The sequence below is a fragment of the Phocoena sinus genome, chromosome 1 (assembly GCF_008692025.1).
Source record: "Phocoena sinus isolate mPhoSin1 chromosome 1, mPhoSin1.pri, whole genome shotgun sequence".
Classification (NCBI taxonomy): domain Eukaryota; kingdom Metazoa; phylum Chordata; class Mammalia; order Artiodactyla; family Phocoenidae; genus Phocoena; species Phocoena sinus.
In genome coordinates, this window is record NC_045763.1 from 58,452,147 (window position 1) to 58,596,325 (window position 144,179).

At 40.0% G+C, this 144,179-nt stretch overlaps 2 protein-coding genes and 1 long non-coding RNA gene across 9 annotated transcripts; 1 reads left to right on the forward strand and 2 right to left on the reverse strand.

The window, feature by feature from the left end:
• Positions 1 to 26,750: 26,750 nt before the first annotated feature.
• On the forward strand, positions 26,751 to 107,428 carry IL12RB2 (interleukin 12 receptor subunit beta 2). 4 transcript variants are annotated; one of them, XM_032652646.1, is made up of 16 exons: positions 26,751 to 26,884; positions 37,978 to 38,089; positions 39,599 to 39,886; positions 46,785 to 46,899; positions 47,805 to 47,989; positions 49,209 to 49,351; positions 50,449 to 50,599; positions 59,545 to 59,624; positions 72,352 to 72,571; positions 86,893 to 87,093; positions 92,322 to 92,420; positions 92,511 to 92,669; positions 96,672 to 96,809; positions 99,581 to 99,671; positions 102,040 to 102,133; positions 106,455 to 107,428. In XM_032652646.1, exons 2-16 carry the CDS (start codon positions 38,014 to 38,016, stop codon positions 106,992 to 106,994), a joined length of 2,580 nt encoding a protein of 859 aa, XP_032508537.1. In that variant the 5' UTR covers positions 26,751 to 26,884; positions 37,978 to 38,013; the 3' UTR covers positions 106,995 to 107,428. The 4 variants fall into 4 exon arrangements, with proteins under 4 accessions (XP_032508537.1, XP_032508546.1, XP_032508564.1 ...); XM_032652655.1 differs by lacking the exon at positions 26,751 to 26,884 and adding an exon at positions 35,339 to 35,483; XM_032652663.1 differs by lacking the exons at positions 26,751 to 26,884; positions 37,978 to 38,089 and having other exon boundaries at positions 39,792 to 39,886; positions 46,823 to 46,899; positions 106,455 to 107,008.
• LOC116764252 lies at positions 101,818 to 107,022 on the reverse strand. The gene is made up of 2 exons (XR_004352821.1): positions 106,928 to 107,022; positions 101,818 to 105,567 (listed from the first exon to the last, which is right to left on the reverse strand). It is a non-coding gene; the product is annotated as an uncharacterized LOC116764252 (long non-coding RNA).
• Positions 107,429 to 117,803: 10,375 nt separating the features above from the next.
• SERBP1 (SERPINE1 mRNA binding protein 1) lies at positions 117,804 to 134,209 on the reverse strand. 4 transcript variants are annotated; one of them, XM_032631882.1, is made up of 8 exons: positions 133,768 to 134,209; positions 129,815 to 129,965; positions 129,177 to 129,317; positions 128,975 to 129,046; positions 128,264 to 128,338; positions 125,389 to 125,566; positions 121,629 to 121,802; positions 117,804 to 120,045 (listed from the first exon to the last, which is right to left on the reverse strand). In XM_032631882.1, the coding sequence occupies exons 1-8, from the start codon at positions 134,078 to 134,080 to the stop codon at positions 119,989 to 119,991; spliced, it is 1,161 nt and encodes a 386-aa protein (XP_032487773.1). In that variant the 5' UTR covers positions 134,081 to 134,209; the 3' UTR covers positions 117,804 to 119,988. The 4 variants fall into 4 exon arrangements, with proteins under 4 accessions (XP_032487773.1, XP_032487763.1, XP_032487755.1 ...); XM_032631872.1 differs by having other exon boundaries at positions 128,975 to 129,064; positions 133,768 to 134,192; XM_032631864.1 differs by having other exon boundaries at positions 128,264 to 128,383; positions 133,768 to 134,189.
• Positions 134,210 to 144,179: the final 9,970 nt, after the last annotated feature.

Here is a 144,179-nt window from a genome sequence, read left to right on the forward strand (position 1 = left end):
CCCAGCTTACCCTTCCCCCTTCCCGTGTCCTGAAGTCCATTCTCTACATGTGTGTCTTTACTCCTGCCTGTCCTGCCCCTAGGGTCAGAACCATTTTTTTTTTTTTTAGATTCCATATATATGTGTTAGCATACAGTATTTATTTTTCTCTTTCTGACTTACTTCACTCTGTATGACAGACTCTAGGTCCATCCACCTCATTACAAATAACTCAATTTCGTTTCTTTTTATGGCTGAGTAATATTCCATTGTATATATGTGCCACATCTTCTTTATCCATTCATCTGTAGATGGACACTTAGGTGGCTTCCATGTCCTGGCTATTGTAAATACAGCTGCAATGGACATTGTGGTACATGACTCTTTTTGAATTATGGTTTTCTCAGGGTATATGCCCAGTAGTGGGATTGCTGGGTCATATGGTAGTTCTATTTTTAGTTTTTTAAGGAACCTCCATACTGTTCTCCATAGTGGCTGTATCAATTTACATTCCCACCAACAGTGAAAGAGGGTTCCCTTTTCTCCACACCCTCTCCAGCATTTGTTGTTTGTAGATTTTCTGATGATGGCCATTCTGACCGGTGTGAGGTGATACCTCACTGTAGAAACTCTGAGCTTTATTACTCACAGTTCCAAGAGAAGGGGGCACACCACACTGTGCAGGGCCACATAGGGAAGTTCCAGGATTGGTCAGGAGGCAGAAAGACTGAGGGGAGAACATGTCCTACAGCCTTTTGGGGGGTTTTCATGGGAAGGAATGAACAGGGCAGAGCAGGCAAGTTTGAGCAAGTTTAGGATTGGGTAGTTTGAATAATCCCAGTGGACTCTGGGCTATAAAGGTAGTCTTTAGTCGTCTGGTACTCGGACGTGGGGTGGTCTGAGGAATGGGAAATACTCACTTGATGCATGGAAATTGTATAAAGGAGGTGTTCAGGGATATGGACTTTAGGTTAGTTGGTGTTATGGACTGAATGTTTGTGTCCCCCCGAAATTCATATGTTGATGCCCCAGTTCCCAGTGTGATAGTATTTGGAGGTGAGGATCTGGGGAAGTAATTAGGCTTAGATTAAGTCATGAGGGTAGGACCCTCCTGATGGGATTAGTGTCCTTGTAAGAAGAGGAAGAGAGTGAGAAATCTCTCTCCATGAGAGTGCACGGAGGAAAGGCCATGTGAGCACACAGCAAGAAGGCAGCCATACGCAAGCTGGGAAGAGATCTCTCACCAGGAACAAATCTGCTGGCACCTTGACTTTGACTTTCCCAGTCTCCAGAACTCTGAGAAGTAGATGTCTGTTGTTTAAGTCATCCAGTTTATGGCATTTTGTTATAGCAACTGGAGCTGACTAAGACAGTTGATCTGTATATGAAGAGTGTTTGAAAGCAAATTGTTTACTATCTTAGGAATTAGCTAGTCCTGGGAGGGGAGGTCTCTCCCCAGGTCTGCAAGGCCCCAAAATGTCAAAGCATCGTAAAACACAGAAAGTAAAAAACATGATCATCAAACTTATAAAAAAGCTTTTGCACAGCAAAGGAAACCATAAACAAAATGAAAAGACAAACTACAGACTGGGAGAAAATATTTGCAAATGATGCAACCAAAAAGGGCTTAATTTCCAAAATATACAAACAGCTCATACAACTCAATATCAAAAAGCCGAACAGCGGCTTCCCTGGTGGCGCAGTGGTTGAGAGTCCGCCTGCCGATGCAGGGGACGCTGGTTCGTGCCCCAGTCCGGGAAGATCCCACATGCGCGGAGCGGCTGGGCCCGTGAGCCATGGCCGCTGAGCCTGCGCGTTCGGAGCCTGTGCTCCGCGACGGGAGAGGCCACAACAGTGAGAGGCCCGTGTACCGCAAAAAAAAAAAAAAAAAAGAAAATGAGCAGAAGACGTAAATAGACATTTCCCCAAAGAAGACATACAGATGGCCGACAGGCACATGAAAAGATGCTCAACATCGCTAATTATTAGAGAAATGCAAATCAAAACTACAGTGAGGCATCAGAATGGCTATCTTCAAAAAGTTTACAAATAATAAATGCTGGAGAGGGTGTGGAGAGAAGGGAACCCTCCTACACTGTTAGTGGGAATGTAAATTGGTGTAGCCACTATGGAAAACAGTATGAAGTTTCCTTAAAAAACTAAAAATAGAATTACCATGTGATCCAGAAATCTCACTCCTGGGCATATATCTGGAAAAGACAAAAACTCTAATTCGAAAAGATGTGCATCCCAATGTCCACAGCAGCACTATTTACAATAGCCAAGACATGGAAGCAATCTAAGTATCCATCAACAGATAAATGGATAAAGATACGGTATGAAAGAATAAAGAATGGTATGATATGTATATATATACATAAATATATATATATATATATCTGAATCACTTTGCTGTACACCTGAAACTAACACAATATTGTAAATCAACTATACTTCAATAATAAATAAATAAATATATAAATAAAAACATGATCAATACAGACATACAGACAGAAGTCACCAGAAGCAGAAGCTGAGAGAGAATGAGACAGAACCTGAAATTACCCCTTTGTATTCAGGGCCAAATTTCTTGTAAGGATAACTTACATTTCTTATTTATTTATTTTCTCATTTACTCCTTACCAACTACAATTTGACCTTTTTCCTACCTCTAAAGAATTCTCTTACGCAGGTAATTGCCAGATCCAATTAATACTTTCGCATATGTCACCTTCTATATGAATCCTTTCCATTTCCCCTGCCCTCCACAGGTAGAACTGGTCTCTCTTGCATTGGTGTTTTTTGGTATAACTTACGGAAATTTTGATCAAACACCTTAAATATTTCATTGTACATATTTGCTTATATAAATACTCCTCTACCAAAATGTAAGCCACCAAACTCTGAATTTCTATCCTTAATATTTAGAATTGCTTCTATTCTTAATGTTTAGAACCTGACACAGACTATGTTCCCAATATATATTTCACAAATCAATTTAATGACTAAATGCACTCCTCTGAAGCAGAACTTATCGTTTTGGACAGTTTCCTTGCCTTTTTAAGTTAGTTCCTCCCTCAGTTTCCATGGTCTCTTTCTCTCCTGATTTTCCCCAGCCTCTTACAGTTTCTTGTCTATCCCTTTTTTTTCTCACATTCTTTCAAAATTAGTGTTTCTAAGGTTCCCAAGGACTTTATAAAATCTCCCTGGATGATCTCATGTACTTTCATGTTTTCAATTACCACCTTCATGCTGATGCCTTCTATATGTCTTGGCTAGATCTCTCTTCAAAGTACCAGGCTTACATAGCCAGTTGCCTACTAGACACCCTCCGTCATACCTCCAAACTGCCTCAAACTCAGCCTGTCCAAAGCTGAACTCACAATCCTCCTCTATGTGACATTCCATAATCTGGTTGAGTCCTATTTTGGAATCTGTTCCTAATGTCTCTTAATTCCATATTCTCCTCTGCATCTCTGCCCCACTCACAGAGTACCCAGTCTCTCCTTCCTCCAGGTCACTCTCCTCTCTATTTCAAGACTTAAAAGGAGAATTAGGTCAATGTTTTTAGTTCTTCAACAGTTCTCCATATACTTCAGGATAATTCTCTCTCCCTAAACATAACATGCTTATTCCTTTGTCCTCTACTTGGGAGACCCCTCCCTGTCATATCAGCCAGCCAGTCTCTTGTCCATGTAATCATCCAAGGAACTTCAATGTGTGCCTTCTAAGTGCAAAACACTGGGCTCATATATCTTTTCTTTTTTTAAAGTACAATGATTATACACTGCAGTTGTTAATAACACTTTCTTTTTTTTAATGTTTATTTATTTATTTATTTGGTTGCACCTGATCTTGGTTGTGGCATGTGAACTCTTAGTTGCGGCATGCTTGTGGGATCTAGTTCCCTGACCAGGGATTGAACCCTGGCCCCTGCATTGGGAATGTGGAGTCTTAACGACTGCGCCACCAGGGAAGTCCCTGGGCTCATATATCTTCCTTCAAAAAGCTTCCCTGATCTGCCTCCCCATTTTACAAGATGGCCACTTTCACAGAATTCATCAAACTCTATTATGATTACTTATCTACACATCTCTTTTTTTCCCCTCAGCGTTAGTGAGGTATAGATGAGAAACAAAACTGTAAGATATTTAAAGTGTACAACATGATGATTTGATATACACATACATTGTGAAAGGATTCTTCCCTGCATCAAGTTAATTAACATATCTATCACCTCATATATTTACCTTTTTTTTTTTTTTTGGTGAGAACATTAAGTTCTACTCTTTTACAAAATTTCAATTTGTGTCTCTTATCACGTCTTTCCTGTGGGGCCTATCATAACGCCCAACCCATACCAGGCATTTAACAAATTGCCACTAATGGAACGGACGGTTGAATCTTTCATGGGTCCTCACAAAAGACAAATGAGAATCTTCCAATCTGACCAACCCTACATGTCAGCTCATTTCTCACACTCCACCCCGTGCATCTTTAGGATTCGTAGAAATTATTCAAACCTTCCCAAGCTCAACCTACACTTTGACTCCTTACATCTAACCATACAATCCATCTCCATCGATTGATCTTTCCACGCTCCTTTGGACCTGCAAAGTTCCTATTCATCCTTCCAGACCCACCGTGAGTGTCACATCCTGTGACTCTGTTTTTTATTCCCTCAGGATGAGTTAGATCCTCTTCTATTACCATAGCAGTATACACATAGTAAAACTTACTCTTGCACATATGCTGTTGTTTAAAAATATCTTTATATCTGTTTTTTTTTCACCAAAATGGGAAAAGATTGAGGATATGAAATATCTACCCATCTTGGTATTCTCAGCAATTGGCACTGTAAACTGAATGAATGGTTGACTGGCTAAACACATGTTCAAATTTGGGCTTTAGGAAGATTAAATTGGCGAAAGAGTAATTAGGTATATAATACAAAGGCAATGAATACCTGAACTAGGATGCTGGTAGTGATGACAGAAATACTAAGAATATCAAGGTGGTAATGTTGAAAGAAATTCACAACCCAGCCAAAGTTAAAAAGGAGAGAGAAAAAACAAAATTAACTCTAAGTCAGTTTTATTCAGTTATGCACGCCTTTGAAAATCTAAAGAAAGCTAAGGGCATCATTCCTGGAAAAGAATGCACATATGCTCATTCGCAAAAGCTTCTTTGCATAATAAATCAGGAGATTCCTTCCTTTCTTAAATATCACCACTTAAGTTCACACCCCACTACTTTAGAGTTGTAAGACTGGATGGTTTGGAGGATGGTGATAGCATTAAGCAACCCATGAACAACTTGAAAAATAGTTGGTTTAGAGAAGTAGAGGGAAGTCGGGTTTTAAAAATACAGAACAAACACCTTATAGTGTGCGTGGTTTTGACTACTCTAGAGAGACCGTTGAGCAGCATGACGTGTAATTTCTAAGGATGCTGAAGCCTGAGGCAGTGCTCTATAACAGCAAGTGACTTAGTAGTTAAGCCCAGCTGAGTGCCTAGCCAATGAAACTCAGCTTTTAATGCACTAGCCCTAACAAAGTGAAAAAGATCAGCTTGTGGAATGGGTATGTGCAGAGGAAACTCATGACTTTAAAGGTTAAGTTTAAATTATGAACTCAGACAATCATCTCCTTATGTGAGAATTAGATACATCATTGATCAAGGTTTACTGTATCGAGTTTGAAATGCTCATGGGCCACAGAAGCAGAGATGCTCGTTAGATGGCTGAAATGGTTATTGAAAAAGAAACGGAAGTTAGGGTACAGACTTGAGATTCATTCCTGCTAAAGAGTGAATTTCAAATAGTATTCAAGTATAAGATTACCAAGTGTGATAGGCAGACTTCTAAGATAGTCCCATTGATTCTCACTCTCTTGTATTCATACCTTTGTATAATCCTCCTTTCTTGAGTGTGGAACCTGTGACCTGTTTCTAACCAACAGAAAAATGGTAAGTGGTGGTAGGATATCGCTCCTGTAATTATGCTACCTTATATGGCAAAGGTGAAGGTATTTTGTGGGTGTCATTGAGGTCCCAAATCAGTTAGCGTTGAGTCAGTTAAAAGGGAGATTATCAGATGAGCCCTCTAAAAGAGGGACTGAGGCCTTCCCCACGTTCAAAGAGATTCTTCTGCTGGCTTGAAGGAACAAGCCACCAAGAGTTCTATCGTTGCATGGAAATGAATTCTGCCAACAACCCTGTGAGCCTGGAAGAGGATAGCATGCTTCAGATAATGTCACAGCCCTGGTCAACACCATGAGTGCAGCCTTGTGAGACGCTTTATGAGCAGAGAGCCCAGCTGAGCCATGCCCAGGCTCCTGACCCACCAAAACTCTGAGATAATAAATATATATTGTTTTAAACTGTTACCTATGTGGCAATTTGTGATGCAGCAGTAGAATACTAATACACCAATGGAAAAAGAATATGAAGAGAACCAAAGAGGGTCAAAATTTCTGACAAATATTGATATATCCATATTTGAATGACTGGGAAAAGAAATAGGGACAAAAATGGGTATTAAAAAGGGGTGGTGGGGCTTCCCTGGTGGCGCAGTGGTTGAGAGTCCGCCTGCCGATGCAGGGGACACGGGTTCGTGCCCCGGTCCGGGAAGATCCCACATGCCGCGGAGCGGCTGGGCCCGTGAGCCACACCTACTGAGCCTGCGCGTCTGGAGCCTGTGCTCCGCAACAAGAAAGGCCGCGATAGTGAGAGGCCTGCGCACCGTGATGAAGAGTGGCCCCCTGCTTGCCACGACTAAAGAAAGCCCTCGCACAGAAACGAAGACCCAACCCAGCAAAAATAAATTAATTAATAAAAAAAAAAAAAAAAGCTCCATTAAAAAAAAGCTCTCTAAAGTCCAAAAAAAAAAAAAAAAAAAAAAAAAAAAAGGGGTGGTGGTCAGATGGTGTCTTAGTTAGTTTGGGCTGCTATAACAAGAATTCTAGAGACTGGGTGGCTTAAATAACAATATTTAGTTCTCACAGTTCTGGAGGCTGGAAGTTTGAGATCAGGGTGAAAGCATGGTCAGGTTCCGTGAGAGCTGTCTTCTTGATTTCCTCACAATGTGAAGAGAGAGCTTAGGTTTCTTTAACTCCTTATGAGGGTACCAATCCCATCATGGGAGCTCTACACACATGACCTCATCCAAACCTATTACTTCCCAAAGGCCTACCTCCAAATACCATCACACTGGAGATTAAGGCGTCAACATATGAATTTGGGGGGGGAACATAAACACTCTGTCCAAAGCAGATGGAGACTTCCTGATAATAATATAGCAGATGATATAAGAAGCTGTCTCTAACTCCAAATACATTGAAATTCTGAATTTTTAAAAAAATTTGTTTAAAATACATAGCCAAGCCAAAAGTAAGAAAGAACTACTCCATTTGCCAGAAATGAAGAGAGGCCCAAAGTAAAAGCACTGAGTAGGAGCTAAAGCATAATTCACAGGGGTGAAGGAAATAATTACAGACCTTTGGGACTGGAGTTTCACTACTTGTGAGAAGAAGAAGCACATAGCCTCAGACTCAGGTTTTATGGAAAGCTTGAATAATTCTGTGAACCACTCAAGGTTGACCTGTTAGGGGAAATGGGTCAAGGAAAACTCCACCAAACCAACACAATAAGACAATTAAAAAAATAAGAAGTATAAGAATTAGAAGTGACAAAGGTTTCATATTTTTAGGTGATACAATCATTTATATAAAAAAAAGATAAACTATGATAACCAATAAGATTAACTATTATAAAAGAGTGTTATAATAATTTATCAGAATAAGATCTGTATATAAGAATCATTAGTGCCCCCTGGTTCCAGCAATATCCAATTAGAAAACATAATAAAAAGATTTTTTTTCCAATTAAAAAACATAATAAAAAGATTTCTTTTATAACAAAAGATAAAGTTGGAATTAGCATAAGTAATGCCAGACCTTTATGCAGAAAATTTTAAGTAAAAATTATTCATAAAATAACTACAGCATACATGTAGTTCGAAAATTTAAAATACAAAAAGAAAGAAATATTATTTAAAAATGACCTCCCACCCTTTCTCAGCTACTTAATTCCCTTCTCCAGAGGAAATCACTCTTGGTTTCTTATGCATTCTTTCAGAGATATCCTAGGGATACACAGGCAAATATATATTTTTCTTTCTTTTTTTTTTATAAAATGACAGCATAGTGGAACATTGCTCAGTACCCCATCTTTCTTCACATATCAATATATCTTGGGGATAAATTCATATTAGTACATATGAAATTGCCTCATTCTTTTAAAGTGTAGCACTGCATTCCATTTACATAATCAGTCCCATACTAATTAATATTGGTACAAATAATGCTATTGTGAAAAGCCCTGTACGTAAATCACTTTCCATATTTCCATATGCAAAAGTATCTCAAGTTCAAATTGCTAGAAGAGGAATTGTTAAGTCAAAGGTTTTGTGCATTTAAGATATCAATAAATAAGCCAAATAGCCAAAATACCTCCCTAGAGGTTGCACTAACCCACCAGCAATGTTGGTTAGTGCCTGTTTTCTCCCAATATACTCTCCATCTCAGTGTTTTTTCAAAATTTGATCTTTGCTAATATGACAGGTAAAAAATGGTCTCATGCAAGTGAAAACCACAAAGAGATAACCACTTCACACACAGTGGGATGGCTATAATAAAAAGACAGATATTAAGTTTTGGTGAAGAACGTGTATACACTGCTGGTGGTAGGAATTTTAAATGATGCAGCCACCTTGGAAAACAGATTGAACATTTCTCAAAAACTTAAACATAGAGTTGTTATATTAGACCAAGCAATTTCACTCTTAGGAATATACCCAAGGAAAATGAAAACATATGTCCACACATAAATTTGTACATGAAAGCTTATAACAGCATCATTCCACCAAAAGATAGAAACAACCAAAATGTCCATCAATTGATGAATGGCTAAACAAAATGAAGTATATCAATAAAATGGAATAATATTATTTAACCAAAAAAGGGAATAAAGTTAGTGATACATGCTACAACACAAATGAACCTTGAAAACATGCTAAGTGAAAGAGGCCAGCTGCCAAAGACCGTATATTATATCATTCCATTTGTATGAAATGTCCAGAATAGGTAAATCTACAGACACAGAAAATAGATTAGTGGTTGCCTCCGGTCAGGAGGGTTAGAAGGGTTGGAGGTGATAGCTAAAGTTTACAGTGTTTCTTTGGGAGGTGATGAAAACAGTCTGAAATTGATTATAGTGATGGTTGCACAACTCTATGAATATACTAAAACCATTGACTTCTACACTTTACATGGATGAGTTATGTGGTATAATAACTATATCTCAATATACCTCAAACTGTTACCAAAAATATCTCAAATTGTTACAAAAAAGTGGTTTCAGTGTAGTTTTAACTTGCGTTCCTATTATTAAGAGTGAAGTTGAGCATCTCTCCATATATTTATTAACACTTCAGGTTTTTCCTTTTGTGACTTGTCTATTTATATCCATTACTCATTTTCTATTCATTTTTTTCTTATCAATTTATAAGATTTTTTGGTACATTTTAGCTACAATGAGATGCTTTACAAATTGGCAAGAACTATAAAGTTGGTGTGGTAGGCAGAAAAATGCGCCCCCCCCAAAATGATCCTGACATTTTAATCCCCAGAACCTGTGAATATATTAGGTTACAGGGCAAAAGAGAATTAAGGTTGAAGGTAGAATTAAAGTTGTTAATCAGTGGACTTTGAAAGAGGGAGATTATCCAAGTGAGCATAATGTAATCACAGGGGTCCTTAAATGTAAAAGAGGGAGGCAGGAAAGGGAGACTTAGGGTGATGTGACATGAAAAACACTTGACTGACCATTGTTATCTCTGAAGATGAAGGGAGCCGTGAATCAAGGAATGTGAGTTGATTCTAGAAGCTGAGAAAGGCAAGAAAATGGATTCTCCCTTAGGGTCTCTAGAAAAGAGTGCAACGTTGCCAACAAACTGATTTTAGCTCAATATGACCCGCTTTGGACTTCTGACCTTAAGAATGTAAAAATCTGTGTTATTTTAAGCCACCAAGCTTGTAGTAATTTATTGCAGAAGCATTAGGAAACTAATACAATTGGATAGTACAAGTTTCTGAAAAAGATGAGGAGAGATGGATATCCTCACATGCCACTCATGTGACTGCCAACTGGTGCAGCCAATTTTAAAGAGCAATCTTGTAGTACTTAGTTCATTTGAGTGTGTGCATCACTTATGACTCAGCACTTCTATTTCTGGGTGCACACCTTAGAGAAACATCCACATACATGCACAAGAGACATACACGAGGATGTTCAAGGTATTATTTGTGGCAGCAAGGAGTTCGAAGCAACTGAGAAGCCCATCAATATGAGAATGAATGTGGAAATGTGGATTATGCTTTTGAAGGAATGTTATGCAACAGGCTGAAACAATGAACCAAAGCTACTTGTAACAACATGAATCGATCATAAAAACACAATGTTGAGAGGGAAACAAATGTGAAAACAGTATTAAATTTATAAAGTAATACCATTCATTTAAATTTTTAAAACATAACAATGTTAGATATTTATCATAAATTCATAAGTATGTGAATAAACACACAGAATGCAAATTGGAAAGATACATTATATAAATGAGAGTGTCAGTGAGTTGGGAAGTAATAAGACTGGAGATAGACAATTAGAAAGGAAAAATAAAAGTAAACAAAACAAAAAGTTAAAAGGGGGTATGAACTAGACTCACCAAAAAAAAAAAAGAGAGAGATAACTCAAATAAATAAAATCAGAAATGAAAGAGGAGACATTACAACTGATACCACAGAAATACAAAGGGTCATAAGAGACTACCATGAATAATTATATGCAAAAAATTGGACAATCTAAAAGAAATGGATAATTTCCTAGAAACATACAAAGTACCAAGACTGAATCATGAAGAAATAGAAAACCTGAACAGACTTATTACTAGTAAGGAGATTGAATCAGTAATCAAAATCTTCCCACCAATAAAAGTCCAGGACCTGATGGCTTCACTGGTGAATTCTAACAAACACTTAAAGAAGAACTAAATATCATGCCTCTCAAAATCTTCCCAAGAAATAGAAGAGAAGGGAACCCTTCCAAACTCATTTTACAAGGTCAGCATTACCTCACTATCAAACCAGAAAAGCCCACTACAAGAAAAGAAAATTACAGGCCGATATTCCTGATGAACATAGATGTACAAATACTCAACAAAATATTAGCAAACCAAATCCAACAATACCTTAAAAGAATTATATACCATAATCAAATGGGATTTATTCCAGGGGTGCAAAGATGGTTCAACATCCACAAATCAATCAAAGTGTTACACCATATGGACAAAAAGAAGGATAAAAATCATATGATCATATCAATAGATGCAGAAAAGTTATCTGACAAAATTCAACATCCATTTATGATAAAAACTCTCAACAAAGTGGAAACAGAGGGACTAGACCTCAACATAATAAAGGCTATACATGACAAGTCCACAGCTAACATAATACTCAGTGGAGAAAAGCTGAAAGTATTACCCCTAAGATCAGGAACGAGACAGGGATGCCTACTCTTGCCATTTTTATTCAGCCTAGTACTGGAAGTCCTAGCTAGAGCAATTAGGCAAGAAACAGAAATAAAATGCATCCAATTGGAAAGGAAGAAGTAAAACTATCATTATTTGCAGATGATATGATACCATTAGAGAAAACCCTAAAAGCTCAACTAAAAAAAAAGCAAAGAAACTGAGAAGTAATAAACAAATTTAGTAAAGTTTCAGAATATAAAATCAATACACAAAAATCAGTGAGGTTTCTATACACTAATAATAAACTATTAGAAAGAGAAAATAAGGAAAGCAATCCCATTTACAATTGCATCAAAAAGAATAAAATACTTAGGAATAAATTTAACCAAGGAGGTGAAAGACCCGTACACTGAAAACTATAAGACATTGATGAAAGAAGCTGAAGAAGTCACAAATTGAAACATAGTCCATGCTCATAGATTGGAAGAATTAATATTGTTAAAATGTCTATACTACCCAAAGAATCTACAGAGTCAATGCAATTGCTATCAAAATTCCAATGGCATTCTTTCACAAAAAGAACATACAATACTAAAATTTGTATGGAACCACAAAAGACCCTTGATACCCAAAACAATCTTGAGAAAGAATAAAAAGCTAGAGACACAATGCATCCTGATTTCAAAGTATATTACAAAGCTATCATAATCAAAGAGTATGACATTGGCATAAAAATAGACACAGATCAACCGAACAGAATAGACAGCCCAGAAATAAGCCCACACATAGGTAGGTTTATGACAAAGAAGCCGAGAATACACAAGGGGGAAAAAGCAGTCTCTTTGATAGATAGTGCAGGAAAAACTGGACAGACACATGCAAAAGAATGAAACTAGACCACTCTCTTACACGTTACACAAAAATTAACTCAGGGCTTCCCTGGTGGCGCAGTGGTTGAGAGTCTGCCTGCCGATGCAGGGGATGCGGGTTTGTGCCCCGGTCCAGGAGGATCCCACATGCCGCGGAGCGGCTGGTCCCATAAGCCATGGCCGCTGAGCCTGCGCATCTGGAGCCTGTGCTCTGCAACGGGAGAGGCCGCAGAAGTGAGAGGCCCGCGTACAGCAAAAAAAAAAAAAAAAAAAAAAAATTAACTCAAAACAGATTAAAGCTTGAACATCAGACCTGAAACCATAAAACTCCTAAAAGAAAATACAGGCAGTAAACTTTTGACATTGGTCTTGGCAATGATTTTTTGGCTTTGACACCAAAAGCAAAGGCAACAAAAGCAAAAGTAAACAGGTGGGACTATGTCAAACTAAAAAAGCTTCCACACAGCAAAGGAAACTGTCAACAAAATGAAAAGGCAACCTACTGAATGGGAGAAAAATTTGCAAGTCATATATTTGAAAGGGGTTAATATCCAAAATATATAAAGAACTCATACAACTCGATAGCAAAAAAACAAACAACTCAATTAAAAAATTGGACAGAGGATATGAATAGGCATTTTTCCAGAGATAATATAGAGATGGCCAACAAGCACATGAAAAGGTGCTCCATATCACTAATTAAAAGGGAAATGCAAGTCAAAACCACAATGAGATATCACCTCACATCTGTTAGAATACTATTATTAAAAAAACAAGAAATAACAAGTGTTGGAGAGGATGTGGAGAAAAGGGAACCCTTGTGCACTGTTGGCGAAAATGTAAATTGGTGCAGTCACTATGGAAAACAGTATGGAGCCGCCTCAAAAAAATTAAAACTAGAGCTACCATATGAGCCAGCAATTCTCCTTCAGGGAAGAAAACAAAGACAATGACTTGAAAAGGTATCCACACCCCAAAATTCACTGCAGCACTATTTACAATAGCCAAGATATGGAAACACACTAAACGTCCACTGATGGACAAATGGATCAGTTGTGTGTATATATATGATGGAATACTAGTCAGCCATAAAAATGAAGGAATTACTGCCATTTACAGCAACATGGATGGACCTTGAGGGCATTATGCTAAATAAAATAAGTCAGATAGAGAAAAACAATGCTGTACGATCCTCACTTATACATGGAATCTAAAAAGCGAACAAACAAACACCAAACTGGTGAATACAGAGAACAGACTGGTGTTTGTTGAAGGCAGAGGATGGAGAGTGGGTGAAATTGGTGAAGGTGGTCAAAAGGTACAAACTTCCAGTTATAAAATAAAATAAATAAGTCCTGGGGATGTATACAGCATGGTGACTATAGTTAATAATACTGTATTACAGGGCTTCCCTGGTGGCGCAGTGGTTGGGAGTCTGCCTGCCGATGCGGGGGATGCAGGTTCGTGCCCCGGTCCAAGGGGAGCCCACGTGCCGCGGAGCTGCTGGGCCCGTGGGCCATGGCCACTGGGCCTGTGCGTCCGGAGCCTGTGCTCCGCAACAGGAGGGGCCGCATTGGTGAGAGGCCCGCGTACCACAAAAAAAAACCCAAAAAACAAAAAAACTGTATTACATATTCAAAAGTTGCTAAGAAAATCTTAATAGTTCTCATCACAAGAAAACAAAATCGTAACTCTGTGGAATGATGGACATTAATTAGACACTGTGATGATTATTTCACAATATACACATATATCAAATAATTATGTTGTACACCTGAAAGAAATATAATGTTATATGTCAATTATATCTCAATAAAAATTGTAAACATGCACTTTTTCTGATGTTTAAATTCTACTTCCAAAATTTATCCCATGAAATAGCCACAAATGTTCAGAAATGCGTATATAAACTATGTAAAGTATGTTTCTTGCAATATCATGTTGATAATGGAAAATTACAAAACAAAATGTCCATTAAAATGAAACTAGTTCATGAATTGTGGCCTATTTGTGTTATAGATGTGATGAAGTTGTTTAAGAAAAATATGAGATAGGCTTACACACTTTGACATGGAAAGAACTCCAAGATGAACAATGGTAGAAAAGACCAATATGTATACCATGGTCCCAAATGTACCCACACAAAGAAAGGCGTATGTTTGTGAATACAATGCATAGAAAGTGGGTGTAGACGTTAGAAACTGTTAACAGTAGACCCAGCTAAAAGTTGTGTTTGCTTGGGACTTTGCATAAATTCAAACAACAGAAGGTGTCATTATCAAAGTATGGTCTGGATGGACTGATAGATATAATAAGAGGACCAAAATCTCCCTAAACTAAATTTGATAGTTCTTGGGTTTGTGATGAGGGTGGGGAACAAAGGGCATTGTTTATTTTGCTCTCCACTCTTATATTCTTGACTGTTGCCTAATTAAAAAAAAAAAAAGTACTGATGTATTAACTGCAAAGAAAGAAAGAAAGAAAGAAGAAAGGTGGGGGTGGGGTAGGATTTTAAAAGACAACTGCATGCTGTGTACTCCATGTACTGGCAGTTATACTCAACACGACTCTATATATCTAGGGCAAGGTTAGCAAATATATTTTCTGTATAGGACCAGATAACAAATATTTTAGCCTCTGTAGATCCTGTAACATTTACAATATCTAGGATTCAGTAAAAAATTACTACATGGGCAAAGAAGCACAATTAATGTGACTCATAAGCAGGCAATAGAAATAAAATCAGAAATAGCAAAGATGAAAGAAATAGCAGACGAAGACTTTACTACAACTATTATAAATGCACTCAAGGATTAAAAGGAAAAACTGATAACAAGTGAAAAGGAAACTATTAAAAATGGAACTTCTAAAGATGATAAACATTTAAAAATTTTATCTAAAACTAACTGGATAGGGGGCTTCCCTGGTGGTGCAGCGGTTAAGAATCCACCTGCCAATGCAGGGGACATGGGTTCGAGCCCTGGTCCAGGGAGATCCCAGATGCCACGGAGCAACTAGGCCCGTGTGCCACAACTACTGAGCCTGCGCTCTAGAGCCTGCGAGCCACAACTACTGAGCCCACATGCTGCAACTATTGAAGCCTGCGCGCCTAGAGCCCATGCTCTGCAACAAGAGAAGCTACGACAATGAGAAGCCTGTGCACCGCAACAAAGAGTAGCCCCTGCTCGCCACAACTAGAGAAAGCCTGCGCGCAGCAATAAAGATCCAATGCAGCTAAAAATAAATAAGTAAATAAATAAAACTGGATAGATTAACAGATTTGACACTGCAGCAGAAAAAGCAATAAACTTGAAGACACAGCAATCGAAACTATCCAAGCTGAAGCAAAAAGAGAAAAAAAAACTGAAAAATAAGGTTTACAGGAACAATGTCTGAATATTTTTCCAGTTTTGGCAAAAACAAAAAAACCCCACAGATCTACCAAGTTCAACAAACACTAAGCAGAATTAACACCAAGGAAATCACACCAAAGCACATCATAATATAATATGAATATCAGTGATAAGGAGAAAAATCTTGAAGACATCAAGGGGGCAAAAAGGACATTACATATAGGAGAACAAGATAAGAAATCCACTAACTCTCATCAGAAACAATGCAACCCCAAAGACCATGGAATAATATCTTTAATATGCTACGGAGAAAAAAAACCTGTCACTTCATATAAACACGAAAAATACTGCAAAATAAAGGTGAATTAGACATTTTTAGACAAATAAAAGCTGAGAAAATTTGTCACTAGCACACCTGCACTATAGGAAATGTTAAAGGAATTTCTTTAGACAGAAGTGAAATGATACCCAGTGGAAACTTTGATCTCTACAAAGGAATAAAGGGTGCTGGCAATGAAAAATATGTGGGAAATATAGAAAATTTTGTTTTCTATTTTTAAATTTCTTTAAAAGATAGTTAAAGCAAAAGTAGTAATAATGTATTGTGTGGCGTGTAATATGTATGAAGGTAAAATGTGCAATGGAATAGCACAGAAGATATGAAGATAGAAGCCTACTGTTGTAAAGTTCTTGCATTATACATTATTTGAAGGTAGGCTGAGATAAATTAATAATACTTATTTGTAAAAACTATCAGACATAGGAAAAGATGATCGTAGTCAAGGATATACAGTTTAAAGCAATGAGATAACATTTCTCACCTGTTATATTGATAAAAATTACAGAAGATGGATAGCATTCATTGTTAGTGATGATGTGGTATGCTCGTAAGAGTGTGAATTACTACAGTTTGGATAATAATCTTGCATAATACATTAAAGTGAAAAAGCTCAAACCCTCAAACCCTTTGATTCAACAGGCCACATGTGAGATTCTACTACACGCTATACATTTGTATATATTTATGTTTAAGAATATTTTTCTTTTGGTGAGTATGTTGTATTTTTGTTTGGAGGAAAATAGGACAAAAACTGAAGACCTATAAATAAGAGAAGGGTCAAATAAATCTTAGTGTATACATAGTACGGAATACTTGTAGCTATGGAATAAATGAATTAGATCTATTACGTATGTTGTGGAATGAAGTTTATGCCAAGTGGTAAAGAAAAACAAAAGATAGATAGATAGAATGACTCAATTTTTGTTTAAAGCAGAAAAAAAAAACCCTATACATCTATAAAGACATGAAGAAAAATGTGGAAAGATTCTCACAAAACTATTACTTTAGGGGCTTCCCTGGTGGCGCAGTGGTTGAGAGTCCACCTGCCGATGCAGGGGACACGGGTTCATGCCCCGGTCTGGGAAGATCCCACATGCCATGGAGCGGCTAGGCCCATGAGCCATGGCCACTGAGCCTGTGCGTCCGGAGCCTGTGCTCTGCAACGGGAGAGGTCACAACAGTGAGAGGCCCGCATACCGCAAAAAAAAACCAAAAAAAAAACTATTACTTTGGAGGGAGGGACTAGAAAGAAAGGTCAAATTATTAATTTACCCTATTATTACTCTCTTATGTTTGACTTGTAGCAAAGGATACTTAATTGAGATTCTGTCTCAGTTTTAACAGAGGTCCTGTAGACTAAAATCAAAAACACTAATACATCACCCAGCAGATAGCAGTGCTTCAGACCAATGACTTCCAGTGTCTCACATTTTTCTCCCTTCCAAAGGGGAGCATTCATTGTTCCTGTTCCACCACTTTACATCATGGGTGAGGGAGTGGGGTACAGGTAATGTGTGTCTGGCGGTTATAGGCAGTGGACCAGAGTAGTCATAGCTCACTAGGCAAACCACTGTTGCTCACTACCCAGAAAGCTTGGCTCTGAGCTGGATACACTGACGGGACAGGATTGGAGGTTATCTCACTACAGAAATCAGAGAGTATTTTTTTTTTTAACATTTTTGTTGGAGTATAATTGCTTTACAATGGTGTGTTAGTTTCTGCTGTATAACAAAGTGAATCAGCTATACATATACATATATCCCCATATCTCCTCCCTATCCCACCCTTCTAGGTGGTCACAAAGCACCAAGCTGATCTCCCTGTGCTATGTGGCTGCTTCCCACTAGCTATCTATTTTACATTTGGTAGTGTATATATGTCCACGCCACTCTCTCACTTCATCCCAGCTTACCCCTCCCCCTCCCCGTGTCCTCAAGTCCATTCCAGAGAGTATTTTTTATGTATGGAAAGCATGGAGCAAAGAGATATTTGGAGCCTAAAAGACTGATACATAGAAAAGAATGTTAATGCTCACCAAGCATCTATGTTCCAGAGTGCCCTTCATTAGATTTTCATTGAGCAAATCTATAACTAACTAACTAATTAAATAAATAAGAATCTACTGTGTGATTTTATGTAGGAATGTTTGTAAGAAATTTGTCTTTTATGTGAACCACTCTCCTCTTTAGAAGAACCTAAGAACTTTCTCTTGGGCCACCGCAAGTTCTGCTTCTGATGCCCAGGTTACAAGCCATTATATGATGGGATCTGTGAATCCTGTGTGTCATATGTCTCTTAGATTTAGCTGTTGAGAAGAGCCAAGCCAGACTGCGAATCAAACTTATATTGTGCAGGGCCTGTGGCTGTCAGTGTTTTAAATTTGCCTCCTGTCTCATTTTACTCTTTAAGCTTTATTTTCATTTAATAAGGCTTCTGGCAACCTAAAAACCTCTTGTAAATGCATTGTTCCTATCTAAGACACGGCATTTTCCATGTGGTTTGTTCATCTATAAACAACATCTGCGCTTGCTGAATGTCAGTTGTGGAAAAGTTACAACTCTGCATTTTAAGAATCTTTGGGGATCACAAATAATCTAAGAACCTTACACTACAATATTTTATATTTTCAACATATGACTATAAGTATATTTAGGAGTTACATTGGTGTCCTATCAGTGTAACACTTTGGACAGATGAGTAAAATTGATAATTAAGCAAAAACTTTCAGAAATGGAACTTCTGCAAAGTGAAGCAGTAAGAATGAATAATTAATCTTAGATTCTAATCTTCTTATTAAAGTAAAAGGTTAAAATGTATGTCAAAACTTATTATCAAGCTTAAGTGGTGCCAGCATTTGTCTGATGCACTAAATCACTATGTTGGCAACCATCTCTTAATATTTATTCTGACAAATGACACTCAGTTGTTCATAGCACAGTATGATTAAGTACTTTCAGGACTTCTGATATCAACAATGAACCAAAATAGACATTTAAAGGAATGGAAAAATACCAGAAATGGAAACTGAACTAGTATTTCCTAGAAAAGTCTTTGTCACTGTCAGTGTGGTTATTCACTTAATTGAGCTTTTGATTTGCAAGTGCTATAGCTACACAGATGACCATCTCATATCCAAAGACTTAAAAATAATCATCCTAATCATCATAGGTTGATAGTTTGGTTTGTATGTTAGGCTCTTGCTTCACCAGCCTTTCTCAACTGTCTAGGGCTTGTTCTCAGAAAATACAGAAGATTTTTTTTTCTCTAACTAGATAGGCAACCACTGACAACCACCATGTATCTACTAGGGAAACTCCCCAGAGATTCAAAGAAGAGGAGAAGGAAGAAGAGAAAGGAAAAAAGAAACAGAAAGACCTCTACAGAGGGTTAAATTCCATATGGAAGGGTCACTGACATGCTAAGCAAAACTATATATAATTTCCAACTATTCTTTTTTAACTCTGTTGAAAGTTTGAAGATTCAATACCACTTATAACTTTGGTTGACCAAAGAAAATGAGATCTCTCCAGAGCAAGTCAATTCAACTCAACAAGTATTTGTTGAGCCCTATTCTGTGCTGCTCACTGTGCCAGGTGCTGGAGATAAGGGGGCAAACAAGACAGGACTCCTTGCAGTCCTGGAGCTTACAATAACAGGAAGGATGCAGGGAGGATGGGAGAACCCCTGTTATCAATAACTATTAGCACGAGCTTTCCTCAATATTTAAGCCTAAATTGAATGAGCTACTGATGAACTTAGAAGAAGATAATTTCTCTAATAATGCTTATGTAAGATAAGTCATCTTCTGATTTATTTGCATCCAGGGAAAAGAAGAGAATAATGAAGGCTATCATTGTTGCCTGCATCTTATAGTTTTCTCATAATTTGTTTGCTTGCTTAACTGATTCAAGTCCTTTCTCCAATACCTCTCATCTGTTCCCCTACAGAAAATAGGCTCAGATGTACTGGAATACATCTTGTGTCTGATTTAGCAATTTTATAACATGCTTCAGTTAGAAGTTAACAGACTAGTGGTTTCTAAACATTTTAGATTGTGCATGCCTTAAGAAAAAAGGGACTTGAGAATATATTCCCAATATATGGTCAGCTTTTTAAAAGATTTACTTAAAATTTTTATATATACATAAATATATATTATAAATATAAATTTCCAACATATATATTGTAAAATGTACACAAAAATAGAAATTAATTTTAAAATGAGAGTAAAATTCATTTTTTGAATAATTTATTAACAAAATAAGAAGCCTTTCTTCTCACTAAAAATTGTAGAAAAATAAGCTAATCTATGAATTATATAAGCTTTTTATTAACATTTGGTTACATAATTTTATTACTCCTGATATTGATTAGTCGTCCTTTCAAACTGAGCAGAAGCTGCTGCATTTTCATATTTTTTAACACCTGGGTTGAAAATTCACTCATTACTCAACTGAAAGACTGAAAAAGATAGTAAATTGTTTCCAAGTTTTTAAGCATTTTTTTGTAGGTGACAAAGTTACATATTTTTAGCAAAAAGAAAAAAAAATCCCACAATAGTGGTAACGTTTTGAAATATTTGTTTCAAATGTTCTCTTTATAGCACTTTCTCACTCAGTGTTGAAATGTTATCTTTACTTGAAGGGACAAAAAAGCCTTGTTTTTATTTTTTTCCAAAAATATCTATTAGGTAACATACTACTAAGAGACACATCATTACAGAAAAGATCAGCGAGTTTAAAATATTTGCCTTCTTTGTAAAAAAAATAATAATAATAGCTCAGTTTTAACTAGATTCTTTTAACTTTGTTGCAAATAATTTTCACAGTGACTCACCAGCTCACTAGGCAGTGATGTTAAGATTCTATAATTTAAGGATTTGTTTTTATCAAATTATTCACGTAGATAAATTGCTGAAGTATGTAAACTACATGTCACAGTCTCATAAAAGCAATCCACTGTACTTTGTCATGTCTAAGATGTACATTTTTCATATTTAACATCTTCAAAACTGGGAGGTGTCTCTACATAATGATCAAGGGATCAGTCCAAGAAGAAGATATAACAATTATAAAAATGTTTATGCACCCAGCACAGGTGCACCTCAATACATAAGGCAAATGCTAACAACCATGAAAGGAGAAACCGACAGTAACACAATAATAGTAGGGGACTTTAACACCCCACTTACACAAATGGACAGACCGTCCAAACAGAAAATAGATAACGTAAACAAAAGCTTTAAATGACACAGTAGACCGGATAGATTTAATTGGTATTTATAGAACATTCCACCCAAAAGTGGGAGAATACCCTTTCTTCTCAAGTGTACACAGAACATTCTCCAGGATACATCACATCTTGCATCACAAATCATGCCTCAGAAAATTTAAGAAAACTGAAATCGTATCAACCATCTTTTCTGACCATAACGCTATGAGATTGGAAATCAATTACAGGAAAAAAACTGTAAAAGACACAAATACATGGAGGCTAAACAGTGTGCTACTAAAAAACCAAGAGATCACTGAAGAAATCAAAGAAGAAAAAAATATATACACAGAAACAAATGACAACAAAAACACAGTGACCCAAAACCTATGGGACGCAGCAAAAGCAGTTCTAAAGAGGGAAGTTTATAGCAATTCAATCTCACCTCAAGAAACAAGAAAAATCTCAAATAAACAATCTAACACTACACTTAAAACAACTAGAGAAAGAAAAACAAAGAAAACCCAAAGTCAGTAGAAGGAAAGAAATCATAAGGATCAGAGCTGAAATAAATGAAATAGAAATGAAGAAGACAATAGCAAAGATCAATAAAACTAAAAGCTGGTTCTTTGAGAAGATAAGCAAAATTGATAAACCCTTAGCCAGACTCATCAAGAAAAAAAAGGGAGCGGAAGCAAATCAATAAAATTAAAAATGAAAAAGGAGAAATCACAACTGACACCGCAGAAATACAAAGGGTTATAAGAGACTACTACAAACAACTATATGCCAATAAAATGGACAACCACAAAGAAGTGGACAAATTCTTGGGAAGGTACAATTTTCCAAGACTGAGCCAGGAAGAATTAGAAAATATAAACAGACCTATTAAAGTAATGAAATTGAAACTGTAATTAAAAATCTGCCAACAAACAACAGTCCAGGACCAGATGGCTTCACAGGCGAATTCTATCAAACATTTAGAGAAGACCTAACACCAATCCATCTTAAACTCTTCCAAAAAATTGTAGAGGGAGAAACACTTCCAAATTCATTCTATGAAGCCACCATCACCCTGATGCCAAAATCAGAAAAAGATCTCACAAAAAAAGAAAATTATATAACAATATCACTGATGAACATAGATGCAAAAATCCTGAACAAAATACTAGCGAACAGAATCCAACAGCACATTAAAAGGATCATACACCATGATCAAGTGGGATTTATCGCAGGGATGCAAGGATTCTTCAATATATGCAAATCAATCAATGTGATACACCACATTAACAAATTAAGGAATAAAAACCATATGATCATCTCAATAGATGCAGAAAACGCTTTTGACAAAATTCAACACCCATTTATAATAAAACCCCTCCAGAAAATGGGCATAGAGGGGACCTACCTCAACATAATAAAGGCCATATATGACAATCCAACAGCAAGCATCATACTCAATGGTGAAAAACTGAAAGCATTTCCTCTAAGATCAGGAACAAGACAAGGATGTCCACTCTCGCCACTCTTATTCAACATAGTTTTGGAAGTCCTAGCCATGGCAATCAGAGAAGAAAAAGAAATATAAGGAATACATATTGGAAAACAAGAAGTAAAACTGTCACTGTTTGCAGATGACATGATACTATACATAGAGAATCCTAAAGATGCCACCAGAAAATTACTAGAACTAATCAATGAATTTGGTAAGGTTGCAGGATACAAAATTAATGCATAGAAATCTCTGGCATTCCTATACACCACCAACGAAAAATCAGAAAGAGAAATTAAGGAAACACTCCCATTTACCATTGCAACAAAAAGAATGAAATACCTAGGAATAAACCTGCCTAAGGAGGAGAAAGGCTTGTACTCAGAAAACTATAAAACACTGATGAAAGAAATCAAAGATGTCATAAACAGATGGAGAAATACACCATGTTCCTATATTGGAAGAATCAACATTGTGAAAATGACTCTACTACCCAAAGCAATCTACAGATTCAATGCAGTCCCTATCAAACTACCACTGACATTTTTCACAGAACTAGAACAAAAAATTTCACAATTTGTATGGAAACACAAAAGACCCCGAATAGCCAAAGCAATCTTGAGAACGAAAAACGGAGCTGGAGGAATCAGGCTTCCTGACTTCAGCTTATACTACAAAGCTACAGTAATCAAGACAGTATGGTACTGGCACAAAAACAGAAATATAGATCAATGGTACAGGATAGAATGCCCAGAGATAAACCCATGCACATATGGTCACCTAATTTATGACAAAGGAGGCAAGAATATACAACAAAGAAAAGACATTTCTTCAATAAGTGGTTCTGGGAAAACTGGACAGCTACATGTAAAAGAATGAAATTAGAACACTACCTAACACCATACACAAAAATAATCTCCAAATGGATTAAAGACCTAAATGTAAAACTAGACATTATAAAACTCTTAGAGGAAAACACAGGAAAAATACTCTTTGACATAAACCACAGCAAGATCTGTTTTGACCTACCTCCTAGAGTAACAGAATTAAAAAAAAATAAACAAATGGGACTTAAAAGCTGTTGCACAACAACAACCATAAACAAGATGAAAAGAGAACGCTCAGAATGGGAGAAAATATTTGCAAATGAAACAACGGACAAAGGATTAATCTCCAAAATATACAAACAGCTCATGGAGCTCAATATCAAAAAACAAACAATCCAAATAAAAAATGGGCAGAAAACCTAAATAGACATTTCACCAAGGAAGACATACAGATGGCCATGAGGCACATGAAAAGATGCTCAACATCACTAATTATTAGGGAAATGCAAATCAAAACTATAATGAGGCATCACTTCACGCCAGTCAGAATGGCCATTATCAAAAAATCTAGAATCAATAAATGTTGGAAGGGGTGTGGTGAAAAGGTAACCCTCCTGCACTGTTGGCAGGAATGTAAATTGATACAACCACTATTGAAAACAGTATGGAGGTTCCTTAAAAAACTAAAAATAGAACTACCATATGACCCAGCAATCCCACTACTGGGTATATACCCTGAGAAAACCACAATTCAAAAAGAGACATGTACCAGAATGTTCACTGCAGCACTATTTACAATAGCCAGGATATGGAAGAAGCCTAAGTGTCCATTGACAGATGAATGGATAAAGATGTGGCACATATATACAATGGAATATTACTCAGCCATAAAAAGAAACAAAATTGAGTTATTTGTAGTGAGGTGGATGGACCTGGAGTCTGTCATACAGAGTGAAGTAAGTCAGAAAGAGAAAAACAAATACCATTTGCTAATGCATATATATGGAATCTAAAAAAAAAATTGTACTAATGGACCTAGTTGCAGGGGAGGAATAAAGATGTAGACATAGAGAATGGACCTGAGGACATGGGGTGGGAGGGGGAAGCCTTGACGAAGTGAGAGTAGCATAGACATATATACACTACCAAATGTAAAATAGTTAGCTAGTGGGAAGCAACAGCATAGCACAGGGAGATCAGCTCCGTGCTCTGAGATGACCTAGAGGGGTGGGATAGGGAGGATGCGAGGGAGGCTCAAGAGGGAGGGGATATGGGGACATACGTATGCATATGGATGATTCACTTTGGTGTACAATAGAAACTAACACAGTATTGTGAAGCAATTATACTCCAATAACGATCTATTAAAAAGAAATTGGGAGGTGTCTTATGCTTACTGCCCAAACAGTATGGTGATGGAGTTGGCTCTGCACATACTCAGCAAGCCTGGATTGGTTTCAGTGGAAGGGAAGAACATCCCAGAGGTAACATTGGGACATTCTTTTAAGAAATGTGGTTTTATTAATACTCATGTCACTGAAGATGATATTGAGTGAAACAAAAAAGTCATCAGGAATGTTGCAGACTGAACGCGAATGTATCTAAAGAATATTTTAACCAAATTTATTTTGCTTCTATTTTCCTTTTTCTTTTCAAATGAGCAAGACTGATAGCAAACACATATGTCTAATAAATATAAAAGGGATATTTTTTAAAACATAAAAATTTTAGGGGCTTCCCTGGTGGTGCAGTGGTTAAGAATCTGCCTGCCAGCGCAGGGAACATGGGTTTGAGCCCTGGTCCGGGAAGATCCCACATGCCGTGGAGCAACTAAGTCCGTGCGCCACAACTACTGAGTCTGCACTCTAGAGCCCATGGGCCACAACTACTGAAGCCCACGTGCCACAACCACTGAAGCCCACGTGCCTAGAGCCCATGCTCCTCAACAAGAGAAGCCACCACAATGTGAAGCCCACACACCTCAACGAAGAGTAGCCCCTGCTCGCGGCAATCAGAGAAAAGCTTCCACGCAGCAACGAAGACCCAACGCAGCCAAAATATAAATAAAATAAAATAATAAATAAATAAATTTTTTAAAAATAAAAATTTCAATTAAAAATATTCTAAGTGACAAGAAAGCATTATGTCACAAGTTTATAAGACAGTTCTTTTTCTTACTAGTGTATAAAAAATAGTACGGGGCTTCCCTGGTGGCGCAGTGGTTGAGAGTCCTCCTGCCGATGCAGGGGACACGGGTTCGTGCCCCGGTCCGGGAAGATCCCACATACCGCGGAGTGGCTGGGCCCGTGAGCCATGGCCGCTGGGCCTGTGCGTGCGGAGCCGGTGCTCCGCAACGGAGAGGCCATAACAGTGAGAGGCCCAAGTACCACACACACACACAAAAAAATAGTACGTCTTAGAGTTGAATTCCTAGCATCAATGAAGTATTGTCATAAGTAAAAGCACCGCTGTCATCCCCTCTGCATTTTGGACAGTTTTCCCTCTTCCCTCAGAATCCCACTTATAACATATGGAACATGGGACCATTTAGAGTCAGGGTCATGCCACCTATTTAATGTGAATTCTTTCTTACTTTTTAGTTACAAACACAAATGAAAGTTCTAGCACTTTCTTCTCACATCCAGTCTTACACACAGCCCGCTTTGGTGACCGCAGCACTAGGGTGTGGTAAGTGCTGGGCAAGCACAGAAGAACATCTCTGAGGAAAGTTCTCTACAGAGTGTCAATGAAGTGCCGCTTCCCTGTGGCGGTGAAGGGCGAGAACATGATTCGGCCGTGCTTTTCATACCCTGGTGCTTAATTCACCTCACCACCCCGGCTGAGGAGCGAGGCTTTCCCTACCCGCCTTGTATAGAAGGGGAACCCGACGTGTGCCGCGGTAATTACCTTGCTCCGGGCGGCACGGGCACAGCCCGCCAGGAGCGGAACCGGACCCTGGCCGGCCCGCTTCGACAGCTGACAGTGCAGCCGCTTTCCCTTTGCCGACGACCACGGCCACATCCCTCTCCTCGGCCCGGGCGCCGCCCGACTCACGTCCGCGCGCGCCCCTGCGCCGCCGGAGCGCCCACCCCGGGGTCACAGGCGGGGCGCGCATGGGCACCGGAACGCCCGGAGCGCACACTGCCTGCGCCGCACGTGCGTCCCGCAGCACCCGGGCCATCGGCTCCGCGCCGCCCCGCAGCGGGCCCGCGGGCTGGAGACGCGCGGTGAGTGGCCGGGGAATCGGTGGGGCGCGGACGCTTGGGACCCCCGGCTTTCGTGCTTCGCTTCTCCCGGGGAGGGGGTTTGGGGGCGGCCTCTGCTCATCTGGGTCCTCACTGTGGGCTGGACGTTCGCTTGAGAGTGCCGGGTCGCGGTTGGCCAGATGGAGCGGAGGGGCGCTCAGATTGAGTTTCCAAGGCGTTCGCAGAACGGTGGGAACGTGAGGAGGGGAGGGCTGGTGTCTGGAAACGGCAGCGGGTACCCGTCAGGGGCCAGCCTGGGTCCAGGCCCACGGGCGTGACTCGCGGCTCGGAAGTGGATCTTTTGTGAATAAGATATGGAGGAGTCTTACTTAGTCTTGCATGGGGGTGAATTGTCCCTTTCTCCGCAGCACTTTCCTGGGGCCTCTGTAGACGCAGAGTCCCCACCTGTCTAGTCACTAGCAGAATGCTCTGGGGCGAGCCGCCTGGCCAGTCGCTTTTCTCATCTGTGAAATGTCTCTTTAGAGAGGTTCTTTTCACTTGGTTGAGGGGCAGTAAAATACAAACATTGGAGGAGATTAAGTATCCCTGCGATTAGATCCAGGTTTTACGAATAGCAATGCAAATGCATACAAAAAGTTTTTTCCTGGTATCTCTAAAGAACAAGGCAAAACTCCGAATGTCTGTTACAATCCCCTAGGAGTATATCCTGTGTGGATAAAAGTCTTCGTTGAGCACCTACTATGGACTTGGCCCTTGGGTATCACTGTTATCCTCTATAATTCTTTAGAAACTCAGTGAACTGGTTATAAGTATTCCCGTTTTACAGATGTGGAAACTTTCACACTTTCACAGAGGTAGTGAGTTACAGGTTTTTGGCTCCAGACTCTGTGCTCCTTGCCTTTGCACCTCTGACTCAAAACATTATATCCACCTCCACTTGGGCAAACAAACATTAGATTCTGGTTCCCATTAACAAGGAATGGTACAGTGCCCTGTTTCTCTGTCCAGCATATAACTGAAAGGATCTTAGTGTCTGAGAGCTGATACTCTTTCCCTCCATTTTAATGTGAAATTCTCAATTCATTACTGTCACTTTCTTGGGCACAAAAGGCTCTAAAAGAGTTTGCAGCATTCTTTTATCATGTATCATGTTTCTTGACTGTCATGATGTTTACATAAATTCCCAAATTTTGGCAAGCTTTGAATCTTTCTTACCTTAGAATGAGTTCTAGTGTGGAAAAAATTCTAAAGCAGATGTGAGATTTTTATGGGAGAAGAATCCTGTAAGTACAGTAGATGTACATCATTTCTCAACTGTGGACTTTTTTTTTAATTGTACCTGCTTTGTTCTTTGGCCAATTATTTGTCATCTTTGCAATTACACTCACAGCACTGCTCTCAACTTCTGCATGTACATTTGTGCAGGCTAATCTGGAAAGAAAGCCAAATCCCAAAGAAGCTTTGTCCAATTTCCTTCGTTCTTGGAACATTGTGGTGTTCTTTGCTAATGGTAACAATGTGTTTTTAAAGTATAAATATGTATTGAACATCTGTTATGTTCAAGACGTTGTGCTGGTCATTGTAATATAAAGAAACGTAAGTCTCAGTTCCTGTCCTCAAAAAAGTTAAAACTGTTTAGGAAGACAATAATTATGAGAACACTTAGTATGTCATAAATTATAAGTGGCATGAAGTCACCTTTTATGAAGGAGGTATGGGATCTAGTTTTAATCAAATTAATTCTTCAGTGATGAGCCAGATGAATGGGCCAAGAGAGAGGTCAAAAAGCAAGGCTGTCTAGCTTAATTCTAACAATGTCCTTGATAAGTAAATGATATTATCTTTTTTCTTATAATAATAATAATGGATGATAGTATTTATTGAGCTCTTTCTATATACCAGGCACTTTGCTAAGAGCTTCTCATTTAACTCCCACAATAATCCCGTGAGTTTGGTGCTATTTTTATTTTTATTTTACAATTGAGGAAACTCAAGCATGGAAGGTAGTTCTAATTTATCTAATTCTGAATTTACTTCTGGTTTTTCTGTATTATCGTGATCAACTTGCAGATCTCTCCACCTGCAGAATAGAGATACCAATAGTTACTTTATTTAGTAGAAGACCAAATGTTAACAACTCAGTCACATGCTCTGCATTGTGATAAATTGCTAAGTAAATGCCTATAAAAGATTATTAAGATTAGAATCTTAATTTACATCCCTTTTGCAGTAATATGCAGAAGAAAAGGAAAATATTAAGTAAAACAGGCAGAGGTGCTGAGATATGGGATTATTAGTGTCGAGATTTCGGTTGAATTTTTAGTTTATAGAAGAAACCTTGAGGAATATTGTAGCATGGTGATCATTAGTCTTTGTCTGCCCCCTAGACCCAGGGTGCCTCCAATTATATTAAGATAGTTGTGAAATTCCGAGAAAACTCTTAAAACAAAGTAATTGTAATGTGCTTTAATACTTTTAATGCCTTATAGCTCTAAGAAAAGACTCAGGGGTTGAAGCTACAAAACTTGCCAGGATTTTACAAGACTCAAGGATAAACCTGCCACTCCCATGCCATTGTCCATGAATAGAGACTTCAAGGTTAAATGTGTCAAAGGAGAGACTTTTCCAATAAGCTAAGGAAGAAAAGTTAGTGAAAGAGATCTAATTTTCTCAATAAATGTGGATTGCCATTTTTTCAGAGTTACTTGTGATGATGACACAGGTAGAAGTGGAGAAACCAGGATGACACCTGACCCCAGGATGATCCTCTGGCCCTAAATACCAGGCTCTTTCCAGTATATCATCCTTTTCAGTAAAAGATGGCTTATTTTATTTATAGCTATTGAAGGATGCAGAGAGTGAAATTAGAGAAGATTGGATTGTTGAAACTTAATTGAACAAGTGCCATGAAAATTGTAGCCTTGTGAAGCTAATCGAAGAAAGAAAAAACATAGCAAATAACACCAACTGATCTGAAAGTACCTTGTTTCTTCAAGACTCCATCCACGTCTTATTTCTTCTTTCTTTATTTCCTGTTTATTGCTCTATTGTAGGAATGCTTGTTCAATTTATAAGACAGTTCACAGTACACATGACTCTGGGGTTGGGGCCTGATAAGATTCCCTAATGCATTTTAAATGTAATTTGTTTACACACAACATTTCAGGAGCCAGTATATTATGTCCAGGGTGATATATCTGAATTGGAAATAGAGACGAATAGGTCTGACAGAACATTCCAGAAAAACAGGAAAGAAGGGGAAAAAGCATAAGGGGATCTTTGTTAAGAAAAATTATAAAGAGGTCATAAAGCGGGAAAGGAGAAAACACCCTAAAATTTAAAAAAGAGAGAGAGAGGGACCCAAACTTCAGAAGTCTCCTGAATTCAAGCAAGAGAAGAAAGTTCCTGTAAATGGGTAAAATTAGGACTACAAATGCTAACCAGTGAGATGAGAGAAGGTTCAAGAGAGCCTCAGCAGCTGCATAAGAAAGGAAAACAGGTGTGCGTCCAATTCGGCTCATGTAATGGGGGTTGGAACTGTTGGCTAGAAAGAAGAAAAAGCAGAAGGGGTTGATGTGGTTACTTTCCTTCCCCTTTAAGCCATCTGACATGACATTATGAAGGGGGTGATTTGATGATCTGAGGCTGGCAGGCCAGGGTTTGTCCATGTTATGGCTTGTTCGATTTTTTCAACAAATGGTAGACTCAGAAGCAAAAAGGAGATGATGCTTTGGTCAGGAAACTCTTCTTTTTCATGACATAGCCCATGGAAAGGTATGGGGAAGAGAAGGTTGGCTCCAGTGGCTGAGTTGCAAGTTAGCTACTTGGTGGACCTGATTTTCCTCTTCCATCCTCAGAGTGGAATAGATCATTAGAGATGGTTACTATTGTATGTACACTGGGTTTTATTGTTTGACCTTCTTTTGAGGGAGGTGGGTGATTCAACCTTCTGAAAACTAAAGCATTAGTCATTGTAAGTGCTTTACTAGATGGGTATCATAAAGATTGTATGTAATGTACATCAAACATAATAAAAGATCAACAAACTGTAGCATTAGTATTAAGGGCAGTGTTAATATTAGCGTTATTTCTCGTTTTATGCTGCTATAGTTGCAACTGATCAGAAGCAATCTTACCTGCTAGAAGTAATCTTGGATTAGAAATTGGGACACCTCTGTTCTGATCTGGATTCTGCTATTAATGTGACCTTTGGACCTTTGGCAAGTCCCTTGTTTTCTCTAGGGCTCAGTTTATCTGTATATAAAATGAGCAATGTAGGGCTTCCCTGGTGGCGCAGTGGTTGGGAGTCCACCTGCCGATGCAGGGGACAGGGGTTCGTGCCCCAGTCCGGGAAGATCCCACATGCTGCGGAGCGGCTGGGCCCGTGAGCCATGACCACTGAGCCTGCACGTCCAGAGCCTGTGCTCCACGATGGGAGAGGCCACAACAGTGAGAGGCCCGCGTACCGCAAAAAAAAAAAAAATGAGGAATGTAGAATACATGACCTCCAAAGTGTTGTCTCTGTACTGATCTGCCACCAGTAAGATATGTCTGTCAGTAGCTTTGCTGGCAGAAGAGAATGATTTTGTACCCTGCCTCATTGCGTCAACTGGGTAATTAACGGCACGTATTTATAAGGCAGACAGCCTTAATGCACATTCAGAACAATCACTTGGTTGTTCTCTGGTGGCCCAGACTCAAATGTCAGCTTTTAGGAGGGGAAAGGAGCAGTAGGACATGGTAATTATTGGCTAACCTTTGAGGTTCCTTCCTCCTCTGAGTTATTAAATTCTTTGATAGCCAGGGCTAAGACTGCCTAACATATGACCTTTTACCTTGTCTAACAAAACATACAATTCCAATACGTTGAAAGTCGTAAACGATTTAGAAAAGAGATACAAAAGCTGGACCCAGAAGGGAAAATGGGAGCTAGCCTCAGTGGAGTGCCTACCCTGTGCTAGGTATTCTCATGGGTCCATGACACTGGCATATTCATCCTCCTAGTAACTTTGTCTAGGTAGGTATTCCTGAACTCATTGCATGAATGAGGAAATGGCCCCCTGACAGTTAACAGCACACAGTAGAACTGAGATTCACTAGCCCTTTTCTTTTCCACAATACCATGCTGCCCCTTGAGCTTACTATGGTGCTACAGAAGAAAAGTGATGTGGAAGTAGGAAGAGTTCTTGCCTACATGAAATTACCACCTGTGGTAAGGGTTTTTCCTAGCCTAGTCAAATATGATTTTAGCTGTTTATTTTGTGCTTCTTGGAGAAGTGGGGAAAGAGAGGCTCACTGAGGGGGAATTGTCTCTGCCCTCCTGCCAGTTGCTTTATTTCTGGCTGGTCCCCGCCCCCCTCATTGAGATGTTGTTTTCACTGTCTGGAAATTGTCACCACTTGAGTGATGAGTCAGTGACATAGCACACTCTTTGATTTTCTGATTCAAGACAGAGTTGTAGTTTTAATATTGACCCTCCAGGCAGACTGTATGAAGGATGTTTACAGTTGATAGGAGGTTTCATTTTATTGGAAGATACCTCATTTACTTGAAGGTCTTTGGGGTTCTGAGTTTCTTATACATGAAGCAGCTATTTTATCTGGTCATTCAGAGGAAATGAGCATGTTTGTGTTTGAATCAATGTACTATATAAACTCAAATTTATCCTCTATTTTGCCTATTTCATATATAGGTGTGTGTATATATCTATCATATATATACATATTTCAGATATATACATTTTTAAAATTCTTATAATAACCAAGTAATGTTTTACTATTGAATATTTTACTATTTGGAGAATGTTATCGCTTCATAAGTTGCAAGGCACATTGAAAGATACCCTGTAGATACCCTTTGCAGTTAAGAAGCAGAAACCTATTTAATCCCTATATATCTGTTCATTCAGTTATCTTCTAATTCAATCCATAATTTCCTTTATGCCAGAATATTCCAAGGCTTAATGAAAACTAACGAATTTTAAACTAAACTAAGGTAGCTACAATAAAAAAAGACTTATTAATGATGTCGAACACCATGTAGCAGAATAAGATTTAATGTACTTTTAATGTATTGTAGTTATATTAAACTAAACCAGAAGTAAAAAACAGAAAAACCATTTAAATTTCATTCAGTTCAGCACATGCCTTTAATGTGCTACGGATTGTGGCCTCTGCCCATGAGGAACTTGCAAGCTAATGGAGGAGACAAGCTGATACCAGAAGAAATTAGTCCTATTTAATACAACAGGTGCTAAGATAGGAGGATGCCAGGATGCTATGAAGATACTAGTAGGAGGCTTCAGTCTACCTGAAGACATCAATAAGGCTAAGATCTGGCTACTTCTTTCCATCTCTGCTGCTATCACTGTGGTCCACATCACCATCATTTCCTACCTGGGCCTCCCCAGGTGCTTCCTAACTGGTCTGCTTGCTTCTACTCCAGCCTCCATACACAGAGCCAAGACTAGTTTTTCTGTTTGTTTGCTTTTGTATTTGTGTGTGTGTTTAATGTAATTCATATCTTGTGATACCCTAGTTAAAACCCAGTTAAATAAATAAATAAAACCTCTAATGATATACCAATGGTTTCCCATAGATTGGAGAGTAAAATCCAGGCTCCCTTCCATGGCAAACAAGCCCATGGTAGATCTGGCTCCTACCTTCTTCTCAAATTTCATTTCATACCATTTTCCCCAGAGTCACTTTCCCCAGCTACCCTGACCTTATTTCTATGCCTCAACCACAGCAAGCTTGTTCCTTTGCCTCCAGGCTTTGCACTCAACATTTATTCTGTCAGGAAGTCTTTTTGAGTCTTTGTCTGGCCTGTGCCAATCTCAGCTCAAGTTTCACCTCCTAGAAACACCTTCATTGACTGGCTTCTCTCCTCCTCGGGTTCTCTCTCCCCTTAGCCTCTCTTATTCTTTCGTCATTATCTGAAGGTATCTGTTTGTTATTTATTTGTCTTTTGTCTACCTTCTCCAGAATGTTGGTTCCATGAAACCTAAAACCTTGTCTGTCTTTTTCTCCACTCTCTCCCAAGTCCTTGGCACATAGCAATGGCTAAATATATATTTGTTGAATAAATGACTGAATAGAAGGTGCCGGAGCTGAGTTGGGCTGGATGAGTAAGACTTAGCCAATCTGGGGCTTCCCTGGTGGCGCAGTGGTTAAGAATCCGCCTGCCAGTGCAGGGGACATGGGTTCAAGCCCTGGTCCGGGAAGATCCCACATGCCGCGGAGCAACTAAGCCCGTGCGCCACAACTACTGAGCCTGCGTTCTAGAGCCCGCGCTCCTAGAGCCCGTGCTCTACAACAAGAGAAGCCACCACAGTGAGAAGTCTGTGCACCGCAGAAAAGAGTAGTCCCTGCTCGCCTCAACTAGCGAAAAGCCCGGGTACAGCAACAAAGACCCAACACAGCCAAAAATAAATTAAATAAATTAAAAAAAATACCATTCACTAAAAAAAAAAGACTTAGCCAGTCTAAGAACAGTGGAAAGGTAAGAGAATAACATGAACAAAGACACAGAAGCATGTATTGGCATGGGATGTGCAGCTCAGTGTTACTAGACAACAGTGTCATCAGTGGTGGATGTGGCTGGTAATGAAGACAGGAATTAGCTCACAGAAGCTATTGTGTGCCATGACCTGGGCCTTCATGATTTAGAGAGAGCAAAACTGTTGGATTTCAATTTAGATCAGTGTTTCTCAAACATTTTAAACCAAGACCCAGAGAATACATTTTACAGTATCTGTGAGCTGAGGGTCATCTCCAGATTTCAGAGGCACCACCTTCCTTGGCCCATAACCCCCTCCCTCCATCTTCAAAGGCAGCAGCACAGTCCTCGCTCTACAGCTGTCTGACCGACCCTTCTGCCTCCCTCACCCACTTTTAGGGACTCGCGTAATTAGATGGGGCGCATCTGGGTGTCCAGGATAACCTCCTCCCCTCAAGGTCCCTAACTTTAGTCACATCTCCAAAGTCCCTTTGTTGTGCAACATAATATATTCACAGGCCTGGGGATTAGGGCATGGACATCTTTGGTGGGCCATTATGCTGCCTACCACAGGGACGTTTATAGGGAATTGTCTATAGCCCCTCCATCCCTCCTTCCCTTCTCTCGTTCAAAAAAGACATATTGAGTACTCTTTCCCAATGCCAAGTGCTCGCATACGGCAGTGAGCAAGACAGTCAAAGTTCCTGCTCTCATGGTGGCTTAAACTCTAGCACAAAGGCAGATGACAAATAAGACAATCAAATAAATAAATAAGATAGTTACAGATTGTATCATGAAGTAAATAAGGTGATGAGTAGAAAGGAGATGGCCAAGACCACTTTAGCTGAGTGGTCGGGGAGGGGCTCTCTGAGGAAGTGACACATGATCTGAGGTCTGAGAGATGTAAGCCAGTCAGCCACTAAGAAGAGCCAGGGGAAGAGGATTCTAGCAGAGGAAATGAAAAGCGCAGAGTCCCCGGAGCAGCAAAGGGCATGTCTTGCTCAAGGAACAGTCTGAAGGCCAGTGTGAATGAAGCAGAGCTGGCAAGGCAAAAACGTAGAGCAAATGATGGTGGCAAGATAGGAGACATGAAGCCATGCAGTGGCTGAGAGAGTCATGTATGGTAAGGACTTGGGATTTTTTTTTTAACAGCAATGGGGACCTGTTGATTTTTTTTTTTTTTTTTTTGCGGTACGCGGGACTCTCACTGTTGTGGCCTCTCCCGTTGCGGAGCACAGGCTCCGGACGCGCAGGCTCAGCAGCCATGGCTCATGGGCCCAGCCGCTCCGCGGCATGTGGGATCCTCCCGGACCGGGGCACGAACCCGTGTCCCCTGCATCGGCAGGTGGACTCTCAACCACTGCGCCACCAGGGAAGCCCTGTTGACGGGTTTTAAATAGAGGTGATATGAAGCAGGTAACATAATCTGATGTATGTTTTTAAAAGGTAGTCAGCTATGTGAAAATGACTTAGAAAGGGGCAAAGATGGATGGAGAGGCACATTAAGGAGCTACTGCAGTCATCTAGGGGAGAGAGGACAGTGGTTTGGACTGGGATGAGGATGGTAGAAATGGAGAGAAGTGGACTGATCTGTGATGTATTCAGGAGATAAAATTGACAGGACTTAGTGATGGTTTGGCTGTGGGGCATGAGAGAGGGTGGAATCGAGGATGACGTCTAGGTTTTTGAGCAATTCAGGGGATAAAAATGTTATTCACGGAGGTAGAAAAGGCTGGAGGAAGAACCAGTTTGGAGAAGAGAGACCAAAAATTCAATTTGAATATGTTAATATTGAGCAGTCTCTTAGATGTCCAAGAAGTGTTGCCAAGGAGACATACGTATGAGACTAGAGCTCAGAGCAATGTCTGAGTTGAAGATAAGCATCGGAGAGTCTTTAGCATACAGATGGTATCTAGAGCCAGGTGACCAGAGGAGATCCCTCGGGAGAGACTAGAAATAGAGACAAAAATGTCTTGAGTACACTGAGGTCCTCCAAGACCTAACAGGAGGAGGAGGAAGAGCCACCAGCAAAGATTATTGAAAAGATGCTGATATTATTTGGGGGCTTCCCTGAGTGATGATTGGGTTAGAGGCAGAGGAGTCAAAAGAGCAAGTGGGGCTTCCCTGGTGGTGCAGTGGCTGAGAGTCCGCCTGCCGATGCAGGGGACGTGGGTTCGTGCCCTGGTCCGGGAAGATCCCACATGCCGTGGAGCGGCTGGGCCTGTGAGCCATGGCCACTGAGCCTGTGTGTCCGGAGCCTGTGCTCCACAACGGGGGAGGCCACAACAGTGAGAGGCCCGTGTACCGCAAAAAAGGAAAGAACAAGTGGACACTTTCTAGAAGCCCACTAGGGCAGGACTGTTGTATCTCTAGCACTTAACACGGTGCCTGGCAGATGAAAGGTAGCCATCACTGTTGAATGAATAAGTGAATTTTTCTGAGGCTCTCCAGTACGTTCTGGCCCATTTCTAGGTATGGGAATGCGAGGTGAACATTTGCATTGGCTGGTTGCCAGTGGCCCAACATCACACAGCTTTTCAGCCTGCTTCATGAATTTCTGGCCCACCTTTAATAGAATTTAGGGATTTGCTAAAGCCATTCCTTAAGTTTAAAGTTGGAAACAAACAGAAATCACCAGCTTGTGTTTTCCAAATCATTCAAGGTAAAAATACTCAGTAAAATAAATAAATAATGAATTAACAAGCAAACAAACAAAATTGAACTTCTATAGAAAACCCAAACAGACCCCTAAGAACCCTTGGAATTCTTTTCTTACTGCCAAAGAGATCAATCTTTCACTGAATTCTTGGTGGGGGGGCAGGGTGTGTGTGGTTATGAGCCATTTTAAAAAATTTATTATTTATTTTTTTATTTTTTTTATTTTTTATTTTTTTGTGGTTCGCGGGCCTCTCACCGCTGTGGGCTCTCCCGTTGCGGAGCACAGGCTCTGGATGCACAGGCTCAGTGGCCATGGCTTACGGGCCTATGAGCCACTTTTTAATCTCCTGTTACACATAACTAGATCAGAAATTCTCACTACTGGAGCTTCCCTGGTGGTCCAGTGACTAAGACTTCGCCTTCCAAAGCAGGGGGTGTGGGTTCCATCTCTGGTCAGGGAGCTATGATCCCACATGCCTTGCGGCCAAAAAACCAAAACATAAAACAGAAGCGATATTGTAACAAATTCAGTAAAAGACTTTAAATTTTAAAAATTAATAAAAAGAAAGAAATTCTCACTACTCTTGGAATTTAATACTACTGCGTTTGACTATGATGATGCAGCCCTGTTTGGAAGAAAAAAGTTTTGTGTGAGACTGAAGCTCAGAAGGTTAAGTAACTTGCCCAATAGTCTCAAAGTATTTAAACCAGTTCTAAAGGACTCCAAAGGCCAGATCTCTTCCCCCACCCTTTGCTGACCCCAAGAAGCTTAAATGACATGGGGGTTAGAGGTGGCTAAGATTTTCAGTTTACTAGTTTTAAAGGTAAACTTCATTAAAAACAAAAAAATCTTAACAACGTGAAGAAAATTAAAGGGGCATTTTAAGCCCTCTGAATAGTATTGGTTCTGGTATTTTGTGAATGTATTTAACATGAATGAATTTGTCTTCTTTTACAAGGAAAAATACAGAGGTGTATCCCAGAGTTGACTGTTCATGGCACATACAGTTAACGGGTGCCCATTGGCACTTATTTTTATTGTCGTGTGGCTGTTAGTTAAAGCAAAAATAGGTAAGATATTTCTGTAATTTAATCTGTGGAGGGATTTTTGGTTTAAATTCTCAGTTATAGATGAAATATGCATTTGTGGTAAATGTTCTGGTAGTTGGTCTTTTGTAGTCAATCTTCTGTCAAGTTTAAGTGGATAAGTCTGGTTCTATGTCTGTTGCTAATATGTATTTTATTTCATTAATACTAATGATTAAGAGTCCAATGATATCTTTTCCTTTTAACAAAATGGCTAGGTATCAAGCTAGGCATCATGAATGAATGTTTTACATTATAGTGCATTTTAACAGAGGGTATTCATGGATGGATTCAGCTCCGCTAAAAAAATAATGGCTGGCATTTTCTTTGCTGTTTTTATTGGCATCTTATTTTTTACTTTCTGGCCCCTTAGGATCAAAGAAACAGAAAACAAAAATATAAGTAAGATAAGAGAGAGAAAGAGACTTAGTTCTGAAAATAAAAATGGAAACTTTTCAGAATTCAGTATTTCCTTTATTTGATTTGAATAACTTTTTTACCAATTTGTTTATGGTAGTTGATCCAAGCAATCTGATAATTACCAAAAAAGGCTTTCAGTGGAGGCTTTATATCACATCTAAAAATTCAAGGTGAGTCTATAATTCTGAGGTTTTTTTTTTCTTTTTTTCATCAGCAGTAGTGAGTACTACCCAAAACTGCTAATTTCTGATTAGTTGTCGTATCTACATATACAAAACCTCCTAGAGAGTAAGAATGACCTCTCTTTAAGAGTTTATTGTGGGACCTGGCATATAGAAAATAATATGGAGAACTCTTTTTAAAAGAAGAATACATTCATGTGATTTCGTATTAGCTGTATTGGGCAATGGTTCATCCTACCTAGGGTCTTACATCTTGAAGGAATACCATGGTAAGACTTGATTTCCATCCTTGATGCAAACTACACATACAGAGCCCCTAAATATTTTCTCTTTGTTATAAAATAATAGATTACACATACTTTATACCTCTAATATAGCAAGAGAGGGAATTATTCCCAAATCTGCCCTTTAACATTTGTAATAGCCTTTTAAACATTTCTAATAGCTTGTTAATCATTTTGGTATGAGTATTGAAGTAAGTGTTATAAATCATAAGTGGGGATGGAAACAAATGTGATTTATTCTGGGAAGTGATTTTTAGTAGTCTGGTGAATAATTTGCATATAAGAGAGATTGGTTTTTCCTAGAACTGTGCTCCTGAATGTTCTTCCAACCCTATTTTCTCACCACTTTCCTATTTATAGTTCTGGTTATAGTATTACTGTTTTGAGAAGGATGTACATTTTAATTAAAATACAGTTAGACTTTAATATGGTTGCCTTCTCTCCTCATTGTGCTTCACCAATACAGCCAGAGCAATGTAGCTTATGTATATTTCCATCATTTGACAGGGTTAGTTTTATCCAGCTTTGGGGAATTACACAAACCCTCCATCTTGCAGTGGGTTTCTTATATGCCATCTTATGTCTTTTGCATTTGTGTCTTATTGCAGATGTGTGCAAGAGAGGGGATGTGACTGTGCAGCCTTCCCATGTAATTTCACTTGGGTCAGCTGTCAACATTTCGTGCTCTTTGAAGACCAAACAAGGCTGCTTGCAATTCTCCAGTTTTAACAAGTTAATCCTCTACAAGTTTGACAGAAGAATCTATTTTCAGCATGGTCACTCACTCAGCTCACAAGTCACAGGTCTTCCCCTGGGTACAACCCTGTTTGTCTGCAAACTGGCCTGTAGCAGTAATGACGAGATTCGAATATGTGGGGCAGAGATCTCCGTTGGTGGTGAGCATTCCATCCTGAATTCCTAAAAATTGGTGATCTTCTTGTATTCGTCATGATTAAGCAGAAATCCAAGTAGAAGACAGTGTTCTTTCTTCTCCCACCACAAGGATATATTTAATCTTTTTGTTAATATAAATTTATTTATTTATGGCTGCATTGGGTTTTTGTTGCTGCACGTGGGCTTTCTCTAGTTGTGGCAAGAAGGGGCTACTCTTCCTTGCGATGTGCGGGCTTCTCATTGCGGTGGCTACTCTTGTTGTGGAGCACGGGCTCTAGGACGTGGACTTCAGTAATTGTGGCACATGGGCTCAGTAGTTGTGGCACACGGGCTTAGTTGCTCCGCGGCATGTGGGATCTTTCCGGACCAGGGCTCGAACCTGTGTCCCCTGCATTGGCAGGCAGATTCTTAACCACTGCGCCACCAGGGAAGTCCCGGATACATTTAATCTTGATAGTAACATGAGCACCTCAATGTAAGAAGTCCAGAAATCAATAGAACTGGGATCACATTTAGTAAGTCTCCTCTTCCTTCTCTCTTTTCCACCCCTCTCCTCCCCTCTCTCTTTCGCTCCTCTTTTTGGCCATTAAGACCATTTACCTATTGCCCGTGGGCTCCAATGGCAGGAAAATGGCTCTCCACAGCTGAGTCTTCATGCCTTCTTACTTATGAGAATTGTTCAAAGCCACTGCCCCCCAAAAAGAAGAGAGATGTCTCTTTTGACTTATGCAGCCCAGGCTGATACCCAAGGCTGAGCACTTTTCCTCTCTCTGACTTAATGCACAAAAAATAGTTCTTCCATCCACCTCACTCCTGACCACTGGTTATCAGACTTAGCAGAGGTTAAGAGAGAACTATCATCATACTTAGTATCTTTTCCTGGGTTTTCTAGAAAACTGCGTGAGACAAAACTGACGTGCTAAGACTTCATGGGGGGAGGGGAGTTGTACAGTTCTAGAGAAGCAAGAGTGAGGGAATGAACTAGGAAAGGAGCAGAGCAAACACGAGGTGGTTAAGTGACTGAGCTGGCCTTGGCATCAACAGAAGATACAGCTGGTTTCTTGGTCAGTAGCGACATCCCCAGAAAGAACATATAGAGATAGAGTGACACGTGAAAGAATTAACAGTCTGCCATCGGTCAGAGTTCACCCACAGAGCACCAACTCCCCCGCACTGCTTGCTTGCACTGTGTGTGGGCTCCTCCACGCAGCCGTGGGGAGAAAGAACTAAGATGTCAGAGTTGGCGTCTGCAGCCTGAGCCACAGTGCACAGGGTGAGCCAACAGCACACCTTCCTGCAGCCTGCAGCCTGCAGCCTTAAAGGCCCAGCCCAGCAAGCCAGTGAGCATATATAGGCCCTGAGCGATCCCACGGCACTCTGTGCCTCTGTGGATCCAGGGAAGCTCCGAAGGGGCAGGTGAGAGGCATAAGAAGAGTGGGAGGAATTGCTGCAGTAGGCTGACTGACCAAGATGCAAGGACAGGGTCCCTCTCATAAAGAGAGTGACATAGACCTCAGTGAGACTCTTCAGGATGGAAAGAGTCTCTTTCCCTCTTCTAGGGAAGAGGCTTCCATCCTCTTCTCTGTGACCTATAAGAAGGTGGTCGGTACCAGGCGGTCTTCCTGGAGGTCAACCACAAGCATTGAGCAGAACACCAAGCAAACGTCTAAGCAAATCATTTGTGGGCACGGAGGCATAAACTAGGTCCTGTACTCCTCTTCCAGATCAGGGGCTCCTGTTCACACCACTTATGGGTCACGTACTCTCAGCTCTGATAGCCTGTGGTGTAGTGAAACGTACCTAGGCTTTGAATCTCAACACTGCCACTAGCAGTGGACTCTTAGACAATTTCAATTCTCTGAGTCTCGGTTTCTCCATTTGTGTGATGAAGATACTAACACCTACCTCATAAGATGGTTGTAGTGATTAGATGACACCTTGTATGCAAAGTGCTTAGCCTAGTACTGGTCACAAAGGAGGCACTTAAGTGACGAGCGCTAGGGTTGCAGTTCCATCGGTTTTACTCTTTCCTTCATGTGTGCAGCATGCTGAGTGCTGAGCCTATTTCTCTTGAAAGGAAGTATAAGCATTGGTTATAGACAAAGTGAAAATTTTTTCTTAAAATCACCATTAGTCCTCACCTCCCTTGTCCTCAGAACACCTGAATATTTCATCCAGGTAATTCACAATCTTACAGCCCATCATACCATATTGGTATCAGACATTCTCAGCCCTGTGATGTCAGTTCCAGGTGTCCACAGTGCTGCAGGTGTTTTCTTCTTATTTAGGGGGCTAACAATGGCCTTGAAAGTCAGTATCTTTGCAGATGTCCTTAAGCCATTCCATTCCATTTCCTATCTTTGCTTAGGTGCATGAGAGTGATGTAACCCCTTTTCACTTGTTTACTTTTTTTTTTTTTTTTTTTTGCGGTACGCGGGCCTCTCACTGTTGTGGCCTCTCCCGTCACGGAGCACAGGCTCCGGACGCACAGGCTCAGCGGCCACGGCTCACGGGCCCAGCCGCTCCGCGGCATGTGGGATCTTCCCGGACCGGGGCACGAACCCGTGTCCCCTGCATCGGCAGGCGGACTCTCAACCACTGCGCCACCAGGGAAGCCCTCATTTGTTTACTTTTCCATCCAGAGGTTGTGGATACATCTGTGACAGTTTGCAGCATCAGGAGATCTAGGGAGATGGTGGGGGGTGTCTGCCCAGTGCAGCTCAGTTGGGTGACACTGCTGGAATGTTGCTTGTGCTGTATACTCAGGTGGTAACCACACTATCAAATGGCTGCTCTTTGAACAAGTTTAGCACCTTCGAGGTGAAGAACTGACTGGAAGCAACACCTTTTTCTGAGTATGGCTAGTCATTCCAAGAAGAGACACAATGAATGTTGGTTTCACCCAGTGTAGTAAGCTTAAACCTATCTAGTGAGGGAGTGAGCAGCCCATTTTCTTTTTTGTGAGAAGCAGTAGCCCATAGTGCCATTGCATACTCTGAGTGGGCCTGTCATAAAGCTGACCGGTTCTTCAGAACTGGGAATGGGTGAATGGCCTTTAAGCCTTCTCTTTCTGGCCCCTTCCTGGGCTTGTGCTGCTCTGCTGCCTGGAGCTCATCCAAATTGTGCGGTAACTAAACAACCAGTGCTCTACCTAACCTCAGAGGATTGGGCCACTAACTACTTGGACAATCAAGGAAATAAATGAAAGACAATGGATCCTTGCTTAGTTGTTTTCAATATATGTTTAGCTGTTGATATTTCCGAAAGCTGTTTTTCTAAGACCTTTTATTTCACCTAGTAAGTAGGGCTTTTAAAAATAATAAGGATAATACGCACAACAATTCATTACATGGTAAACCATTTTAATTTTCAGAGACTTTGATTTCTGACCTTTCCTTAGCATCGGCTATTATATATTTGTATTGAAGAGAATCACATCTGGTTTCTCCTGGGACAGACAGTCTCTGCCCAAACCAAGTCCTGGGCTGAAGTAGGTAGACACCTTGATTTCATGGTCCAGGGAACTCACACTGAGAAAGTTGACTTGATTTGTGGGTAAGAGCTGTGGTCTTTAAAATGAGATGCTCTGCAGACTTTTAGGAGTGAAGGTGAGGGTGAGTAACTTTTTCGTTAAGCAAAAGTGCCAGGTACTTTATCTCATTTGGTCATCAGAAGACTGTATGAAGCGTTAGGGTAATGATGCTGGTTTGAACACATGCATTTACTTTCATTCCTTGTGAAATAAAGCCAAGATGCAGTAAAAAAAAAAAGTTTTCTAGGGGCACAAACCCTAAAGGACAAAAGGAATGGGAGGGGAGACACAGGAACAAAGTTTTGGAAGCTGGAAAACAGGTGGGCCAGTGATAATTGGCTTAGCCTACAGCTGGCAGTGAGAAACTTCAAGATGCAACCTGATTTAATGCAGAAGCTCCCACCCCAGACAGACAGAAATTGGTGATACCATATACTGCTGGGAGTGAGGGTAGCAGTGGGGATAAAAATGGGAGATTTTAATTGAAAAATCTATTTAAAAAACAGATTCTCAGATTCCCTTCCCAATTTCATGTATCCAGTTACTTGCTGCTTTTCTACAATGGCATAGCCCTGGAGGCCTGGTATCAGAGGGCCACTGAGCTAGTTTCAGCCCATTCAGTTGAGATTGGTGGTATGCACTGAAAAACAGAAGGATGAAAAGGATGTTGGCATATAGCTCCCTTCAGACCTGTACCCTCCTCCTGGCAGATTAGAAAATCCTTTTCTGGAAATCAGACCAGGCTAAGAGGAAATATCTAAAATTATTTGCAATAGAGGTTCCTAAGAAACCCTAGTCAGATCACCCTGGAGTGAAACCCAGAGTCAACAAATGTCCCTCAACTGACATATCCACAGAGCTCCAATCTATAATGTAGCGTTCCCCCTCCTATATATGAGTAAAAATACAAGGATCCAGGAATTCCCTGGCGGCCCAGTGGTTAGGACTCAGCGCTTTCACTGCCAAGGGCCTGGGTTCAATCCCTGGTTGGGGAACTAAGATCCCACAAGCCACACAGGGTGGCCAAAAATAAAAAAAATAAAAAATAAAAAAAAAAAAACAAGGATCTGAGGAAAATGCCTAACATGGAGAACAGAAACTGAAACAAACATGTGGAACAAAACATAGAAGCAAAGTGGAAGAAACAGATGTATTCAGGAAGAAGAAATGTTAAGAAACAAAATCTATCCTTGATACACTTAGGAATTAAGAGCAAATATTGCATGTAGAACAAAAATAGGATGCTATAAAAAGGAAATATTCAGAGAATAAAAAACATCCCCCCCACCAAAAAATAAGTGGAAATGAAAAACTCAATAGGAGGGAAGAAATGTAAACTGAGGAGGTTTTTTTCCTCATATTAGAGCAAAAGGATCAAGAGTTTTAAAATATAGGAGATAAAATACAAAATTAGAGAAGAAGGTCCAACCTATGAAACTAGGGATTTTTAGAAAGAAAAAAACAGATAAGAATTATCAGAGAAATAATTCAAAAATGTTTCCCAAAATAAAAACTAAAAGTTCCCAGAAGTTATGATTTCTTTGAGAATCCATAAGAATGAAAGAAAAGAGACCCCATTAAGCACAGTCTATACTCAGCCAAAGTATCAGTCAAGTGTGAGGGTAGAATAATGACATTTTTAGCCATGTTCAAAATATTTCCTCTCCTGCAACCTTTCCCAGGGAACTAGTGGAGGATATACTCCACCAGCACAAGTAATTAAATCAAGAAAGAAGAAAGCATTGGATCTAAGAAACAGGAGATCCAACACAGGGAAAATAAAAAGAGAAGGAATTTCCAGGACACTGAGGTCTGGCAGTTCCAGAAAGATAGCTGTGTACAGGCATAGAGGCAAACCCATCTTACTGGAAAGTTCCCAAGGCTCCCGGAAACTGGTCTCCAAGCAGATGAAACAAATAGAATTCTCAGTGCTTCTGAGTATGTTGAACAGTGATTCAGATAATTGACTTGAAAGTTTGGAATTATATTAATAATAAAGAAACTAAACAAATGGAAAAACAAGAAAATGACTACCTCCAAGATAAACAAGAAGTTGTACATAAAATGAAAAGTTAACATAGTATTAGTCATAAGCGGTTGTATATACAGATGTATAAAGTATACATATAAATGTATACATGTATATATGTATATCTATATATACACATATGAGTCTATTATCCTAGGAAAAGAAAGAGTTTATTATTCCATTAAACAAAACTCTATGAGCTACATATTGTTCTACTCACTTTATAGATGAAGAAACTGAAGCTCTGAGAAGCTCATCTGGGCAAGATCACACAGTGGGTACTTACTGTCCCCAGATCTATGGTGTGTGCCAAGGACAAAAAAAGCTTTTATTCCATCAATTACAGCTTTCTTTTTTTCTGAGCAGACAGTGTCTAGGGCTTCGGTGGTACCCTTGTTTTATCTCACCCAAAGGAAGCCTCTGTCTACATCTGGGTCTCAGTATTAGGGTAGAATGGAGATGACCCAGTAACAGAGTATTTCTCTTATCTCCATTAAATCTGAGAAACTCCTAGCTTTGAGTTCTGTCTTTGACTATAAAATGGCTTCATTTAAAAATACACACCTTGTGATAGAAGGGACCATGCCTGCCTTGTTCACCTTTGCATTTCCACAGCTAACACTGCCTAGCCCGTGGAAGGTTCTCAGTGTCTGTGTACATAAAGAATTAATTTATACATGTTCATTAAGTGCTCCAAGTGATGCTGCAGAAATTAGATTTAGGTGGTACAGCCCAGGAAGACATGACTAAGGGCCAGTGGGTAAAAGTGCCTTGGCAACAAATCTCAGGTCAATGGAGAAAGAAAGCCCCTCAGTTTCAAACGTTTCTAGTATTTGAATGGGCTTCATTCTAAAAAGGTAAACTCATCATCAACCGGGGTAATGGAGCTAGCACTGGATGTTCACCTGTCAGGGAGAACAGTAAAATATGGTGGTGAAAGGCTTGGATTCAAGTCAGCCACTCCTGGGCTGGAGACCTGATTCTGCCACTTCATCGTTTTGTAATCTTGGGCAAGATACTTCATCTCTAAGTCTTAGGTACTTGATGTAGTTGCTATGATTTCCAATTGAGAAAAACCACACATAAAACACTGAGGCATAGGACTTGGCATATAATAATTGTTTGATCCATATTCACTATTATTGCCATGGTTATTGGAAGAAATTCATGCCTAGGAGGCAAATTTGAACTTCATGGGATCTGAAATGGCTCCCAGCTCCTCTGGGTATAGGAGACATAGGGGAAGTATTGTTATCTTGTTGGCAAATAATAACCAATGTAATTGAAGTATCACCTGTGTGCTATTTAAAAATAGGTGGTTTTGTTATTTATTTTAAAGTTATTCCAGAACAGCCTCAAAACTTATCTTGTATACAGAAGGGAGAACGTGGGACCGTGAGATGCACCTGGGATAGAGGACAAGACACCCACCTCTATACTGCTTATACTTTACAGTGAGTGAGACTGTATTTTTGCAGCTTTTTTGGTAGGTCTTCTCTTAGATGACATTTAGAAGTACTGAACAGTTCTAGTTTACCAGAGAGAAGAAGCAATAAACACCTCTAGATAATTAGATACTTTAAAAAAATTCTAGTGTTCATCAAGTAAACTGGCTTATTCATCTAAAGTGTGACTAACTCAGAGTTCTCTTCAGGGCATCCAAGGCCCATGTTGTAGTCGTTCTTCCCTGCTTTATAGGATTAAACTGGCTGCATTATATCCCTTTCCTTTTCTGCAGTTGTGGACTCTTAGGGTCATGGTATAGACTCTTAGAGTCTATAAATAGACTCTTTTTTGTGGCAGCATTCCATTTGCCTTGGAGGAGTTTCTTTTTAAAGCACCTTTGCCTGACCTGAGAGTTCACAAAAAGAGAGAGTCTGGGAGATTCTTTTCCTTGGAGTTGATTCTGTAATCCTCTCCAAAGATCCCGCTGGTAGCACTATGCCTAAGTGAGTAGGAGATAAGGAAAAGGCAGTGGGGCTCAGGGTTCTGGTCTGTACTAGCATTTGGCATTTCTGTGCAGTAAATGCCAAGGTGGCCATGGATCCTTTGGATGATTGGATCTGTCCTAAGGAGCTAAGATGTCAGCCAGGGTTTTGGGAATTCAGACAGTGTAGAGATGGTTACTCATCCATACGAATGTCAAAAAGTCTCAGTCCTACCAAAAAAAAAGAGAGGGGTGAAGTATGGTCCTATTTATGACCACAGAATACAAATATTCCCATTGTGTATGCCCTAGTAGTAAAACTGACCTTAAAAATGTGAGGAATTTTAAATATATGAACATTTTGTTCCTTTGTGCTAAGAAGGCAACAGCACATAAAATATCTTGCTAAACACAATCGTCTTTCATTTACAGGTTAAAGGGACCCAAAAATTTAACTTGGCAGAAGCAATGTAATGATCACTATTGTGATCATTTGGACCTTGGAATTAACCTAACCCCTGAATCACCTGAATCTAGTTACACAGCCAAGGTTACTGCTATCAATAGTCTTGGGAGTGCTTCTTCATTCCCATCCTCATTCACATTGTTGGACATAGGTATGTATTATTTCACTTTTTGTAAGTGTCGATCTTTAGCACGTGAATATTATTTTTTAAATCACTTGAATGTTCTATGTGTGATTGTTTCAAAAGGGACAGTGGTTCATGGAAAGTGGCCAGTAGGCATAGGCAAAGGATAGATGTTTCTTTGATGCAAGCAAAAGGATGTATGTCTCTAGAGCTATAGAGAGATGTTCAAAATGGGATATTGAACATTATTCTCTCTGTTGGAGAAATAAGAGCCCCCTGGCCCCAAATCCCGTGAAGGCACTGGCTGCCAGTGATACCATCTGACTGAGGCAAGGGTCATGTGAGGTTATTCAGGTGTCTTTTCACCCCCATAGCTACTCCATTGTTCTGAGATAGGCTGCATGTGGGCCTGCAGGGCTAGAGCAGCCAGGTGCCACCTATAAAGGAAGTGTATCATTGTACCAATCCATTTTCCTCAGAGAATACCTACCTCCACCCCTCTCATCAGCTTGGGAGCTAGAGTGAGCCAGTCCCAGCACATTTCTGAGCAAATGTAATTGGCCCAGTTGAATCAGAGGCCAATCCCAGGCGTTCCCAAGGTCTCAACATCCCATGTAGGACTGGGCTTCAGGCCTGCCTGAAGCTCTGGCCTCACACTATGTGTCTCTCTTCTCTCTTCCCAAAGCACCTCTTTGCACACATACTGCTAACTGTGAGTCTGAATGTCGGTATCTACTCTATATTTTCCTATCAAAGTTCTGCCCATTCTACCTTCCATCTGTTTACATTGATCATCTCTAGCCACCTTCTTTCCCTTTTATTCTTCTCTTCTATTCCTCTGTTGCTCTCTTTCCTATGGCTTTTCCTACCAATATTTCTTCTCCTTCTATGGTGATCACCACTAACCACACCTCTACCTTCTCAGCCACTGGAACTCCTGGGTTTTGGCACATTGGTTTTCTTTTAATCATTGAATTAAATGGAATCGAAATTATTACTGATGTTCATCGTAGTTTAGTAAAAATGAGGGTAGATTAAAGGGAATTACTTTAATGATTTAGAAATGAATCCAACTTTTTCTTCTTTCTAAAAGCCAGGGACTACTCTCTTGTCTATTTCACCAAGTTTAGTAACCATGCATCTTAGAAATGAGATTTGTTCAACTCTTTATAAGCCCATGTCAATACATAAGACAATTTCCAATTATGGAGCCTGAGTCACACTTTTTTTTTGTCCTGGTTACCAGTGAGGCCTCTTCCTCCGTGGGACATCAGAATCAAATTTGTAAACGCTTCCGTGAGCAGGTGTACCCTTCAGTGGAGAGATGAGGGGCTGGTGCTGCTTAATCGACTCAGATACCGGCCCATTAACAGCAGGTCCTGGAATATGGTAATGGTCTCTAGAGTGAAGGGGAAACCAGGGAGGGGTTCTTAGGAGCAATGCCCAGATCTCTCTTTTCATACCAGCAAAATATGGAGTTTTAAGAATATTTAGCCCAAAAGTACATATACACATTTGAGACACACCAGTCACTTACACTTCTGTTTATTAAGAAATATCTTAAAGTTTGATCACTGATTCCAAAATTTTTTAAGCCACAGGCTTCTGTAAATCCACATTAATTTTCTACAATTTATTTCTAGTGAGTCATTTTTCCTTGTTATTTTACCCCCACCCCATCATTACTTCCATTACTACTTTTTAGTAATTTTTTTTAACATATTGGAAAGAGAAATATTAGGGAATGTTCAAAGAGGGGGCTTATCTGAATTGAATATTCCAAAGAAAAGCTTCACATTTTGATGTAATAGTAAACATTAATTTTTTTTTTTTTTTTTTTTTTTTTTGCCATGCCACGATTGAGCCCCAGCCCTTGGCAGTGAAAGCACGGAGTCCTAACCACTGGCCCACCATGAATTTCCCTAAACATTAAATTTTTTACAGTAAAAAATATAAGATTATAATTCCTTCCAGTATTTTGTAAAATATAATGGCTTATAATAATAACAAAGGATCAGCTCCACATGTAGAGAGGTATAATAATTAAATTTTTCACCTATAATTTTTCCTATATAATTTTCTTATATAATTAAATGTTTCTGTTTGGGACCAGTTTTATGTCTTTGTTAAAACATTCATCACATCCTAGTTGTAACCAAATAAAGAATAATCTCTAGTGTAGAAACAAGCTTCTTCAAGGCCCTTTTGAAAACTGGTAGTTTTCAATCTTGTTTTTCAGCTGGTTTCGGGATCCCCCTTGGAATCCATATAGATGGATTCTTAGACCCAGGAGTTTTTTGTTTTATTAATGAGAAGCTATTGTTTCAGATTAACATCACGTGTATTCAGTAACCCAGTCATTGATATTTCTTCTTATTGAATGACAGATTTGAAAAGTAAAAAGCGTTATCTGGTCTGGTTTTCCTACCTTTATTTAAATGAATTTAGTATTAACAGGCACTTTTTAAAATCTTGTTGGATTCAAGGTTAATGCCACAAATGCCAAAGGAAGACATGATTTGCTGGATCTGAAACCCTTTACAGAATATGAATTTCAGATTTCCTCTAAGTTACATCTTTATAAAGGTAGTTGGAGTGATTGGAGTGAATCATTGAGAACACAAACACCAGAAGAAGGTATGTGTCTCAGAAAAAATGGAGGGGAGGGAGGTGGATAGAGTGGAGGAAAGACAGGAGAGAGAGAGGAAGATGTAATGATTTCCTTGGAATAGAATCTCTAAAGAACTGTTACTGAATCAAAAAGTATGAGTGCATTAATTAACAAGCTCATTTTGACATTGACTTAAGTATTGAAGCTGTCCAGGGAGATATGTTTATATCGCTAAAAATTTTTTAACATTAGGTAACGTGTTTGCCACACGTTATCATGCTGGTTACAAGTTTATGCCTCAGTAATGTTTGATTATATCTCTTATTTCTATTTCACTTACTTTCTCAGTTACTTTCTCTTATTCCACAAAGCTGCAACCAGTAATTAATTTCATTCCTTTATCATTAAACCTTGATACATTTTACCCTTTTGATTCTATGAAAATTAATATGGCTTTATAAGCCATACTAAAAGCTTGAAAAAAGGTAAACTCTGGAGATAACATTTTAAAATAAAGTTTAACATCTGGCAATCTTTTCTCCTCCAAATGTTACAGCACTGCACTTCTTCAAACCTTTGATACTCACTGCTCACATGAGTACCACTAGACTGCCCATAGCTATAAAGAGGAAATCAAATATATTTTTAAGTCTGATGGACTTTTCTTTTTGGTTATTATTGGGAAGACAATTTTATTGAAGTATAATCAAAAAAGCAAAAATGCTTATATGAACTTTATGACAATACTAAATCTTTGGAGATATAAGAAATAGCCATCTGAATATTAGTTTTCAAAAGCACTCAGTGATACAGTGTACAGCTTCATAATTTATGAAAATTTGTTTCAGAGGAAAAATAATTGACATATAATCTGTTGCTTTATTATCTGGAGATTTTGAAGCATTAATGTCAGAAAAGCTAAGTCCTTATTTGTGAAACTTATAGATATGTGTGCATGTAAACTAGCCTAATGATTAAGCTACATTCATTTTCTGTGAGCTACTAGTGATTTTTGGTAACTGATGACACTTATCAGTGATACTCCAATGACTTTCAAGGATGTAAACTATTAATAAAATAAATAATATATAAATTATAGAATAATTGTATACTCTTCCTTTCTTCTGACAATAATTGCATTTCGCTATTTAAAAAATATTTTTAAATGAATTCATTCAGCAAATTATAATTTATTCCTCTCATTTTATGATAAAAATCTCTTCAATTAATGTTGAGCCACTTTTTCTCTGTTTAAATGTGTGTCATTTTTATACTCCGGAGCTTACTCTTATTATCCTTTTATTACAATGTCAAAGTAATGCATTTTAAAAATACCTCATGGATTTTTTAGACTTTATTTATACATAGTACAGATAAAATTCTTGGAAATGGGCCATATTTTATGTCCAAGTCCAAGGTAGTAAATAGACTGAAAATTTTTAAGTTATATCACATTAAGCTAAAGTATAAACTAGGGAAACTCTGGGCTTGTAAATTCTTATCATTTTTACTCACACTTGATAATGACCCATTTAGAGATGTATGAAAAGGTTTTTCTTTCTTTCTTTTTTTTTCAAGTGTTTATCTGTTGCATTAAAAACCCAGGATGGTAACTTTCTCATATCCTATAAAATAAACCACCATCATAACAATGAGTGCAGCAACTTGTTACGGTTATGAACTCGTAGATGGTTATGAATTGAACCAAGGAAGCTGGCTTATTCAGAGTAATTGCAAACATTCATAAAGAGAGAAACGCATTCTCTGAGATACACCATGCTACCAAGCTCTGCTGGTTTCCTTTCAGTGTCTGAATCTCCCTTTTTTGTGTTTGATCTTTCTGCGGGTTGTTGCAGGTTCTCTTTTCTCTTACTCTAAACTTCATGGTTTTCACCTCTAACCGCTGTTCCTGTCATCAGTTTCTGTATGAAACATCAACTGATGTAAACCTAAAAGGTGTGAATTTTTTTTTAACACTATTTCCTTTTGACCCCTGAGATGTGTACGGATATATAACTTGGCATTTAAAAAAAAATACTAGTAAGTACTAGTAAGCTTTTTTCTTTTTTTTTTTTAGTTACTGTCTAAAACTGAATGATCTTATGGTAGAGCTTTTTCTTTGCAGCCTTGGCTACTCAAAACAGAGCAATATGTTATCTCCTGGTGGATTGGGCACAGTTATTTATAGCACTCCAGCAGAGAATGAGGGTATTATTCACTTCACATGGCCCTTTCCCATGTCATTAAATTCAACTCTTGTCATGGTCCTCCATGAAAAACACTTTTTAAATGACCACTAAGTAAGGGGTGGAAGGAAAGAGATAACTTTCTTATGTTTAGGAGGACAGTCCAGCAATCAGTAGCTATCAGTGGGCCTGATACTGGGAAACAAGCAATCATATTTTACTTCTAGTGGGAAAACAGTCTGAATTTGGGCTGCATAGTGTCCAAACATGCCTGAGAAGATGCCCAGATGTTGGGGGGAAGGCACTCCCTCATCATTTTGAACACCCAGGAAGAGACTCCAAAATAAAGATGAATGAACCACTCCTTAGAGCTGTATTATCAGTTAGGTGTTTCTGTCTGTTCATTCACCATTTTTCAGTCTTATTTATATGTTTGGTCTTGCTAAATGTGACTGTGAACAGTTAATAAAGGAAGTGTTAAATGCTCATACTAGTGCCAGAGCAGCAAAGGAGGAGTCCTCCCCCACTGTGGTGGTGGCATAGGTGATTGGTGAGAGATCCCAAAGAGGGAGAAAATGCAAGGCTACCAGCTGCAGCCACCCATGTTCACATTAAGAAGCTAGACAATTATTCATTCATTTGTGACTTTGAACTATTGCTAGGATAGGTTAGGTGTGAACAATTAAATACTAGAGGTTATTTTACCATCTCAGTTAGCAAGCAAGATGGTAAGTCTAGCTTAGGAGTCAGCAAACATTTGCTATAAAGGTCCATATAGTAAATATTTTCAGCTTTGCAGACCATATGATCTTTGTCACAACTACTAAAATCTAGTGTTATCACAGGCAAGCAACCATTGACAGTATACAAATACATAGACAAAGCTGTGTCCAAAATTTTATTTTTGCACACTGAAAATGGAATTTTATAAAATTTTCATGTCACTAAAAATGTTTCTTCTTTTGACTTGTTTTCAACCATTTAAAAATGTGAAAACCATTATTATTAGTTCACTGGCTATACCAAAACAGGGAATAAGGAATCAGCCAGATTTGGTCCATGGGCCATAGTTTGCTGACTCCTAAACTAGCTAAACTTGAAACTATTATACTTGCATCTTTTTGCCTAAGGCTTCAGGAAATGAGAATGAATAGTTCTTTACATTCTAAAGGGATTTACCTACGAACATTTTCATTAGAGGGAAAATGTTATGTTTTAGATCCAGTGAGTGTCCCTACCCTTTTATCTTCTTGTGGTCTCTTCTAAGCCCAACATCTATCCTGGAAGAAGTAAATGCCTGAACTTAACTATTTGACAAGGTAGTGATCACCCAAATGGGAAGAAATGTTTTCCATGAAGCCCTCCAAAAGAAGCCACTGGGGGAAAAAATACTTCTCTGGATGATCTGTGAGGAATGTGTGTATATCAGGAACTATGCCAGGTGCTCAGACATAATGATAACCAGTCAGATCCTCAGACTCAAGAGCTTATAGTCTATCTTGAAACATCACGGAAAGATTCCTGGAAGAGATGACACCAAGAAAAACCTGCAAAGTCCAAAGGGAATCTTGTGGCCTTCCTCCATCTGGAACATGTGGTCTCCAAGGTTATTGCAGTAGAAGAAAAGAGCTATTTTCTCCTAGAAGTACTTGATTCTCTTGAGTTCTGTGAAATCCCTTGTTCCTGGTTTTTACTCTACCATGTTGGTCAGTTCTCCTTTGTCTCTTTTGCTGGCCATCTTTCTCTTTTTAATCTCAATCTGTAGGGCTTTATATTGGACCCCCTTCTTTTCCCAGCTGACCTCATTCAGTCTCATGGCTCTAAAACTAGATAGGTAGGTAAAGAGAGAGAGAGAAAGATAGAATATAGTTTCTGTCCTGGACTCTTTCCAGAACTTCAGGTTTGTGTTCCAGTCACCTATTCCATATCTTCACTTAGATGTCAACAGACATTCTAAACCTCACATAGCCTAAACAGACACTTTTATTTTTTTCTCCAAAGCAAAATGTTTCCAAAATGCCTCTGTTTCAATCTTTCCTATCGTGGTAATTGACACCACCATCTTCCTAGCTACTCAAGTCAAAAATGCAGAAATCATCCTTAACTTCTCCTTTTCTCCTATCCCCTCATACCAGCAGTTGACTCTTCTAAAACATTCAAAATGCATTCATTCTTTCCATTGCTACTCTGACTATCCTAGTTTAAGCTACTTTCTCATTACAAAGCGTAACAATAAAATGAACACTTAGAAACCCACCATTCAGCTTAAATGCTATAAGATTACCGATATATTCTTACCGTGTCACGCTTCACTGTACGTAACCACTATTCTGGACTGTGTGTTTATATCATCCTCATACTTTTTCTCGTAGCTTTCAGAAACGTATGTATTTCTAAACAGTGATTAGTGTTGCTTATTTTTGAGCTTAATCAAAATTATATGTGTATGTAATCTTTTGCAACTCACTTTTTTCCCTTGGCACTCTAACATGAGGCCTCCATTGACTTTAGTATGGATGAAACATTTCTGCTTCTATTAAGAAACAAGCTCTTCACTTGTGATCTGGATGTTGAAAGGTTATGTTTCTTTAAAAAAAGAAAAGATGGTGGAGTATTCAGCTATGTCAAATGCTGCCAATAAATCCAATGAAATGAGAATAGAGAGGTGATCATTAGATTTGGCAAAATAGCATTCATTGCCAACCAGGAGCAGCATCAGTAGTGTGATGGGGACAGAATCAATTGGCATTGCTTGAGAGTGAATGTTAGGTGAGGGAATAAAGACAGTGACAATTCACAACTCTTCAGGATGTTCTGTGAAGGAGAGCAGAGATGTTGGGCAGTAGCTGGAGCAGGATGTGGTATTAAGAAATTCCCTATTTGTTTTTGCTTTTAGGATCAGAGATAATACAGTATATTTGCAAGGTGATGATAAGGGCCCAGCAGAGAGGGAGAAATTAATGATACAGGAAGTAGGATAATGGTGGGAGAGAGATCCTTGACGAAGCAAGAGGATGGGATCCAGAACTCAAGGGGTTGGTCTTTGATGGAAGTGGGGATGCTTCATCCACAGTAAAATCAGTAGGGGTGCTGTGTTAGGGAATCGATGGGGAAGTTCGAAAGTTTCCAGGGTGGAAAGATTAGGGAATCCCTGTCTGATTGCTTCCTTTTGCTCAGTGAAGAAGTTGAGAGAATCAGATCATTGGAAGTGAGCAGGTGGAGGGAGGGACAGTACCAGCCATTGGGAAGGAACACCAGGGTGGATGATGAGCCACCAAAAATAGTGACAGAAAGGAGTGGAAAGAGAGAGTGAACCAAGTGTTGAAAGTTATCAAAGAGGAGGAAAGGTGGGAGCATCTGTGTAGGGCTTCCCATGGAGACATAGCAGGTGGTAACATATAAAGGCAAGAGTGTACCACTAAAAAATTGTTTAAGCAAATGGGTGTTTGTAAATCTGTTTGAGTTATTTGAAACTAGATTTTAGAGAAACGTATCACAGCCCAAAGAGTGGACGTGGAGTAACCAAGATGGCAAATGACTTATCTCTATCTTGTCCTGCTTGGAGCATGGTTTGGACCAAAATATTCTCATGGGTTCAATTTAGCCCACTACCTGAAATCTCTCAAGATATTCCTTTTTCATATTTACTTTGTGTTAAATTCTCCATTTTCACTGTTCTTAGAGATCTTTCTACTCCACTCCACTGCCTGCTAAAATCTCTGTGGAGGGATTGCTTTCCACTTGCAATTCAGTTGCTTTTGTTTACACCCTTGCACTTGCCTTGGCTTCAGAGATGGATGCTAACCTCAGAAGTAGCACATGGCTTGGCCCTGATTTATTTACCACATGTGCTATTTCACAGAATCCTAGAATCTTGGGATTTAGAGTTGAAAGAACCCTCGAGGTCAGTTAGGTCAGTTAAACTGATCTTCGGCTTAATTTAGGATGTCCTCTTTTTTCATATTGGTGATTCCCTCCTCTTTAACCCAATGGTTTTTTCCTTTACCTTGAAGGTACATTCATCTCAGGAGAACTGACTTCCATTTCTCAATATTCATATTTTTAATCATTTGTACCCATCTTTTTTTTGTCACTTGGACATATGGGCCTTTGACTTACCTTTTCTCGTCTACCCATAGTAGTTTTATCTGTCTTTTGTTAGATAACACTGAGGTTAGGACTTTAAGTGATTTTATGACAGTTGAATGTCAAAGATTGTCTCTAATATTAGCCCTTAAGTTGCTCTAAGCAGAAATGGTTTGACATTCCTGGTCATGAAATTTTACACTTGACACTCATACAGATTTGGTTAATGATTTCTCTCCCATAGAGGCTTATGCTGCAAGTGGGCACCATTAAAATTTCAATTTATCCTTTGAACAAAATATGACTCTAGAATTTGATTCTTAGCTCTGTAATAATCTGAGTGGCAATGAGTGACGATGAGAGGCAATGAGTGACAATGAGAGGCAATGAGACAATGAGTGTTCCCTTTAAATTTCTTACCAATATGTAATTTACTGAAGACGTTTAGCACCATGGAACACGTCCACTGGCTTTGACATTGAGCACACCCAAGTTTCCAAATCCTGATTATGTAGTCAATGTCTGGATTATCTAGTTTGTGGAGTGCTCAGATCTTTGCTCAACACGGTGGACTGTAATGGACGAGCGGGGTCTTTGGAGACAGTGAGACCTGGGCTCGGCTCTTAGCTTTGCCATTACCAGCTCCACGCTTTTTGTAAATCACTTAGCATTTGTCAACCTCCTTGTCCTCAGCTGCAAAACAGGTATAATCACATGTACCCTCTGCCTTGTGTGAGGATTAAGTGAGATCATGCATATAAAGTGTCCAAAGGTTACCTGGCGCATGGTAGGTGGTTAATAAATGTCAGGCCCCCTTTCCTTCTGTTGCTTGTGCTTTTTTCCTTTTATGCAGCTGGACTAGCAGAAAAAAAGTTCTGAGCTTGACTCCTGGCTCCCTGTAATCCTGAACAATTGAGAGCACTTTCAGAATGTCTTCTGTATACATTTCTTACTTCTAATTCCTGGCTGCAAGGGTAAATACTACCACTGGTGGGAAGAGAAGGGGAAGAAAAGAAGTGAATGTTTAGAAATAAAAAAAGAGAGACAAAGGTGAGAGAGGCAGGAAGAGGAAGTGACAAAGGAAGAGAATAGAAAGGTGTACCTGATGGAGGATGAAAGTTTTATAGAGAAATCATAACCCTTCACAGAGCCAGGCAACCGCATAATGCAGAGAAAAGAGCACAGGCTATGTGATAAAACAGAGCTGTGTTCAAAGCCTGGCTTCTCCGATGATTAGTTCTGGAACCTTGATCAAGTTCCTTAACTTCTCAGTACTTCAGTTCTCAAAGGAAGAAAACACAGCAGCAAAATTTACTGAGTACTTACCATGTGTCAGCACTCTTCCGTTCATTTACATTCTCACAACAGCCCCATCTGATGTGTAGAATTAATGTCCTCATTTGACAGATGAGGAACCTGGCTTGAGGACATGGTAAACATTTGTTCAAGATCACAGAGCTGGGATTTGCCCATAGACAGTCTGGCTCTGGAGCTCACACTTTAACCACTGCCCTGACGCTAGTGCATCACGGGGCTGAGGAGGACGGGAGATGTAATTGAATGGGCCCACAAAGGGCCTGCCCATAGCTGGGACATGTGCTCCCTCCCTGTCCTTCTTTCTCTTCTCCCCTCTCTGGCTGTTTGTCTTCTGCTCTCCAGATGGGACTTAGTTTCTGGAAATTTCCATCTGGTTAAATGGAACTTGCTGCTCCAAAAGGAACCGCAAGATAGCCTCACCCTAATATACTCTGAATGTCACTGTTACACAAATAAGGTTGGTGCAGTTGAAGCCTGTTTTCAGGGATTGTTTCTGCTGATTCCACCCCTGGCTGTAAATCAAAACAAATCTGACAGTGGGAGAAATAAAACTACTTGACCCATACACACACACACACACACACACACACACACACACACACACTCTTAGACACAGGAGTTGCTTATTCAGTTTCTTTTCAAGTATGTTCTATTGACTTTCTCAAATTAAATTAGGTAATATTTGACCATCGTCTTATGGATTGGTGATTATTTCTTCTATGAGTTCAGCCTGTGTTTCAGCATCAAGTAGATAATATTGCCTGGTTTTTTCATTTGCTTATTCATCATTTAACAAAGAGTAACTGGGAGTCTGTTACATTCTAAGCATTGTGCTAGGTATGAGGAGTATTAAGATGAATGAGATAGGCCTCCTTACTAATAGATTATTGTTTAGTGATCATAAAACCAAATAATTATAGTCCAGCATAAGTTCAGGAACGGAGATGAACACAAAGTTCATCATTTGTATTTTGTATTTTTACAGGATCAAAAAAATGTTTCCCTTATGATTTATGTTTATTTTTCTATTGAGAATTCTTTCTGCATTCCAATAAAAAAGAATTAACCAGACGTACTTTCTTTGAGTTGTTTTACTAATACATGTTTTAAGAGTAAGTTAAGAATCTAATTTCCTTGTCATTTTTTAAAATTTGTCTTCAAGGTAACCTTGTTTTTTCTGACTTCTGTAGTCAAAGATATATACATGTTCATTGTGTAACAGCAGAAAAAGGAAGATACTGGGACACAAAGAAAACTGAAATTATCCTATAATCCTACTCCCCCTGAATTATTTAATGAATAACCAATTGACTTCCAAAGTCTTCCTATTGTATAGATATATATGTATATATGAAACTGTTTTTTTTTCCCCTTCAAAACAGAGCCTACTGGAACATTAGATGTCTGGTACATGAGACAGCACATTGACTACAATAGACAACAGATTTCTCTTTTCTGGAAGGTAAGTTTGCGGTGTCCACTTAAAATTCAGGAGAATTATAGATTTGGGTCTTTTGTTTTGTTTTTATTGAGATATAATTGACATAAGAAGAGAATTACATATTTGAATGATAAGTTTCAAGGCCAGAAAAAGACCTTCTGTTTCCATAGTGGCTTTGGTGTGAGCCTTCAGAGTCTGTGTTGGAGCTCATTTTCTCAGCCAGATCCTCATGATGCTTGACTCTGTGTCATTTATTTTTCCCAAACAAGGGTGAGAACTCTGACTTCCTGCCTCCACACAATCACATCTTTCCCTCACCCACCAGTCGGATCAAGGTTCCCTCCCATCCTCGAGCATGTCCACCCTTTGACCCCACTCAGTACACCTCTTCTGATTCATACAATATGCCCAACAGTGACCATGCAACCTCACTTATTCATTTGTGGGGAAATTAAAGCTGTGGATGTTTAAGAGTATGGTTTCTTGCAGATCAAAACTACAATGAGGTATCACCTCACACCAGTCAGAATGGCCATCATCAAAAAATCTACAAACAATAAATGCTGGAGAGGGTGTGGAGAAAAGGGAACCCTCTTGCACTATTGGTGGGAATGTAAATTAATACAGCCACTATGGAGAACAGTATGGAGCTTCCTTAAAAAACTAAAAATAGAACTACCATATGACCCAGCAATCCCACTACTAGGCATATAACCTGAGAAAACCATAATTCAAAAAGAGTCATGTACCACAGTGTTCATTGCAGCTCTATTTACAATAGCCAGGACATGGAAGCAACCTAAGTGTCCATCAACAGATGAATGGATAAAGAAGATGTGGTACATATATACAATGGAATATTACTCAGCCATAAAAAGAAATGAAATTGAGTTATTTGTAGTGAGGTGGATGGACCTAGAGTCTGTCATACAGAGTGAAGTAAGTCAGAAAGAGAAAAACAAATACCGTATGCTAAACATATATATGGAATCTAAAAAAAAAGGTTCTGAAGAACCTAGGGGCAGGACAGGAATAAAGACACAGATGTAGAGAATGGACTTCAGGACACAAGGAGGGGGAAGGGTAAGCTGGGACAAAATGAGAGAATGGCATGGACATATATACACTACCAAATGTAAAATAGATAGCTAGTGGGAAGCAGCTGCATAGCACAGGGAGATCAGCTCGGTGCTTTGTGACCACCTAGAGGGGTGGGGTAGGGAGGGTAGGAGGGAGACTCAAGAGGGAGGATATATGGGGATATATGTATATATATAGCTGATTCACTTTGTTATGAAGCAGAAACTAACACACCACTGTAAAGCAATTATACTCCAATAACGATGTTAAAAAAAAACCAAATGGAAAACAATATGTTTTCTATGGTCATTGAAAAGGGAAAGGATGGAAAAAAAGCTGCTCTACCTCAGGAATACTAATAATAGTAGAAAATAATAGGAATAGGAAAAGGAAGCAGCCTTTATGAATAGTAGCAAAACAGTAGTAAACTGAACAACCTTCCAGAAAACAATGAGGCCTAATGTTATTACAAAATGTAAAAGTTTTACAGAGTACTGAAAGCTGGCATTATCATTTCACTTAATCCTTACAAAAACTCTAAGAAGTACATACTGGTATCCCCACTAACACATGAAAACACTGAGAGTCCAAGAAAGGAGGTTCTTCTCAAAGTCACCCACCTACTAAGTGCAGAGCTGGGACTAAAACCCATCCAGAGCTCTTTCTGCTACAGCATGACTCATCTTTGTCCAAAAAAATACTATTTGAATTGAGCTACTGATTGGCATGTTCATAAGAAGAGGTTTTATTTCCCAAAACTTACATCCCTTTTACGACAGTTCTTCTAGTTAAGGGCAAATAAACAGTTTTGGAATTATGAAGCTGATGAGCATGAAACCAGAAGTCAGACTAATAAAGTCCCCTGGTGGGGTTAGCTTGATAGATTTTGATAATTGCAATCTTCTTCGGTTTTAAGAAATGAGCTCTTGCTCCCTCTTTCCCTTTCTCTCTCTCACACACACACACAAAATGTCTGGCATAAGAGGAGTCTACTATAAATAGCTTGGTGAGTCATAATCAAGTTCTTCCCTTCGAAACTAAAACTGCAGCTTAAAATTTATCTTAAAATAAAGCATTGTTAATAGCAAGATTATTCCTAAAGCAAGGCATTTAGAGCAGCCATGATTTGTAAATAGTATAGAAGAACCCAGCTCAATTCCTGGCTATTGGTTTTCGTTTTCAGAAGTAAGCGACTGGTTAAAACGAATATTCTTCCTCCCATAAAGATTCCCTCCTCCCAAAATGTGCTTTACAGTTATCGGAAAAGATACTCTGTTCTGGTCCCATTTCACTCCTCTCTGCTCTAGGGTATCTCTCGGTAGAATGAGGGTAATGAGCCTGGTACCTGCAGAGCTGACAAGGCCGTTGTAGGGCCCAGTCAATGAGAAGACACAAACGCAGAAAAATCACGGGGGCCACCAAGGAAAAATTAAATGATACTGCATCATGATTTTTATCCTAACAGGGTAAGCAACGTGCCTGGTGCTATATCTGTGTATACTGTCACAGAGAGAATTTAGAACAGGCACGAGCAGGGTACCCTGAAACCAACGTCAGAGCAAAGTCAAAATAACTATTTGTTAGCCAACAGGTAATGCTTAGCAAGCTTGCATATGCAAACTCCTCTCTGCTACTCATCTTGATCCTGTCGCTCTTCCTCACGAAGCTTAGATTCTAAAATGAAGCCTTGAAATTCAAAGAGGCTTTAAAGCACTTCTAGTCCACGCTTTCTCTCATAAACATTGCTCCCAGCCCAGCCAGGACGGACAGATATCTGGGACCTTCTGGGACAGGGAGAATCGCTTTGGAGGAAGCCCGTGCCTCGATGGCATCTCTTATTGAGAAGTTAGAAAATCTTTCCTTTTGTGGAGCCAGAATTGTGGGCCCAAGAAGGATGCTTTGGACTGGAATCGATTTGAATAAGAAACCAAAAATGTAAATACTAGAAGCTTCTATAACCTTGTGCCAGATGGTAGTCATGACAGGGCACCTTCAAAACCTTCAATGATTGTCCAGCCTGAGAAAGGAAAGTTGGACCCAGTCTTCAGTTTTATAGGGTCAATACAGGATTTAGTCCTTCTCTGTCGAATCCTGGGCTTCTTCAATTGCCTCTCCACCCACCTGGGAGAGGCAATTAAACCCCGGCTGGAGTTGCTGAGATGAGCAGTCCTGCTCTGGACCCCAGAACCACGAATCCCAGACCTCTAGAGCCAAAGGGCATTTAAGCAGCATGCAGTTCTAACACTCGTTTTACAAACACGGAAACTGAGGTCTAGGGAGGGGAAGTGATTTCCCATGAGAGGATTCCATGATGTGGTGCTTGTGCTGGAAGCCTTTCCTGGGCGGAAATACTGCCCTCTGGAACCACCCCTCTCCCACTCATCCGCCTGGGGATTCCTCTTGCCCCCCTTAGGCAGGCTTGGGAGTCTCACGCACCGGGCTGTGCTGTGACACAAGGAACTCATCTAAACCTCAGGCTAGAAAGAAACACTGTAGCCGGATCAAGTGCTTTGTGGTGGGGCCTCAGTCAGACCACACTGGGGAAAGGAAGCAAAGACGTGTGTGGTGGCTGATTTTTCTTTTTTCACTTTGATCAATACTGGGAAACCAGATAAGGGGGACACCCCACCACTGCAAAGGGGAATTTGGGGCTTTGGCACTAGAGGAAGCCCCAAGTAAAACCCCATCAGCCTGTGAACACAGAGAGAACACGTTTCTCTTGCAGATAGGGAGAAGTGAGATGACCTTTCGTTTTTGTAGGATGTTTACACTAGGGGAGAACAGCTTGGTGCTGAATGGGTACAGCCCCGGTGTGTGTGGAGGGAGTTGAGGATGTGTGAATGTGCGTGTCTGGAGTGGTGTGTGTGCGTGTGTGTTGTATATGTGAGTGAGTGCACATGTGTGTGACTGCGTGGGAGTTTTGTATGCGTGGGAGGGATGTGAGTGTGTGGGTGTGTATATGTGAGTACGTGTGTGAGTGTGCGGGCATGTATGTTATGCATGTATGTGTCTTAGTATAATAAAATACCACAGACTAGGGGCTTATAAATAACAGAGATCAATTTCTCACAGTTCTGGAGGCTGGAAGTCTGAGATCCAGCTGCCAGCATGGTTGGGTGAGGGCCCTCTTCTGTGTCGCAGACTTCTGTTTTATCCTCACGTGGTGGAAGGGGCTAGACGGCATTCTGGGGTCTCTTAGAGAGTGCTAATCCCACCCATGGGGGCTCCACCCTCAGGGCCTAATCAACTTGCAGAGGCCCCACCTCCTGACACCATCACATTAGGTGTTAAATTCCAACATGTGAATCACCCTCCTCAGTGAGTGTGGGATACATGTGGGTATAAGCGTGGGTGTATATGTGTGGGTGTTTGAGTGTGAATGTGTGTGAATGTATCTATATGCGTGTGTATTTATGAAGGTGGGTGTGCGAATATGTTGAGGGTAAAGGAGACCTTTGATGTTCTGGTTCCCACATAGTTACTCATTTTCCCACACCTTGGTTTCTCCGAAAAACTCCATTTCCTCAAAAATATCCTGTACTATTTTTTGCCATAGTTGCTTTTTAAAAATTTTTTATTTTTAAATTTTTGGCCACACCACGTAGCTTGCAGGATCTTAGTTCCCCAACCAGGGATCGAACCCATGCCCCCGGCAGTGCAAGCCAGAGTCGTAACCACTGGACCGCCAGGGAGGTCCCCATAGTTGCTTTTAAGAGAAAAAATACTTTCTATGTTGAAGCCAAAAAGTAGAACCTAATCTATGAATCAAGCAAAAACACCTGGGTGTTGTTAAAACAGTAAACGCAATAACAGGTAGAAACTGTTGCTGTGTTACCAACAGCCTCAGTGTTGCGTTAGAGCCCTTTAAGGGGTGGGGGGAGGAGTGTCACCAATTCTTTCCCTCAGATTCCCTCTATCATCTCCTTCTGCACAAACTTTCATACCGTTTCCTTTGCTTTGACAAAGCATTTCAATCCATGATTCCAGCACACTTTTCCTTCAGTTAATACAGCTTCTATCCTTTAAGAAGAAGGTCACCTCGAATATCTATGGGGATGATGTATGAAAAGCTATGACGATGGGTTAAAGCCACATTAACCTTTCCAATTTCCTCTGTAAATTTCTTCAGCGTCCTCTCACTGTCTCGATCATAGCAAGTCACAAACTTTCTGAAATGGTGGTTTGGGCCATGGGTCTGGAAGAGAAATACCTGTGTGCAGATGGAGCTGATCACTCCTTCATTCACTCACTCATTCATTTATTCATTCAAGCAAACACATACATGAAAACCCCTCTTTAGGCCTAGAGCCCGTGCTGCATGTGGGGATATGGAAGTGAACAAGCCAGGTCCAGGCTCCATGCCCTTGAGCTCACAGTCCAGCAGGAGGACAGAAATAGCAAGGAGGTGGTGAGGGCCCTCAGGTTCAAGGAGGGGTTCAAGGTTCGGCTGGGGGGGATGATGGCCAGGCAGGGGAAGGAGTGAGGAGTCAGAGAGGACCTTTCAGAATGTAATACTGCAGATTTCAGCATCGTCCATTCTCCATGCAGCTGACTAACTTTGTGAACCATAGAACAAAGTGGAGCTCAGGCAATGAGCGAGTCACTGCAGTTAAAAGATGGAGCATCAGAAGGACAAAGGGCATAGGAGAGTCTACACATCGAAAGATAGGCCTGACAGTCAGAATCCCACGTGAGTTTCTGCTTTTTAGTTTCTTAATTGGTTGGAAGGATTTCGAGGTGTGGGTAAAGTGAGTCCACAGTCGAGTTGCTGAGGGTTAAATAGGGTGAAGTTTTTGTTTGTTAGCTTGTTTTTTTAAACAATTTTAAGGATAAAATCTTTTGGAATAGTTTAAATCTTTAGAAAATATCACGTATAAACTTCCCCTTAAATTGTTAGTATTGATTCTGTCCAGGTGTTATTAAAGTTTTCTGACCCTAAAAAAAAAGAGAGAAGTTAATACTGGAGCTCCCCAGAAGAACAAGTTAGTCAGGGCAAGGGTGGGAGAACATTTGACAGGAGAACCCCTGGGGACATGACTTCGGCTTGAAGGATCACATTAGTGAAGTGCTATCCCATAGAAATATAAAGCAGGCCACGGATGCAAGCCACATGCATAATTTAAAACTTTCTTGTAGGGCTTCCCTGGTGGCGCAGTGGTTGGGAGTCCGCCTGCCGATGCGAGGGACGCGGGTTCGTGCCCCGGTTCCTGGAAGATCCCACATGCCGCGGAGCGGCTGGGCCCGTGAGCCATGGCCGCTGAGCCTGTGCTCTGCAACGGGAGGGGCCACAACGGTGAGAGGCCCGCGTACAGCAAAAAAAAAAAAAGAAAAAAAAAAAACTTTCTTGTAGCCACATTTTAGAAAGTAAAAAGAAACGGGGACAATTTTAATAATACATTTTACTTACAGATATATTTGGAATGTTATCATTTCAACATGTAATTGATTTAAAAAATATGAATGAGCTATTTTACATTCTTTTTTTCCTACTATGTCTTTGAAAACTGGTGTGTCTACTAAGTGCCAGTATGGCACAGTGGCCAGGGGCTCACCCTCTAGATAGCAGCCCGTCTCAGGTCAGGAGAGCCCCATTTTGAAGGCTGCAGAGCTCCCTCCTGTAGTAGACAACAACCAGTCTCCTGAGCCTTAACAAGCAAGATAGAAGAGGGATAGGGAATCTTTTGGTTCCAAAGGTGGGGAAAAAACTGGGTGTTTTATATTCACTTGTTCAATGAAGTAATTCATTTGGATAAACAGCTACCCTCGAACCATAGAAGTCAAGAAGAAAGAGAAAAGAGCCAGCCCCATACACCAGTTTACAGCACAGCCTCAGACTGTTGAGACCAGAAACGGCTTATTCAGTACATTCACTTGGTCTCTTTCTCCCTGTCTTTGTCTTTGGTGAAAGAAGAATATTCCAACCTGTATCACATTGCACTGAAGGGGTGAATTCTTTGGCCTCCTCATATGAAAGGGATTCAGTAAAAGTAGAAAGTATTATTTGTAACCTGGTTTATATTGATGGAGGACAAAGGTCTATTGTAAATCCCCAGGGAAGATTGGCTGCCAGGAGCCTGAGGCCCTTATATAATTATAGGAGGTATCCAGCCTCAGAATCAATGTTTAAATACAAAAGCAGCAGATGGGAAGATTAGTTTTGCTGCAGTACTCAACTCTCTCTCCTTCCCTTTCCCAACCCTGTCTCATCACAGGCTGGCACAGCATTTCTGGAGATATTTTCAGACAGAACAGGTTGCTTTCTCTTGCTTACTAGTCACACATACTGTACCAGATGCAATGCAGGGAATTTGGGTTGGATAGCAGAATGTGGTCAGTGACAAAGATAAGAGTAAGTAGCAGAGAATTAACAGAAGATAGAAAACAGAGATGGAAGGGGAGTTAAAGCTTTGCTCTTAAAACGTTTCCATTATTTTGCTGTTTTCTAGCTGTAAAACAAAATAGACATCATTATGCCCGGGTAACGACCAGGAGGTATGACTATCAATTAAATCAGTTCAGAGTAGCAGGACACCTGGGGGATGCCTACTACGTGCCAGCATGCCAGCAGTTAAGACTTTATTCTCCAGATAGAGCAGCTGTGCTAGCTGGGTTCAAGCTCCAGCTTTACCACTTACTTTGTGTTCTTGAGCAAGGCGCTTAAACTCTCTGTGCCTTACTTGCCGCATGAGTACCGTGCAGATAATAAAAGTATATATAACATGAGGTTGGTATGAAAATAAGAATTGTGAAAAGTGTTTGCCAGGTCATTCTTAGGAGGCGGACACTGGTCATGACACTGAGGATGCAAAGATGAACTGACAGGCTAGTGGGGAGATAGATCCACAGATGGAAATTTCCAGTACAGTGATTTTTAAAACTTCCAGGTGAGGATTGTCTTCACTTTGGACTGGGGTTGCTGAAGGCAGTCATAAGTTCTGAAGTCAAGGTACCCAGACTTAAACCCACAATTTGCATATACTTTGTAATCAACTGTATGACATTGGTGAAACTTCCATAGAGAGCTGTGGTATAAGCCAGGTCAAGATTAATAGAAGATTAATAGAAGAGCCATATAAGTATGATGGGAAAAGTGCCAATTATGTTGATTTTTATATTAGAGTTAAGTGAGAGAAGAGTACCCACCAAGTGTCTTCATATCTCTCATGCACCAAACACTCTTTTGAAACAGTTTACTTCCCTTAGCTCATTGAATCCTCCAATAAGCCTACTATGCTGCGTATAGAATTATCCTCATTTTACAGATGAGGAAATTGAGGCTCAGAGAGGTGAAATAACTTGCCCAAGGTCATGTGGCTGCTAGGTGGTGGAGCAGAAAAGCAAAAGATCTTCCCGAATAACAAGAACCAAGTCAGCAGTGTTCCAAAACCAAAAAAAAAACCAAAAAACTCTTCACAGATAAAGCTGTGACTAATAGTGTTCAAACTGCCCAGCTTTCCAAGGGGTCTTGATTACAGACTCTCTTCTCTGATACAGGCTAAGCTCTAACAGTTTTTTAAAAGTTATTATTTGCATCAGGAAAAGTTCAGAAGTAAAATATTACTTTATTATAAGTACAGTAGTTTTTTTGAAGTCTTAAGAGGAAATGATTTATCAATTCACAGAAACACCTTTCCTATAATATACTTCAAAACACAAACGGGGCACACATTCACAAATGCATCAGACTTTGTCCTTTCTTGGATTACATTCACCAAGTTATTTTTGATGCTGAAAGCCTTTTCAGGCAGCAGAATTCTTATAATGGTTTATGAGGGAGCTGTTCACTCTTTGCTTCTCAGACAAAGCGAAGTCAGAAAGGCTACACTCACTAAGTTTAGATCATTTTCCACAGGGCAGAGCAGAAAGAAGACTGAAGGGAGAGAGGCAGTGGACAGCTTTTCCTTTTTAGTGTATTCTTACCAGTAGGAGAGGGTGACAACAACAGTAGGACCACTGGCTTGAAACCCACTCTCAGCACTGCCCAAGAAGGGACAAGAAGTACCCTTGAGATGCTCCTAGGGACCCCAGACTCCGTCTGGATATCGCCCTCCTCTCTCATATCCACCAGGGGGCGCACTAAAATCTCGCATTACTTTTCTGTAGGGACTTTTTTTTTTTTATTAATTTTTTTTTTCTTTTTTTTTGCGGTACGCGGGCCTCTCGCTGCTGTGGCCTCTCCCGTTGCGGAGCACAGGCTCCAGACGCACAGGCTCAGCGGCCATGGCTCACGGGCCCAGCCGCTCCGCGGCATGTGGGATCTTCCCAGATCAGGGCACGAACCCGTGTCCCCTGCATCGGCAGGCGGGCTCTCAACCACTGAGCCACCAGGGAAGCCCTAATTAATTTTTTTTTAACATCTTTATTGGAGTATAATTGCTTTACAATGGTGTGTTAGTTTCTGCTTTATAACAAAGTGAATCAGCTATACATATACATATGTTCCCATATCTCTTCCCTCTTGCATCTCCCTCCCTCCCACCCTCCCTATCCCACCCTTCTAGCTGGTCACAAAGCACCAAGCTGATCTCCCTGTGCTATGTGGCTGCTTCCCACTAGCTATCTATTTTACATTTGGTAGTGTATACATGTCCATGCCACTCTCTCACTTCGTCCCAACTTACTGTTCCCCTCTCCGTGTCCTCAAGTCTGTTCTCTAAGTCTGCGTCTTTATTCCTGTCCTGCCCCTAGGTTCTTCAGAAGCTTTTTTTTTTTTTTTTTCAGATTTGTAGGGACTTCTTGAGTCAGTTTCTTAACCTCTCTAAGCTTTAGCACCCTCATCAGAATGAGGAGTTATAAGGAATAAATATGACAGGATGTAGAGCTTCTGACTCATGGTATGGCCCAATAAATGATAGATTCCCCCTTCTCACCCACCCAAATAAACAAACACTAGAGTAAAAATAAATTTATCTGAGAAGACCCAGTTGGCTCCTCAGGCCAAGGTTTTTCTCGATTCAGAGCTTCTCTCCTTCTGACTCAGGGCTCGTTGGCTCTGGAAAAAAAGAATTCTGGATCTCCACTCTCCCCAAATTGCTGACCTCTTGCCCACTGTTGATGTTCCAGTTTCTTTGCAACTCTGGGCCAGAAGGGTGAATGGGGATCCAACTATGCAACATGGCGCTCGTACTCACCAGTTCATTGTCTCACGCTTGCCGTTAGAGGGAGCAGTGAGTCAGAGTGGAGGGGTCATGAATCCAGAAGTCAGGAGCCCTGGATTCCACTCTCAGCCCCTCTATCTGTCCCTTGAGTGGCCTTAAGCAAGTCATCTCTTGTCCCCAGGGCTTAGTTTCCCCCGTTGATAAAATGAAACACTGAATTCATTGTTAATCTGTAGAACCCCTTCCTGTTCTGTTGTTCTGGGATGATAGTCCATTCCCTCAGGGCCAGGTGTCATCAAGGGGTAATGCATTATATACATGATTCGCAAACTTGATGTTACTGGGGGTTTTTTAACCAACCTAATCACACTCTTTTTAGTTGCTTCAGGAGACTGAGTGCCCCTCCAGCTAAATACCTGTTTTCCCACTGGCTCATTGAACTCATTGAATCTTTTATTCTATGGACCCTGCTGGACAAGTTAGACCCATTTTCCAGTTTGGTTAAGGAGACCAGTTATCTGAGAGATGTTTATCGCCAAACTGGAGCTTGACATTTTATACAAGCATAATTCAAGGGTTACCATATTTATTTGTCTAACTCCTTGGCCCCATCCTCACCTTCTCACTGATATTTGCAACTCAAAACTAATGCAAAGTGGGTCCAAGCCCTTCCCTGCCCTCTGGGAACATCTACTCATCTTTCCAACCCACACCTCTGTTTACTACATCACTGGGATCAGCTGGATTTCCACAGCGGTCTCTAGGTAGGTTCATTGGATCCAAGAGGACTTGACGTTTCCTCCCTTCTGTCAGCACTCTACCGCTGGATTGCATGAGATTGCTGAGGTGTCTGTGAACAATAATGAGCGCGTGGTAATGCAGGCTGTTTCCCTATTGCCCCTTGGGTTCCTGGCAAGAATGGGGAGCTTTGTGAGCCCAGTTAACTCTTGGGGAGTGCCTTTGGGTGGGGTGCCTGGGATAGGGGTGACAGTCCTCCCTCTGGAGCTGCACAAGGGACAGGGAGGGAAGAATGGAGTGAGAGAGAGCTGAGGGAATGGTCTTCCCTAGCCAGCTTTTGCTTTAATTTATCTTGTTTTTTCTCCTATGACAAAGGGCATGTTTATTAATAACAGTTCAGAACATCACAATGTCAAAAGCACTCACTTGTTTTAATCCACACCATGGGCCTATGAGATCAGCTGTGATGGACGTTTGCAGCGCTAACTTTCTTGGTTCTTGCCAGGACAACAGGATGTCTTCTAGGGAATGGCTGAACGTGCGCCCAAAAATGCCCCCAACAACATGGCATTCACCCAGTGTGTTGACCATGGTTTATGATCCAGTCTTGGGCCTTGTGGATCCAGAAGGGTACCTAGGGCATGATCTGCATTATTCAAGCTCCTAGAGCCTGAAATATAGAAAGCTGCATGTTCATGCATTAATTTATAGTGAGAATTGCAGCTGTTGGGCCAACCAGAAGGCTTGAGTCAGCAGATAGGAACATCCTCTCCCAGCGTGCTAATTATTTCAGAAGCCAAATTATAATCAGAAGGCCAATTTTTTCACTTTAAGTGAAAAATACAAATTTTAAGTGAACCAGATGTTCACGTTAGCCCAGCCTCTCCTGACAGATAAATGATGATAAATGACATAGGAAACCAAATTATTAAAAGATTGCTTAGGGAGCAGAGAACCAGAGAAAGGGGCATTTGCCAATCCTAAGGTGTGTCTTTCAGCGGCTTGAGGCCACCCCACACCCCATGGAAGGAAGAGCCTTGTCAAGAAAACTGTGATGCTTAAGTCTGGTGAGCAATGCCTTTCTCTCCCTGCACTAGGCATGGACAGGCACTGCCAACACAGGCCTTGGCAACTCCCCATTTCCAATGCTTCTGTTTCCCATGGTCCTTGTCCAAACAGGGTTACAGTACAAATAATTAGTTTTCTGCTTACTTTCTGGGATTGTTCCCAAGCCATCTCAATTGGAATTCTTGCAGTTCCAAAACTTGTTAGTCACACATTTATAAACAGTGTCTTAGTTTCCTAGCACAGATGGCTAATCCAATTCACTAAGTATGGATTTTACTAGTTTAGATCTTAAGAAGCTTGTTTTTGATTTCAGGAGCAGCATTTCACTTTCTATGTAAAAATATATACGTGTGTGTGTTTCACAAATTCGGAAATGGAGACTCAGAGGGTCTGAATGCCTTGCCCAGGGTCACACAGCTGGTGATTGGTAGAGCTGGAACTCAAACCCAGATCTTCTGAGTCCAGATCCCTCACTTGTTCCATTGAATGTAATTGAGTTTTCTCCTATTAGGAAGTGTCACTTTGAAGCAAGAAAGGAAAATCAATATGTTTTTAAGAATTAGCTTTAAAAAATGTTAACTGATTTCTTTTTCTAAGTGGCGGGGCTGGATGGAGACATGAAAGTGTGCAATGGAGGAGATGAGATGTAAATAAAAAGGTCACTCCAGTGTAGCCACCTGCTGCTGGCAGTCATGAGGTCCTAGCATAGAGCATCCAGTGACCTTGTCTGAGAGTACATAGTAAGGAGATGTGTTTTGTTGCAGAATCTGAGCCTATCAGAGGCAAAAGGAAAAATCCTCCACTATCAAGTGACCTTGCAGGAGGTAGCAGGGGGAAAAGCCACACTACAGAACATCACAGAACGCACCTCCTGGACCTGGGTCATTCCCAGAACTGGGAACTGGGCTGTGTCCGTGTCTGCAGCTAACTCGAAAGGCAGTTCCTTGCCCACTCATATTAACATAACAGACCTGTGTGGGGCAGGTAAGTACCAAATTTTCTTTAATATTACTTGAAGGAGATTGTTTTACTAAACTCTTATCTCCCTCAGGTCCAGCTCTGGGCCTGGTATGAGTAACACAGGAGTTTAGAATTTGGAGTCAACAGCCTTCAGAGGCCATCTGAAATTTCCATTTAGCCAGTGAGTGTCCTTGGACAAGTGAATTAACACCTCTGAGCTTCAATTTCCCCCTCTCTAAACTAGGGATTTTATTACCTGAATTACAGGTCATTGTGAGATTAAATACAGAGACTAATACATAGCAGGTACCTAATAAATACTAGTTAAGGAAATATTCATTACATTAAATTGAACGCTATTATCTGGCTCATTTTTCCAGAAGCAAGAATAATATGTGTTGTCAAGTTCTAGAAAAACCATACCTATAGTCAAAATATGTTTTAAAACCAATATTATTAAAATGAAATTCTGGCTGTTATGGAACTATAGTACAATTTTGCTATAATACAGCTCTTTATTACACAAATTTAGATATATATCCAGTTATCTACACTGCAAAGCTCCCAACTAGCTATACACATTTTATAGTTGCATCCCCTGAAAACTAACTTAGGATGTAAGCCCGTAATTCATCAAAAAAAATAGGTATTAAAGCTGTTTCTCAAGATCTGTATAATAAAAGTATTTCAAGTCAAGATCATTGGCCTAACTTTTTCAAAAAATGCCTGATAGAATAAAACTCTATAATTAGATCCTTCCTTAAAATTCAGTGTAACAGTTTATGCACATGGGGGTCTAGCACTTATCATTTTGAAGAAGCTTCTACCAAAAATGATTATCTTATAGACACTGTCGAACCTTGGTTATATGTCATTTCAGTCGTACATCTGTAAATGAAGAGGTAATATAGTAGATAAAAATACAAATAAATATTGATATAACCTTGGGTTGGCATATGAGTTAGGAATCGGTCTTAGGAGTAAGAGTTGCTCTTACCAAAGGCCTGACTACAGTGACTTATTTATTCTCTTGTATAAAAGAAATTTGGAGGTGGACAGCCCAGGGTTAGTGTGACAGCTTCATAACATTGTGAGGACTCCAGGCCCCTTCCTTCTGTACCCACTGCCAAGTTGACTTCCATCCACAAGATGGAAGTGGTCCAGGATAGCTGCTGGAGCTCTAGCTGTTTCCTTCTAGGCAACAGAAAAGAAGGGAGAAGCCTCAACTCTCACTCTTCAGGAGTTTTGCCCCAGGTCACACAACAACCCTTGCAGTCGTTGACCCTAACTGGTCACCTGATCACACCCAACTGCAAAGGAGGCTCAGAAATACATTGTTCCCTTGCTAAAGAAGCTGAGGAGGGAGTATTTGGTAGGTAGCTGGTAATCTCTGCCTCATGTGGGGAAGGCATGAAACCTGAAGGAAAAGATGGATTAACTATAGGGAAAAAAATCTCAAACTTTATGCATAGTAAAGTAAAAAAATTTAAAACACCATAAATAAGGCTTTAAAATGCAAAGAGCAATTTAAGAAAAGTGTATGCTACATTCTTGGTAAAAAGATGATTGATTATATATATAAGTTTTCAAATAAGAGATCATGGGATATGAACAGGCTACTCAAAACATAAATATAAAATAAAAGTAATAATAAAGATATGAAATTTTTAGCCTAGTTAGCAATCAATGAGATGCAAATTTTGAAAAAACATGAGAAATCAAACCAGCCCGAGAAAGAGTAAGTAGAATTAGCATAACCTATATTGGTGAGAGTGTGGGGAAAATATACCCTTGTATACTGCTGGCAGGTGTGTAAATTGGTACAACTTTCTTAAGAGAAAGTTGGCAATTGGTAACACTAACAAACTTTAAATATGAACATATCTTTTGATCAAGAAATTTTGCCATTAGAAATGTGTCCTCGGGACTTCCCTGGTGGCGCAGTGGTTAAGAATCCACCCGCCAATGCAGGGGACACAGGTTCAAGCCCTGGTCCAGCAAGATCCCACATGCTGCAGAGCAACTAAGCCTGTGCACCACAACTACCAAGCCTGCGTTCTAGAGCCCTCGAGCCACAACTACTGAGCCTGCGTGCCACAACTACTGAAGCCCACGTGCCTAGAGCCTGTGCTCTGCAACAAGAGAAGCCACCCCAATGAGAAGACAATGCACCTCAATGAAGAGTAGCCCCCACTCAATGCACCTAGAGAAAGCCCGTGCACAGCAATAAAAACCCAATGCAACAACAACAACAACAAAAGAAATGTATCCTAGCAAATAATAAGGCATGAGCTTAAAAAAATGTAAGCACAAAAATGTTTGTTGAAATGTTTTTGAAATAATGAAACACCTCAAAGCCTAAATATTTAATAATAGAGGATGGATTGGTTAAATATATCATGACCCTCACTCACCTTAATCCCACTCCAGCATTAAAGTGATATTGTAGCTATGTTTTTATTAGCATGGAAATATGCACATAATAAGTGAAAAAGTAGGCTTTCAAAAGTATACATGGTATGATGTCATTTAAAAAATATATTTACACAAATACACATTTTAACATAGTAAAAAAAATCTAGGAGAATGTACATGGAAATATTAACAGAAACCATATCTACAATATGGTATTACAGGTGATTTTTATATTTAAAATTTTTTTCTTCAGTGAATAAGTACTATGTATATAAGTTTTAAAGGGAATTCTGTTGGGGGAAATTGAGATCTTACCACTGTTTAGTATCCTGCTCTTGTTAAGATGTAGTATGTCAAAATACGTTACTTCTTTAAACCTCAGTGCAGATGGGTCTTGAGGATATAAGCTTCTTGAAGTTTCTGGGCCCATTCCAGCTTCTTTATTTTGATTTGGAAACAGCTTCTCAAAATGACACATTCATTATTTTAGAGTTGGCCTCTACATTATTGATTCAACAAAAATTTATTGAGATTACTATATAAGGTAACTGGAATTCACAAGAGGTAAAAAATACAGTCAAGGTCCTACAGTTATATTTTGATATTTTGTCCAGTGGGAGGGATAGACATATAAACAAGTAAACTGCAGTACAGGATAAGTGTAATATTAGAGGTGTGCACAGGGCACTCTAGAAACAGAGAAAAGCTGAAGCATGGGCATATAGAGGAGGCTACATGTGAACAGAAATGGAGAGACAAGATGGTGTTAGCCAGGCAAAGTAGTGCAGGTGTGCGAGCGTGAGGGTTTGCTTTAAAGTGAGATCTGAGCAGGCATGTAAGTTGAAAAGGAGAAATGTGGGGGGAAAGAGTTGAAGGGAAAGGGGAAAGGGGATCATTAATGGAATGAAGTTCCTGGGGAGCTGAAAGATGATGGGATCCAATAGCAAAAAAGATGTAAGAGACACACTTCTTCCTTTCATAATGGAAGGTGTTAAACAAGGGTGAGGCTCAATAAGGAGGAACGTGGAGGGGTGGGTAAAGTAGGATATTGAAACAGTTCTCTAGAACCGAGCTGTGGCTAAGAGGGTCCTACTCCCAGAAATCTCAAGAGCCTATTGTCTCTCCTAATGCCACACCTAAACCATCCAATAAGAGTAGTTGTGCACCCCAGCGAGACCTGGAGGACAGATTTGCAAACCACATGGTCCCATCCTGGAGCCCTCTTGTCTTATGCAAATTCTGCATGATCTGTAGGAATAGCGTACCATGATTTTTGTCTCCCTCTCTTTCAATATATGTTCACACTACTCACGTAAATAGCTTTCCTTCTAGGAAGAGAAAAATAATGCCCCAAGAGGCAGAATTATGTTGATTTTGAGAAAGTAGGGACAACTTTGTTGTAAAAGGTATATGCCACAGCATTGCATATCAAGAAGCACTAGAATGATTTTGTTGGTTTATGATGAAAATTGAATGTGTGCTAAACCCACCAGTCAACAAGTAAAACATATTTAATATTTCAGACCAGTCCCTGTGCTCAAGAATTCTTGAAACTATGGCAAGAAACAGAAAGCAGTACAGCCATAAATAGAGGCCCACACAGATGTCAGAGACTAAGGCCCCAGGAGGTGATGTAACTTGGCCAAGATCATATACACAATTAGTGGCAGAGCTGGACTGGAAAACCAAGCCACCTGTCTCTTAGGTGGGCACGTTTTCCAAATACCTTATGACTCCATAACTCTATTTAGAAGTTCTCAGTGAAAATGGAGATGGGAAGTTGAATGATAGAGGCTAAAGGAATAATTTGAAAGGTGTCAGAGAGGTGAGTTGTTAGCAGAGTTCTAAAGGAGAGAGCATGCCCTGGCAAACATGATGGAGAGGAAATTCAGGCTGTTTCCTGCCAAGTGTGGTGACTCAGAGGCTAGGCAATGCCAGGTTGATTTACTTAGCTAACTGCAAAGAGAGCAGTGGTTAGAAAGGCTCTTTGGCTATTTTAGCCCATCATCTGGCAAAGGGTCTTGCAAACCCTAGGTGCTCAATACATATTACTGAATGAATACATTTTATTCTCCAAAACAAAACAAAAGCAAACTTGTGACATAGCCAGAAAATAAGATACCAAGGCAAATGAAGATAAAGAACCAGGGCTGGGGAATTCGAGTTCCTGGCAAGGGAGCTAACACAGAAGTTCCAGGCTCTCACCACCAAACCTTCCCTGAAGATAACCACAGGAGAGACAGAACAGAATGGCTGAGTGCCTGTGGATGGGTAATAGTGATGAAGGGGGAGGGCTGAGGTAGCACTTGCTGGTTGCACTCCTTTTTCTTCCCCTTGTTGCCCTGAGATGTCCATCTCCTGGGCATTTTTACTATGGGCAGGAAAGTCTGGAGGGCAGGGCAGAGTAACTTCAAGGAAGCCCTGGAACCTGACAAAGAGTGCCTGAGATTTTCTTCTGCCACCCATCCCATGGCCTGGCAATTATAAAAGAGAATAACAGCCCTACCCCCCATGAAAAGCAGTGCCATCCACAGAGACATGGGTAGGTTCTGGAGCTGCCAGGTACACCTACGGGGAACAGGAGACAGGCAGAGCTTAGGGTGAATCACTACAGGCTCCCTGGCTTTCCTCTCTGAAAAGCTCTTCCACCCCACCTAAACTTACCTGGAGGAGCATGAGCTCTGGCAAAACTTTCACTCCTCCCCCAACAGAAAAATAAAGGCCAAGGCTGCTGATCAATCCAAGAAAATAAAACATGATCCCAAAGGAGAAAATTAGTAGAAATCTGAGGGGCACAAATTCTGAGAAAGAAAGGCAGCAAATGGGACTACCTGTATCGTAGGAAGTATAACCAGCACAACAGAAAGAGCAAGAGTTTAGAATGAGCATAATAAGTATCCTTAGAAAGATAAGAGAGGATGCTAGGAACATAAATCAGAAATAGGTGGTTGTGGAAAAGGCCCAAATAGAGATTCAGTATGGAAAGTTCAGTTGTTGAAATAATGAACTCACCCAATGGGTTGGATTGCAGAAAGGACTCATCTGAAGATTGAAAGAGTACATGGAAGATTGGATGAGAAACTCTTTGAAAAGTCATCAAAAGGGGAAAAGAATTTGAAAAATGAGAAGATTTAAAACACTGAAAGAATAAAAAGAAAAGTAATGACAACCACCTAAAAGGAGTCCCAATAAGAGAAAAAAAGTAAATGAAAGGAATAAAGTATTCTAAAATATTTATCAAGAATCTTATAGAACGTACTACTCTGATGCAGGATGTCAACAGTGGGGGAGGTGATGTGTGTATGGGGGCAGCGGTGTGTGGAAAATCTCTGTGCCTCCCACTCAATTTTGCCATGAACTTAAAACAGCTTTAAAAAATAAAGTCTATTAAAAAAGAAATGAGGAGAAAAGAATATGAGTGCAGAATGATCAAGCAGGTGTTGCTCCCAAAAATACAAAGATAGATCAGTATCAGAAAAATGCATCATTGTAACTCATTACTTTAATACTGAAAGAGAAAAAAAAGGATATGTTCTTAACAGATGTAGAAAAGTATTCAGTAAAACAAAGTTTTTAGTAAATAAATAGTTTTTTTTGTTGTTGGTGGTGGGTTTTTTTTGCGGTACGCGGGCCTCTCACTGCTGTGGCCTCTCCCGTTGTGGAGCACAGGCTCCGGACGTGCAGGCTCAGCAGCCATGGCTCACAGGCCTAGCCGTTCCGCGGCATGTGGGATTTTCCCGGACCGGGGCACAAACCCATGTCCCCTGCATCGGCAGGCAGACTCTCAACCACTTCGCCACCAGGGAAGCCCAAATAAATTGTATTTTATAAAAATAAAATCTATTTGAAAGCTATGAATAAAAGAAAACTTTTTAGCTTTGCTAAGACTTTCTACCAAAAACATGCAGCAAGCATCATTGTAATTAAGATATGTAGGAACATTCTCTGTAAAATTACAATATAAAAGCAAAAAAAAAAAGCATAAGATTTAATTCAAAGATTGAAGAGAGAAGATATTTGAAGTGTACAGCTAATAAGATTATTACATGGAAATTTTAACAAGGGCAATAGACAAATTATTAGAACTAATTAGAGAGTTTAGCAGGTCTGCCAGAATAAGAATAACATACACAAATTAATACTGGAGAAAGCAGTAGAAAATAAGATGCCATTTAAATTGCAAACTAATAGTATAAAGTGTCTAGTAATTAACCTAAAAAAGAATGCATTAAACTTTAAGGACGAATTTTTGAAATTCCATTAAAAGATATAAAAGGAGACCTAAATAATTTCAAATAGACAGCATATTTATAAATGGGACAATTTAATGTTGTTTAAATTGAGCTATAAATTTAATATAATTCCAATAAAAGTACCAGCTGAAATTTTTGAGGACTCTGATAAACTGATTCTAAAAGCTATATGGAAGGATAAAGTTTCTTGAATACCCAAGACCACTTTGAAAAAAGAAGAGCAAAATGAGGAGGGACTTTAACCACCAGAGAGTCAGGTGTCACAGAGCCTTGTAATGTAACCAGTGTGTTCTGGTGAAGAAGCTGACCTAGACACAAACCCATGAATGTGTGGAACTTGGTGTGGGACAGGGATGAAACCACATTTGGAAAAATGGACTCACTGTGTGGAAAAAAATAATAAAGTTTATTCCCTTAAAAAAAAATACGCTTTACCTAGATTTGGATTAAAAACCTAAATGTGAAAGGTAAAACCAAAAGCCAATGGGTGGAAATGTAGTTTAGTATCTTTGTGACCCCAGAATGAAAGGATTTCATAAACAAGACTCAAAATACACAAACTGTGGATAAATTTACCCACATCAAAGTATGTTTGTGCAACAAACACATCATAAAGTTTTCAGAGATTGAAAGACTGGAGTGAGATATATTTGGTGTTGAAAACTAACAAGTGATTAATATCTAGAATATAAAAGCTATTTCTGCAAGTCAGGAAGAAGACAGGAAACACAACAGAAAAAATGAGTGAAGTATGAGAAGGGGAAAGTCACACAGCTAGTAATATGGGAAGAGAAGCTCAGCCTCATAAGAAATCAGAAAATGAAAATAAAACCACAATTAAATACCACCTCACATGTACCAGATTGGCAAAATGAGAAAGTCAGAAAATACCAAGTGCTGGTGGGGAAATGAGAACTTCTTATGCTTTTCTTGTTGGAGTGTCAACTGACTATTTTAGAGATCACCCTGGCTGTATTTAGTGAAATAGGTGAATTTAGTCTATAATCAAGAAATTCTGTGCATTTAGAGAGAGAGAGAGAGAGTCAGTTTTTTTTTAATTGGAGTATAAAATAAATGCAGAGGAAATAGGCAAACTACCTGAAAAAGAATTCAGAGTAATGATAGTAAAGATGATCCAAAATCTTGGAAATAAAATAGAGAAAATACAAGAAACATTTAACGAGGACCTAGAAGAACTAAAGAGCAAACGAACAGTAATGAACAACACAATAACTGAAATTAAAAATACTCTAGAAGGAATCAATAGCAGAATAACTGAAGCAGAAGAACGAATAAGTGAGCTGGAAGATAGAATGGTGGAAATAACTGCCACAGAGCAGAATAAAGAAAAAAGAATGAAAAGAATTGAGGACAGTCTCAGAGACCTCTGGGACAATACTAGGCACACCAATATTCGAATTATAGGCATCCCAGAAGACAAAGAAAAAAAGAAAGGGTCTGAGAAAATATTTGAAGAGAGTATAGTTGAAAACTTCCCCAACATGGGAAAGGAAATAGTTCATCAAGTCCAGGAAGCGCAGAGAGTCCCATACAGGATAAACCCAGGGAGAAACATGCCAAGACACATAGTCAAACTAACAAAAATTAAAGACAAAGAAAAAATATTAAAAGCAGCAAGGGAAAAGCAACAAATAACATAAAAGGGAATCCCCATAAGGTTAACAGCTGATCTTTCAACAGAAGTTCTACAGGCCAGAAGAGAGTGGCAAAATATGTTTAAAGTGATGAAAGGGAAAAACCTACAACCAAGATTACTCTACCCCACAAGGATGTCATTCAGATTCGACAGAGAAATCAAAAGCTTCACAGACAAGCAAAAGTTAAGAGAATTCAGCACCACCAAACCAACTTTACAACAAATGCTAAAGGAACTTCTCTAGGCAGGAAACACAAGAGAAAGAAAAGACTTGTAAAAACAAACCCAAAACAAGAAAATGGTAATAGTAAAATACATATCAATAGTTACCTTAAGTGTAAATGGATTAAATGCCTCAAACAAAAGACACAGACTGGCTGAATGGATACAAAACCCATATATGTGCTGTCTACAAGAGACCCACTTCAGACCTAGGGACACATACAGACTGAAAGTGAGGGGATGGAAAAAGATATTCCATGCAAATGGAAATCAAAAGAAAGCTGGAGTAGCAATACTCATATCAGACAAAATAGACTTTAAAATAAAGACAATTACAAGAGACAAGGAAGGACAATATATAATGATCAACGGATCAATCCAAGACAAAGATATAATAATTGTAAATATCTATGCATCCAACATAGGAGCACCTCAATACATAAGGCAAATGCTAACAGCCATAAAAGGGGAAATCAACAGTAACACAATCATAGTAGGAGACTTTAACACCCCACTTACACCAATGGACAGATCATTCAAACAGAAATAAATAAGGAAACACAAGCTTTAAATGACACATTATACCAGATGGACTTAGTTGATATTTATAGGACATTCCACCCAAAAACAACAGAATACACTTTCTTCTCAAGTGCACACAGAACATTCTCCAGGATAGATCACATCATGTGTCACAAATCAAACCTTGGTAAATTTAAGAAAATTGAAATCGTATCAAGCATCTTTTCTGACCACAACGCTATGAGACTAGATATCAATTACAGGAATAAAAACTTTTAAAATGCACACATATGGAGGCTAAACAATACGCTACTAAACAGCCAAGAGATCACTGAAGAAATCAAAGAGGAAATCAAAAAATACTGAGAAACAAGTGACAATGAAAACACGACGACCCAAAACCTATGGAATGCAGCAAAAGCAGATCTACGAGGGAAGTTTATAGCAGTACAATCTTATCTCAAGAAACAAGAGGGGCTTCCCTGGTGGCGCAGTGGTTGAGAGTCCGCCTGCTGATGCAGGGGACACGGGTTCGTGCCCCGGTGCGGGAGGATCCCACATGCCGCGGAGCGGCTGGGCCCGTGAGCCATGGTCGCTGAGCATGCGCGTCCAGAGCCTGTTCTCTGCAACGGGAGAGGCCACAGCAGTGAGAGGCCCGCGTACCACAAAAAAAAAAAAAAAAAAAGAAACAAGAAAAATCTCAAATAAACAACCTAACCTTATACCTAAAGCAATTAGAGAAAGAAGAAGAAGAAAAACAACAAAAAAACTGAAAGTTAGTAGAAGGAAAGAAATCATAAAGATCAGATCAGAAACAAATGAAAAACAAATGAAGGAAACAGTAGCAAAGATCAAGAAAACTAAAAGCTGGTTCTTTGAGAAGATGAACAAAATTGATAAACCATTAGCCAGACTCATCAAGAGAAAAAGGGAGAAGACTCAAATCGACAGAATTAGAAATGAAAAAGGAGAAGTAACAACTGACACTGAAGAAGTACAAAGGATCATGAACGATTACTACAAACAAGTATATGCCAATAAAATGGACAACCTGGAAGAAATGGACAAATTCTTAGAAAAGCACAACCTTCTGAGACTGAACCAGGAAGAAATAGAAAATATAAACAGACCAGTCACAAGCACTGAAATTGAAACTGTGATTTAAAATCTTCCAACAAACAAAAGCCCAGGACCAGATGGCTTCACAGGCGAATTCTATCAAACATTTAGAGAAGAGCTAACACCTATCCTTCTCAAACTCTTCCAAAATATAGCAGAGGGAGGAACACTCCCCAACTCATTCTACCAGGCCACCATCACCCTGATACCAAAACCAGACAAAGATGTCACAAAAAAAGAAAACTACAGGCCAATATCTCTGATGAGCATAGATGCAAAAATCCTCATCAAAATACTAGCAAACAGAATTCAAGAGCACATTAAAAGGATCATACACCATGACCAAGTGGGGTTTATTCCAGGAATGCAAGAATTCTTCAGTATATACAACAATCAATGTGATATACCATATTAATAAACTGAAGGATAGAAACCATATGATAATCTCAATAGATGCAGAAAAAGGTTTTCACAAAATTCAACACCCATTTATAATAAAACTCTCCAGAAACTGGGCATAGAGGGAACTTACCTCAACGTAATAAAGGCCATATATGACAAACCCACAGCCAACATCATTCTCAATGGTGAAAAACTGAAACCACTTCCACTAAGATCAGGAACAAGACAAGGTTGCCCACTCTCACCACTATTATTCAACATAGTTTTGGAAGTCCTAGCCACAGCAATCAGAGAAGAAAAAGAAATGAAAGGAATCCAAATTGGAAAAGAAGATGTAAAACTGTCACTGTGTGCAGATGACATGATACTATACATAGAGAACCCTAAAGATGCTACCAGAAAACTTCTAGAGCTAATCAATGAATTTGGTAAAGTAGCAGGATACAAAGTTAATGCACAGAAATCTCTTGCATTCTTATACACTAGTGATGAAAAATCTGAAAGAGAAATTAAGGAAACACTTGCATTTACCATTGCAACAAAAAGAATAAAATACCTAGGAATAAACCTACCTAAGGAGACAAAAGACCTGTATGCAGAAAACTATGACACTGATGAAAGAAATTAAAGGTGATAGAAACAGATGGGGAGATAGACCACGTTCTTGGATTGTAAAAATCAACATTGTGCAAATGACTATACTACCCAAAGCAATCTACAGATTCAATGCAATTCCTATCAAACTACCAGTGGTATTTTTCACAGAACTAGAACAAAAAATTTCACAATTTGTATGGAAACACAAAAGACCCCGAATAGCCAAAACAATCTTGAGAAAGAAAAAAGGAGCTGGAGGAATCAGGCTCCTGGACTTCAGACTGTACTACAATGCTACAGTAATTAAGACAGTATGGTACTGGCACAAAAACAGAAATATAGATCAATGGCACAGGATAGAGAGTCCAGAGATAAACCCACACACTTATGGTCACCTTATCTTTGACAAAGGAGGCAAGAATATACAATGGAGAAAAGACAGCCTCTTCAATAAGTGGAACTGGGAAAACTGGACAGCTACATGGAAAAGAATGAAATTAGAACACTCCCTAACACCATACACAAAAATAAACTCAAAATAGATTAAAGACCTAAATGTAAGGCCAGACACTATCCAACCCTTAGAGGAAAACATAGGCAGAACACACTGTGACATAAATCACCTCAAGATCCTTTTTGACCCCCTCCTAGAGTAATGGAAATAAAATAAACAAATGGGGCCTAATGAAACTTAAAAGCTCTTGCACAGCAAAGGAAACCATAAACAAGACGAAAAGACAACCCTCAGAATGGGAGAAAATATTTGCAAACGAAGCAACTGACAAAGGATTAATCCCCAAAATTTACAAGCAGCACATGCAGCTCAATATCAAAACAACAAACAACCCAATCTAAAAATGGGCAGAAGACCTAAATAGACGTTTCTCCAAAGAAGACATACAGATTGCCAACCGACATGTGAAAAGATGCTCAACATCACTAATCATTAGAGAAATGCAAATCAAAACCACAATGAGGTATTACCTCACACCAGTCAGAATGGCCATCATCAAAAAATCTACAAACAATAAATGCTGGAGAGGGTGTAGAGAAAAGGGAACCCTCCTGCACTGTTGGTGAGAATATTAATTGATACAGCCACTTTGGAGAACAGTATGAACGTTCCTTAAAAAACTAAAAATAGAACTATTATATGACCCAGCAATCCCACTACTGGGTATATACCCTGAGAAAACCATAATTCAAAAAGAGTCATGTACTACCGTGTTCATTGCAGCACTATTAACAATAACAAGGACTTGGAAGCAACCTAAGTGTCCATCTACAGATGAATGGATAAAGAAGATGTGGCACATATATACAATGGAATATTACTCAGCCATAAAAAGAAATGAAATTGAGTTATTTGTAGTGAGGTGGATGGACCTAGAGTCTGTCATACAGAGTGAAGTCAGAAAGAGAAAAACAAATACCGTATGCTAACGCACATATATGGAATCTAAAAAAATGGTACTGATGAACCTAGTGGCAGGGCAGGAATAAAGATGCGGATGTAGAGAACAGACTTGAGGACACCGGAGGGGAAGGGGAAGGTGGGACAAAGTGAGAGAATAGCACTGACATCTATACACTACCAAATGTAAAATGGATAGCTAGTGGGAAGCATCTGCGTAGCACAGGGAGATCAGCTCAATGCTAGAGGGGTGGGATAGGGAGGATGGGAGGGAGGCTTAAGAGGGAGGGGATATGAAGATATATGTATACTTATAGCTGATTCACTTTGTTGTACAACAGAAACTAACGCAACATTGTAAAGCAATTATACTCCAATAAAGATATTTAAAAAAATTTTTTAATAAATTGGAGTATAGTTGCTTTACAATATTGTTAGTTTCTGCTGTACAGCAAATTGAATCAGTTATACATATATATATATATATATATATATATGCACTCTTTTTTAGATTTCCTTCCCATTTAGGTCACCACAGAGCACTGAGTAGAGGTCCCTGTGCTATACAGCAGACTCTTTAGTTATCTGTTTTATATATAGTAGTGTACATATGTCAATCCCAATCTCCCAGTTCATCCCACCCACCCCTTCCCTCCTTGATAACCATAAGTTTGTTTTCTAATCTGTGACTCAGTTTTTGCCCTGCAGATAAATTCATCTGAACAATTTTTCTAGATTCCATATATAAATGATATTTGTCTTTCTCTGTCTGACTTACTTCACTCTATATGACAATCTCTAGGTCCATCCACATTGCTGCAAATGGCATTATTTCGTTCCTCTTTATGGCTGAGTAATATTCCGTTGTATTAATATATATGTACCACATCTTCTTTATCTATTCCTCTGTCGATGGACATTTAGGTTGCTTCCATGTCCTGGCTATTGTAAACAGTGCTGCAATGAATATTGGAAGCATTCATCCTTTCAAATCATGGTTTTCTCTGGATATATGCACAGAAGTGGGATTGCTGGGTCATATGGTAGCTCTATTTTTAGTTTTTTAACGAACCTTCATACTGTTCTCCATAGTGGCTTTACCAATTTACATTCCCACCAACAGTGTAGGAGGGTGAGAGAGACACTTTTGCACAGGCACACATGAGGACATGCTAGAGAATGTTCATTGCATCCTTGTTTGTGTTGGCAAAAAGTTGGAAGGAAGCTACTGCTTGTCACTTGGAGACTGGACAAAGACAGGGTTGAGGCAGCAGTCTGAAGGAATGAGCTGGATTTTCATATAGCAGCAGGATGGATGTATCCTGGAAACATAATGTTGAGTGAAATAAAAAGTTAGGAAATGCATTAGATTTACTCCAAACATGTTTCATGAAAATTCAACACACCAGCATAAAGCAACACTAATTCTCAAGGACACATATATATGTAAATAAACATACGGGAGGTGGATTAGAAGGATGCATATTATATTCACTAGAGCAGGTACCTTTGGGGACACAGAAATGGGAAGTGAAATGGAAGGTGAAGGGGAAAATAATTTCATAAATAACACTACATAGGGTCCTGGCACTGATCTGAGAAGCTGGATGAACAAAATCTGTGAACCTGAAGTTCTTTAAAAGAAATCGGTTCTTGCTACAACTTTGCTGGGTTGAGTTGTTGTTTTCTATGTCTTTATCCACTGTGATTTTACTTTTACCCCTCCCCCTCTTTCCCCATAAAGGGTTGCTGGCTCCTCAACAGGTCTCAGCAAACTCAGAGGGCGTGGACAACCTCATGGTGACATGGACACCTCCAGGGAAAGCTGCCACTGCTGTGCAGGAGTATGTGGTGGAATGGAGGGAACTCCATCCGGGGGCCAGCACGCAGCCCCCTCTAGGCTGGTTGTGGAGTCCCCCCTACAACCTGTCTGCTCTGATTTCAGGTACTTCATTATCCACCTTCCTTCTAGAGGGTTTCTAAGTTCACGTTTTTTGAGGAAATTGCAGGTGGGAACCCAGAGTCATGCCTTCAGTTACAGGCAGCTGCATGAGAAGAAGGATAGTGATGACCTAGAGCCCATCAGGATGCACCACTGCAGCCATAGAAGACTCACTGATTAACTAAAAACTCTAGAATTTATGGAAAACTTATGTGCCTGATACAGTGCCGTATGAGATGACTGAATGATGAACCCAACAAACATGGCTGAGAGCTAAGTAGTAGCCAGTCAGTGTGATGGACACCTTGCATTTGGGAGTTCATTTAATTTTGAGAACAGTCATGTGTAGCAAGACTTATTATACCCATTGTACAGATGAGGAAACCAGAAGATCTTTCATTTCCAATTCTGCTACTTACTAGTTGTGTGATAAATCCAGAATTATCTATATGATAATTGGTGTCTCTAGTCCTCAAATTCTGAATCTGTCAGTGGTTAAAATCAAGTGATAGAAAGTGTCTGAAAATGTATTCAAATAATTGGACAGAAGTTAATCAATGCCTTTTCCTTTTTTTTTTTTTACAATTTCATTTTACCCTTGGAGCAAGCACAATCTAAATTTCTGTATCATACAATATGAATTTAAATGAAAAAGAAATCTCACAAATAGTCAACCGTTCAATCCTGAGCATAAACCACATTGGACAATTGGAAAATAAGGTAGCCAAAGGCTCATTTAATCATTTTTATAAATGATTGCTGTGGTGCACATCTTCCTCCCATCAGAGTGTGACACTTGCCCTTTAGCTTTCATCATAGCAATCCCTAAATGGGGCTTGCCATTCCTGACCAGTGAAAAGAATCCTTAACCTCTTCTCTCAGAGGAGCGATCTAGTCCTAGTCACACAGCAGGCAGTTGACATTTGCCAAACAAACATTAAACGGCAAGGTCTCAGGTTTATTTTTTTTCAAGTTCTTAATTCACAAACTCTGAAGTGTCTTACTCTGTTAGCCACAGTCAGCTTCTTATTTTTTAATTTTTTTATTTTTATTTTTGGCTGTGTTGGGTCTTTGTTGCTGCACGCAGGCTTTCTCTAGTTGCGGCGAGCGGGGGCTACTCTTCGTTGCGGTGTGCGGGCTCCTCATTGCGGTGGCTTCTCTTGTTGCGGAGCATGGGCTCTAGGCGTGTGGGCTTCAGTAGTTGCAGCAGTGGGGCTCAGTAGTTGTGACTCGCGAGCTCTAGAGCGCAGGCTCAGTAGTTGTGGCGCACGGGCTTAGTTGCTCCGTGGCATGTGGGATCTTCCCGGACCAGGGCTCGAACCCGTGTCCCCTGCATTGGCAGGCAGATTCTTAACCCCTGCGCCACCAGGGAAGCCCCACAGTCAGCTTCTAAGATTGTTTTGTGTTTAAAGTACTCATAGGCCTCCCTTACTTACCGATGAATACGTTACCAAAAACCTATTAGTGAAATTCTTCTTATTTTAATTTTCCCAAAGAGAAATGGTATTATTTGCATATCAAAGTTAGGTTAGTTAGGGCTTCCCTGGTGACGCAGTGGTTGAGATTCCGCCTGCCGATGCAAGGGAGGCGGATTCAAGACCCGGTCCGCGAGGATCCCGCATGCCGCGGGGCGACTAGGCCCGTGAGCCACAACTACTGAGCCTGCGCGTCTGGAGCCTGTGCTCCGCAATAAGAGAGGCCGCAATAGTGAGAGGCCTGCACACCGCAATGAAGAGTAGCCCCCGCTTGCCACAACTGGAGAAAGCCCTCACACAGAAACGAAGACCCAACACAGCCATAAATAAATAAATAAATAAATCATAAATAAATAAATAAAAAGAGTGCTGCCTGGATAATCCTGTGAACATCAGAGGAAAGTGAGTAAGCCATTAGGGGTCTGGAACTTTTTTTTTTTTTTTTGGTACACGGGCCTCTCACTGTCGTGGCCTCTCCCGTTGCGGAGCACAGGCTCCAGACGCGCAGGCTCAGCGGCCATGGCTCACGGGCACAGCCGCTCCATGGCATGTGGGATCTTCCCGGACCAGGGCACGAACCCATGTTCCCTGCATCGGCAGGCGAACTCTCAACCACTGCGCCACCAGGGAAGCCCGGGTCTGGAACTTTTAATGTGGAAACCACTTAGCCCATAGAAGAGAATTCTGGATTGGGGCAGTGGGGGGTGGTTGATGGCTGTTACTGGCTTCGACGTGTATATAAGAAAGAGTATGTGTCCTTTGTTGTTTTGGAGAGCATAATGAAGGCCCTCTGCATAAAAATTATAAGAAGACAGATGTCAGCTCAATTTTGAGAAAGAACTTTCCTTATACTTGATGGTCTCTAATAGGACAGTTGATTGCCCCTCAAGGCAGTGTGTCCTCTGTCCCTAGAGTTGTTGCAGTAGAACCATTTTTCCTTTAGAGCTGTTGTGCCCGTCAAATCAGATGAAACAGTGGGTAGGAAAGGCATTTACTGAACTCTAAACTGCTATATAATTGTGAAAGCTTATTATAAACTGTATTAGGATTTACCCCTTTGGGATAGTTTGAACTATATAGTCCCTACAGTTCTTTCCTTTTAGAAATTCTATATTCTACACACAATGCATAAAATAGATGACAAGAGAGAATGTTTTTCATACTTAGGAAGCTAAAATGTTTCCTAAGTATGACATATTCATTTGACTAAAATGAATAATACTGGGTAAGATAACTATTAATTCAAGTTGTTCTCCCACTTGAAAACACTTGATCAACTATGAGTCTGTGTTGATGTTATGTTCTGGAAATAAACACTTAAAACTTAACTCATACTTATCATGAATTCAAAGTAACCCTCTCCAATAAGTAAGATGACTCATTGTCATCAGATCCTTACCAGTCTTTTCTCAGCATCTGGCTGGGGCCAAGTTGGGTGTTTTGGAGCAGACTACAATGAAGTCCACCTCCTGGATTATAAGTTGGTGTGGCCTAGGCTAGAAACTGTCAGTCCTGTCTTGTCTTGCTGAAAACAGTTCTGACCTTATAGAGACACTCCTTTTACAAATATGTAGACATCACAGTGTCTAGAAAACCTTCCCTGATGCCTAGCTATTTGGGCCCCTCTTCTGTATGGTCCCATCATACTTCCTCTGCGATTACTCCTCATTGCTGATCATTTAATGTTTGCCTTCTCCCAGACTTAATAGGTGAATTTAGCTTTCTGCAGAAAAACCACCTAAGAGGTGGTTTATAAATGTGAAGACAGAGCCTTTGCCCAAGGGTGCCAGGTATATGTGCATGCCTGGGGGTTTCAAGATATAAGCCTGGAAGTTGGAGCCAGACTGTAGAAAGAAATGAAAATGTTAAGAGTATGGGCTTCGGGCTTCCCTGGTGGCACAGTGGTTAGAGCCTGCCTGCCGATGCAGGGGACACGGGTTCGTGCCCTGGTCCGGGAAGATCCCACATGCCACAGAGCAGCTGGGCCCGTGAGCCATGGCCGCTGAGCCTGAGCGTCCGGAGCCTGTGCTCTGCAATGGGAGAGACCACAGCAGTGAGAGGCCCACGTACCGCAAAAACAAAACAAACAAACAACAACAAAAAAAAGAGTATGGGCTTCATCCACCAGCAGCAAAGGCTAAGGAAGTTTTGAGGTAGGGAGCAGGCAATGATTAGGGGGTGTTCATGTAAGAATTAGCCAGTAAAACAGGAGTTCTTAAGGTCAGAACTGGGGAACAAGCTTGCCAGGGCTCTGCTCTTCATAGAAAGGAAAATGTCAGCTAAGTTATGGAGCCACATTTTCCTCCCTCCTCCCCAAAGGGTAGGCTGTTCATAAGAAGGAACCCACAGCTTCTGATGCAGCAGCTCCCCAAGGCCTCTGCCCTGAACTCACACTTTGCATGGCAAAATGCAACGAAACCATTTGCCTAATGAGCTCATCTGGAACTCCCACATGGCACGGTGGTTGGTGGGTCCCTTCCAGAACTAGCGACAGAGCAGCCAGGCACCAGCCCCTCCCAAATGAAATGATTCCATATTCCGTGTTGCCCTCGGAGCTTCTGGGTCTGAAGGCTACCCACAAAGTATCTTTGGATTACAGGACTAAGCTGATTGCAGCCTCGCTCCATTTCACTCGGTTCACGGATACGAGTTGGAACTCACCCATGGTGTGAGTTTTGATTTCCTCATGGTCCCTTCTGACGGTACTGGTTGCACGTCTGAGCTTCATGTACTACCTACTTGCTGGAATATTTAAGGGACAATGGATTTTTATATAACACACACACTAGTAAATTATTTTGTGATGTAAAATTCTTCTTCCCAAAAACGAAAATGTTAAACCCTAATCAATTGTCAGTGTAGGGGACCAGACCTACCTATGGCAGGGCATTGAACAATATGGGAGAGAGTCCTTACCCTGACCACGTGAGACTACAGTTAGGTACCTAACAGAAATAATCTTTTTCCTTTAAACTTTCATTGGGAGTTTAAAGATATGTCATGGGCAGTATCTATGAGAGGGGACTTTTCTTTACAGGAAGTAGAAATCTGAGATTCATGGAAATAGGGAGTTCGGGAAGGGAAGAGTGACTTGCCAATAAACTTCATGACTGACAGAAAACTGCCAAGTGTGGCACTTTAAAAGCTAGGAAGGAGGGCTTCCCTGGTGGTGCAGTGGTTGAGAGGCCGCCTGCCGATGCAGGGGACACGGGTTCGTGCCCCGGTCCGGGAGGATCCCACATGCTGCGGAGCGTCTGGGCCCGTGAGCCGTGGCCGCTGAGCCTGCGCGTCCGGAGCCTGTGCTCCACAACGGAAGAGGCCACGACAGTGAGAGGCCCGCGTACCGCAAAAAAAAAAAAAAAGCTAGGAAGGAGTATTAACATTCCCAGGTATCTTCCTAATCTTCCAAGCTGTGAAACAACTGAGATCTGAGTGGAACATGGTACGAGGAGGGGGGGAGGGGGGGAAGGGGGGGAACAAGGGGGTAGATTGCACTGAGCACACCTGATTAGTCACGCCTGAATGTGTCATCCCATGCTACCCTGTCAGAGCCTGATAAGCATCTAGGGAATTAGAAGAGCCGTTCCGGTGCTATGTCTGCAAAACACCACCCTTACTTTTCTGTAAACAGCAAATAATTTATTTGTAAAAGTCAAAGTTTTTCCTTGAAGGTGAGTTTTGTTTCAAAAGCTGTCTGTGTGGTTTTCTTTAAATCCTTGTTTCACCCGGAGTAGCGTCTGTCTTTATGTCTTGCAGAAAACATAAAACCCTACATCTGTTATGAAATCCGCGTGCATGCACTTTCAGGGGACCAGGGAGGATGCAACTCCATCCGGGGTAACTCTAAACACAAAGGTGAGTCTTGGGACCTTTTGCCCAATTTTGCTGTAGTTTAATGGTTTGGATTTGGAGGGTGACAAAAGCCTCCTGTGTTCTACTTCACAGCACCACTGAGTGGCCCCCACATTAATGCCATCTCAGAGGAAAAAGGGAGCATTTTAATTTCATGGAATGAAATTCCAGCCCGGGAGCAAATGGGCTGCATCCTCCATTACAGGATATATTGGAAGGAACAGGACTCCAATTCCCAGCCTCAGCTTTGTGGTATGTGTGAGAAACAAAGCCAGCAGGGTCTTTCTTGTTTAGATGTTGGGAAAACACAAGGGTGTGCAAGTGCTAGCACCATACCTGGCACTTAGGAGGTGCTCCATAAATATATGTGAAATTAATTGAATGAAGAAAAATAGACATCTAAACACACACACACACTCACACACACAAAGTTACTGAATATGTGTTACATGCCAAGCAAATTGAAGAAATGAAGTTACTGGACGAGGCTTTCAAGGAGCTTACTCATATGGGGAGATAGCATTTCAAAAAGCAATAAGCGTGCTTTGATACTATTATATAGACCCTTGAGGCTTGCAGGAAATGCATTTGGAGAATCTTCGAATCACCACACTTGCAAATACCATCATAGCATATTATTTTCTCCTTAAATGGATAAAATGCAATTTAAGTAACTCCTTATGACCCATAATTATGCTGTAAGACTAAAGCAATTAAATTCTGGCTGGAGCATTATCTCAAATGATTTCATCACTCGTTCACCGAGCAGTTCCAAGTCACTTGCCAGATTTAATGTTCTAATCTTTGATTTACTCAGTTTTGTTTTGTTTTTCCTGGCTTGAGCTTCCCTTTAGTATTTCATAGGCAGCTGGCTTTCTTTCGGGAGCATTTATCATAAAGAAGCAACCATTTTATTCCTTCGTGAGAACTGTTAGGTCCAAGAAGAATGTAACAAAGCCAGCCTGAGATGTAGGTGTCAGAGGGCTGCCTGCAGAGTGATTTTTACCTGGGAAACCTGAGGAATTGGTCCTCTCTCTTGACCTTAGATCTGCAGTACTGCTTCTCTAAAAGTTATGACTTTTAAAGCTAATTAATTTCTTATTACATAAATAATACTTGTATATAGTAAAAGCATTAAAATAGTTCAAAAAGATATAAAGTGGAAATTATCCCTTCCTCCATACTTAGGCTGTTAGCAGTTCTTTGTGTGTTCGTCCAGAAAAAAACTTAATGCATACATTTGGGATAAACATCTGTATTCTGATCTGCACCTTACTTTTGCCTCTCAATAATGCATACTGAGATCTTTCCACATCAATCCATGTGGACTTTTTAACAGCTTTATAGTATTCCACTGTAGGATCTTACAATAATCAGCTTAATAATCCACCATTGTTAAATACAGCAGATCACTGAACAGAACTGCTCCCCACTGTCAGGGTCAGTTCTGAAATGCACCCCCAAAGGTGATGAATCAATTGATCTCATCATGAGCCATTTGGAATACTTCATATGAAATTTGCTCCCCCCCAATTTTTCATTTTGACAGAATTTAAACCAAGATGCTTATTTACAACAAGATCAACATGGTTAGATGGTTCTTAAATCTGCTCTTATAGATGTTGAAGAAATTACCTACCTTTTTTGCACCAAATCTGATGAATCTAAAGTCTGTGTAAGGGTATTTTAAAATAAGTTTAAAGGGGAGAAGGTGCAGATTCAAAGCCCTGTTTTGTACCAGTTTTAGATGGTTTCCCTCTTAGCACTTACAGATGAACAAAGACCTGTTCCCTATCTTCAGAGAGCTCACAGTGCACCCAGGGAGATGGAAAAGTACACAAAATTGATATGTCAGTGCTGTAATCAAGGACTGACACCTACTATTGCATTGGGCAACCAGAAATCATTGGCAAATCCACAAGTGCCATTTCTAGAGAGTGGTAGAGGGCAGTAGGTTGAGGAGGAGGGAAAAAGAAAGCAGAGAGGCTCCACATCAGCAAAAGGAGGATGGAGTTCCGAGGCGTCTTCTGTCACGGCCCCTAACAGCACAAGCAGGGTGCAGTAGGAACACTTCGCCTGCCTGGGCAGGTGAGCGGGGTAGCCCTGGGGTCGGGCATCTGCATTCCCCAGGTGATTTGGGTACACAGCCACTCCTCTGGAAGTTTGTTGATACTGCCATGTGCACTGCTCTACGGGCACACACATTCTACTTATCACTTGGCTGTTTTTGCCAACATGAGGGCAGAAGCCATGGCAGTTAGTTCACCATTGTCTCCCCCTTACCTATAATACAGCCAAGCACCCAGTAGGTGCTTAATAAAAATAGTATTTTTTGAGTAACAAATGGGTTAATACTGCCGTGGGCTTTGTCAAACCAATGCAGATGTTTAGATAAAAGCTGATTTCCAGGCGCCATGCAGCTGTTTTGCCTGGTACCACTTGACCTTCTTACTGGTGACCTTTCAGATGATTGGCAACCATCGCATCTCCCTAAACTGGTGCCTTTGTCATTTAACCACCTTAAACCTAAAGTTTCAGATCCAAGAACAGAATGGCCTCCTTTATCTCTGCCAGAGATCACAGCCCAGACAAGGCAGCAGAACCAGTATTTCCTGCATGACTTCTTTCTTCCTTTACTCATCTCAACCTATTTGCCAACCAAACTGCTGACACCATCACCCTCCTCTTGGCTTCCCCCATAGTTTCTATTTTTATTCTTCAAATATACACATGTGCATGTATCTGCATTTACGTGTAAACTTTTTTGGCCCAACAGATCATTCAAACTCCTTCCCTTGTGTTCCAACGGCTCATTCACTCCTGGAGTTAAGGATGCCCTAACACAGTTGGACGACTGACTCCCTGATGCTCGCCTATGCTTTGCTGCAGCAAGATGAGCAGAAAGTCTCTCCCAAATTATTGTTTTAGTCCCCTGCCTTGGGAATAAGAGACATTTTAGTGTAATCATATAGCTGAAGTCTGTGCAAGCAATTTCATCAGGTTAAAGTAGGCTTGGGAATTTTCCACATGGTACTTTTTCTCAAAAGGATGTAAAATATAGAAATTGCTCTGATAGTCACAGCTGTTAAATGATCTGCTCAGGCCTCAGCTCCTTTGGGTGGAGTGGATGCAATAATACAGGGTTCCATCTTGCTGGTCACACATAGTAAGTAGGGGTCAGTGAGTGTAAGGGGTCTGTTTTCCCTACTAGATGGTGAACTCTTTGAGGCAGATTCTGTGCCTTGGTGCCTTGTCCAGGGCAGACACTCAATAAATATGTGTGACTGTTGAAATAAATTCAGTACACAGGGTCAAAATCTGACTTGCCCTGGGGTTTGTGAGACAGTAAATAATGTTGAGGCACAAAGTGCTGAGTTCTAGTTTCCACTTTGATCACCAGCACACACACAGGTCTGCTGAGCAAACCAGTAGGCTACACCTGTCAAAGCTCTTGCCTCGATTTTATAGCCCCCCTCAGTTTTTGAGAGGTCACTCCAAAACTCACACCCAGCAGAGCCCTGGAGGAGGAGACTGCCTATTTACTAAAGGCTACAGATATTCATATCTCTTGGAGGAAAAAAACAGCATAAACACATTGCTCAAAAACCAAAATCTTACTTGCTGAGAACCTGCAGGGGTGTTAAAAGCATAAAGAACTGACAGTCTAGCCTTGAACTACCAAAATAAATCTTAAGTACCATTGTTCTCATTTTTTAGATTTTATGTCAAATTGAAGCAGATCAATGATTAAACCCACTAAGACCAGTACCCAGAACTTACCAAAAAATAAAAAAGAAAGTCAGAATTAATAAATGTTACTAAATGTCTATTTCATTAATTGCTAAACTTAGCTTGCTTAAAAATCCCGTTGAAAATAATTTGTACATTTAATTTCCTCCCCAGGAGTTCTCAAATATACCTGATAAATGTCGGAAACATTATAGTCATAGGAAATAAAAGAAGTTAGTTACTACAGCTAAATAGTTTCAAAAGCAAAATAATAAAAATTCTTTGAAAAGATTTTACCACAGGAAAAAAATGTAATTCTTCTGATATGCTGTGAAGTGGTGCCTTCATAAATGACAGTGCCTAGGGCCTTTTAAAGTGTTAAGTATTAATGAATTAGGACTACTTTAAAGCAGCAATGTGCTTTTCTCTTTCAAATTAAATGAAGCATTAACAAATAAAAATGAGTAAGAGCCCACATTCAGATATTTCCTTTAATTTGTGCCTTAACCTTTATCTTTCTTTCAGAAATTCCCTATAGAGTCTCCCCAAATTCTCATCCCATAGACAGCCTGCGGTCCAGAGTGACATACATTCTATGGATGACAGCTCTGACAGCTGCTGGTGAAAGCCCCCAAGGAAATGAAAGAGAATTTTGTCTGCAAGGTAAGAACCACCCTTAGAGAGGGCAAGTCCACTGTGAATTCCTATACAGGATTATACTCCCACTACTTGCTATGGAGATTATCAGATTTTCTGTAATTCACTAATTACTTTCTTGCTGCTATATCTTTGCACTTGCTATTTCCTCTAACCACAGTGCCCTACCATTACATTGTCTGCTTGGAGACAGTGTCTACTCGTTTTTCTAAACTCAGCAAAAATGTTGCCCCCTCCAGAAAGCCTTCCCAAATGCACATCCATATTTCCTTCATAATGCGCTATACTTGACCCCTATTCAAAACTCTGAATCCAACAGGCAGGGACTAGTATCTGTTTAATCTCTATCATCAAGGTCTAGAATGGCAGCCAGCACACAGTACTTGTTAAATGAATATCTGTTCAATGAATGATGAGAATAATCCCCAAAATAATACAGCTACTGCATATCAGCTAGTTATGTGCCAGGCACGTGTTAAGCTCTTTGAATACTGCATTAGTTTGCTGGGGCTCTTGTAACAAAGTACCACAAACTGAGTGGCTTAAACAACAGAAATTCATTTCCTCACAGTTCTGGAGGCTGGAAGTCTGAGATCAAGGTGTCAACAGAGTTGGCTTCCTCCAAGGGCTGTGAGAGAATCTGTTCCACGCCTCTCACCTCGCGACTGGGGGCAATCTTTGGCATTCCTTGGTTTCTAGATCTCTACCTTCATCTCACTTAGAGTTTTCCTCGTGTGTTTCTCTTTGTTCAAAATTGCCCTTTTTACAAGGATACCAGTCATGTCAGGCTAGGGGCCACCCTACTCCAGCCTGACCTGTCTTAACTAATTACCTCTGCAATGACCCTATTTACAAATAAGGTCACTTTCTGAGGTACTTATTGAGTTAGAACTTCAATATATGAATTTTGGGGGTGGGAGGACACAATTCAACACATGTAACACATACGTTTACTCATTTAATCCTGCCCACGACCATGTAATGTGCCTGCTTTACACGCCTGTACCTGGCCATACTACCAGGCACTCAATATGAAATGAATAAAAGAATGAGAGATTATGCTGCCTTTTTACAGGTGTGAGGTACAAAAAGATTACCCAAGGTCTTAGAGGTGGCAAGTGGCAGAACTACAAATCAGACACAGATTTGAGTTTCTTAAGTTAAATTTGAGTATGTGACGAAGTGACCCAGCTAACATGAGTTTCTCTCCACTGGCTAAATTATGCTTTTCTCTCTGGCAGCCCCTGTTTGCATCTGCTCTAAGCATAAAACAAGCTGTTCTTGCTTCGTGACATGGAGTATCAAGTTAATCATTCAGGACTTTGTTGTTCTATGCCAGATACTCCTCCACTGGGAAAAGTGACAAGCCCTCTTCTCAAGCACTCCCATGAAAGTTAACTTGTGAGCAATTAATTGGACTAAGGACTCAGCATCTTTCTACTCCTGGTACCCCAGACTCGTCCCATCTGCCCAGAAAGAAAGGCAGATGCTAACGAAATGTCAGATTGTGCCGATTGTGTGGGGGTGGTAACAAGGTTTCCTGCATTAACTCCCCTGTTCAGCCCTGGGAAAAGCCCCTGTCACAGGGGCTAGCAGGTCTCTGGCCGCTAGTGGCCCCTGGTCACCCTCCCTCCCACCCTGTTCTTCACTCTATCAGAAGAATCTTTCTACAAGATCCCTGTTGCTGACATTCTACCTCCTGTTGCAACCCATCGGTGGTTCCCCACGGGCTTTCAAGCTAGAATTTAAACTGCTTTGTTACCAAGCCCTGCACGACCTGGTCCTGTTCATCCATCTAGCTTTGTTGTCTGTCGCATACTCATCATCCATACTGGAAAGCAAGACCAGACTGTTTGCGGTTGCTGAAGCACTTGCTCTTTCCTCCTTCCGCGCTTGCCGTCTAGGCTGCACTTCCCTAATTTGTCCACTTAGCCAACTCCTAGCCATCCAACTCTAAACTTTTGACATCCTGCCTTTTGGGAAACCTTCCTGAGCTGCTCGTGAAGCCATTTCCCATGCTGTTCTCTGTGACACAGCCTTGTACATGCTGTTTTTACATGTATCCCGTGGCATCATGGTTTACTGTTTACATGTTTACACATCTGTCTCCTGGACTGTCTTCAGAGCCCATGCCCCATTCATCTGTGTATTACAGCACCTAATCTGGCTTGTTACATGGTTTACATTCAATAAATGTTGGATGAATTAATGAAAACTTCCAACACGTAGTGAAATATTTACATGTCATAGGAAGGAATCAGAACAATTTCAAAGACCCTAGGTAGACAGAGGGCTTATCCAATGGTTTGGTAAAATTGATAGCTACCATTTCTTGAGGCCTCCTCTGTTCAAGTACATGGCTGTGCCCTTTAAATACACCATCTCTAATGTTCACAACAACCTGCAAGGTAGATGTCATCGTTCACCTTTTATAGATCAAGAATCTGAGGTCCACACATCAGTCAGCGGCAGAGTTAGGAATGGAATCCAGGGCTCCCAGTTCACAACCAGTGCTTTGTATACCACACTCCCTTTCTTTCTGCACCTATTAGAGGAAGAAGCCCTTGTAGGGCTGGAGCTCCTTCCTTGGAACCTTAGTATTGGCCCCTTTGGGCCCTTTCTTCCTTCTTCAATGGGCGAAAGAGAGTTGGCCTTGTTCCTGAGTCTAGCTATCCAGGAGCTGTGGGTAAAGCCCAGCGGGTTCACACAACAGTCAGTATTTAGAAATGTTCATTGACGATAACTCAGTCACAGGGTATGCTAACTTTTCGTTTCAGGTAAAGCCAATTGGAGCACATTTGTGGCACCAAGCATTTGCCTGGGTGTCATCATGGTGGGCGTTCTCTCAGTGCGTTGCTTCCGGCAAAAGTAAGCTCATTACACCTGCCAACTTTGGTAAAATTTTTTTTTTTCATATAATAGCTGTTGCTGCTATGGGTCAAAAAAATGGTTACTCTCCTACATCGCTGGTAGCACACTAAATGTATTCACCTTTTTGGGGTGACAGTATATGTTTAATTTTTAAAAATACTAAACATTTCACCTAGCAATTCCCATCTAACTATATCATAGGTATATACAGATATTTAGTGGCAACTATGTTCACTGAAGTATCGTTCATAGAAGGAAAACAATTTGAAGCAACCTAAATGCCTAACGATGTGGGATTGGTTAAATAAATCAGTATATTTCATGCTATTACTATACATTCATTAAAGATGGAGAAGAAAATTAAATGGTATGGATATTTGCTATGTTACATTTTAAAAAGCAAGTTGCAAAACATGTACTTTCATTTTTTAAAAATAGTGCATACACACATGCCCACAGACACGCAAGGTATATTAGTTAGCATTTAATTTGGTTGTATGTAACATAAAAATATGACAAATGAGCTAAGTTTCTCACCCAGGTAAAGTAAATAAACTCAGGTAACGGCTGGTGTAGGAGGTCCCCAGTCATCAGAGACCTAGGCTCCTTCTTTTTCTGCTTCACTATCCCGACATTAGCTTTCATCATCAAGTTCACCTCATGGTCCAATGGCTGCAGGAACTATGGTTATCATGCCTGCATTCTACAACTACAGGGAGAAGGGAGGTGCCCACACCCACCTTTTCAAGACACACGAAGAAGTCACACATGGCACTTTAGGTTACCTCTCATTAGCCAGAACTTGGTGAGGCAAGGAAGGCTTAAAACTGTGGCCTTTTAGCTGGGCTTATTGTTGTCCCAGTAAATCAGGGTCCCCTTTCTAAGAAAGAGGGGAAAATGGGTATTGGACGGCAGTTAATACTCTCTGCTCCAAGGACATACACTAAAATATTAATGGTGGTTATAACAGGGGATAGAATCATAGCGCTTTTAGTTCTATTTAACTGTATTTCCTAAAATTTCTTTAAACATGTATTATTTGGTAAAGAGAATTTTTAAAATGAGTTAGTTATTCAATAGTTTTCTTCAGATGTTGTGTAATATAGGAGAAGAGGTTAAAATAAAACTAGCTCAAAGTCATTCTACTAGTCATTGAACCTGTCTGAAATGTTTTCCATTTATTGAAGTTCCCCCATATGTGATAGATAATTCAAAGCAGAGCTCTCTTTAGGTAGACTTTGAAAAAGTTGAACTCAAAGAGTCAACTAGGATCACATGCATCCTCTCTTCAGGGAAATAGTATCAGTTAGGGTGGAGGCTTCTGCTGTTAAAAAAAAAAAAGAGCCCCCAAATATAGTGGCTTTAATAAAATAGCTCATTTTTCTCCCATATAATAGTTCTAAGGTATGTCATCCAGATTGGTTGGCAGCTCTGCTCCACACTGTCATTTAGGGATCGAATTGTCTTCCACTTTATTGGCCCACCATCCCTTGGGTACTTTCCTCATCTGCATGATCTATACTAGGTCACAGGTACCTCTGCTCACATTTCTTTGGAAAAAACCTAGTCACATGGCCTCATCTCTTGTTTCAAAGGGTTGAACACATCCCAGAAGCTTACTTTTCTTATTAAACAAAGTGTGTTAAAGCCAAGTCTTTAAAAATGCTTCATATTGGTCTTGAATTTTTAAAAAAAATAGTCAAAATAGTTAAGTCATATGCATATGAGAAACATTTTTAGGATTTTTTTCTTCCACATAATCAACTCACCTTAAAATATTTTCAAAAACCCAGAGATGTGGAAAGAAGAAATAAAAAGACCCTCTGATCACCAAATACAACTACTTTAATAGTTTGGATATTTCCATATTGGTATTTTTTTTTGGCATTTTTTTTAATTGGTTATGTCCAAGCTGTTTATACCACCTGTATCCCGTTTTACTTTGTTTTCATGACAAGCTCTTTATAAACATTCTAATTTACTAAATATAAATAGTAGTCTCCCCAAGGGTATCGACCATGTCCTCTTGTTTGCTGTTTTATCCCCAGCATGTGGCACTGTGCTGGTCATACATTAAGGATTCAATCAATGTTTGTTGAGTGAGTGTTTGGCTGCTTAGTGATAGCTAAACATCACACCGAGCAAAAGTTCCATAGTTTATTTAGCAAACCCTAAGTCGTTGCACCACGAGTCTTTATCATCTATCCAAACTTCACAGAAAACTAGTCCAGACTTGGATGATGCATCATCTTTCTCCTGCAGTGTTTACAGTTTACTCATTTGCATACCCCTACACTGAAGTCACTGTGCTTCCAGGCCACCGTGTGCCCACTTAACCAATGCCACTGTTTTCTTTTACCTGCAGGGTATTTGTTCTCCTTTTGGCCCTCAGACCTCAGTGGTGTAGCAAAGAAATTCCAGACCCAGCGAATAGCACTTGGGCCAAGAACTTTGTGGAGGTAAGGTATAAAGCCTTAGTGGTCAGTCGATGGGGTTCTGGTGATCAGTACATCTAAGTCTTTCATTGTAGTACAGGGAAACCCCGGTGGTTAGATCCTATGGATAAGCTGCTTATCACGAGTGCTAGGTTACCATCTGAGTCATCACTCCCATGCACAGGAATTTTCTGAAGCTTATGACCAAGACTAAAAGACCCATAACTTTTCATTCCTCTCTATGCCTTCTGTTCCTCTCCTCACCTCAACTCACTTCAAAAGAAATTTTAAAAGCAAATATATTTGCCAAGCACTAGTCTGAGCATTGGCTCATCCAAATTCAAGAGCACTGAAGCTTTACTGTGATGTTCCCCGTCCTGTGTGAGCACAGAACAGATAAATAGAGCCCAGACTATTTTGGTCTTGGCAGGAAGCCAGTAAGTCATTCCATTGTGCAAGGAAAAGGTTTGAAGGCAGGAGAGGTTGCTCAGCTGGCAGAGGAGCATGCTGGGAGTAAAGGACACGCAGGGAGCGGCTGACACAGTCCTAGGAGGGAAGAGCAGCTCACAGCGGGCAGCAGGGTCTGTCTCTGACGGAGGGTCTTGAAGGGGAGGAGAGGGGTGTCCACATTCTTCCCATCACCCGGCGCCTTGGCAGCCCCGCACTCTCGCATCATATAGCCCTCCTCCTCCAAGATTCTTCTCTTCGGTCACCCATGCCTCATCCAGAAGCCAGTGGTACCAGCCGCCTCTCAGAGAAAGAGCTGGTCCCAGCCATGTCTGTCTCCGTAGGAAGTTAAGTCACCGCAGTTTAATGCCTTTGAAATAAGGCCACCTCTGCCACTTACTATGTCAATGACCCTTGAGCGCTTGCCCGATGACACGAGCCTTAGTTTCATCCTCCGTAAGATAGGAATTGACAGTATCTCTCATATATATTGTTGTGAAGACTAAGTAAGATGCCATGTAAAGCACACGGCTCATACAAGGCAAAGATCATTCATTTTCTTCCCAGGAAGATTTACACTTGAAGTCTCCTCTCTCTATTGAGGAGTTTTGTTGCTGTTAAGTTACAGTAGCAAGAACAGTATAATAATAACAGTATATGTATGTGCGTGTATATGTCGTATATATGATAGATGTTTGATATATATTTGATTATACATGACATATAATTATATATGATATACAACAGTATTACATAATAATATATTTACATTTATATATACACATAACATACATTACTTTCTCTATGCCAGGCACTTAAAAAAAAATTTTCATGCATTAACACCTAATCTGTACAACAGCTTTATGAGATTGTAATATTATTATCCCCATTTTTCAGATGAGGAAAGTGAGGGACAGAGGACTCAGTAACTTGCCCAGTGTTAGTCAGCTAGTAAGTGGACCCTGGATTCACATACAAGCAGGATGTGCTGTCCTCCATTATACTATACGTTCTAAAAGATCTTAAGCACAGGGTGAGGGGTGTGTTTCCAGCAGTCAAAACCTCTGAGCTGAACAGACTAACTCAAGAGGTGTTCACACACTGGGCCCTCACTTGGTGGCAATATTGTGATGACCTATGGGAAGGCACTCAATAAGGATGCCACTGCTAGTATTAGAGGGGATTCAGGTACCAGGAACTGAATCAACTGAGCTCTAAGATCTCTCTCTTCCAATGCGGAGATTCCACAGTCCCATGTCCTAAAAGCCTGAAATAGCACAGTGAGAAGCAGCTCTGGGTCAGTCGCTGACACCTGGCTCCCAAGCTGGTAGCTGTGGCATCATGGCCTCTATTTGCCACTGCCTGGACATGAGGGGATACAGAGGCATGCAGAGCCACTGAAGAGCCCATAAAAGCCTAGAAGAGATGCTGAGAAAGACAAAGAGTTAGAGAAAGTAACACGTGGAAAAAGTAACAGAAATTGCCATACACATGCCCAAAGTTGTACAGTATGAGTATGTTCACTGCAGCATTATAAACAGAAGCCATAACGTAACCGGCCACCAGGGGGCTAGGTTAAACATTTGGGTATATCTGTACAACAGGATGTTATGCAACTACTAAAAAAAAATGAGATCTGTATGTGTCTAACATCTCTAATATATTTAAAAGTGAAAAAAAGCAAAGTTTGTACTAATTGTCTAAAGTGGGTTCTCATTTGTATAAAAAGATGATTTTATACACACACACACAATCTCCAACATGTGCACAGGATATTTCTGGAAGCCTAAATATGAAACTGATAATGGTGGTTGCCTTTGGGGAGGCAGCTGTAGGCATGAAGCCCACTTAATTTTTATTACAAATTCCCTTTGAACTTAAAATTTTTGTTTTACAAAACTATGTGCATATATTTCTTTTGCAAAAATAACCAGTAAATTAGAAAATTAAAAAAAAAATTAAACATGCCATCTATGATGGCCTTGTGGCAGCCTCAGAACCCCATGTCACTTGACCCTTGAAGGGGTAAACTGTTTTTAAAGACCCAAACTGCTCTCCTGGTGACAGGCTGGGGCAGACATCAGAAACACAACAGTCTTTCACCTCCAACAAAATGTGCTTTAAGTTCTCAGACTGTACATCCCCCTACCACTTCTTAAAATGTGGCTAAAAAGCCATGGGTCTTAAAGCTGTAGAGGAAAAGGCCCAGTCATAAAGGGGATCACTGGGATGTTATCTATTTTGAGCTTGTAAAAGCTTAAAATAGTTTCCATGATGTACCTGAGTTATTAGTGGTCCAAGACGCCTTGCCCCAGGACTTGTCAGCCAGGGGGGCTGCTTTGTAAAAGCTCTGAGGAACAGCCTCTATTGATACTGCCAGAGCTTTCAAGAAGGCAGAGCCTCGCACTGTGAAAACAACGTGATCCTTATCCAGTGAGATCTCTTCCATAGCAGTGGTCTCAGCACTTAGGCCGCTGCCAGTCACGTTCCAAGCCACACCAATGTGCCAGGGCCAGTTTGCATAGCAATAGGGAAAAAGCAGGCTCCCGAAAGAAAAGTACACACGTACCCTCTGGCTGCTCAGCGCCCTTTGCAGAAGTCTACCCTAAGACAGCATCGTCATTCACTTTGGGGACAATTGCCATGCTCAAGGCAAGGGTGGGGACATCAGAGGCCAGTCCAAACCAAACCATTCTTGCACAACTTGGCATCCGACAGATGAGGGATCCAAAGGCCAGACAAGTAGACTGAGTTTTCCCAAGCTGTAGAGTCTCCGAGTTGGGACTAGTCCTCAGGGTTTGCCCTGTCCTAATGCTATTTTTTGTTATTCTCCTCCTCCCTTAAGGCATGGTCCCTACTTGCAGATAGCTTACAGACATGTTAAAAAAAAAAAAAAAGTGACAGCATAAAGCTTCTTGTGCTAAGAACCTAACAGGTGGCTTCTTTGCTGTTGTAGGAATCCAGTGGAGGGAACAGTCACTAGGGGCTTCATGAAAGCAGGCTTTGGAGATCTGTTTCAGAAAGATCAAGCAGTCAGCATAAAACATAGTTTCAAGGACGTAAAGAGAGCCCAATAAAGCCTGTAAAAAGAAATGTTAATAAAGTGCTTGAACTTGACTCAGGAATCAGTAATAAGTTTGGAAAGGAAAGATATGACACTGAAGAGCTGGTAACTAATTAGATGTCGAGAAAGACAAAGCAAGAAAAGTTAACAACTGAAATTAGCTGTAGGGAAGAAAGGATGAACATCATTTCCAAAAGTTATTCCAGAGGGTTCTTTCTTATGAGCATAACTGACAAGGATACTACCCTGACAAAAAACCTTCAGTAGTTGTATCAAAGCCCAAAGTCTTTAGCATCCCATAAAAGTCCCTTCAACATGTGACCTCCTTCTATTTCTGAAGCCTCAGTGTGTCTGTCCTAAGAAAGAACTAGCAGGTTCCAGAATAGACCAATTCTCCTTGCCCACCACCTCCTTACCTGGAAAATACTATACATCTCTCAGGATTCAGCCCTAGTGTGACCCTTTTAAGTTCTTCTGTGCCTCATCCCCAGACAGATGCAAGCTCAGCCCTTCCTTTGCACACCCTCGTACCCTCTCTGCTAGAGGAAAAGCAGCTGGTGCAGTTTGACTCACCAGAAACAAGTCTAGTTGAAGGTTGAGCAGGGTAGTGAATCGCTCACTGGCTGGGGTTGAGAGGAGTCCACGGCTCCTGCCTGCCTGCCTCCCCAGCAATGTTAACTGATTCTCTTACCTCACAAAGTAAAGGCCCACAGTGTTCCACCTCAAGCTGACTAGGCAGTGCAGGCTGCCAGGCCTTTTGGAACCCTGGAGAAGTCGGTCGTCATGGCTACTCACTCAACATAGCCACATGAGTTTCTTCCTCCCCTTTCTCAGGAGAAGACGCAGCTGGCCTTGGATAGGCTCCTGACAGACTGTCCCACTCCCGAGGAACCTGAGACCCTGGTCATCAACAAAGTCCTTCACCAAGTGACCCCAGCCTTCAGACGTTCCCATCACCCCAACTGGCCAGAAAAGGGACAAGGAGTCCAAGGTCACTATACCTCTGAGGAAGACACAGGATACAGTGCCTCGAGCCCCCCACCTCCGAGAGCTCTCACAGCAGAGACAGGACAAGGGGTGGATCTGTACAAGGTGCTGGGGAGCAAGGGCCCCGACTCAACACCGGGAAACCCAGCCAGCCCCTCGACAGTCCTCCCAGTGGACTACCTTCCTGCCCATGAAGGCTACTTACCCTCCAACATAGATTATCTCCCTTCACATGAGCCTCCCATAACTGACCCTCAGGAAGAACTGCCTCGGCACATCTCTCTTTCCATTTTCCCCTCGAGTTCCCTTCACCCACTCACCTTCTCCTGTGGTGAGAAGCTGACTCTGGATCAGTTAAAGATGAGGTGTGGCTCCCTCATGCTCTGAGTGGCAAAGCTTGAAGTTTGGAAAGTCGATGTGCCTCCACGTGGCACAGTGTGCCCCATCTCCCCAGCCACCTGCTCCAGTGGTTGTTACGTCTGGGTGCTACCATCAGGTCTGGTTGCAGCTAGAGGGCAGGCAAGCCAACTCAGGGTGAATCTCATCTCAAGATACCTCATCTTGCCTTCTCCAGAGCCTTAAGATCACATCCTCTGCTGTGTGGACCTAGAGACTCCAATCTGGGTTCCTGCAACTTTCTTGGCTATGTTGGCCAGAAAGGAGAAAGGCAAGAGTGGAAACCAAAACTCTTACTAGCAATGGCAGACAGTCCAGAGGACCATTCATCCAACAGCTATTTACTGTTGACCCTGAATAATGTTTGAGCTGCATGGGTCCACCTATATACAGATTTTTTTTAATAATAAATTCTACAGTACTACATGATCCATTGCTGGATGAGCCCATGGATGCAGAACCACAGATGAGGAAGGCCAGCTAAAAGTTATATGCAGATTCTCAACTGCACGGGGGAGTTGGCACCCCAACCCCCACATCGTTTAAGGGTCAACTTATAAAGCAGCTACTACAAACCAGGTCTTATGTCTAGATCAGTACCGTCCAATAGGCCTGAGATAGAAATGTGAACATGTATAGCTGCCCTGTTTGATCCAACAGATACTAACCACATTGGCCATTGATTACTTAGGGATGTATCTCTAGTATGACTGAGGAATTGACTTTTTATTGTAATTAGTCACATATGACACTTGGCCACTGTATTGGAGAGCACAACTCTAAATGATGGACATATTAGTGGGAATTACTGGGTACCTTCAAAACAGATCGACCTAGTTTTACATATGCAGGCATAAAAGACCCCAGTGAACACCAATATAAAAGGGCTCCCAAGATGGTCATGGTTGTCCTTATTTGTAGAAGCCTAAGAATGTACCTTTTCCTTAGTTTTGCCCGTTTGTTTTCTTTTGCCTTCACCCTTTTTCAGTGAAAGCAGCTTGATGGTGGAAAGCTACTGCTAAACCCACTGTAGGACCCTGGGCAAGCAGCCTCCCCTCTCTGAAATCCAATGTCTTGTAAAAGAGTGGGCCAAAGCTTCTCTGACCCCTTGTGTTTCCTCTTCTTTCTACTGCAGCTGATACTGCCTTTAGGACCGGGGCTACCTCAGGGTCTAAGACCAAACTGCCTAGATTGCACTCATAAGTCATCCCTTCTGAAGGCATTCTGCTTTCCTTCCTCAGGAAAACTCTTGAGCTGGTCCTCAGACAGTTCAAGTTGAGCATGGAAGATAATTCTCTTTTCCCCAGGATGAACTTGGAAAACTTTAAAGATATGGCCTCTGGCTTATCATCCTCCCTTCACCCATCACTGCCTCTATCCCTTAACTATAGGCACTTCTGCTAAGCTGATAGAGAAGAATCTTAGTCTAAATGCTAATAGTACTCTTTGCAAACAAATGGGATGAAAGATCCAGAAACCTTTTTCTTAAATCCCTGTCAAGCCTGGGTCATCCACCCTACCACCATCCCACTCAAACACTGGAGCTGAGGCAGCTTTGGTTTACCAGATGTCCCTCAGAGCTCTAGAAATTGAAATGAGCATTTGCTCTGTTTGTTCATGTTTAACACTTCATCCATGCCTCCTGCTATTCCAGACTAACACGTTTAGTTCTTCCGAGCTTTATTTGAAAAGCTTAAGCTTCTTCCTTACATCTCCATTCTACTCTATTTAGCTGCTGTGTAGCACCCCCATACCATGGTTCCCTGCATCTCAGCAGCTTCAGTACTGGCTTGTCTGCACCCAGGATGTGGAGCCCCTTGACTGTTTGCAATGGGCCATGACAAAGCTGCCACCTCAGAAGCAGGCCAACCTATCACCTCTTGATAATAAGAGCCAACTTTTCTTTCTTGCAATACCTGCTTTTCCTATGTTTACTTTCCTTTTGACTACCTGATAGCCATCTTAGTCACTCTTCCCTTACCCCGGGGGTCCGCAAGCCCCAGGCCATGGACCGGCCCATGGCCTCTTAGGAACCGGGTCGCACAGCAGGAGGTGAGCAGCGGTCAAGCGAGCGCGAAGCTTCATCTGTATTTACAGCCGCTCCCCATCGCTGGCATTACTGCCTGAGCTCCGCCTCCTGTTAGATCAGTGGCGGCATCAGATTCTCATAGGAGCGCAAACCCTACTGTGAACTGCACATGCGAGGGATCTAGGTTGAGAATCTAATGCCTGATGACCTGAGGTGGAGCTGAGGCAGTGATGCTAGCTCTGGGGAGCGTCTGCAAATACAGATTATCATTAGCAGAAAGGTTTGACTGCACAGAGACCATAATAAATCAATTGCTTGCAGACTCATATCAAAACCCTATCAGTGAGCGGCAAGTGAAAACCAGCTCAGGGCTCCCACTGATTCTGCATTATGGTGAGCTGTATAATTATTTCATTATTTATTACAATGTAATAATAGAAATAAAGTGCACAATAAACGTAATGTGCTTGAATCATCCTAAAACCATCCCCCCTCCCCCCACCCTACTCCCGTCTATGGAAAAACTATCTTCCACGAAACCAGTCCCTGGTGCCAAAAAGTTTGGGGACCGCTGCCTTACCCCTTTGGCCTCAACACACAGGCCCCAGTCTCCCTTTTACCCTCCACACCTTTTCCCCTCCCTTAAAACTCCAGGTGGTACTGCAGTCCTCACTTGCTTTCCTAAAAGGTGAAAAAAAAATTTTTTTTTAAGGGAGAGTTCCTTGACCCCTAACGGCTCCTTCTAAGGATGCAGAGGCCTCCTCAGTGCTCCCCTAGCATGATGCACTTACTTCCTCTAGTGGACTGTAAATAGCTGGAAAGCAGGAACCATGGCAATCTCCAGCACCATGCCTGGTCCATAGTAGGCTATCAATACAAAGTAAAAGATGTCTTCTGCCACCACTTCCACCTTGTTCCTTCTATTCCAGAAGCCAGTCCAGCTGTGCCTGCTTCCTCTTTATTGAGACAATTGTATTTACTTGTAATCTCTTCATTCCCAACCCCCATTCTACCCTACCGTTTATTGACAGCACTATTGTAATACATGTAGCAGTTTCTTATATTAAAAACATATTTGAACATGCCTTTGGCTGCTCACTCTGCCAGATAAAATGTCCTCTTTCCGTGAATGACAGGATGGGTAACCTCATTCTGCCCTTGCCCCAAAGTTTTTATTATCTCCCTTCCTGCCCACACACAGTCAAAATCCCAAATCAGATTGCCTAGTTTACCAGGACTAGGTAGAGCTCACTAATATTCATATAGCCAGGCTTTCATTCCTCAGGAAAATTGCAACTCTTTAAATCCTCTCTCCTTATTATATCCAAAAGCCAACCCAGAAATCTCTGCTCTACTGAAACACATCAAATTCCTTAATTCTCTGGGACCTAAATACTACAAATAGTCCAAGTTCATTCTCAATGAATTCATGGGAATCTCTACCAATTCCTGTGCACAGATCATTACCCTGAATTAAAAGGGCCCTCTTTTCCAGAAGCCAGAAATTCTATTTCCTGGGCCTGTTTTCCTTATAGGCAATAGGAAAGCCAAACTGGTGTTATCCAGTTCTTTCCCTTTTAGTGCCTTTTCCCCTCCACCCTGTCCCAATTTCTCAGCTTCCATTAATAGCCTACAGCTGCAACTCTCCAATTCCCAGAGGCCAGTCAAAGAAATGCCAAACTAGGCACATTCTATTCTAGTCAATCCCCCCATGTTTGATTCTTGGTTTTCTCGATCAAGCTTTTTCTTTCACCTGACGTAGTTGTCATCTGTCCCAGTATCACTGCTCAGGCCCTCCAAAGGAGCCCTGTTTTTCTCTTCCTAGCCTGCAGGACACAAAGACACTCACATTATCCACCCTTATGAAAGGCTAATAGGTGAACCCTCAAATTAATCAATCCCTAGAATAAAAGAGATCAGAAAGGCCTCTTCTTCAACCTAAAAGAAAAAAAAAAAGATAAGCAATTTAATCAACTGGCCAACTGATGATAGAAAGAAACAAGTCATATTTTTACATCACAGCCTACACAGGAATAAATTTCCAATTAAAACTTTGCAAAACACACACACCAAGTTAGATAAAAGTATTTGCAAGACATGCCAAGATACTTAATAAGGCACTCTTACAGATCAATATGAAAAAAGACAACACTTCAAAGAAAAATGGAGTGAGCAACTCATAATACATATAAATGTCCGATAAGCATAAAAAAACCCCAGCTGTAATCAAAGAAATAAAAATTAAGTACCATTTTTCCCTTACCAAATTAGCAACAGTAATGAAAAAATTAGCGACTATTAATCAGAGAACTGCGGTTGGCTACAGGAATGTTAGTTGGCTCTTTTCTGGAGGCACCTGGGCAATATTCAATAAAATTTGACTAGCAATGTAGACTAAAGAACAGTACAAATATCATAAAGTCTATAAAAGATTTATCACAGCATTCATTATAATGGGGAGAGGAACCTAAATGCCCTTCAGTAGGGACATGGTTAAATCACGCATACTATCAAACACTGAATTTCATGGAGTCTATGACGCCACCAATTTTAGGGGACACCTCATTACTTTGCTATGAATAGGGAAAAAATGCAAATTAAACTGTAATATGCCATTGATTGCTATGGTGCACACTTCCCCGCCCCCTCCACATAATTTTAACATGACTGAAATTGGGACGCATCTTAGAATTGATGCAAAGCATACTATGCAGCCTTTTAAAAAAAACATAACAATGTTTGACATGGAAGTGGTTAAAACGGCTGAATAGAATCTCACTTTTATAAAGCAATGCAAAAAAAAATCTAAATATACACCAAAATGCTAACAGTGACTACATCCAGCCACAGGTTTTTAAATTACACTTTCGCATTCCTTTCATCACAAAGGCTTATTACTCTTAGAAGTGGAGAGTCAATGAAATATAAAATATTACCAATTTCTTTCCAAAGACCTGAGACAGTGGGTCCTAATGACAGACTCTCACCACTTTCTTTATGACCCATGTCTCTTTCATACTCCGCCTGTCTGGCACTTCAACCCTTAATACTAAAGTCAGAGGGTAGAAAAGACAAAGTAGCTTCCACACTAGGTGAGGCGGGGATGTTAGAGTAATAACTGAAGCAATGGATCTTTGAAATACAAAGTTTATATAAAAAGCCAAATTTTGCCCTATTCCCATTCTAACAGGAATTGTTAATAATGATCAATGACCTCTAACACACTACTTAATACATGCAGTTTTTAAGGGGTGTAAGACGGTTCTCACCATGACTGGTTTAAGGTAGGTGTTATCTCCACTATAGAGATGAGGAAACTGTGATACAAGTAACTTAACCAAAGTCACACAATTAGTACCTGATACCGGTCTGGTTTTAGAGCATAATTTTCAACTACTTTAATTCTTTTCTGTGCAAGTGACTACACAACAAATTTATATAGATTAGGGTTCCGACTGTAGTTGACTGTAACTGTGAGTCCATAAAAATCTTTGAAGCTATTGTTACTAGGTAACAAAAAACTGGCATCTCTGTACTTCTAAAGTTCTAGAGCCTTCTTGGTTCTTGAGAAATCTACCCAAAAAGCATGACACCAGGACAAATCTGGCACTCCTGAATTTGCTAACTTATCTACCCAGCTAATCTAAATCCTACAATACAAGGCACACTGTGTAGGCCACAGAAGGGACATAACACTCCTGAGAAAGTCCATTATTTTAAGGAAACTGGTAAGTATTTAAAACTATGAAAACATATGCCTTTCAAAGAAAGAGAAAAGTAACCAGAGCAGTGTGTTCTCTCTTTAATTAAAATAACTATAACCCCATCCAACTTACCTGATTTTTTCCAAACATGGTTATTTCTTAAGTAAAAAGTAGGGCTGCATTTGACTCAATTGTGTTGCTTGTATGAACTGTTGAAACATAAATGCCTTTCCTTCATTCTATGGTAATTGGCTCCACATTTTGTTAATCGTCCTTTCTTTTATTTACAAGTGGCAAAACCATTCTTAATTTGGCTCCGAATCTCCAAGAAACATACAAATCTATTATGTGCTACCTTGGGGTTCCTTTACATCAATTCTGGCCACTTTTCAATTTCCACAACTGTACGGAATTCTTCCACAAGAGATCTGGGCCTTGCCTAGGCAAGAGAATGTCAGGTGAGGCCCGTAATACCTTCCCTTTTCCAATTTCACATATTTTGCTACTCATAGGTAATTGGACCCAATGAAATACTTATAAAAGCTGTTATGAGATTCTCACAGAGACTAAATTGTTTTCAAAGGCCCTGAATTTTCACCAGAAAGGTAGAACACCCACAAGCCGAAACATTTTCTCAAGTTCAGAAAACTGCAAAAACATTCTTCTGAAATTGGATAGAAATTATTAGTAACGAAACACACTTGTTCCTTTAGGAAACAAAATCTAATTCACTTACTAAAATGTCAACTATATATCCTCCTGCACATTAGCCGAGAATGTAGCCTGTGTTAACTAGAGGGTTTTTTCTGTGCTATTCAAAGCAAAGAGCCTGGAGACCCTCATCCCTAGACAAAAAATCTCAAGGTGAAAATAGGATGTCACAAGAGTTCATTTAGAAGCAGAAATCTTACTTTACCCCATCACAAAGGGGGTTAAAAGACCATTTGCCTTTTCACAATACTGTAGAAAATACTAGTTTTCTAATTTTTCTCTCCTTTCACTTTAACAACTGCATATGACTGGATTCCTTTGCATACCTATGAACACTCCCTTTAGACTCCCTCTGGTCTATGGCAGGATAGCTTTCAGAGCAGTTATATAGATGGTTTTTAAAAGAAAAAAACCACCCCACTTTTGACATACTTAAAATAGATAAAGTAACTAGAAAGGATAAGTCAGTAATTTCTCCAGCTACAGATACTCTTCAAACTTTTTCCTCTAAAAATCTGCAGTTATTTTTAAAGTTTAATAACTCTTAAGTAGCAAGAAACTGATGATCCTGAAAAAAAAGGTGAGGGGAACATCCATGCTTTGCTGTAATTGAGGTGCTGGTTATTTAAGTTCTTCAAGCAAATATTTTCACCTGGTATCATACAGCCTCCAAAGCACTTCTCTATTTCTGTCAACGTGACTTCCAGCTCTACCCTTTAACTCAAAATGGGGGGCTGAGTGGGGGTGGGCCAATCCAACTGTTCAATGTTAAACACTTTCATCTACTGGATTTTGTCGATACAGTGACAAAGTGCCACTCAGTCTTCAAGGGATACTGTTATGAACAAAACACAGTGGTCTGAAGCACACACAATATACGTGGCTGGGTATGCTGATTTTCCTCGTATGATTAGTGACCAATGAACACCTCCATGAAAAGTAGTTTTATCCAATCCAGTCTTCCATGGCATAGTTAAGAAGCTACTACAACTGTAGCACCTAAGTGAAGCCTTGATAGACAAGTACACAAGATCAAGCTGAAACCAAATTATCTGTAGTTTTTAGGAAAAGGTCCTCCTCTTTTACTGGGAAAAAAAAATGTGGAAGCTTCACTGGAAATTCAGAATTTCCACAGAAAAGACAAACCACTGTATCTCTAAACAGAAAGGTTTTCTGTGTTTAGTTCATTTTGCCAGTCATGTAAGCCTACACATTTTCAGCTATGAAATAGTGTTGCGGGGTGGGGAGGATTCTATCATCTTCGTTGATGTGTTTAGTCAACGCGAGCACTTTGACAAAATGTCTAAACATGTGCTCATCTAACTTTTGTCAGTATGGCTGCCAAACAAAGTAACATTTCACTATGGATTATTACACCCAAGGTGTGAAACAACGAATTCAACATGTAAAAGTTCCCATAATTTCTGATATTATTCAGCAGCTAACAAAAAACTTGAGATCCAATCTGACAAAATTCTGGGCAATGTCAAGAACCAAGTTCAACTGCATCACTTTACATAAAATCTCCATTCTAGGTCGATGAAAACCTGTGCCATTTCTTCAAATTGAAGCTCTTTCTAGGTCCTAAAATCTGTAAGAGAAATCAACTACAATTGCAATTAAGGTGACAGTGTAAACTATATACAGTGTATATTATACTATGTATTGTATATAGTGTAAACAATACTGTCCAAACAAACTACTTCCCAAATAACTTCTCAGTTCTCCAAATAACAAAATCCTAAGTATTCACTAGCCCTTTGCTTTTCACATTTCCATACCAGTAACACTAAAGCAGCTATTTAAGGAGTAAAGCCACAGCAAGATCAGTTCAGAGCAATTCTCATCACTTTAGGTACTGTCCATAAAGTTTTTAAAAACCCATTATGAACCAGAATTGTCATATTAGTTATCAGCAAGTATCTCTTTTATGTTTTCCAAGCACAAGACTTAGAGTACACCTTCAAGTGCCAGAATACACATTCAAGTGCAATAGAACTGTCATACCCTCAATGGGCAACAAAAGGGACAAATGTTACTGATTTAACACTACCTATGTAATTAACATCTCCAACAAAAATGTAATTTAGTAAATTATTTTCTAACTTGAACAGGCCGTTTCTCACCTTTTCTTTCCTTCCATTTCAAAGCGAACTGACTTCCAGTTATTTTGTAAGACAGAAGCGAACAACTGACTCCGTTATTTACGGAAGTAATGGCACAAAAGCTAGATTCTGCCCAGATAACCTCCTGGTTAAGCTGAGAAATGCAGTCCTCAGAAGCCATTAATTCCCGCCCCAGTCAACCTATGGAGTTAAGAGACATTAGTTTTCTTACCTATACAACATAAGTCAAAATTAGCACAACAGAATTATCTTAGCACTAAGTGGTTAAGTGCCACTAAATGTGAAAAACTATAATCAGGCACTAAATATACTATTTTAGCAAATTTATACTTTCCTAAGTTTTCAGAATTTGCAAGCTAAACAATTTTTAAATAACAAGATCTTCTTTACTAAGAAGCTATCAAGTATCTTGCCCTTATTCTGATTAGAGGTAAGGGGTAAAAAAAAATGTTTTTTAATACTTCTAATTTCACAACTTCCCAGGAGGTAGGGTGATTTAATCTGTACCTGGAAGTAAACTTTTTTTAAGAAAAGAACTTATATGTTGACCTGAGTGATGCTTAGATCAGGGGTCAGCAAACATTTTCTGTAAAGGACCAGATGTTTTAAGCTTTGTGGGCTACACACATCTTTATAGAATAATTTTTAATCCTTTTAAAATGTAGAAGCCATTCTTAGCTCAGGAGCCATACAAAAACAGGCCACAGGCTGAAATCTGTTGACCCCTGGCTTAGACATAGCACTTATTTAAATGATACTCATTACTCATTTCCAATGTTAGTAATGATTTCAATAATTTATATCCTAATCACTTTCTGAAATTAAGCTTATCCTTTAGGTTACAACCTTTCCCCATATTACTGATCTAATGAATTCCTCTCAGCTTGACTTATTTCAATCACTTCTCTATTTGTCTAACTTACATCAAGCAAGATTCTGAAGCTGAGAGAACATGTCATAGGTAAACCCAGGCCGAGCAAAATATCATTGAGCCCAAATTTCTGAAAGCTGCCACTTAACATACAGCTCAATGATAAAACCTGATAGTTTTACAATGTTTATAGATTATCTCACTATTTACTAGAACTGAAAATTTGACTAGGGATTTTACTGCCTTGTTACTACTGTAAAGCATTCTAGTCATCACGTTCTGGGCTTTCTCCAGTGAACCTGGAGATGTGGCTTTTAAGTGTTCCGACTCCCTAAACATTTATTTACACGTTAATCTCAGCAGAATTACAAATCTCTGCATTAGAATCTATTTTCTAAGCATTTACTTATTTTCTTTACAAAGTAGAACTACAGGCATCTGAGAGCCTGAAAATTTGCTTTACCAATTACTTCAACGTTGGGATACAGATGTCCATTGGTATACCTGATATGATCTTACCTTAAAGTCAAAATCATTCCAGTTCTAGTAGCTCCACATTTCTAAGTTTTTATTTAGCCCTTTACTATTTGTTGATTCTTTCCATATTATGCTAGTGCTCTTAAAAATATATTTTAAAAATCCAATATACCGTATTCAGACTTTCTATGCAATTCCCTAACAGCATAACAAAATTCTTCTATTTCAGGACAACCATCTACAGCAATTCAAAAAATAACACAATCAAAATGAACACTTAATATTCTCCCTCCACACCCACACCAACAAGCCCCAAATGTATTTACAACTAGATATTATGTCCTGCCTCCACTTTTTAAATAAAACTGAGTAAACTTAGACATACAGTGCCTAGCAACACATGTTAAAATCTTTCATAACTCCGCACAGGTCTCAAAACATTTAATTATAAAAAAAGAGACCTCATCCCAATCATCAATGCAAACTGGAAACATGTTAATAAAAAATATAAGCTCTGGCATTATTTCCATTTAAAAGTATCAATATTTAGAACATTCTATCAGCCACCAAAAAACAAACGACCCCCCGACATTCAGTATGGTTAACCTTCACACTCAAAAACATGGTTTGCTAAAAAGAAATGCCAATTGTCTTGTCAGTCCTTGAAATTCATTTTATAAGAACTTTCTTATTATAATAATTAAAATAGGTATCCCTCCCAAATGTTGACAGCCTAGTTTAATAAACACCCCACATAAACAAAACCTAAGTTTAAGGAGGAAAAAAGAAATATGAGCATTACCCTTGGGGGTGCACACATAGTCAGAAAACACATGACGATAAATGGGCTCCTATTTGATTGTTTTTATGACTTTTAAGAAGTGAGCATGAAAATAAAATCTTTATTTTCAGTTATTACCCACCAATAAGAGAAAGTTAGGTTCACAGTTTTAGCTCTTGACACAAAGTGAACTAGGAGGCAAATTTACATCCATCAGATACAACTAATGGACCAACTTTTAAATTCCAAGCTATCTTGAAAGCTTGCAACATACCAGATATTGCTGTGTATTCTCTAGTGACAGAATGCCAGCAATGGCTGACAATGAATAGAACTTGTGATGGGTTTTTAATAGCAGTTTTTTTATATGTTGCTAGAAATCAGGAGGTTTATAACACATTCATGTCCAGAAATGTGTTAAGATACTTCTAAGTCTAAACACACTTATGTATGAGTGTGTTTAGGAGTGTGTATGTTGCAATCTCAAGAGGGGTAAAAGTCCATATGGACTAAATTAATACTTGCCTCTGGGTAGCAGGTATGTTTGTAAATATAAAATTATGTTAAACATTAGCACCAGTGCAGAACATGCTCAGCATCATAAGATCCAAAACACCAGCACAAGTTTATCCATCATTAAAAAAAAACAATTACCTCCTTCCTAAGATGTCAAACTAGTAGGTAACTAGGTTAATCAATCTAATCCCAATGAACAACACTTGTACTGTACAATTTCTCATTTAGAAGTATAGGGGAGAACTAATCAGCTAAACAGACATTTTATGATTTAAAGTCTTAAATCATAAAGTATTTTAAAAACTGGACATTACCATAGATAGAAAATTACTAATAGTGACAAAAAGATATTCAAAACTGTAAATAAAACCCCTTTCCTGTTTATCAATAAATGTTGCAGAAGACTTAAAAAAAAAAAAGGTCCTAGAAAGCCTGTTTGATTATTCTCTCCATGTATGTTTTAGTCAGTGGTGATGCTCTCGATCAAGAAATCCATTATTAACCTAATTTTCTAACGGAGGAAGAGGTAAAAGATACTTATCACTTTCTGTGGAATCTATCAACTTAAGACCAAAATGAATAGCAATATAGGAAATTCAGAAACAGTAAAATTTTTGGTATGTATTTCATGGATGGTGCTGCTGTTCCAACCTTATAAAGTAAAGCTGTCTGCTTTCCAAATTCCAAAAATTAACATACCCCCCCACCACTTACCATACTAACCAGTGCCCTTTGGTTTCTTTAGAACAAGGGTTGAAGGGTTGATTATGGATGTACAATTTTGATTTGGGACCTTTCACACATACAAATCATACTGAGCGGCCACTTACTTTACAGAGCAGTTTAAATATTACGCATTAGCCAAATTAACTTGTTCCACCCACCCTACTGGAGGAGGAAAAACCCAACACCCATAAAACTACTTCACTTGACAGTATGTGTCTATCAACAATAAGTAGCTTAAACAACTTTCACCAGTAAGGTGTCTAGATTGGTTTTTAAAACAGGAAAGTGACATATTTTAAAAGTAAATGTAATTAAAATTGTGAATCAATTATAAATTGAACCTAATGAACCATGCAGGAGCAAGGGTTAATAAACCAATGTGCTTTGAATTTGTTCAAGTACGGATATTTCTGTATATAAAGATCTAGCATATATAACAGCTATCATGAGAAGTGAAAAAAGACCTTATCCCCAGAAATAAAAATATTAAAACTAAGTTAAAATACATAAAGTAGTTAGTATTCCACACAGCATAAAATTTGACAATCAAAGTTTACATGTCTCAGTTGACCATGTGTGAAAATGCAAAGCAGGTATTAAAACTGCTATTATGTCCAATATTTAAAACCAGTTTGTAATAAGGGGAACATCTAAATCCTTAATTAAAAAACACAAATGAAGTGAAAGCTTTAAACTGGTATACACTGTTCACACCTATATTTCAAGTTTGGAAATGCATATTTGCAAGCAGCAATACAAAAGTATTCATGAAGAATGCATAATCTCTGAAAATTATGAAAACATCCCCGCTACCAATACATTTCCTAAATACAAAACTGACTACCATATTGTTACTTCTGTGTAGCAGGAGAAGTTCATTTTCAAAACAGATAAAATTCAGTCTTTAGGTGTGAATGGTATGAATGACAGTCTTTTTTTTTTTTTTTTTTTTTTTTTTAATTTCTTAGTCGTTTGGGATCCTTAAGCATGCAAGCCTCAAAGAGGAGGGTCCACAAGGAACCAGGGTTGTCTTATGGCATCCAGTTAAGCCAGAGCTGGGAATGCCTCTGGGTCATCCACATCAGGAGCAGAAGCACTTGACTGAAAAAGAAACAGAAGCAAAATTAAAGATTTTCAAATCTTATTAATGTATTTCCAGTGTCTACATTTAGACACAGAATTCTGAAAAAAACTTAGTCTTATTACAATAAGTAAAATATGTCAAAGCTTTTACTTTTGAAAGGCAAAATTATGGATCAGAATAGGACTACAGTTGGGGAGAGATTGGGATTGGCATATATACACTACTATATATAAAACAGATACCTAATAAGGACCTATATAGCACAGAAAACTCTACTCAATACTCTGTAATGACCTATATGGGAAAAGAATCTAAAAATGAGTGGATATATGTATAACTGATTCACTTTGCTGTACACCAGAAACTAACACAACATTGTAAACCAACTATACTCCAATTAAAAAAAAAAAAGAATAGGACTACAAATATTTGCAATAAGCCTTGTCCTAAATTTCTATCAAGATCTCAGAAAATTCCCTAGTAACAGCATGGGTTATTTTTCTAATAAATCACACAAGCAGATTCACACAAGGTAGGTATGTGGATTCTTACTCAGTTGTTCAGTATCCTTTTATTTTCCCCACTTGCTAAATAAGAATGGCAGCAATGTGACAGCAGGCTAAGAAACCAATTACAATTATTGAAGCAGCACATTCATGGCTATTTACAGTCAAAATACAAATTTTTACAATACAAAAAAGTATTGAAAAGATCCATATACAATGCCTTTAAAAAGAACCCATGTCACAGAAAGAAATAAAAAATCACTATTGTTATGGGTGACCATAAAATCTAGGATATTAAGTTACCACTATAATCAAACATTGGCAGACTCAATCAAGCAGATGGGTCCCCCAATTTGCGTATCAGGCGTTGAGAATTCAGGAGGACATTATGGTTGTTTCCTAGGTAGACCATAAGAGACAATAAACTAACCCAAGTTATCTCTAATATTTTAGTAACATCTAGTCATTAAAACCATGGACTTTGGCATCCAACAGATCATTTCAAATCTACCAATTACTAGGGCTTCTATCAACGTATTTCAGAAGAATTTGTTTTTTGTCACACTTAGTACAAGGCAATGGAGATTACAGAAAATAGGACACAAATGAATCCCAACTTACAGAACAGCTCTCTTGAACAAAAAACAATTAGTCAATGCCACAAAATTATACAAAGGAAACAAAGGTTTTATTAAGCTGAGCCCTAAAAAGCAGTGAAGATTTGTCAAGGCAAAGTAAGTATTTGGCATTTCAGGCAGACCTTACCAAAGGCCAAGAATTACCTTGGTTCCCTTCACCTGAATTTCATCTTCTGTAAAATGGTGGGGTTTTTGTTTGTTTTTGTTTTAGCACAGTACCATAACTGGCACCAGATAAGTACTCGATGAAGGGTGGTAAACTTAACTACTGGCAGCACTATTCAGTCACGTAAGTGGCTTTAAAAACAAAAAATATAACCTAAAATGCAATTTCTTAAAGGCATGCATGTCAACCTTTTTCTTCTTCGACTTATGTCCCCAAAAGGACCTAGGGCAGTGATATATGGAAAGAGGTCCTCGAATTACTTAAAAGGGTAAAAGAAGCCTTAAAACTACCTTGTCAGTCCTGATGCCACGGTTTGGACGTCCACCACGCCCACGGCCACCTCGTCCTCCCCTGCCACCACGTCCTGGGCGGCCAAGGTCTCCAAAATTGATCTCCAGCTGAGACGTTATATCATTTGCTGGCTTCCGGAAATGGTGATCCATAACCGAGTCTTCAGCATGAGCCTAAAAATTTAAGTGAAGGCCACTGGATGATTAATAGGAAAGTAATGTTGCACACTTCTAAATGAGTTTTCTCCTAAAAAGACCAAAAATCCAACCTGCTCTTTGTGTGAAAAAATATAGAAACACCTCTACAGGTAATAAGTAAGCTTTGGGATCAGCTACAGTAATCTAGGAGGAATAATTCCTTTCACTTTTCTCTATTTCATGTTCCCTTAACTTTAAATTATAGATGATATTAGCAAGTCTTGATTAGAGATATAATCACAACTATTCAAGTGGCTGGGCCCCATCTCACACCTACTGAATCATCATCTTTAGCAGTGAAGTATGAATAAGTACATTTAAAATATGCCCTTCAGATTAGCATTCCAATGTGAACCTCTGAGGGAGACTTGGATAGATGGTATATATTTCTATTAGAGACATTATTGAATATTTAAATTTTAAAGAGAACTTTTGCTCTATACTCTTCCAACTATGACCTGGGAAAGAAATTATATATAAACTTCTCAAAATGCTTTTCTGTTCATATTTAACTATGTGTTCTTCCATATAAATTGGAGAACTACAAATTCAAGTGAAACACAACTTTACATAAGAAAGGAACCTTGAAAAGCTGTGCCCAAATAAAACCATGCCTTAAATTTACCACAGGAACCTTCTTAAAAATGAAGTCATCGTATTTGGGAAACCCAGGATCCTAAGCTACATAATGGACTCTGCAAAAAAAAGGCCAGAGAATTTTACACTGCTTAATGTCTGATCTCTTTTGTATGCTTGCGGTGAATGGGTTTTAATCTTCTAGTTAGAAACTTCTCATACTAATTTAAAGTATGTTTTGATTTTTCTAAATACACATATAATCCTCTTTTCTGAAGAGATATTTCACTCTTTCTAAATAGCTTGTAATATTACAACTGTTAATAATTACCTTTTAAGTACAAATAAATTTTGTATTTTTACACAGATTTTCATTCCTTTAATCATCGAATACCCAAATTAAATGTCATCCCTTTAGGTTAACTTTAAAGGCAACAGAAGATTCTTTTTAAAATATTATAAAGGAGCATAAAACACAGATGCAAACCCACAAAAATCACTAGCAAATTAAAGTCAATGATATATACTAAGTCTCTGATTTTAAACGTTAGCTATTGCAATGATATCAATTTATCAATTAAAAGCATTTATAGGTTTCCAGAGCACAGAAGCAAAAAAACTTAAGTTGATATACTACTGAAAACATCTTGAAGGTTTTACTATAATAAAGAGGAAGTCTGGATGTTCAGGTTACATCCCCAACCTTCAAGTTAACTAGTAGGATAAATTTTTTACAAAGTTTTTTTTCTAGAGCACTGTATGACAATGAGGAAATAAGAGCTCTGGTCTCAGCTGTCAATAATTCAGTTCTCCATTTCTCAAAGTTTCTTTCTTTCCCTAACTACTTCATATTTGTTGTGAAGATGAAGATAAAAGAGAAAGAGTACTTAAAGCACTGTATACAACAAACTTGAAGACCTATCATACCGATCTTCCTCAAATTACAATGGTGTTGCATCCTGATAAAACCTGAATATCTTTAAATCCAAAATACATTTAATACACCTAACTGACCAAACATCACAGTTTGGCCTAGCCTACCTTAAATGTGCTCAGGACATTTACATTAGCCTATAGTTGAGCAAAATCATCTAACACAAAACCACAAAGCCTATTTTATAATAAACTGTTAAATATCTCACATAATTTATTAAATGCAGTATTGAAAGTGAAAAACAGAATGGTTTTAAGTGTATCAGTTGTTTACCCTCATAATCAGGAGGCTGACTGGGAACTGCAGCTCGCTGCCGCTGCCCAGCATCACAAAAGAGTAGCGAGCACTGCATATTCAGCCTGGGAGATCTAAATTCAAAATTTGAACTATGGTTTCTACTATATGTGCATTGTTCTCACACCATTTTAAAATCAAAAAACCAAAAAGTTCTAAGTTGGGATCAATCTGTATTCAAATGATAAGGCCATATATGCCCGTAAGGCTGGATTTCATGTACATACACCACAAAGGCAGCATAACTATAAGGGTCCAAACATACAAAAGTGGCTTGATAATGAAAATGTCCTGATTTCAAGATTACTCACCACCAATTTCACATTTTATAATTTTCTAAAATTTCTAATTATATACATCACCTTGTGTAATAGTTATTTCTTAAAAGCTCAATGTAAAATAATACTTAAAGCTGGGACACCTAACCTGATGTCTAAAAAATGCATGAAGAGGCTTCAGGGTATTAATGATACTGATACAATATATCAAAACATTTTATATCTATGTCCTATTCTGGAGAAAAGTTCCATCGGGACCCCAAAATGGTCATGAATAATTATCTCCAAGGTGCCAAAGTATACCTCTTTCACATTAACCTGAACAGTTTAATAATTAGTTCAAATGAACAATCTCCCCGAAGTGAACTTCCATGGTTCTTTAAATAAAGAATTCTCTTTGTTTTACACAGATACACAAAACAACTTTGTCTGCAAGAACTACAAAAAAATAACCAAAAGCATTCTAATGAAGGAAGATGTTTTTTTTTCCCTACAGGAATTGACAATATCCTCATTTATACTACCTTCATGAAGTCAATGTTTAAAAAATCATCTCCAGGGCTTCCCTGGTGGCGCGGTGGTTGAGAGTCCGCCTGCCGATGCAGGGGACACGGGTTCGTGCCCCGGTCCAGGAAGATCCCACATGCCGCGGAGCGGCTGGGCCTGTGAGCCATGGCCGCTGGGCCTGCACGTCCGGAGCCTGTGCTCCGCAAGGGGAGAGGCCACAACAGTGAGAGGCCCGCGTACCGCAAAAAAAAAACCAAAAACAAACAGCAACAAAAAAAGTTTAAAAAAAAAAATCATCTCCAAACCTCTATTTTATTTAAAAGTATTTCCAAGTTTATTTCACAGCTATTTTTTTGTTTAGAAAATTAAAATGTGGATTTTATTGAATCTTTTTATTACAGGTTGCCTTCATAACATTTCAATTTAACTTTGTGACTAAAATCTCATACTTACACAAACCCTAAAAGGATACAGCAGTGAGATTTTCCTCTAAGAATGTGCCCCAAGGCTTAAATAGAAGCTACCAAATCAAAAGCCACACACGTTTTTCTCAAATATTTTCATTAGTTTCCTTGTTTCCTAAGGAAAGGAAACTCATAAATTAATTCTCTGGTCTTTACAAGACATCACTCCTCAGTAAAGAAGGATAATACCATTTACTAAAGATTCCTGGATATTATATATGGCATACGCAGACAGTTTCCCACATAAAAATGCAAGCCACCTAACCTAATACAAGTCTTAATGACTCCCAGTTAAGATTTTTTAAAATATTACACAAATTTGAAAGAATAATTTCTTAGACTATATGATAATGCAGTTTATTTTCCTCTTGGGGCAATTTATCTGCCTCAAATAATCCTATGTAAAACTTTTTATAAACAGATTACCCATGTGAAATTTTAACATAAAAATTGTTAAATGCAATTCAAGCCATCTGAACATTTTCAAACACCACAAAACTTCATTTTACCTCTTCACTCTTTGACTTATGAAGAACAAATCCCTTCTTCCACTGCCCATCAGCACCTTCATTTGGTTTTCGGATATTAAATTCTACTTTTGCCCGGTCCTTATTTTGAATAGCCTTCCATTCATCCAAAGTCATTTCTTTTGGGCCTTCTTCCTTTACTTCTTCAACTTCATTCTCCCTGTGTGAAAATGTTTTAAGTTTTACATGCGGTAAGGGGGCTTATAAAATCATATAACTTACAATTATAAGTAAGGAAGTTAACCTTGGCTGGTTGGTAATCTTCTAGATTACCCAAGGACAGGAGAATCAGTTTTCTTTGTAACCCAGTGGCTAACATGTGACTTGGCAGAGACCAGGAATCCAATGTTTGAATTATTGAAAGCGTGGATAACTAAGGAACATACAATTCATCTTCATAAACTCTTAAATGATCATCTATCAGTAACACAATCTTGAATTGGCTATATCAAACCTAGAACACATTTTTTAAAACCATACTACTGTTTTTAAAACTTACACTATGTGATTAAAATCATTAACCTAACTTCTCCTAAAACACATTTTTAAATTTCCATAATTTTTCACAATACAAAATTTATAACATATATGAAGGTAATCATCTAGGACATCCATAAGCAACCAAGTTTCATATTCTAGAATATAAAAGAACTGTTCCCCTATCCTTTAACACTTAAGGCAAATCTTTAATTTCTACAGATCTTAATGTTATATACTCCAACTTTCAAACGAATCGGTATATGAAAAGGAGACTACAGTTTCACTAGTAATGGAAGTTTCTACAAAATACTGGTTTCAATGCTTAACACCAAATTAGTTATTTCTAAATATAATTCTCAGGCTATAACTATTACATATTATCCCTTTCCCTTTTTACAGAAACAAAGCATGGGCCTAGGAATCCACTATTTAATCTCAATTTCCAATTGTCACCAAACAAGTTGTTTGCTATTTTGGGAGCACTGCTTTCCAAAGATAGCAGGTGATTCAGTTAGCCTTGCTCAAATATCTCCTGTCTGTGCTACTACTCTTTACTGTTTGACAAATCCCATCTTAAAACTTCCCAGACCAAGCTTACACTGAATTGATGAGATCTAGACTGTAAAGTCCAACCTTGTCAGTTAACATATCAGAAAACTAAAGACTGAAAAAAGGTCCTAGGCTACGCCTAAGTTGTACCACAGCCAAGAAAAGAACTCAGCATACCTTTATCATGTCATGAAACCATGACACCTACCGTCAAGGGTAGGATTGTAAGGATCAAATGAGACAAAACAGAAGCTCTAGAACTATACATAAGGAAGCTAATCAAATTCAGCCAAAGCTGTTTCTTAAATTTACACCTGCATATGCAAGACATAATACTATGTTCAGATTCTCCCCTATTCTGGAGTAAGACTGTTCTAATGTCATCATCATGGTCTTTTGACCCAATACCCCCTTTTTAGTCCTGGGAACTGAGCTAAGGATTTGCTGCCAATACCCTATCAATAACATCCTTTCCTTCTGGTAAACAGTTATAATCTTGTCAGATTACTCTTTTTTTTGCAGGGGGTGGGTGGTTCGTGGGCCTCTCACTGTTGTGGCCTCTCCCGTTGCGGAGCACAGGCTCCGGACACACAGGCTCAGCAGCCATGGCTCACGGGCCCAGCTGCTCCGCGGCATGTGGTATCCTCCTGGACCGGGGCATGAACCCGTGTCCCCTGCATCGGCAGGCGGACTCTCAACCACTGCGCCACCAGGGAAGCCCCCCAGATTACTCTTAATCTTAAAGTGAGTTAAACATGAACTCTTCATTAAGGGAACAACATTTATGTTGAGTTTTGTAAAGTACTTAATGTTACGTAAGGTTCATCTGTCTCACCTATCACAATTTCATTGTTTACCACACAAAATTAAGACTCCATAGTTTCATATAAATTAATTTATATTACCAAGTTCTACACATCACTTAACACCATGTATTTTTATCTACTCTCTCCAATAGTAAATTATTATTCCTTATTCAAACAAATCCACAAAATATGATTTTCCAATCATTAATAGTGGTTCACTGTAAGAACAACTCCTTCTGGAGAAAAAGAAAAGTTTAGAAAAGCATTGCCTCCCTAAATGATTTGAATATGCCCTGATTAAGAATTACTGACCTAAATAATCTGTAATGCAAGACTTTAAACCACATACCGAAAGAAATGCCTGGCATATAACTTCTGCTTGTATTGATGGAAACCAGAGGAAGGCATTAAATTATTTCTACTAGCATAACGTGAGTCTTTAAAACTCTCGCCCACCCTTGAACAAACAATTTCAAAACCATCTTCTAGTGAACTGACAACATATTCTGGTGTTGCTCTCCTCACACATTTTAAAACAAGCCATTAATGCTATGTTCCAAATTCTATGTTGATGGAAAAAAAAACTTCAAGGAGATGGAGAAACTAATTTTAAAATGGTCATGTTTTCTCATTTTAAACTGTATTAGAATAAAATTTGTATAGTTACATAGAGTCCAAAGTACTTTGAACTATGAGTTCCAAATATTTCTCAGGTTAAAACGGCTATTTTTGTGCTTAGGGTTAACAGGATTTACTAAAATACATATCTTCCCTATCTTTTTAAGATAACAATGGTAACTTCAAATAGAAATAACCACTGCTATTTGTCAAACCATTAGAGCCCAACATATACATTTGTAAACCACTCCTCTAAACACTATTTGAGGGAATGGAGTACAATAAAGTCTCTCCTTTTAAAAAGCAAATAGATAATAGCATTAAGCCTACAGGTTGTTTTCTTTTTAAACTCCAAACATTTCAATGCTCGAGCATTACCGCTACCGTACACACAAATCACTTACTTATTTTCAGTGTCCGCAACTGGATGTTCTTCACCTTCAGGTGTTTCCTCAGTCACATTTGATTGCTCCAAGTCACTGCAATTATAAGATATTGGTTTCTGAATGTATTTGGGGGACTCTCTAAGGAAAGAAAGAAAAAAAAGGCATCTAGGTCCATGTACATGTAGCTGAAAGTCTTCACAGAAATATTTTAAAATTCTCACATTCCCAAAGTCTTTTCCTACTAAATTTACTCCCCAGTAGACCACTAAGAGAAAATAATTTAAAAATGTATACTGATCCAAGTTATAGCTCAAGTACATTACTCAAAAAGTAGTATGACAGCAGTTAGTTCTAAAATAAAGCCTTACTGGCTTTTCAAATTTTTGTCATCACCAAAGGGGTCAATAGCTAGAATAAGAACTATTAAATAAGAAACATACAATAACATAATACCCAAATAACCTCAAAATAGGATTTCAATAAAAGCTATATATCCATATTAAAAGAAAAATTAATATATATTTTTGAAACGTAGAAAAACTGGTCATTTGATACATTATAATCCAAACATACCCAAAAAAGCATTCATTATCTTGTAAGGAAGTAGCTCTGAGATAAGAGCATCCATCCTTGTCCCAGGGACAAGTAAAAATTTAACGGGCAGACCTCTAGTAAGGTATAAGATCAATTTTATTAGAAGTATTTATTTAAAAAAACCAGAATACCAACGTTAATTCATCTTTGACAGTTCCCCAGTTGTGAGATCCGCTACCTCCACGCTTGTCCTCATGCTTCAGGCCACTGTAATGTGAAAAAGAACTAACAAAACTGAGTTAACATAATACTCTTTAGTTCTAGAAATTCAAATTTTGTTTTATTAAAGAAGTAGCTTCAAATATAAAAGTATAATAAAAACCAATATAAGACTTACGATCTATCACTTCCACTATGCCTATCAAATTCACGTTTGCCACGAGAGTCAAAGCCATCTCCCCGGCCCATTCCTCGTCCACGACCTCCTCGACCTCTTCCAAGACCACCACGGCCTCGGATAGGCCGGTCAATAATCGGTCTGTAACAAATAAAAAAATATTATATACTTCTAAGGTTTCTGGTAAAAGGAAGAAGGGAAATTCAAAGGCTCAAAGATGCAGGAACATATTTACTGGCTCATATCCCAAAGGAAATCAAAACTAGGAAACTCCCCAACGTAAGAAAATTACTTTGACATTCTCTAAAACTTTACTACTAATGCATATACTTCTTCCTTGTTACTCATTTCACATTATAATCTAGTAAAACTGCTATTCACCAATATACATAAAAACTAAAATAAACACACGTAACCTTCATAACTGAAGTGTTTCATTACAAGAAATCTAAGTTTGAATACTAAAAACTGTTACGAAAATGTCCTAAGAACAACAACACACACACTTAGACGTTTCGCTAGAAAAACTGATAAAATTAACTAGCCACACTGCTTCCTGGCAATTATGCTCAATTTATCTGTGTTAAGATGTCTCTCTATAATTGACAAAACATGAAGAGATTAAGAAACAATCTTGCCTATCAACTGAAAATTCTCCTCCTTCACCCTTTTCTTCAAGTGGTTTTTCAAATCGTCTTTCACGAGGTGGTCGCCTTTCTGGTCTCCTATCAATTATCTTCCCTTCACCCTGAAGTTGCTGATCAGGTCTTCTTCCAACGCGTCTTATTCCTAAAATGATTTTAAAAAAACCACGTAAGCAAATTATTTTTTGCAACACAAAAAACTAGGCCTAGGCTGTTAAAAGAAAAAAAAAATTTACTCTTTAAGTCCATTAACTAGCACTTCCCACTGAAAAAGGCTAACACTGGGCATCTCTAAAGTGTAACAAGGTACTTCAGAAAAATTCCTATTTAAATAAACTTGTTTCAAACTTCCATTCAGTTTGCCAAATCACTTTTTTCCCCTAAAGCATTCTCTATAACTGACCTGGAAGTCATTTGGGTAGCCATTATTTCTCTCACTTTTCAAGATGCCAGTCTCTTAATTTAAAATTCTAAATTTAAAGAAATTTTAAGCAAATGATACATTTTGGTTTTAAAGATACCAAAGATAACAACATTAGCCATTCATAAATAATAACCAAGCAAACCAACACAATCACCAGGTAAAGACCCCCCAAAAAACCCGTGAAGACATTATTTTATTTTATATAATCTGGAGGGGGAAAAAAGAACACAGTAAAAAGACTGATGATTCTATGTAATTACAAAACTGAAAGGAAAACAAATGGCATTTAAGATTACATCTCTGATGGATAACAAGGTCTTACTGTAGAACACGGGGAACTATTGATATATTCAATATCCTGTGATAAACCATAACGGAAAAGAATATATTAGAAAAAAGAATGTATATATGTATAATCGATGAATCATTTCACTGTACAGCAGAAATTGACACATTGTAAATCAACTATACTTCAATAAAAAATGTTTAAAAAATTTTCTCTATAGTTGAAAATAGCTATTTAACAGCAAAAAAGTACCATTTTCCTCTCCTGTTGCAGTCTACATACATATATATGTATACATATACATACATACCACACCTAACTTTTAAAACATACTGTTATGCAACCAACAGGAAATAGTCCACTTATTTATTATTATGGAGATTTTTTGGTTTGCCCTTTCAAGTATCTTCGTTTCCAAAGAATCTTTAAAAACCACATACACAAAAGGACCCCTTTTAAGCAAGACACAGAAATAGAAACTTGTGAAACTAAGTGATGGCTGAAGCATTTACTGATTTCCCCCTTCATTCATTACTTTTTTCCTGTTAGTGTCAGAGGCCAAAAAGGCAACCAATATGCATTACTGGTAGCCTTAAAGATAATAAGTAGATTGATGGTTAAATTCATGACTAAGATTTTAGGTATGCTCTAATTCCCAAACCACAATTTCTGACAAAGTCAAAAAGCACCTGAGGAATTGGTTTCGCAAGAAATTAAGTTGGTTCACTCTGGTTCTTTCTAAGAAAGTTTAACACCACCAGGATGCCCCCAATTGTTCAGCTGCTGGTAGCCAAAGTCAAACGGTAAATGTCAAACTCTTCAGTGAAATTTTAAGGTCCATTCCATATACTCTCAGGACAGACCAGAAATCTTAGATCTTACACCAAGGCATTTTAAATAAATTTCATCAGAGGTAGTGTATTAGGGTGGAGCTATGGAACCAGTCCTTGTAATATCCAAGCCACACACCCAAATGAACAATGGCTTGCTTCCCCACCCCAATATCCAGTATCAGGCTTACAGAATCTACAACACTTACAAATAAATCCACCCAATGACTGACATTTAAAAATGCAAGCGTCTCTTGATTTTCACTAGATTCCAGGCTTCTAACATTAAAAAAACAAATGAGTAGATGGTGTCAATTCTCAAGTTCCTCAAATGGCCAAAAGACAAACTACAAAATTCAAAGAATATAAACATCAAACACACATCTAAGGCAAGTCTAGGATCGTGCCAGGACCTCTATTCAAAGGCAAGGAACACATGATCAGGTTAACAATCAATCCCATGACAAGAGGCAGGGACTTTGTTTACAGGTCTATCCTTCCCCAATGCCCAGAATTGACTGCTAAGAGGTAAGGCTCAAAACGATTTTTTTTCATTCAATATTTTTATAGGCTTGTGTTTTATGCAATTTAAGGTTAAGTGTGCTCTGAAATGCTGACCTAAGGAAAATGTTGATAGGTAATAATGGAAGTTTTCCCAAGGAAAGACTACTGAATGTTGAACTCAATCCTGGTCATATATTTATGAAATAAATTTTTAACTTTGTAATTTAAAATACTAGGTTCCCGCTAAGAGCTTATTTCAAAAATGGGCTTTCTGATCAAAACATATGAGGGGTTTAAACCATGCTTTATGTTTCAAAAATTCAAAAGGGGTGAACACACTTCAGATTCCATTTTTTCACGTACTTTCTTTGGATTAGTGTGATGAAGGAGGTAAACTTGAGCAGTTTAAATAAATACACAAACCAGTGTTCCTTAACATAGAAATTAGATTTATTACATTGTGCTACAGATTGCTATAAAACTTAGCTGAATGAATATTTAGCCTAAACGATGTATATACATGCTTTCTAATACCCCAACTCGTGCTTCCCTCCCCAACCTGTAATTTTAATACAACTGTTTTATTTACCACCTAGGTTCTTCACCCCAAGCCTCACAAAGCTCTCTCTGTATTTTCTAAAAATTCTAAACCAAAACCTAACACAATTGTTTTGATTTTTTTAATTTAAATTAGTTGAATGTTATCAAATTCGATTAAAGCTAATGAGAACTCCTTTCAGAAGCACGTGGCAAAATTTCAATTTTCAACACATAAAGGAAACCTTCAAGCTTCAAAGCTTAAGTCCTACACCTACTTACTACGGATCGTGTACACTTTTTCTAATCCCCCACTGTTTTGCTTTTTCATCCATCACAAAAGACAAACCAGTAACGAGTGAGAGAGCAAAAACCAAGTTCAAGACAATCCTGCGAAGTTTACAGTGACCTGGAAGCAACTACTACCCGCCAATGAAATCCTGACCATGCTTCACGCACATGGTGAGAAAAAGCTGCACTCCAAAGGGCTCTGCAGCAGCTAACGCTGTGACAGCCTCGGCACTCTTTGCACCACGAGGCCCAGGCCAGGCCACGCCACGCCACGCCACATGTAACACTGCATGCGGGGGGTCCGGCCGGAGAAAAAGATCGTGACCCGAGGACGAGCTTCAGGATTTCCTGCCATCACCAATCTTCATTCAGAATTCCCGCTTCTGCTCAATCCAGGGTGGCCAAATTTCTCTCCCTCCCAACAGCCTGACGCACTCCAGCAAGTTATTAAGTTTGCAATAGTTGTGCGGGCGAGGGGGTAACGATAAAGCACAGGGAGCACCTAAAAGGGCACCTTGCTCCACAACATCCGATAGGCTCGAACGTAGGGGGGGGCGTAGGTGGAAACTCCGACCCCCAGCTTTTCTCGGGGGTACCCCACGCCACCCTGGGACAAGACGGCAGGGCAGGAGCCTAAAAAACACAACCGCACCTCAGAGCGGCGGGCTGAGAGAAAGCTCTGAGCAGGAAGAAGCCGCGGAAGCCCCGCCATCCCGTTAACAACAAACGCTCCGAAAAGGAGCTCCCTTCCCCGAACCTCGGCCCATGCGCTCGCCCGCCAAGGAATCCGGCGGGAAGACAACAGCCTCCCAGGATCCCGACCACGCTCCTCCGCTCAGAACCTGAGGCGGGAAGGGGTGGCTCCAGGATCCTTGCAGGTGGCGGTTTGAACTTGTGGCTACCACGCTCCCAGCACCTTCGCAGGACCTGGCTTTCATCAGGCGGGGGTAACGCGAAGAAATCGGCGGCCAAGTCTCCCGCGGACCCTCGGAGCTCCAGAAGCCGGTGGTAGCCGCCAGTCCCCTCGCTCCTTCCCTCCATCCCGGGTCTCCCCCACCTTCCACCACAGCTTTACCTTCTTTCTTAAGCGCCACGGGCGGCTGCGTCTCCTCCTTCTTGTCAACCACGCCGACGTTGGGGGGCAGCGGGTTCTTGCGGTCTTTCTGGGACTCTTTACGCAGCTGTTTGCCCGCCGCGTTGGAGTTTGTCTGGGCTGCGGCCTGAGCTGCGCTCTTGGCCCCAGGGCCCCCAACGCCGCCCCCGCCGGCTTCTTTTTTCTTGTTCTCTGCTGCCTTCAACACCTCGAAGGGGTCCGATTCGTCGTCAAATAACTGGTCGAATCGGTTGGTGACCACGCAGCCGAAGCCTTCTTGTAAGTGCCCAGGCATGATGGTGGCTCGGCGGCGCGTTCCTCCACGGATTGCAGCGGGCCGCGCCGAGCCAAGAGCGCCTGCTTCAGCTCTTCCCACAAGATGGCCGGGCCGAGAGAGGGGGGCCGTCTTCTCTTCCGGCGCCAGGCACACATCCGGGAGCGGCCAGCGCCGCGCGGTACCATGGGGTGTGTAGGCCGAAGTCGCCTCTCCCGAGGCGGCTCCCAGCGTTAGGACTACAATTCCCAGAACACACGGCGCGACAACTCTTCGCGCGCGCCTCAGAGGCGGGACCTCACCGAGGGAGTGGAGCAGCAAGCAGAGGGAGGAGAAGAGTGGTGGTGGGCGGAGCCCTGCCACCTGCTCTCGCCACCCTTAAACTCTCCGGGTCTCGAGCTGCGCTGAAAACAGGAAAACGTGACGGCTTGTTTTGCTCGGGAAAGTTCTGAGCCTTCGGTTTTACGTCCCGCCTCTGGCCCAGAGCTAACTTTCCCCACCTGTCCGGGAGGTCAAGGTGACTACCAGTCTTACAAGTGGAGACTCACAAACTTCCAGGGCTGGCGGGTTGCTGAGGTGCCGCACTTGCCTCACGAAGGCAGGACCCGCTCTGTGTCAAGTCCCTAGCTGATCGGTTGCTGGAGTCGCCCTCCTGCAGCCCCAATAATGAAGTGAGGCTCTTCTGTTTAATATGAGGCGGAATACGCTTCCTCTCGCGGGGACTGAACTCGAGCAGCAGAATCAACCCAAAAGACAAGTTGAACTATCATATGTGAGTGTTGCGCTCTTTTCTTGTGTGAAGAACGCCTTGTTGCCACTAGTGCTTTAATTGAAGTAAACTGCTGACACTGCAACACTAACCAGACGCTGGGCAAGCCTCGAAAAGGCACTGTTTGTAGAATCACTTTCTAGAGTCAATCCATTTGTCCTTTAGTGTCCGGCAAGCCAAGGATTGGGTGTCAGTAAAAAGTGCTCAAGAAATAACATTTTAGAGCATCTGAATGTGTGGTCCGCTGAGAGGTGCAGTGAGGGGAGGAAAATAATATCAGCGAATTAACTGTCATTACTAAAAGCATTGATATTAGTTGAGAATATTAAAGTCCATTAATGTAATAGAGTGTCAATGCGTATTCAGGCATATTTGGTAACGCTGTAAGTGTACTATCATAATTTTAAAACCTTTTTCCATTAACACAAAATATAGAAAAATGCATCTCTATGTTCCAGGTGCTATGAATAACCTTAATGTCGACAACAACTTGTTAGGTAGGTGGTTTTCCCATCTCACAGATGAAACCATTTCAGAGGTGAAATGACTTACCACGTTCGTATCTTTTTAAGTGCTAGTGCCAGGAGTTAACCCAGTGTTCTAACTCCACGCTGAGACTCTTGACATCAGCTCTTTAATCCAGACTCTGATTTCTGATAGAAGTCAGTCAATATAAGTTAATTTACAGTATTTAATAAGATTTAAATATTGTTGCATGTCAGGCAGGGTATGTCACATGGCCAAGTGGAATCTTATCGATTTCTGAGCAGAATTTAAATCAGTTCCTTAACAGGGAAAATAAAAGAGTCGTGTTACAAGCATGTGGCAGCAAGCCTAGTGTTTTTCTTACTTCTAAATCCAGCCCCCATTCCTCAAAGTCACCTATTTCTCTGTCGCCGCAGTCCCTACCATACACACTCCCGTCTCACACGGAGACCCCACCTCCTTCCACGAGCTCTGGCTCTTGTAGCTCCTACCAAGACAAAGGACAAGGAGTGTTTGACTGTACTCTTTATGCCCCTTTGAAAATAGCGCAAGTGCCATTTGGAAGATCTCCCTGCTTTAACAACCTCTTTCTCTTTACCAAGGGCTGTTAATATCTGCATCTTTGAGACATCTGCTACACCTCCCCCTCTTACCCCTTTCTGACCACTGCCACAAAAATGTCAGGAGCTAAAACTTGATATTTTATTAGGTACTTGGTGCACTTTACATGTGTGATCTCATTTAAGCCTCACGTCAACTCTATGAGAAAGGTATTATTATTGTCTTTTTAAGGTGAGGAAAATGAAGCACAGAGGGACTAAGTAACTTACCCACTCCTACCACAGTCTGGGGGGTGGGGCAGGCCTGTCCTTAGTTGTTTTTTATCCTGTGTACAGGTCTCTGATTTCCTCAGACAGATCTTTACGACCACCAAGCACTCTTACAACAAGAATTCTTAAAGATGTGCTACATGTAGGGAAATTGTATGGCTATGAATTTTTGAGTTTCAGTCATGCTCCTCAGGGACTTTATCTATTAATATAACATAAAAATATAAATAAACGTTTGGGGAAAACGGGAAAAATTTGTAAGCACTTTCAACTTCCTTCTCTCCCTTTTGTCTCTCCTGGAATTTTGGTTAATACAGGAACTTTTTTTTTTTTTTTTGCAGTAGGCCTCTCACTGCTGCGGCCTCTCTACCGTTGCGGAGCACCGGCTCCGGACGTGCAGGCTCAGCGGCCATGGCTCACGGGCCCAGCCGCTCCGCGGCATGTGGGATCCTCCCGGACCGGGGCACGAACCCGCGTTCCCTGCATCGGCAGGCGGACTCTCAACCACTGCGCCACCAGGGAAGCCCTTAAAGCCCATTTTTAAAGTATACAAATAAAGCTCCAAATGCTAATTCTTTTACATATCACAATTTTATTTTATATATAATTATTTTTGCAAATGTTTCCTTTCTTCTGAGAAGTTAAAATAGTCTTTAAAAATATTTAAAAGTTCCTGCTACTCTCAATAGAAAAAATATTGGCCAAATAAACCTCAAGAGAGAAGGAAAAGGAGACTTCTTGCAGACTTATTCAAATGAATGGCAGGAGTTGTAAGGTGACATGGTATAAGATATCACTGATTAGAAATGTAGCTTAAAATATCAGCTCTCTGTAGTGCTGCTTGAATCACATATTGTTCTCTGAAAAATACTTGTGCAACTTCACAGCCTTATCTATAGCAAGCTCTCTAGAGTTTTCTAGCAGTAAATGCTGAAAACTATCCAAATACCTTGATTAAATATCCAATATAGTTGCCTGATGTTAATGCAACTGAGAAATGGAATATTATACCTCCTTCCGGCCCTCACTTGTTTTTAGGATGCTAATACTCAGTTGTCAACCACATTACAACTTGTTTTTTACCTATTTCTAAATCTCAAGTCTCTGTTACTAACTGTTGCTATATTATAATAGTAATTACTAACAAGGACTACAGTTTGAGCATTTGCTATGCACTTGACACTGCTGAATACCTTGCATGAGTCATTTCCTTTAATTCTCAGAACAACATTATGGAGTAAATAATATTACTCTACTCCCCTTTTACACATGGGGAAACTGTGGTTAAGTGCCTCTCCCAAATTCATATTGCCTAGAAGAATCCAGACAGTCTGACCTCACAGCCTGTTATACTTGTGAGTGGCATGATAGAGAGAACAAAGTCTTTCATGGCTACCACCTGTAGCAAAAGAAAACTATTATTCTATTATAACACTTTGGGGACACTGGATACAGGTATCATATAAATGTAAATAAGAGAATCTGATTTTTAGTGTACTCTATATAATGCATTTTTAAAACAAAATCAATAAAGGTGGTTCTTATGAAGAAAAGGGCAAATCCGCCGTGTCTGAGTATGGAATGCTAAATACAATATTCAAGTCTAGGCTCTTGCTAAAGTTAGGATATCAAAGCTAAAAATAGAAATATTACATTCTCTATTTTGTCACCTCAAACTTTCTTTGAAGGTTGATACTCTTGATTTTAAGCTTCCCTTCCTTTTTTCCCTTACATTGTACTCTTAAAAACACACACACACACAGCTTTATTGAAACATAATTCACACACCATAGAATTCACCCATCTAAAGAGTACTGTTCAAAAGTTTTTAGGATATTCACAGAGTTGTGCAGCTATTACCATTATCTAATTTTAGAACATTTTTATCACCCCCAAAAGAAACCCATACTCATTAACTATCACTCCCCCATTCCTTCCACCCCCAGCCCTGGGCAACCACTAATCTACTTACTGTCTCATAGATTTGCTTATTCTGGACATTTCATAGAAATGGATTCATGTGGTCTTTTGTGACTGGCTTCTTTTCATTTAGCATAATATTTTCTAACTTCATCCATGTTGTTGCATGTATCAGTACTTCATTCCTTTTTGTGAATAAATAATATTCCATTGTATAGATAGACTGCATTTTATTTATACATTCACCGGTTGATAGACATCTGGGTACTTCTGCTTTTTGGCTATTATGAATAATGCTGTTATGAATATTTGTAGAACTTGTATGGACATATGCTTTCATTTCTTTTGGATATATATCTAGGAATGGAATTGCTAGGTCATATGGTAACTCTGTTTAACATTTTTAGGAGCGACTGTTTTCCAAAGAGCGTGCACCATTTTACAATCCCACCAACAATTATGAGGGTTCCAAATTCTCCATATCCTGTGTGTTTGTCTTTTGATTATAGCCATCCTAGTGGGTGTGAAGTGGTATCTCATTGTAGTTTTGATTTGTATTTCCCTAATGGCTAATGACGTTGAGCATCTTTAACATGCTTATTGCCCATTTGTATATCTTCTTTGGAGAAGGTCTATTTAGATCTTTGCTATTTTCTAACTAGTATATTTTTTTTAAATTGTTGAGTTATAAGAACTCTTCATATATTCTAGATCAAGGGCCTTATCAGTTATATGATTTACATATTTTGTCCCAGTTCTGTGGGCTGACTTTTCACTTTCTTGGTGGTATCCTTTGCAGCATAAAACCTTTTTAATTTGATGTGGTCTTTTGTGATGAAGTCCAATTTATCTATTCTTCTTTGGTCACTTGTGCTTTTGTTGTCATATCTAACAAGCCTTTGCCTAACCCAAAATCACAAAGATTTACTCCTATGTTTTCTTCTAAAAGTTTTATAGATTTTTAAAATAGTATTGGCTCTTACATTTAGGCCTATAATCCATTTAAAACTAATTTTTTTGTTCCATGTATTCCCCTTCCTTTTAATTTAAATTAATTTTAAATATGTCAAACCCAAAGAAAAACTTTAGAAGGAAAAAAAAGGTGGTTATTTTTCATCTTACTATTTTAAAAACATTTTATTTTGGACATTACAATAAATTGCAAGTTTTTAGGTTTAAATACATCCAATGAAGTTCCAAATGCACCTGTATAAACCCCTTTGAAAACAGAAAATATATTTCACACTTAATACTATTTATTCATTTTGATAATAAACATTTAATTCAACAACTATTTATTGAACATCCACCTGTATGTCAAGCACTGCTCTGAGTCCTAGGGATTCTGTGGTGAACAAAACAGGCAAGGCCCTGGTCTTCGTGGACTTTACATGCTGGTGGAAAGAAGCAAAGAATAAACAAGTAAATAAATGTCACTGACATCATTTTCAGAGAATGGTACCTACTATGAGAGCATAATGTGAGGAAGGGACAACTGTTTTGGATTGTATGGTCAGAAAGCCCTCTGAGCTAAGGCCTGAACAATGAGAAGAAACCAGCCTTGCAAAGACTTTAAGAAAAAGCTGAGGAAACAGCAAGCAAGAGAACGTGAAGTAGGAAGGAGCTTGTAGATTCCAAGACAAAAAACAAAAGCAAAACCAAAAATCTCTGAGTTTGTAGCCAGATGAGCATGAGGTTGGAGTGGCGAACTGGAAGACAGATCTTACAATGAATACGAAGGTAATTTAGTCTGTATGTCCTTTCAGATTGCTTCTAATTTTCTCTGCCAAGAAGAATCCCTTGGGCTTCCCTCGTGGCGCAGTGGTTAAGAATCTGCCTGTGCAATGTGGGGGACACGGGTTTGAGCCCTGGTCCAGGAAGATCCCACATGCTGCAGAGCAACTAAGCACACGTGCCACAACTACTGAGCCTGAGCTCTAGAGCCCGCGAGCCACAACTACTGAGCCTGCACGCCTAGAGCCCGTGCTCTGCAACAAGAGAAGCAGCCACAATGAGAAGCCTGCACACCGCAACGAAGAATAGCCCTGCTCGCCACAACTAGAGAAACCACGCATGCAGCAACAAAGACCCAACGCAGCCAAAAATAAAAAGAAATAAAAGAAATAAATTTTAAAAAAGAAGAAGAAACTAACATGGTAATAAAGCTTACAATATAAAATATGCTGGGGACTTCCCTGGTGGTCCAGTGGTAAAGAATCCGCCTTACATTGCAGGGGACGCGGGTTCCATCCCTGGTCAGGGAACTAAGATCCACATGCCGTGGGGCAACTAAGCCCACGTGCCATAACTACTGAGCTCGCGTGCCTCAACTAGAGAGGCTGCGTGCCGCAAACTACAGAGCTCACGTGCCACAACTACAGAGCCCACATGCCCTGGAGCCAGTGTGCCACAACTAGAGAAGAGAAAACCCACACACCACAACTAGAGAGAAGCCTGTGCCACAACGAAAGATCTTGCATGCCTCAGCGAAGATCCCACGTGGCACAACTAAGACCTGATGCAGCCATAAATAAATCTTTTAAAAATATTCTGTAATCAAAATTCTCATTTGTTATTCTGAAAGAAGCCAGGTCAACACATTCTTGAAGTTTTAATCTGATACTTTAGGCATTGAGAGCGCAAAGGCATTCTTATTGATCCCATAGGAGCTCAAACATTGCTTTTTTTCACTAAAAATTCCCTCTCCGTACTCTGACTGTTCTTGGCTTCTGTGAAGTAGGTTAGACGTAACAGTACCAAACAAAGATTGTTGGCAGAAGGTTTCTTCATGGTGATATCATATTATTTACCAGGAGCTACCAAAAAACTGAAATAGTACATGTGCAGGTGGTATCCCTAAAATTGAAAAATCAGAAGAGTTAATTATAAGTGCAATGCTCAGACATAATAAGCACCCAATGAATAGGAGCCGTTATCACAATAGCTTAAACCAATCTTCAGAGACACAACTCTTGATTGCTGGCTGGAATCTCTTAGGTTTCTTTTTTTTTTTTTTTTTTTTTTAAAGAAGATGTTGGGGGTAGGAGTTTATTAACTTATTATTTATTTTTGCTGTGTTGGGTCTTCGTTTCTGTGTGAGGGCTTTCTCTAGTTGTGGCAAGCGGGGGCCACCCTTCATCGCGGTGCGCAGGCCTCTCACTATCGCGGCTTCTCTTGTTGCAGAGCACAGGCTCCAGACGCGCAGGCTCAGTAGCTGTGGCTCACGGGCCTAGTCGCTCCTCGGCATGTGGGATCCTCCCAGACCAGGGCTCGAACCCGTGTCCCCTGCATTAGCAGGCAGATTCCCAACCACTGCGCCACCAGGGAAGCCCTCTCTTAGGTTTCTGCTGCTGCCAGAAGAAACAAATGGTGAGGTTATAGGAGATGGATCCTTGTGGCTGACATTCATATGTGGAGATTATGTGTAGAAATTTTGGAGCAAGTTGTGTGTGTGCAGAGATCTCAGGTTAGGCAGCGACACAGGAGTGAGGGCTACAAGGCCTTGCTGCCCACGGTCACCACAGGGAGTTTCTTCCTCTAGTGCCAAGTCTGTAGAGATTGGGTTTGAATTCGTTAAGGGTATTCCTTTTAAATTTAAGCTGGGGCCTCTGCTTTCCTAGAAATTGCATACAAAATTTTGCATATTCCCAGAATAGACCTTGCTTTCATCAGATCTTTTGAAGAATTTAAGAGCAAGTATGTAGAAACAGAAAGCAAATTCGTAGTGGCAGCCTACACCCGTGGAGGGGCTTGGGGACGAATGGGTAGTGACTGCTAATGGGTGTGGGGTGATTGAAATGTTCAAAAATTTGGGAGCTCCCTGGTGGTCTAGTGGTTAGAATTCAACTCTTTCACTGCCATGGCCCAGGTTCAATCCCTGGTCATACAGCTGAGATCCCACAGGACACTTGGCCAAAAAAAAAAAAAAAAGTTCTAAAATTAGCTTGTGGTGATGGTTGTACAACTCTGAATATACTAGAAAACATTAAATTGTAAACTTTAAATGGGTGAATTGATGGTATGTGATGGTATCTCAGTAAAGTTTTTTGTTTTTTTTTTTTTTTTTTTTTTTTTTTTGCGGTACGCGGGCCCCTCACTGCTGTGGCCTCTCCCGCCGCAGAGCACAGGCTCCGGACGCGCAGGCCCAGCGGCCATGGCCCACGGGCCCAGCCGCTCCGCGGCATGTGGGATCCTCCCGGACCGGGGCACGAACCCGCGTCCCCTGCATCGGCAGGCGGACTCCCAACCACTGCGCCACCAGGGAAGCCCAGTTTTTTGTTTTTTAATGAATAGTTAAGACATTCAAAAGACTAAGGACCACTGCTGTCTGGCATGAACCTCTGATTGTGTCTTATTTTATAATCCCAGAATACAATGATCATGCGTACTATGTGCCCGGCACTAGGTGTTTTACATGCTTATGTTATTATATAAAAGACTTTGAAGTAGGATTGTTATCTACACTAAACATGAAACCAACAAATGGCAGAGACTAGATTTGAATTCAGTTGCATGCAGCTCCAAAAATTCATGTTCTTTCCATTATGCCACCTGTACTCCTCAAACTTTTCCAACTAAGTACCCATCATAGCTAAAAGGATATTACTTTTGAGGGCAATGTAGGATATTCTGCCCTTCCATTCTGTTCTAATCAGTCATCACACTCTAACAATTCTTCGTATTATCTCCCAAATACCTCTTCTTCTCCATCCCCATGGCCAGCACTGCAATGCAGGCCTTCATATCTCTCTAGGAGTATCACTGTGGCCCTGACTTCAAATCTCATCAGGTCTGGATTATCTGATCATATTACTCCCAGACTTGACAGCTTTTCATGGCTCCCTGTTACTTACAGGATAAAGTCCAAAGTCCTCAGCAAAGCCCTGAAGGCCTTTAATAATCTGGTGGTATCTTCTTCCCAGCCTCCTCACCTTCTTCCTGCCTCCTGCCCCATGCACCCGATTCCTTAAGCCAGGTAAAACTACTCACTCTATCCCATGCACGTGCTCCATGCTCTTTATACACCTTACAATTCACATCCTGTTCTAGTAATATGTGGCAAATTCCTTCTCATCCATCAAGTCTTACCTTCAGTTCACTTCCTGTAAGAAGCCTCCTCCAACCTTCAAATGTCATGCACCCCTACCCGCTCTTATGCTCTAATATAACTCATTTCTACTCTATTTGCAGTACTTATTACATTGCACTGTCATTATTTGTCTACTTACCTCTTCTAGTAGTTTGTAAGTATTTGTGGTGGGGTTGTTTTGTTTAGCTATTATACCCCCCAATGCCTGGTGCTTAGCACATGAGTGGATCTGTTGACAGAATGTGCCCTATATTTCTCACTAGATTTCAAGTGCTTTTATTTGCAGTGCCTGGCATACTTCTATTTCCTAAGTAGCTGTTCAATGATACTTTGTGCTTATTGAGCATTTACTTGTGCCATGCACAGTACTAAGTATTTAATATAGATTAACTCATTTTAAATTCATAATAATTGTGTGAGGTCAGTGTAATCATTAACCCATTTTACGTAAGAGACCTGAGGCACAGAACGATTCACTAACAAGCTGTGTGACCTTGAGCAAGTAAATGGCAAAGCCACAATTCAGACAAAGTAGTCTGGTTCCAATGTCCGCACTCTGACGCTATGCCATACTGCCTGTGTGTGAGTGTCTGTCAAGTGAAGGAACGAATAAATAGAATCCTTTCCAACCTCTACAGGAGCAAAAGGAGTTGTTAGCCTATTTAAGGAGGGAAGATAGAAAGTCCATTAGGAACTGGAATGTGCTTAATTTCTCATGGGAATAATGTCAGATTTCACTGGGATTGGTTGAAATACTGTGAGAGCTTCAAGAATATTACAGGCAGTATAAGCAATTGTGAGTTGGCCAGTCATGCTGGGAGGTGGCAGAGCCTGGTCTTGATCCTGGGACTGTGTGAAAAAAGGCCCTCGCATCAAACCATCACCCCACTGACCTGGGGCCTGGTTCTTAACCTCTCTAAGCCTCAGGTTTCTTATCTGTTAAATAGGGATGTAATTGTTAGAGATCTCTTAGGTTTGTGAGGATTCAATGAGTTAATACTTGTAAAACACTTAAAACAAAGCAAG

Excerpts from the sequence above, each read along its gene's own strand:
- IL12RB2 (XM_032652646.1), top strand. The coding sequence starts at position 38,014 with ATGGCACATACAGTTAACGGGTGCCCATTGGCACTTATTTTTATTGTC. Across the intron at positions 38,090-39,598 it reads GTTAGTTAAAGCAAAAATAG|ATGTGTGCAAGAGAGGGGAT; the intron begins GTAAGATATTTC and ends GTCTTATTGCAG. Across the intron at positions 96,810-99,580 it reads AAGAGAATTTTGTCTGCAAG|GTAAAGCCAATTGGAGCACA; the intron begins GTAAGAACCACC and ends TTTTCGTTTCAG.
- SERBP1 (XM_032631853.1), bottom strand. The coding sequence starts at position 134,080 with ATGCCTGGGCACTTACAAGAAGGCTTCGGCTGCGTGGTCACCAACCGA. Across the intron at positions 129,065-129,176 it reads CATAGTGGAAGTGATAGATC|TTCTTTTTCACATTACAGTG; the intron begins GTAAGTCTTATA and ends CAGTTTTGTTAG. Across the intron at positions 120,046-121,628 it reads GTGGCATCAGGACTGACAAG|TCAAGTGCTTCTGCTCCTGA; the intron begins GTAGTTTTAAGG and ends TTTCTTTTTCAG.